Source organism: Leiobunum rupestre, chromosome 10 (genome assembly GCF_980474605.1).
Source record: "Leiobunum rupestre chromosome 10, qqLeiRupe1.1.hap1, whole genome shotgun sequence".
Lineage (NCBI taxonomy): Eukaryota > Metazoa > Arthropoda > Arachnida > Opiliones > Sclerosomatidae > Leiobunum > Leiobunum rupestre.
This window is the reverse complement of record NC_143393.1, coordinates 18364976-18505052: the sequence shown is the minus strand read 5'-3', so window position 1 is coordinate 18505052 and position 140077 is coordinate 18364976. Positions and strand designations below refer to the sequence as shown.

Below are 140077 nucleotides of genomic sequence, written 5' to 3'. Positions count from 1 at the left end.
AACTTGTTTTTAAGTAAACATAAAAGATTATAAAAATTAATTGTTAAAATTTATGAGGGATCATTAGATTTACAATACTATTATCAAAAGGGACGGTAGTCCCTATGCAAGGTCCGGGTATAGAGTTGAGCACCTACCCGAGCACTTGCTATATTATCTCGAGTCAGAATGAAGCCGATTTTACCCCCTCGTATCTCTAAAACTATAGGTCGTATCAAAACAAGTGATGTATCGTTTGAAAGGTTACAGGCACGCGACAAACATATACGAATTCCATCGAACAGGGTTGAGGCGACGTTTCGAAGTAATGGGGCAAAGTAAGGCTTCATTTTTCTTCTTCTTCCATCTTCTCCTCGCAGACCACTCTACAGCAAAAACTACTGAACCGATTTAAATGCAATTTGGTATACAGTTTCAAATTAAGCTCCCATTTTGTCCTACCACTGGAGAAGATCATATCTGGTATAGTTCTTGAGCTATGGCGACAAATGTACAGTTCAGCGAGTCTCTTAACGAAACCATGGAGTAATAAACACATAAGAAGTACTATACCGGAGCGACCAGCAATTTAAAAAAACAATGCAAAAGGTTTGAGGGTTGATTCTAGGTGAAAAAGTGGTGCTGTGTTAGAAAAAAGTCTTAAAGGTTAAAATGCCCGCTATGACGGATATACTTGGAAACTATGTATGCAACATATTTATAGGTGGATTGTAGGTAAAAAGGGGCGCTGAGTTCGACAACAATAGTCTTGCGAGTGTCAGGGTGGGGGTTGTCCGCCATAGGGCTTGTCGATAAAAAAGTCCAGTTTATGACGTTTATGGGAATATAATTACAGATCTTGTCCTAGGGAAATAGATTAAACATTCGAATGCTACTGATTTATAGGTTGTTTCTAAGTGAAAGAGGTGCAGTGAGTTCGAAGTGTCTCGCCAGTGTCAGGGTGGGCAGTGTGCCGCCAGAGGGCGGTAAACGATGCCAATAAGTAATAAACACAGTACAAAACGTGTAAAGTTTAATAACAATCGTACAAGCTTATTTATTAACGTTAAAAATGAATTAAAGAGCATAATGACGTCACGTTTTCAAAAAATTAAAAGTAAACAATATCTAAACGTACACAATGTTGGCGAAAGAGCTAGGCAGTTCTCAATATTCCAAATAGGTGAAAGTTCACTTTCCAATTTTGTTTATAAATATTATTTCCGCTTTGTTACTTTTGAAGGTATTATAATAACTTCACTTCTATTGTTATAAACAAAAACGCGTAAAATACACCCAAAAACCATTCGGTTAAAAATTGCAAGGTCCTTTAAATAAAAACGTCACGTCCTTTATTACTCTAGGCCATAAAAGTAGTGAAATCAAATAACGGGCAAGATCTGTAATTATATTCCCATAAACGTCATAAACTGGACTTATTTATCGACCAGTGATGTGCTCTGAAGTAATATGCTAGACCTTGCGCGTCCTAAGTGTTTTACTGAGTTAAAATCCTTTGTACAACCATAAAACATTTCAAAGAGAATGGCTAATATTAGAATCGCATTGTATCAAATATATTATTTAGATCGAAATGTATTATCTACTTTGTTTAAATTTATTCTTTTACCTTAAAACCATAATTAAATAAAGCAGACAAGTTGTTGACTGCAGTAATTACGTCACTGCAGTCAACAACTTGTCTGCTTTCAGTAATTTGCCAGTTTCAATAGTCGCACCGCCACCTTAGTGGGGTTTGAATTGTCCAAAAATAAATTGTCGCTTGCGTTGCTTGTAAAAAGCAATTTTTTTTATAAACCCATAATATAATTGATCCCGGAGAGTAAGAAAAAAAAATGTTGCCCGAATTTTAGAGGCCTGAATCGGCAGGGGGAGGGGGTGGAGGTGGACACGCCCCCTTTTTTACATTTTAATTTTTATCTAATGAACTACTTACTTTATAAAAGAAATCTTAGCGGAATTATAATTATGAGCATTAAGGTACTTAATGCAATTTTTTTCGTGGATGCAGTAGCGTCAGGTGGGGGGAGGCAGCGGTTTCATTTCTCCCCCACTTTATTTAGTTTTAATATATCGCAATTAATTTTAACTTTTATCTCGTTCCATACATCGAATATATTTTTTTACATGTTAATTAAGTCTCCGGGCTACTAATAATCGTTTATTTTACTCCGAATAACAAATATTTAAATTTTGGCGCGAGTCTTAATGCACCCCCACCTACTTGAGATTTTTTGTTATTTGGATAAATTTACGTTTGAAATATGTTTTTAGGTAAAAAACTGAAACGTTTAAAATTATTATTAGCTGGTATTATTATTTCCAAATGCTAAAATCGCCTTTTGTAAAGGTAGATAGTTTTCAATGGATATGTTGGCGCCATCTAGTGATACATGTAGTAACTAACCGAAACTAAAACTATAACAGGTGTTTTTGTTACAAATGAGCGTAATGGCGGAAAAAGCGGCCGAGATAGATTATACTGCTTGTTTAATTTGTCAAATTATAAAAACCACTCAACTAAGTGACGCTATAAGCAGTGGCGTAGATAACGCCCCCGCAGACCCCGCAATGCGGGGGGGGCCCCGGCGTCAAGGGGCCCCCAAATTGTCTATGGGACTGTGTACAGTGCAACCGCGCGAGGCCTCATCTAGTTTCTCCTCTTGTAATCTCAAGTTAATGCTTTGCTTGCCTCAAATATTTCTTTATATTTTCTAAGCCGATATGGCGACTGGCGAGCCCAAATATTACAAATACAACAATAACCGTTGCATAAATATCCGAACAACGTACATAGTGAAAGAAAGTAACATATAATAGGGAGTTCTACTTTACTAAATTTTGAAAAGTATCGAGACACGTGTTTTTTAGCAAATCGTTGTTCGTTATTCGTTAAACGCGGTAAATTAATAACTAACTAGTATATTTCCTGTTAGTTGTTTCAAGTTTCAATTTGCAAGGTAAGATTAATTCGTTTGCATAATTTAATTTTTGGACTGGGTAGTTTTGGCTTAGAAATCTAAAATTGCAACTTTCGCCTTTGTTTACATTTCAAAAAATGACAATACTTAATGAAGGAAATAATAGAATGCCTTTGAAACAGAGAAAATAGATTTAGAACGATAGACTAAACTAAAAATTTGTAATATGCTTGAATCATAGAAATGCCGCCTTTATATTTTTCAATAAAATGAGGACCGGAATGGAAGGCCATGTCATTCCAAAAATTCAAACCCTGGAAATTTCCAAACAGAAGAATAGCCCTTTTCATAAAATAAGCTGCGCTTGCTGAACTTGTTTTATGTAGCTTTATGAAGTTCAGTTAAATTTATACTTCATAGTGAAACGTCATCGATACATCACCCGTGACGCAACAGCAACATCAAAACAAGAACGCCAATGTTATTTTATAGAGAGGCCTATTCATTTTTACCCTAATTTGCCGATTAAAAGTGCATCTAATATTAAACAAAATAGCTTAACGCGCTTATGTGAGTTCGTTTCAAGATAATAGTAACAATAATTTTTATCATTAATTTACAATGAGTCATCGAGATCGAGATTCTGGTCGAACTTGGGAGTCTGAGCTCCAGACGCTGATTAACCTTATTTATCTTAATCCTTTAACTTAGGCCTTGCAAGGTGACTTTCTATGTGGCTTCACAAATCCTAAGGCCGTCACTGGCCTTGTATGTCTTGTGGAAAGTCATTTTTAAGCGTTTTTCATAAATTAAAAGGAGGTATGTGTTAACTCTAACTGTAGATGGCGATACGTGTCAGCTCTAACCGTAGATGGCGATAGACTCCGATAGTCGCGACTCGCATTATTATCTGCGAGCCAACGAGAAAATGTCTATTTTTTTAGCGTCGCGAGTACCGCGTTACTAAAATAATTTTGTCTACTAGCTCCTAGTAACGGTAGATATAAAATGGCACCACTGCCACGAAAATATTTAAGTGGCGCGCAAAAAAGAAAATTAAAAATTGTAAGAGAAGATGAGGCTACGAAACAGCATAAAATTAACTCTTATGTTCCACGCTCAAAATTCAAATATAATTTACTCGTCGATCGCAGAAACCTCTTCTACTTTTAAAGGCGATTTAGAAATCGAACATGACTCTGTGGCAGCCTGTTCTCATGAACAGGCAGATAAAGAAATGGAACTGAACTTGAATAACGAAATTTCTGAATCGGGTTGGGGATTTGCAACAGAAGAAGTTCAACCACAAACTATCCAGGAAAAACGTTATGAAACACTGCAATTAAGTACGGACAGAGGTCTATATCCAGAATTCTTAGACGACGATACCAAATTAAAAATTCTTTCAAGTGAGCCTTGTAAGCCGAAAGGACCATTTCCAAAAGATACAAGTAAAAGGTTTGTCAGGTCATTTAGCAGTGATTACTATTATTCTTATACAAAGACGGGACAGAAAATAGAAAGATACTGGTTATGCTATTCCCCCACATTAAATGGAGTGTACTGTGAACCTTGTTGGCTATTTGACGGTGACGACAAGAAAGACAGCCTAGACAGGTAACAATGCCTGGCGCGAAGGTCGTATAAAGGACTGGCAGGGATTAAGTAAAAAGATAAAGACCCACGAAACTAGTGCTGCTCATTTAAATTCATGTATGACGTATAGCGCCTGGAAAAGTAACAAAACTATTCAAACGTTTCTCTGCAAGAGCTCTGACAATTGGAAAGCCATTTTAACTCGAATTTTTGATGTTACAAGATCACTAGCCTTATGCCAACTTCCCTTTCGAGGTCATCGTGAGAACATAAATAATATAGGTCCGCAGTCTGGAATTTTTTTTAATTTTATTGATTTACTTTCTCGGTATGACCCTGTACTTAAAGCTCACATTTCCAATGAAAAAACCCAAAATAAATATTTCAGTCCACAAATGCAAAATGAAATGATTTCTTTTTTTAAGTGATAGCGTGTTAAAGAAAATCATTGGTGAAATAAATAAACAACCCTTTTTTTTCTATAATCCTCGATACTACACCTGATATATCAAGAAAAGAGCAACTTAGCTTGGTAATACGGTTTTTAAACCTGGACCTAAATAAAGCCAAAACTGAGGCATTTGAAATAAAAGAAAGCTTCCTAGGATTTTTTGAAGTTGCTAGCCATTCTGCAGAATACTTTGAAAATGAAGTAATACGAGTACTAGAAAATCATTTTGGTATTAATTTGAAAAATTGCAGAGGACAGGGCTATGATGGCGCTGCAAACATGAGCGGGAGATATACGGGTTTGCAGGCACGCATAAAAAAGCGTGTTCCGAATGCGGAATTTGTCCACTGTGCAGCTCACAATTTAAACCTAGTGTTGAATGACTCAGTAAAAAATATTGTAGAATTGAACCAATTTTATGAAAGAGTTAACAGTGTTTACGTATTTTTCAGTGAAAGTGTAGCACGTTGGCACGGCCTGAAAAATACTTTAGCAAATGAAAAGTGCGTTGCAAAAACCTTAAAAAAATTATGTCCAACAAGATGGTCGTCTCGATTTGATTCTCTAATAGCTTTAAAGAACAATTTTAAACACGTTATGCAGTGTTTATCGTGCGTAGTACTTAAAAGCCAAAAATCGGCAGAAAGCTAGGAAGCCATCAGTCTTAGAAAAAAACTAGAAACTTTCGACTTTGTTTTGCTGCTTGCATTCCAAAGTAAAGTCTTAGAAAATATCAATTTAGTCTCAAAATTACTTCAGAGTTCGTCTGCTGATCTCCAGAACGCTTGCGCGTTGTTAGAAGACGCGAGAGATAATTTGGCTATGGTTAGAAATAATTTTTCGCAAATAATTGACGAAGCGAAGGAACTGGCGAAAACGTGGAATATAGAATGCAAACTTATTTCAAAACGTAAAAAGCGAGTAAAACGATTTTATGACGAACTTTCTTCTGATGATAGAATTGAAGATGCACTCAAAAGTTTCCAAGTAACGGCTTTCAACGAATCACTTGACATCATAATTCATCAATTAACAAATCGCTTCATTAGTATGAAAAACATTAATGATAACTTTTCGTTCCTAAACCCTGTACAATTAACAGAAATGAAAAATGAAGAACTTCGAGATAAAGCTACCAAACGTATCGAGAAATACGAATCCGATTTATCGTATGGTTTAGTTGATCAGGTGATAAGCTTTAAAACCCTAATGTCTCCAGAAATAAAGAGAAGAAAAATGTCGTCCATCAAAGAATTGGCAAAATTTTTATACGTTGACAACACTTATCTTGCAAGTAGTCTGCCAGATATTTGCACTGCTTTTCAGTTGTATTTGACTTTACCCGTTTCATCTGCTTCTCCAAGCTCAAGTTAATAAAAACTTACCTAAGACACACGATGACCGATTCTAGGTTAAGTGCGTTAGCAGTGTTGAGCATAGAACATGAAATTTGCCAGAAACTCGATTTGAACGAAGTCGTCGAAAAATTCATGGCAGTCAAACATAGACGCTTTGCTACGTAATTGAATTTTGCTTTGGGGGAATAGAATAAAATGATCTTGCTAGTTATAAGTGCATGGAGTCCTTATTTCACCAAAAAATGTTTCAGAATTTTAAATTTATTTCCGATAAAGTTTATGGCACAGCGAAAGCCTACATGTAATTCCGCGGCATAAGCCGCTGAATACCAATTTAAGGAAGCCCCCCCCCCTCTCCTTGAAAAACCTAAGGGGCCCCTTAAATAGTTTCGCGGGGGGGGGGGGCGAACCCTTAGCTACGCCACTGGCTATAAGTGAAGATTCTATTCGTAAAATAAAAGATTGTGCAACGTTACGCTTGGAATATGGAGAGAAGCATTTCAATCCACTGGTTCAATTGTGGAAAAATAAAGAAGTTAAAGATTTGTTGAAAATTGATATTAAGTACCACAGAAATTGTTATCAAGATTTAACAAGTAGATTGAAAATTCAAAGAGCGGAAAAAAGGTTTAAAGAGGCCGAAATTGGTTACGATTTATCGAAAAAACCTAAAATAGGTTAGATCTTTTTTGTTTTACATTTAATACAGTAGCGGCGCCAGAATTTTTGGGGAGGTAGGCCAATCATTTGAGGGCCCCACAACAATTTTTACAAATCCGATTAGATTTTTTAAGCAAGTGGTGCAATTTTTAAAGAATTTTATGATATTAAATAATTTGGAGGCCCATATATTAATAATAATAATAATAATAATCAGCTAGGCTAATACCCTAGGCACCACTACGGGCCTAAGTCATCTTGCGACTTATAAGGCCTTTTAACCAGTGGCCGGGTTATATTGCGTAGCAGGGTGGCGGCAAGCCCTACATGCCACGCGGGCTAACCTTCAGCTGCCTACGCTTACTATTAACGTTAACCTCGGCAAGTTTTCATGGGAAGGGGAAACCGAAGATCTCGGGGGAAACCCCCTTTAACCAGTGGGGAGAGAACTTTTGAGGCCCCTACCAAGATTTCAAGTAGGCCCAGGCCTACCCCGGCCTGTTGCTGGCGCTGCTACTGATTTTATATACGTGGAATTTGGTTTTCATTCGTACTTTACGACGTACAAATAATTCATAATTTGAGTTGAAACAATACTAACATACCTTTACGTTCATTTACCCAGTTTAAAGGCTAGTGTTAATTTTAGACTTATTGAAATATTTGTGGTGTAGGGCATCCTGGTCCAGCTCTTATGTCGTCGAAAATTAAACATCCGTCCAGAGAGGGATACAACAAAGAGCTTTGCATTTTATGTCAAAAAGAAGAAAAAGAAGCGGTACATGAAGTGACCACAGCCAATATGGGAACGCAATTGAAGATTATAGGTACAAAAACTACAGATGAAGGGACGAGATGCCGCCTGAGTTGCCTTTCAACAACAGACGACCCTCTTGCGGCAGTAGCGTTGGATTTGAAATATCACTTGTCATGCCTGACAAGAATGAAAAGTAAAATATCCAAAGATAAACCAACTGAAACTGAGAAGTTTGACTTTATGAAAACCATTGTGGATAGCTCGATTATACACGCAGTTTCTTTTGAACTATCGTCTAAATCAAAAGTGATGTTGAATATGAATGACGTGCAAACCACATATAAAAACTTACTTGAAGAGAACGATATGGAAGTTGACGATGGTTATAACTACAAACGGTACGTAAAAAGTCTGATCCTTGATAAAATTCCAGATGTACATTTTCAGAAATCCTCGAAAGTTACGGAACCGGAAATTGTGATGTCCACTAGTGCCGTTAACGCTGCGGTACTAGACTATCAAAGTAAAATTACTTTAGATGAAGATTTAGAGATTTTAAGGAAAGCCGCCAATATCGTTCGAAGAGAAGTGTTTAATTTTCCGAAATGGACTTTTGAAGGAGAATTTTCAAATTTTGAAAGACCCAAGCTGCTTACTGAGTTTTGCAAAATGATCGTCGGTGGTAATCGTAAAATCGAAACTGAAAGACGCAAACAAGTTATTGAAGAAGACGTTTTATCGTTGGTAGATCATATAGTACGAGTTGTTAAGACTACGAGACAACTTAGCTATAAACCACTTAGCCAAAATGAACGCGGATTTTATACACCACCAGATACACCAATGACAGTAGGTCTTGGACTTGACATTCACAGAAACACTCGTTCTAAGCTATTGATCAACAAACTCCATGATTTGGGATTATCTATTAGCTATGATAAGTTGATTACGCTAGAAAAGGATATGTTCTCGACTATAAGGCAAGAAATGACTAAGCATGGTGGTGTATGCCTACCAACGTGGTTAGTGGCAGATAGTTTTGTTTGGTTTGCCATGGACAACATCGATTTTTTAGTTTCTTCGCCGCCCGGTCAAGATTCGTTTCACGGAACTGCAATAGCGGTATTTCAAGCTAAGAATTCAGAGAAACCGCCCATCACAGGCTAACTAAAAAATACTAGAAATGCTGAATCTCCACCGGAAACTGAATTTGAAGACTTCTGTAAACAACCAGAAGTAAAAGCTGAAATATTTCCTTTGAAGTCCTTTAATGAAGAAATCAGAAATTTGACAATTTCAAACGAATACATGGCCTGGATTTTAGCTTCTGTACTCAAGGATGACGCAGACATGTTCGGTACTTGGTCTTCATTTAATCGACCATATTCCTATTTACGCCAAGCGGTGAAAAGGGGGAAGCTCATCGTGGGACAATGGAGTTTTTGTGCGGGCCTAATAGGTTCAGAGGGCCGATTATTGAGTAGTCTCTGATCGTAGATTGTTAAAATGGCGGCGTAGTTACACTCGACGTTTGTTTTAACAGTTTTTTCGACTGTTTTCATTACAAATTTTTGGGTGTCCCCACCCCTGTCGCCACGTATCCCCCCGTTGGCGTGGCCGTTACACATATATCGCCCTGATTAATCAGTTATTGTGTGTCTGCTGGTGTCTAAGGCCTCGGGTCGACACCGATGTGTGTGTATCTAAAAAAAAAAATTACAAATTTTTGTCGTACGATAAAGATAAGTTATTTATTTTATTCTTTTATACTTGCACTTTACTTGGAATAAGATTCTAGGGTGAAATTCGATTTCTATCGTTTTCCCCCCCAAAGGTATTTTCCTTAAGCCTAGGCAAATATTGCATGAACTATAGGGTTATTTAAGCTTGGATTAATAATAGGACTACTATTATTATAAAACCCTTTTTGACTTATGAAAAATTGCAAACTTAGATTTTTTAAAACTTAAATATTAAAAGATCTTAAGCCAAAAACAGTTAAGTCTAAGGTATTTTGCAATGTTAAAGTATGCTGTGTGGTAGGATGTCATAGCGACACCAGGGAACAGTCCACAAAATCATTATTTCTTTCAGTTTCCAACTGATGAAGATGTTAGAATGAAATAAGCAGAAGCGTGATAATGTAGCAATACAACAACTGGTGTTTTGCACAATACATATTTATTAAAAAGCTAATGTGGTAGAGAGATATTTAAAAAATTTTGAGAAATCAGAATTTAAGTTTCGATTGTTTTTCTATTTTCAAATATTGTGATACTATGTACAAAATGAAGCAAAATAAAATATTTAGTTTTCCAAATGTATATTTACTTTAATAATAACTTAACAGATGTGCACTATTACAATGAAAAATTCCTCCATAGGAGTTAATTATCTTGTTGGACCACGTTTATAACATTTGCTATCTCATCAAGCACTTCTTTAGTTTTACCCTCCTGGCCAATGTATGATACGGAGGCTGCCTCGGGCAACAAAAATTGGTAGAAAGCACAAAATTGTTCATAGGATGGAAATCCAGTATAAAATGTAATTGTTTTATCGCTGTATAGAAATTTATTTTAAGTCAATTTCCCCTTTTTGCCTCAGTTTGAAAATCAAATTGGTACTTTAAGTTGCCAGTGATATAGTACTATAGTCAGATCCAATACTACTTAATGGCATATTGGGAATCAATAATTGGTTCTTCAGCTTGTGGGATGGGATTTTCCAAGTCCTTGATAGAAATGTTTCCTGATCATCACTACTGCCTGTTTGTAAAATATACTTATCGGTCATGCTAGTATAAACATAAGAATGTTCTTTCAAAGCTTTGCTGTAGTGTTCGGCTGCCAGAGAATAAGCATGGTCTGAATGTTGCTCAGTTTCAGTATTTTCAGTTGACCAGGGCAATATCGGTAGCGAAGCATAGTGTTTCAGAATGTATCAATCAAACTATTTCGTAGTTCTTTATATCATAAGACTGTTTTTTAACAGCTTTTGCCCATTTCATCCTAACATCATCATCACTTAGAAACTGAAATAAATTTAATAATTTTGTTACACAGCATACTTTAACTATTCAGCAAAATATCTTAAGATTTAAATATTTCAAAGATCTTAAGCCCAAAACAGCTTAGTTTTAAAAAAAACTTGATGTGCGATTTTGAATAAAACGAAAAGGGTTTTATAGTGGCTTTAATAATTCTATTTCATGCATTATATGCAAAGGCTTAGAGGAAAAATCTCGGGGGAAAAAACGATAGAAATCAAATTTTACTCTAGAATTTTTTCCAAGTAAAGTGCAAGTATAAAAGAATAAAATAAATAACTTATCTTTATCGTACGACAAAAATTTGTAATGAAAACAGTCGAAAAAACTGTCAAAACAAACGTCGAGTGTAACTACGCCGCCATTTTAACAATCTACGATCAGAGACTACTCAATAATCGGTCAGAGCCCACTGAACCTATTACGCCCGCACAAAAACTCCATTGTCCCCCGATGAGCTTCCCCCTTTTCACCGCTTGGCGTAAATAGGAATATGGTCGATTCATCGATATCGGAGCCGCGAAATATCTGTAATGTGGCCCTTCTAGCACCGCTTCTGACATCTTCACCGACGGACTACACGACGTTTTACCAAGGGATTAAGATGGCTAAGCGCGTAAATCACGTGGCAATGGGACCAAACGCTGTGAAAGTTTTAACTCTCGACCGGCAGTTATATGATATGGCGATGAAACTATGGGTTGCAAGAGTAGACATCAGAAAAGAATTTTTATTTCGACCGGGCGAGCTACACATTGTGTTTTGGGCTCTGGAGTTGATCAAGCGTGGGTTGAATCAGGGATGTACTCTGCCGCTACAGTGACGAGAATTTTAACTGGACGGCATATGTACCGTTGTATAGAAGCCCACACAACTACCGTACTTTCTCTACAAACTATATATCTCTCGGGTTTTAAGCAAGGATCCAGTCGAGGCGGAATCGATTCGAAAAATAGCTTCCGATATAAGATTTCTGTACAAAAACATAAGAGATGAGTCCAGGAATGGTGATTTATTTAAGGAAAATATTGCTTCTCTGACGATTAAAGGCCCACTTCTTCAGTAAATAGCCAAGTAAAAAAATATTCAAATCCACTCGCTATATTTGTTCTCAATTACATGAGACAACTTTTATCCATCTTGGAGTTCATCCGCGCGACTCGCAACGGCGACCTTGACTTACATCTGAGTGCAATTCAAAAGCTTGTGAAGTATTTTTTCGCTCATGACCACCTTAACTACGCGAGACTACTGCCTTTGTACTTGTACACCATGCAGGAAATTGAAACTAAGAGACCAGAAATTTGGCAAGAACTTAAGAAAGGTTATTGTAGCGTTACTAAAAGTAAAATTCCGTTTACCTCAATCGGTCCTGACCACGCCATTGAACACGAAAACCGACGTCTAAAAGTAAACGGAGGTATAGTCGGAATAACCCAAAATATCGATGCGCTTCAGCGTTTCTTTACAATATCTCCGATGCTTTCAGAATTGGTTTTTGACTATGGTATATCTGACAATACCAAAGATAACAAACATCACGAAAGTTCTGGCAGGAAGTACAAACGTATTGACGAAAATGTTAATAAGCTAACGAATGTCATAAAGTCTCACGGTGATCCTTTCCAACTCGAATCGACGGACCTTCAAAATATCTTAACCCATAGAGTAGTGGATTCAACCACTACTCACAACATCATCATGAGAGACGAAGTTGGTCTAGAAAAATTTAAAGCATTTGTATCTGATCGTCTACGTAACGGAAAATTCAGTGTCTGGGCGCCAATGAAAAAAGTCAAACTTCGTACATTTAAGACGGGCAACGCTAGTCGATCAGTTCGCGTAGGGGAGAAGATCGTAAAAATTACTGAAGAACGTGACCTTTTACAAAGATTTACAGTTGTCGCTAGAAGTCGGGATTTGAACTTGAAAGAATGTATTGGAAAGTTTGAGTTCGGAGCTATTCCACGTGGACTTTTTGCGAGTGACGGTTCACTTCTCTTACCAAACGATAAAGCGAAAGTGGTACATGTTTTGGAATCCTTTACTCTAGACATTATCAAGAAAGGTATTGAGCAAGACGCCAGAACTCCCGTAGAAAGTATTGAAACTACGGCCAGGAAACAGCTTTACGGTGGTTTGGAAGAGAAAGAACAAGTAGAAGGTACCCACAATGCGCTTCTAATAGATGGAATGGCTGTGGTACAGTCAATGAAGAAAACCGATAAAATGAAGACTTGTAAGGATCTCGCAGAGACATTTGTTGAAATCATAAGAAAAATGTCACTTGGCTACGAAGAAGTTCGATTAATTTTTGATACATACAAAGACTTCTCGCTGAAAGAGCAAACTAGAAATAAGCGAACTGAAAACAACTCTACCTATTATCATATTAACGACAGCACGCATATCGCTCACGTAACTTTCAAGGACTTATTTTCCTCCATACGCACGAAGTCTGAATTGACTCGTTATCTGGGTGAATTCACAGTGGAACACCGTAAAATGGCTACAAAAATGTGTTTCGTGTCATACGGAATGGTTACTAAAGGTAATATTCCTGTTAATCCGTCAATCGCTACTCATTCGCACGAAGAAGCGGATACTCTGTTAATATTGCACGCGTTAAACGTAAAAAAATCAGCCAATCTGTTCGTCGAATCTCCAGATACCGATGTTTTTCTCCTGATGGTCTACTTTTACCCGTTCCTCCCAAAAAGTACTTTCTTTGTTAAGGAAGTAGGAAAAACAAAATCTGTAATTAGAGTATCAGCCGTCCATAAAGCTCTCGGTATTTTGCGCGCCAATGCCATACTTGGTTTTCACGCGTACACTGGCTGTGACGTGACAGGAAAGTTTTTCAGGCGTTCAAAAGAAAGATCAATTAAAGAATTTCTTCAATGTGATATTAAGATACTCGAAGCACTGTCTTCACTCGGAGAGCCTTCAGCTTTTGTAAATCCTGAAACCGAAGAAAATCTTTTGCGATACCTCTGCAAGCTGTACAATGCTAAAAAAGAACTGAGCCTCGAAGATTTTCGTTGGCAGTTATACTCATCACGAGGTTTACACGGCGAAAATCTTCCACCAACGAGAGGGGCTATGAGACCACATATAATGCGAGCGCATTACATTACCTTGATATGGAAAAGTGCTAAATATAACAACTACAACATTCCCAACGCGCAAGAATTCGGGTGGTCGAAAGACGAAAACTCAAATAGCTTTAAAGCAATACCTAGCTTTGAGCTTCCAGCACCTCAAGCCATTCTGGAATTGGTAAAATGCGGTTGTAAAAGTGGTTGCAAGGGAAATTGTTCATGTCGCAAAAATGGATTACAATGCACTGACGCTTGTATTTGCGCTGAAGATTGCACCAACCTTCCGAAAAATATTTATTACGAATCGGACAGTGATTCTGATTAAGATGTGACTAAGAAGAAAACCGTGTAAATGTCGTCTACTGCATATTCACTGTAAATGTCGTTTATGTGTATATTAGAGTTAAGCAGAAGGGTGTGGAATTAAAAATAATTATTGCTTTTTCACCAATGTTTAAGAGATTTGTGAAATTAAACCGATTCGTTTTTTTGGTAGGTGGGGGTACAATAAAACGCGCGCCAAAAATTATATAATTGTTACTCGGAATAAAACAAAAGATTATTAGTAGCCCGGAGACTTAATTAACATTAAAAAATATATATTGGGTGTATGGAACGAGATTAAAGTTAAAATTAATTGCGATTTATTAAAACTAAATGAAGTGAGGGGGGAATGAAACCGCTGCCTACCCCCTTCTGACGCTACTGAATCCACGAAAAAAATTGCATTAACTACCTTAGCCTTAATAACTATAATTCCGTTGAGAATTTGTTTATAAAGTAAGTAGTTCATTATATAAAAATTAAAATGTAAAAAAGGGGGCGTGTACACTTCCACCCCCTCCCCCTGCCGATTCAGGCCTCTAAAATTCGGGCAACATTTTTTTCTTACTCTCCGGGATCAATATTATGGGTTTATAAAAAAAATCGCTTTTTACAAGCAACGCAAGCGACAATACAATTCAAACCCCACTATTTAGACCTTCTGCGCGACAAACGCATTTTATTTGAATTCGACTAAAAGGCCTGTAGGCCTTAAGGTATAATAGAGTCCATGGTAGGCCGAAGTGCTTCGTTTGACCCATATCAAAGAGTAGCTTTCCGCCACAAGTTGGTCTCCTCTTACTTTTCCCTTTTTAAATTGTTGCTATTCTCAACCAAACGGTGGTTCCGGTCTTTTCATATAGAACTTATACTAGTTGGGGATAGCGCAATGCAGGATAATCTTGTAGAAAATCTTCGACTCTAGCACTTCTAATTTTTATTGTCCTATCGGAAAATGTTTTCCCCATTTTCAAATTAAAAATTCTTTGATCCGCGTTATTTTTATTAAGTTCTTCTACCATTTGTTTTTTTATGCATATCCAAGCTTTTGGCGTCTTCATATGACGGTGTGACCTATAAAACATTTTGTCACTTTAAACTATAGTCAGTATGCAGGCTAAGAAAGACAAAATATATAGTACAATCGGCGCAAGGATGCCTCAGATCGTTTCCGGTCATTCCACCGCGCGAAATTTGAATTTGGCCACTTTACGGTCAAATTTGAATTTTGCTCTTTCCGTCGTCTTTTAGCGCCATCTAAAAACCAAAATTGGAATCTTTATTTTTAAATTTTATAATTGTGGTGGCGAGCAAATTTAAAAGATAAGGCATTCCTATCATTCTTAAATTTAAAATAGTAGGTATAATTATTTAATTTTGTAAATTTATTTCTACGTCTTACCAGTTAAATCGGCAGTTTCTTTTAAAATAGTTACCACGGTTTCTTGAGGCTTACGTTGTCTTAATGAGCTATAGACGTTTAAAATTATGTTTTTCTCTTTACTTGTTAACAATAAACCTTTATCGTGCTTTTTATAGTAACCTCTTGGGCTATTTAAAATATTTGGAGCTTCCATTATCGAACTTTCTTTAGAAAAATAATTCGGCTGTATTCAGTAATTAAACTCAGGACACCATGAAATTAAAAAATAGATTCCAATTTCGGTTCCTAGATGGCGCGAAAAGACGATGAAAATCACAAAATTTTAAATTGACCGTAAAGTGGTCAAATTCAAATTTCGCGCGGTCGACTGGCCGGAAATGGTCTGAGGTATCCTTACGCCGACTGTACTATATATTTTGTCTTTCTTAGCCTGCAACTGACTATAAAACTTAATTATAACCCGCATAAACTATTAAAGGCCTTACTTCAAAACGTGTTGATGGATTCTTAGTGGTATTCAGTTTTGTGTTTGAGCCGTCCTAGGACGCTCTCCATCCCCATTATTTGAAGCCTTCTTGGAATTATTTCTTCTACTAATAGCGGAATTGGAGTTTCCATTTGAAGTAGAAGGCTGACTTAAGACAATAGGGCAAGACTGAGAGCTCATTGTACTTGAGCTTAAATCATTGTAGAATATCTGACTTGGTGTATCATCCAGCATGTTTTCAATCGCTGGTGATAATGTTTTAACACTTCTAATTTCTTTAGGTGAAAGTAAATTAGTTACTCCCTCTTTAGATTTTGCCCTAGGGATCATCTTCGTTTTACGATTTCGACCCCAAATATCTCTTGCATGATCTACTTTTGGGTTATTTTTTACTGTCCTCCTATAATTCTTTTGTAGACGCTTGACCCATTTGTCCTGCGGAATACCAAAATTAAACACTTCACAGTCAAGTTATCTTGAAATTAAAATCACAGTCAAGTTATCTTGAAATTAAAATCACAGTCAAGCTATCTTGAAATTAAAATCACAGTCAAGTTATCTTGAAATTAAAATCAATCAAGTAATCTTGAAATTAAAACTAATAAATTTGAAGTAAATAAAAACAGATATACATGTATTTCTGATAAAAATAACTATTTTTATATGGACTAAATTCAAAATACTACATCAATAACGTGTTTATGCTTATTTATCAGAATGTCTACCCTAAAATCCGACTGTGAAGCCATGTGGAGTTAAAATTATATTTTTCTGACATACTTTTACTCATACTTAGGCATTTTATGATACTTTTGGTTAGTTGGGTAAAAAGTTTAATTTTGAAAAGTTATTACCGCATGCCCTAGGTGCTTTAGTTCCATTTCTATTTTTGTTGCAACATGAATAAGCGAAGGGGGATACCTTTAAATATATTAATAGGCCTTTCTATAAAGTCATTACGCTTGCCAAACTTGTTTTAATGTACCGGTTTCGTCACGAGATACGTAGGAGTTCAATTCAGTTTTGAAGGTTAGATCTTCAAGTGTTGGTTGCACGAAATTTTAGCTATGGCTAATTAATCATTCATTAGAAAGAGCAAACATTTTATAGCAAGTACAGAAAATTTCATCGAAATCGGTTAAGTGGTCTTTGAATTATTATAAAAAGAAGTCGAAATGGTGGAAATCGAGTTTTTCGGCGAATTTCCAGACTTTCTCGGCACCCATGACGTCAGAAAATGCGAAGCGTATCATTGGCTAATTGTCTGTAATACATTTCTTTACATCTGGGATTAAAAGCAGTTTGATTTAACACCCAGGAAAAAGTCCTACGCAGTAGTAATTGAAATAGGCATACACAAGCAGGGTTGCCACACGTCAGGGAAAACAGGGAAATCAGGGAAAAGTCAGGGAACTTCAAAATGGCCTAAAAAGTCAGGGAAATGTCAGGGAATTTTAAGAATTGGTAAAAATTCAGGGAAAAGTCAGGGAATTCAATTTTACCTGGGCACTTTTTGAAGGTAATTTAACTCTAGATGTATGACAAATTCCACGATTATCATTTATTTCCTTGAATGTTTGGCGAATTTTTTCAACATTGCAATAACCTTTTTACTGAAAAATAAGTCCATCTAAATTTATTAACTTCTGATAAAAGTAAAATGTAAAAACGTCAGGGAAAATCTCTTAAAATGGTCAGGGAAAACAGGGAATAGTCAGGGAATTTGAATCTGAAAATTTTGTGGCAACCCTGACAAGCCTACGTAGCAGAAAAACGATATGAAACCGAAGGCTCCTCGTAAATTATTTGTTAAACGTCGATAATAAGCCTAATATTATGATTAAAAACCTCTGGTTTGAAAACTTCTACAAGTAAACACAATCCCTCCACTTCAGTTCCTTCAATTTTAGGAATAAAACTACACCTTTGATTTGCCCCAAATTGCTCGTGCTACGGAGGAGAGAAATTCGCCGAAAATTTCAGGATTTTGAGGAGCGAAAAAGGTCAGTTTCGGACTCAAAGTTAATACACTTTGATTGGTTTCGACAATGACACTTTTGGAAAGAGAACGTCCTGGGCTTCAAAAGAAGCCCGCATTCATTCGTTTTTATTACTATCGATTTTTCGTGCAACCAACACTTTCATAAAAGGGTGACTCGTTGAATTTTTATAGTGAAACGTCACTTCTACGTCACGAGTGACGCGCCCGATACATCAAAACAAGAAAGCCAATGTTACTTTAAATACTGTTTAAGTTACCTTATTACGCTGGTTACCTCGATTGGTTTACAAAGTCCTTTTTTACCTTAATGTTCGCATTTCGCTGCCGCTTGCTTTAGCGCTTGTTGCAGCCTACTTCCAGGGGCTAGTAGCCCACACATTGAAGCTCTCTGGCGCTCTTTTAACTCATCGTAGGAAAATGGGAAAAACAGTCATACTTCTCAACTCACCTCCCACAACTCCTTTAAATGTTTGCATAACCTTTTGAATAACACCCTATATAACTATGAGATCTTAAACTGAACAGTAAAGCTAGCGCTACAAGATCTACATGTAGGGGTCTTTCTTGCAACCCTACTTTCTGATATCTAACCTACATGTCTGTCATTCTGTCTCTGTTTAATAAACCAAGCCAATTACCCTGGAGTACAGTTTAAACGTACGGTCTAACTGTGAAAAAGTAAACTAACCACAACTTTTGTAATTCATGTGGCTATTTCAAACCTTTTGTGCACGTAAGTAAAACGTTTGTGGTAAACTATACGTACCTTATTCATCTTTGATCTTTATAATTCAACTATTCATTTATAAAAATAAAACTATAAAAACATTCATTTTGCTAAATTAAATTTTCAAAATTTAATTCAATAGAAAACCATAGAAACCCCAGAACCGTATAATTAGATTAACTGGAGAACCTTTTGGTGCAAAATTTAAGTTTTAGCGGTGCATTGAGGTACATGGTGGGTGCTAGATGATAGGCTAGTTCAATATGTCGAATTGGAAAATTTGCGATCTGCGTTTACTTGCCAGACCATTGGGGTGCAAAATTCGGAACTGATGGTGCATTGTGGAGCAACATGATAGACTATTAAAATATCTGATTTGAGAAAGACGCGGGCCAACTTGATGCACCCGTAATCTAGGCTTTTTCGTTTTGTTGAAATAAACCGTATCGTTAACTTATCCATAATCAATTCTTTAAATGTGAAAGGTTGACTTAAATAATCAGTTTGGGAAACACTGAATTCCAGAGTAAATATATATACTCAACTCGAAATATCGATTATTATTATTATCAGCCTAATCGTCTTCCCCCAAACAGTAACTCTCACTTGGGTCGGAAAATAAAGTTACACTTCAACGACATAAAATGAAGCATATTTGGATGATTAATACGAGCCCAGAGCACCGTAGAAAATGGTCGTTAAAGAATTTGTCGTCTCAGATTTTTCCAGTCCAAATGTTAGTCTCGTATTGAGTGCGGTACTGCTTGGTATAATCGTCTGGAAGCTGGTAAGGAGGAATCGCTCCCTCCCACCTGGTCCCGTCGGCCTGCCCATCGTCGGGTACCTGCCATTTCTTTTGGGGAAGGACTTCCACCGAGAATTTCACCGTCTCGGACAGAAATACGGACCCATTTTCAGGTTAATACGATTCTAATAGCTACATCCACCATAAGTAACGTAATAAAAATAAGTGTGACACTTTCAATAGTTTTAATTGTCATTTTCTGACCGAACTTTTTTGGAACACTGACACTCTCACCTAGCTCCGACTTGAACTTGCAACCAAACTGAGTAATATATTATCGTCCTTGGTAGCGTATTTACACACTAGGGGCTCTGTGCTGAAGTACCTTAATAGCGCAATAACTCTGAAAATAAGTTTGGTTATAATTTTTTAATTGCCATACTTATATCTTTATTATTTAAAAATTGAGTCTTTAACAAAAGGTTCTCATGGATAACATAACATTTTTTATTAATAAAAAGCCGCGACTAGCTTTCGACCGTCCCAGCGGTCTTCATCAGGCACAACAATTAAGCGTTTACAGAACACGTCCCGACCATATTTGTGTAATCACAACTTTGTACACACTGTATTACTGAAGTGTTGTATTACTGCCCGCAACATGTTATACTCCCTTTAATGTACTGGGTTCTTACCGCAGTCTGAAACTTGGATCACTAAGGACAGTCGTGATAAATGACTTGGACGCTCTGAAGGAATCTGGCAGGAAGGACGAATTCGCGAACAGACCTCCCGGCTTCTTCGAGTGGAGCTCCGAAAGCACGCGTAAGTGCTACCCCGTATAGTCTTACCAGAAATCTGAAGCGTAGAAAAGGAAATTATCTTGAAACTAAAAAATAAATTATTATTACTGGTTCTTGGGCCAAATTTTTTCAAAGTTGAACTTTTGTTTATAATTTTTAAATCAGTAGGTATTCATCCCCTTCCCCAAACAGTTTAAATTTCGCGCCATAAATAAAAACAATAAAAATAAAATAAAATAATAAAATAAGAATTAATATTTCGGGTGAAATTTTGAGTTTATTAATCAACACGCAGACATTTCGGGTGCATTTTTGCCACAAAAGGAGCCGGGTTCAATCCTAGCTTGTGGCACTGGGTGAAAACTCGAAATTAAGCCTTCTGCGTTGAGTTTGCAAGTTCTCCACCGAGTTCTTCCATAAAAACTTGTAGAGGTTAACGGTAATAGTTAGTGTAGGGAGCTGTTGGCTCGCGTGGCATGAAGGGCTTGCCACCAGCTTCCTACGCATTGTAAGCCAGCCACCTATTTAAAGGCATTATAAGTCGCTAGATGACTTGGGTATAGGGTGGTGCCTTGGGTATTAGCGTAGCTGATTATTATTATTTTGAGTTGACTAATCAACACTCAAACATTTCGGGTGCAATTTTGAGTTGACTAATCAACACTCAAACATTTCGGGTGCAATTTTGAGTTGACTAATCAACACTCAAACATTTCGGGTGCAATTTTGAGTTGACTAATCAACACGGAAACATTTCGGGTGCCATTTTGAGTTGACTAATCAACACGCAAACATTTCGGGTGCAATTTTGAGTTGACTAATCAACACGCAAACATTTCGGGTGCAATTTTGAGTTGACTAATCAACACGCAAACATTTCGGGTGCAATTTTGAGTTGACTAATCAACACGCAAACATTTCGGGTGCAATTGTGAGTTGACTAATCAACACGCAAACATTTCGGGTGAAATTTTGAGTTGACTAATCAACACGCAAACATTTCGGGTGCAATTTTGAGTTGACTAATCAACACGCAGAGATTTCGGGTGCAATTTTGAGTTGACTAATCAACACGCAGAGATTTCGGGTGCAATTTTGAGTTGATTAATCAACACGAAGACTTTTCGGGTGCAATTTTGAGTTGACTAATCAACACGCAGAGATTTCGGGTGCAATTTTGAGTTGATTAATCAACACGAAGACTTTTCGGGTGCAATTTTGAGTCGATTAATTTAATATTCAGATATTTCGGACATGAACGGGAAGCCATGGAAAGAACAGAAACGTTTCATCATCACGGCTTTGCGCAATGTTGGCTTGAGCGATTTCAAAATCGAAGAAGTCATCATGGTAAATGTAGCGCTTGTTCGCAATGCATTCAGAACAATCTGTTCACTATTTTATCTGGTTATAGGAAGAAATAAAACGAACCATCGACGCCCTGGTACCCAAAACGGGTACCAAAGATGTAGACGTCAGAGAGGTGTTAAGCCCGGCCGTCAACAACGTGATCATGCACATACTCTGCGGCAAAACCTTCGACAGCCAGCACGAAAAAACCCAAATGATCAACTCATTCCAATTTCAGTTTTTGTACTATTTCCAAAAATTAAGAATGATCTACTTTTTCCCAGTTTTACACCGGCTTTCGGCCAAATACATGCCATCACTAATAAAATTGAGAAAAGAAATTTTGAAGTTCGAAAACTATTTCAAGTGAGCGGTATAATCATATGTTTATAATTATTGTCACATAATTGTGTGACAGTTCCTATATTCCACGGGTTCAATTATTACATACTTCTAGAATGGCCAGACATTTTTGGTGGACATCAGACTAAGCAGGCGCGTAGGAACGTTTTGGATTAAGGGGGTACAGTTTGGATGCTAAATTTGGCGCCTCCCTCATCAGCAGGTTTTATGGGCTCCTTCTAAAAATATTTGGCGCCCTTTTCAAATCAATAGGCGAAACTATAAAGTCCAGGGGGGGGGGCTGAAAAGATGGTAGTCACGTGACTTTGTGGAGAACTGCAGCGCCATCTATCCTAAGAAATACGAAATTCATTTTATTTTGCTAATGGTGGTTTAAATTTTGAACTACACTTTGTAATAGAAAAGTGGAAGTTAATTAGCTGTCTGCAGTATCTGGAAGGAATATTTTTTTCTTTAACGTCGCACGGCCAACTTCGAACACGAATTACCGAATCGAAGTTAGCTGTGAAAAGGTAGTCACGTCATTTTGATTTCACATTTTAACAAGTTGGTTAAGACCAAATTTACTTTATAGTTTCGCCTATTTGGCGCTCAACGGCTCCTAATTTTATTGTCTGTGGATTATCTTGTTTCGTTTGCGTAGGCCCGACGCTTTATAATTTGTTTAAAGTCGCGTGTAATGTTATTTAGAAGCGCTCCTCTTTTTCGGTACAACGTTAATTCTACGTCACTCTACACAAAAGTGGTCGCTGATTAATTCGACTAACTGACCCACTTATGTAAAATAGTTATAAACTTATGGTATAAAAATATCTTGCCAAAACTGACAGAATGGTTAATTTTCTTTCGATTATAGCGAATTAGTTGACGAACGCGAGGAATTATTGGACACAGTCGACAGAAAAGACTACATTGATCACTTCCTGGTTGAAATCCAGCAAAAAGGCCATCGGAACTCCACCACTTTTAATGGTGACTATTACAGAAATGGCACAGAAAGTATTTAGGAACTGAGATCTTACGACTCGACCAATCCCGAAATTTTAGTTTATTTCGGAAAAACTTGGTGTCGCTTCAGTCGATTTCTGACAAACTTACGTAGCAATAGCAATAGTTTAAAGGAATTCTTAAAGCGTTTCTAGACTTCATTCGACGCGGCTAACGTCCTGGTCAATGGTCAGACAGCATAGGCACGTTAGCTAACAGACGGTCCCTAGGCTTAAGCCTACTTAGCCTACTGAAACTCAGTCTACTCAGATCGAAATAACCAATTAAATCTGACACAATATTTGCGAATGTGGAAACAATATTTGCTTTTTCTGATGCATTATTAACATAAATCTTTAAATTTAGCTTTAATTACAGTTTACGAAATAAATTAATGATTTAAAATATCTTTAAACACGTTTTCTCGAAAGACAAAAGGTTCTTACGATCGATACTATAGATGTCGTTTTAAACTCTCTATTTTCCATCTAGCATAAAATTTATACTAAATGGAAAATAGAGGGTTTCCGTTTTGAGAACTCTAGTACCATGAATGTATTCAATAGGTGGGTTTTTTTTCGCCTGTTCTGGGTTTTTTGAGCAAGTTAAAAGGTGTAGCCATATGACGTCATTTTACTTCAATTCTGTCTTGACGATATAAACGAGTTCGAGTAAGAAGGGAGTAGTTAAAGGTTAAAGGTTATTTATACTTGGAGGAGAGAAGTATTCTGGAGTGGAAAAGTCGGGCGCCACCTACGGCTTTGTAAAATTCCCATCATGCTCTTTTTGGTCGGACGTCATCAAGTGGAGCCGTTTGGTGGAAATGGAAAATTAGTTTTCAATAGACGGTAAAATAAATGGGGGTGGAATTTTAAACCGTCATTGCCACTTAAAAACTGGACACTAGCCAGGGAGGGAACACCGGATTGGTTGGTATTGGAGCATGCGCAGAGACCAATTTTTAACTGTGGCAGAGTAACAATTATCTAAATCGTGATTCTTCGTAGAGCACGTGGCGCCATCTAAGTAAACTGACCATTATATTTTGGGAATAAAAGCTAGACAAAATGGTTGTTTAACTGTAAATTTACCTATAACTTGAATTCTTTAAATTAAAATACAAATAATTAATTGATATCAATCGTAATAGACCTGAAAAACGGTTGAAATGACTTCAGTGACAATTAAAGTCGCGAAGTGGGGAGGCTGGCAGCCATGCTGTCAAGAAACTTTCCCCCTTTTTTCCTACCCCCAAATTCAAAAACCCTTCAGAGGCTGGGAGCCGTTGGAATTTATTTTACCGTCTATTGCTGTAAGCATGGAGGATCCGAGATTTATGTTTTGTTTATGAATAAGTAAAAAATAACCTCTTTCGATAGCAGACACGACCTAAATCACGAGAAATTATACTAACACCAGAATGATGGCAGATAAAGCTGACGTCCGACCAAAAACCGAGGCAGTCTGGGTAATTCTAACAGCAATAGGCGGGAAAGGACGTTCTTATTACCGCTATGGGATTTTCCACTCCAGAATACTTCTCTCCTCCAAGATTTATAAAGAGCTTGCCCGTCATGTTTTCGTAAGCAAACGACAAAGCTAGATTACTCCCTCTAGACCTCCTTTCGAGGAGGAGTAAAAAGTGTAACCTTAGAGCTCTGGAACAAGCGAACAAAATTCGGAACAGGGTAAATCTTACCCTGAGAACAGGTGAATAAAATATCTTTACACTTTTTGTCCCCGGACAAGCGATAAAAAACCACCTACTTCAACCATGAATATCGAACTATATCATTACCCTTTCTACCATCTGGGGCTAAGATGGGCGGTGCCTTTCCGCGTTTCACGTAATCACTTGAGCCAATCAGGAGACAGACATTTGTCATTGACTCGATTCACAAAACGTTTCCGGGATTGCGCGATTTAACCGGCGAAGAAAATGACTAGTGATTCTTAGAAAAATACCTCTACTACTACAAAATCAATTGATAATCATAAATAAAGGAATTTGTTATTCATATTCTTATCTATTTTCGTTCAAATAAAAAGATGTGTAATAAAATTTTCGAAACTAAATTTTGAGCTAAGCCTTTGCACTGAAAGTTAGTCAAGTTTCAAAACGTTGCCCTTCAATTCAATTTTTGAGCGGCAGCGCGTGACCGACGTCATGATAGCTAAGCCCTCCCATCCTAGCGACGGAGGTCAGACTACCTAATGCAGTTCGATATTCATGGTTGAAATTAATACATTCATGCTAGTACACTTGAGGGAAGATTCGATGGAATACCAAATCGAATATTGTTTTCGTAGTTTCGAATATACATTGAAAAGGTTCGTGATCATTTGTTTTTTTCTGACCATATAGTCTATATTCGAAAACCGGTAAATAACATTTGTTATGCTTCAAAGTTAGCTGTTAGGTCTCTTATTGGCTAGATTATTGCATTGGCGAGTTTTGAATTACCATAGAACTGAAAAGTAAAACTGTAAAACCAATTGGTATTTTACCCGATAACTGTCCCTGTGTTTCCTTAATAAATATTTGGACAAACTATTAAACGTTTTAAATATTCGATTTGGTATTTGACGTGGATTGAAAAGAAATATTTGATATTCGATTCGACTCCCAAAAAATGGTATTTGAGCACCTATAATTTTAAGCGTTGGTTCCTACGATCTCAGGCACCTAAATATATTCATCTTAAAAAAGCTGTACTACAAGCGCTTATGGTTCCACCCTCGCAGTGCCGAGTTTGTTAGGAAACTGCCAGCTGATCTTAATGGCTGGCAGCGAAATTGTTCGAAGCGCAATCGAATGGACCTTACTATGTTTGGCGCGCCATCAACTAATTCAGGAAATGATCCACGAAGAAATCATCAGCGTTCTTGGACCGGAGAAAGAACCAAAGTGGAACGACAGAGAACGCTTAGTGTTACTGCGAGCGTTCGTCCTCGAAGTGATGCGCTGGAGGACATTCGCGGCCATCAGCGACCCTCATTGGTAAGGGATAGACACTCTTGATCTCGAATCAAGTTCAAGATGGAATTAGTCGTCATCTCATTCATTAGGACCTCCGAGGATGTAGAGCTGACCGGATACACGATTCCCAAAAACACTCTGGTGTTACTCAACTTGTGGTCAGTTCACAACGACCGAACATTCTGGGGTGACCCTGAGAACTTTAGGCCAGAAAGATTCTTGACCCCGGACCTAAAATCCATCGTCAAGGCTGAGAGGGTTATTCCCTTCGGAGTCGGTTAGGGTTACTCATTTTAATCGTTGCTAGATCTTGAATGTTAATTTCACCTAGGCAAACGTAACTGTCCAGGAGCCAAATTAGCGGAAGTGGAATTGTTTCTGTTCGTCACGTCACTAATGCAAAAGTTCCGCTTCCTGCCACCGGATAAAGGAGTCTGTTTGGACGAAATCACCGTTCTAACGCAGATGGTCGTCAGTCCTTTGATTCGCCTAGAACTTCGATAATATCATTTTACAGCCGTATTAATCATTACTATTTTAAATGTAATCAATTATTTCCATCATTGCTTGACTGTTTGTATAGAAATTAAAACTTTGATCACGTCAAAGTAATGATATTTTTACGCATAAGTAACTTAATGATAATTAGAATGAGCAAAAAATGTCATTCTGATTATCAGAGCAATTGCGCAATCAATAAATAATTCTCAGCCTGGTGCCTAAAACGAAATATACTAAACTATAGCAAGGGCGATAATATACTACCATAAGTTTATAATAAAGCTCCCTATAAGTTAGAATCCCCCATTGCCGTAATGCTCCGATCAATAAAATATTTGCCAGAAAGCCCCACTAAACCAAGTCATAACTGCTGAAAATCACAAGTTAGGACCTGGTTTTGTGGGGATTTCTGCAAATTATTTTATTGTGTACCGGTACTTATTACTATAATAAACCCTGTGTAAACTTAAGTAAGTAATAAATATTAAATATTTCGTTCAGTTAAAGTATTTGAGTGACATAATTTTTTTTGCTTATAAATGGGTTTGTTTATAATGGTAAAACTTTAGCTCGTTGAGGCAGTCCTAAATATTAATGAATTTGCGTAAAATGTTTCCTGGATCATTTTCCCACCAAAATGAACAAGAAAATCAATGTGCACCAAAACATTTCAATATTTGCATTGTTTTTGAAACACCCTACAGTCCATAGTGGACGTATTTCTAGATGGTGCCGCGATTCCTAACGAAAGAAAACCGATTCTACAAGCGATCGAAGAACCACTGACGATTAACGGCGTGACGACCTCATTGTGCCTGGCATCTCGAGAGTCAATTCCATTTGAACTTAGATAAAGCAAAATAACATTTAAATAAATATTTGTTTCAAAATATGTAAACAAGTTAGTTAAAAATAAAAATTGAACATTTAAAGAAAGAAAGTTGATGTAGCGAGGTGGGAGAGCTTATATTATATCGCAGACCACCTACCCCATGAGGGACATGTATCGCTGGTAGTAATTTAAATTGGTTTATGTCTCGGATGTGATGTGGCATTTTTAAGAGCGCGCCATCTCACGGAAAGTACAAAGTCGAGCACGCGCTAAAAAGGCGAAAAACGTAAAAATACAAAATTCCAAAACCTAATATATTCAAACCATTTATGTTAATTTAAACTAGAGTAAATCATATCAAAATTAAATCGTCGACGAAAAACGGAATCGACATGGTTGGGCAACCGTCGGACCACATCACTTTTTATGGTCGAAATGTCCTACCGGATTTAAGGTCGGCCGACCCAATTTGTCTGATTCCAACCGACCCTCAACGGTACTTGCGCCACTCCAAAACATGGTCGGCCAGACTTGACATAAAGTCGTATTTTCGACCTTAAAATGACTACAAATAGGCCTATTTTAAACACTAAGAAGGGTCATTTTAAGGTCGAAAATAAGACTTTATGTCATGTTACGAATATTTTAAATGATCACGAATTTATTTATTTCAACTTTGGGAGAATACCTACGTTGGGACGTAATCCGCTTGTGTTTCAATGGCAGGAGAAGACGGCAAGGGGAGGAGCGTACTGTTAGAGTACAGTGGTTCGATTTAAGATAAAAACATATCAGTCTTGTTGCTTTATTATTTGAAAAATCATTATCCTCGTGACATCAGCTCAGCTTCGGGACACGCGAGATTTGCGTTTTTACGCTTTCCTTACATAGTTCCCCGCCAAAATCTGCCTAAAGCCCCATTTTCATGCTCGCTGGTAGCGGTTAAAAATCGACAAAATCCGCTTCCGCTACACACTTGTTCACTTTCCGCGTCGATCTATTTCAAACAGATATTTTAGCTTTATTTTCACGCTTGCGAGTGGCGGAAGCGAATTTTGATGATTTTTATCCGCTGCCAGCGAGCATGAAAATGGGCCTTAAGGCCCCACTTTCAGTAAATCCGGTACTGGACCGATCAGGACGTCCAACATAAGGGATTCAAGATACCGAAGGGTACTTAGGTATTCATGAATATTTGGGCCATTCGCAACGACTGACAAGGACTTTTGGGGTGACCCCGAGAACAGACAGATTTCTATCAGCCGATTTTAAATCCCTCGTCAACACTGAAAGAGTCATCCCGTTCGGAGTTGGTAAAAGGCCTTTTTCAGTTTCCAGATATCTTCCGTATAGACGCTTCAATAAAACCAATCCAGGGATTCGTTAAGAAGTATAAATACACAGAAACTGGATATGCAAGGTCCTTGTCGATTTGGCTTGAAGCGATTCTAGAATCAAGTGCTGGTTTTTAAAAAGGCAAAAACGCCGCGACTACTAGTGTCGACTCAAAAAGATTGTGTTAGGCCTAAAGGATATTTTGTTGCGTCGAAGAAAACTGAAAACAGTCTCAATGAGAAATAAAATGCCTCTAATTTTCACTGGAGTAGGGATTGTAGAATTGTTGGTTGGCTAATCTGGTAAGCGATCAAGGTTATCAATTTGGCTTCGAAGGTGGGGGGATTTTATTGAAGCGCCTATTTCCGCGATTCCACCAACCATTAGACTGCGATAGACTAATTAGTAGAAGGAAAGTGAGGGTGTGGCGCCAGTCCTAGGATCGAGGATCGAGGATCCTGGATTTTAGGGATGAAATGGGGGTAAAATCGTCGAAAAGTCAATGTATTTATGATATTTCTCGCGACGATTTGTTTTCCCGTATATCAACATATTGTGTCCAGGCCAGCTTGTTCATTTATTTCCGCTTATCTCGAAAGACACTTGAACGTATATCTTATCAAGTTTTATCGTACGGAATAAGTTGAAATGATGTAAAAATTGATAACCTAGGCGGCGCGCGCGCAGATTCCCCCGGGGGGCGCGGTTAATTTGAATTTAAGAGTGTTTTGACGTCATGGAATATTCGTTGTTAAAGTAGAATGGAAAAATTTTTTAACTTCATTTTAATATCATTGTAGTACGCTTGGCACTTGAACCTATCTCACGAGTATTTCACTGGGTGAGAGATAACGCGCGCGTGCGTGAATTACCCGGGAGGCGCGGAGCACGCGTGCGCGGTTAATTTGAATTTAAAACACGGATTTGAGTGTTTTGACGTCATGGAATATTCGTTGTTAAAATGACGTAGAATGGAAATATTTTTAAACTTCATTTTAATATTATTAGCACGTAAGTTTTAAATTCGATTATCATATTTTTATTACTATATTTACATATTGAAATTGTTACGCATACATGGTTCCCATTTAATATTGGGATATTTATAGTAATAAATACATAGAAAAATATTATAAAAGTTCAAAACGTATAAAGAGTCCTTCAAAGTACTTTAAAAGGATTTTATTTACGAACTAAATCCATTTTTTTTTTCAAACTAAGAAGTTAGTTTGTATGAAATACTTACTAATACCTGAAAAATTGACTTTATAGTGGATAATTAAGTATTTTTTCAATCCTTTTACCTATATTTACATATTGGAATTGTTACAAAAGGTTCTTTTAAACGTAACTTAGTACATTAATTTATTTTGGAAGTTAAAAACGTATTAAGAGCCCTTCAGAGTACTATAAAAGGATTTCATTTACAAACTAAATTAATATTTTCTTCAAACTTTCAATTCGTTATAATTTGAATTTAAATGAAAACATCATGGATTATAGGTGCGTAATCTACTATTAGACCGAACGGATTAAAAAATACTTAATTATCCACTCTAAAGGAATTTAACTTTAAAGGGTATCTTAGATTATTGTTTTTAATTTTATTCAAGTTCAAAACGTATAAAGAGTCCTTCAAAGTACTTTAAAAGGATTTTATTTACGAACTAAATCCATATTTTAGAAGTTAGTTTGTATGAAATACTTACTAATACCTGAAAAATGGACTTAAGAGTTGATAAGATTTGTAAATATCATTTGAAACTAATAATTTTCACGCTTTATTTAAGTCAAGCAATTACATTTTTAAAAATGAAAGAAGTTAAACAATATAAAAATTTGTAAATATTGTAAATATTTTTAGGTAATAAAGAAATTAAGAAATGTTTTAATTAAAATATATTTCATTTTCTACTACATTTTTAAAAATGAAAGACGTTAAACAATATAATTATTCTAATATAATTTCAAATTCAGGTATTATTTAAAGTACAAATGCATAATTTAGTGAAGCAATTCTTATTTAAATACTTTTATTTCATTAATTTGTGTATCTGAAATGTATTTATTGAAAAATAAGTGGGTTTTACTATTTATCACGGTTATTTTTATATATATATATATTGGAATTGTTACAAAAGGTTCTTTTAAACGTAACTTAGTACATTAATTTATTTTAGAAGTTCAAAACGTTCAAAACGTATAAAGAGTCCTTCAAAGTACTTTAAAAGGATTTTTTATTCACTATATAATCCATTTTTTTTCAAACTTAGAAGTTAGTTTGTATGAAATACTTACTAATACCTGAAAAATTGACTTTATAGTGGATAATTAAGTATTTTTTCAATCCTTTTACCTATATTTACATATTGGAATTGTTACAAAAGGTTCTTTTAAACGTAACTTAGTACATTAATTTATTTTGGAAGTTCAAAACGTATTAAGAGCCCTTCAGAGTACTATAAAAGGATTTCATTTACAAAGTAAATTAATATTTTCTTCAAACTTTCAATTCGTTATAATTTGAATTTAAATGAAAACATCATGGATTATAGGTGCGTAATCTACTATTAGACCGAACGGATTAAAAATACTTAAAGTAAGTGGTTTTACTGATAAACTCCAAAGGAATTTTGGAATTTTCTAGAATAGCAAAGTAAAACTAAAACGTAAACCAAGTTTAAAACGAAACTAATAACTGGGAGAAAGGTTGAAGTAAGTAATATTTTTGATTTTTCGTTTTTTAATTTTTGAGTTCCCTATATTATTATAAACTAAATTAAATATAATGTTTGAAAATTTGTGATAAAAGATCTGCTCCTTCGTGTTTTACATATATTTAAAAACTCGAGATTTTAATGAATTGTTTTCAAAGCATGAAAAATATAGCAGATCCTTTGATTTTAATTGTAGTTAGTAGTTACTTAAAAAAAAGAAAAGTGGCTAGCTGACTTGGAGCTGGTGTAGTTAAATTTTCAAAATGTGTATTTTAAATTTTGTTTGTAAAAGTTTTTTTTGAAAAAGTTTAGTATTATAGTTTAAATTTATTAAATAAAATAAAATATAAATTATACATTTGGTTTAGTATTTTACTATTGCAAGTAAAATTAACAGTAATTTCAATTACTTTTTTAGTTTTTTTTTGACAAATATGCAAACTATTTAATTATTTCAAAAACAAATACGTCGAATTATTTGGTATTCGAAATACTATTGGTTAGTTTTTATATCTTTAATTTTATTTTTCAGAACAATTTCTCTTTGTCTAGCTTCTTCTAACTTTAATTTAGATGGCCTTAAAGCCAAGTATTTAACAAATTTTGTAACCAAGTAGATGGACCTTTAAACAATTTTTCAGTCATGTAGTCAAGGAAATGTTCAAATATACGTGTATTTGGTCTTTTTGGTGGTCAAATAGCCCAGTATGGAACTGCCAGATGATAGTCAGACGTTGAGACGCGGGTGGCGCCCGTGCCCCAGCGTCCGCGCCCTCGCCCTGATGGTGCCCCGAGCCCCCGTCGACGTCTGAAATGTGAAATGGGGCACCGACGGAGCTGGCGCGGACGCTGGGGTACGGGCGCCACCCGCGTCTCAACGTCTGACTATCATCTGGCAGTTCTATACTGGGCTATTTGACCATCAAAAAGACCAAATACACGTATATTTGAACATTTCCTTGACTACATGACTGAAAAATTGTTTAAAGGTCCATCTACTTGGTTACAAAATTTGTTAAATACTTGGCTTTAAGGCCATCTAAATTAAAGTTAGAAGAAGCTAGACAAAGAGAAATTGTTCTGAAAAATAAAATTAAAGATATAAAAACTAACCAATAGTATTTCGAATACCAAATAATTCGACGTATTTGTTTTTGAAATAACTAAATAGTTTGCATATTTGTCAAAAAAAAAACTAAAAAAGTAATTGAAATTACTGTTAATTTTACTTGCAATAGTAAAATACTAAACCAAATGTATAATTTATATTTTATTTTATTTAATAAATTTAAACTATAATACTAAACTTTTTCAAAAAAACTTTTACAAACAAAATTTAAAATACACATTTTGAAAATTTAACTACACCAGCTCCAAGTCAGCTAGCCACTTTTCTTTTTTTTTAAGTAACTACTAACTACAATTAAAATCAAAGGATCTGCTATATTTTTCATGCTTTGAAAACAATTCATTAAAATCTCGAGTTTTTAAATATATGTAAAACACGAAGGAGCAGATCTTTTATCACAAATTTTCAAACATTATATTTAATTTAGTTTATAATAATATAGGGAACTCAAAAATTAAAAAACGAAAAATCAAAAATATTACTTACTTCAACCTTTCTCCCAGTTATTAGTTTCGTTTTAAACTTGGTTTACGTTTTAGTTTTACTTTGCTATTCTAGAAAATTCCAAAATTCCTTTGGAGTTTATCAGTAAAACCACTTACTTTAAGTATTTTTAATCCGTTCGGTCTAATAGTAGATTACGCACCTATAATCCATGATGTTTTCATTTAAATTCAAATTATAACGAATTGAAAGTTTGAAGAAAATATTAATTTACTTTGTAAATGAAATCCTTTTATAGTACTCTGAAGGGCTCTTAATACGTTTTGAACTTCCAAAATAAATTAATGTACTAAGTTACGTTTAAAAGAACCTTTTGTAACAATTCCAATATGTAAATATAGGTATAAGGATTGAAAAAATACTTAATTATCCACTCTAAAGTCCATTTTTCAGGTATTAGTAGTATTTCATACAAACTAACTTCTAAGTTTGAAAAACAAATATGGATTTAGTTCGTAAATAAAATCCTTTTAAAGTACTTTGAAGGACTCTTTATACGTTTTGAACGTTTTGAACTTCTAAAATAAATTAATATACTAAGTTACGTTTAAAAGAACCTTTTGTAACAATTCCAATATGTAAATATAGGTATAAGGATTGAAAAAATACTTAAAGTAAGTGGTTTTACTGATAAACTCTAAAGGAATTTAACTTTAAAAGGTATCTTAGATTATTGTTTTTAATTTTATTCAAATTATAACGAATTGAACGGTTAGTCTACGCTTTTCTAACTTTGGTATCAGCGGCCAATGTACCAGTCAATACTTAAGTAACTACTAACTACAATTAAAATCAAAGGATCTGCTATATTTTTCATGCTTTGAAAACAATTCAAAATCTCGAGTTTTTAAATATATGTAAAACACGAAGGAGCAGATCTTTTATTACAAATTTTCAAAAATTATATTTAATTTAGTTTATAATAATATAGGGAACTCAAAAATTAAAAAACGAAAAATCAAAAAAGTTACTTACTTCAACCTTTCTCCCAGTTATTAGTTTCGTTTTAAACTTGGTTTACGTTTTAGTTTTACTTTGCTATTCTAGAAAATTCCAAAATTCCTTTAGAGTTGATAAGATTTGTAAATATCATTTGAAACTAATAATTTTCACGCTTTATTTAAGTCAAGCAATTACATTTTTAAAAATGAAAGAAGTTTAACAATATAATTATTCTAATATAATTTCAAATTCAGGTATTATTTAAAGTACAAATGCATAATTTAGTGAAGCAATTCTTATTTAAATACTTTTTTTAATTAATTTGTGTATCTGAAATGTATTTATTGAAAAATAAGTGGGTTTTACTATTTATCACGGTTATTTTTATATATATATATTGGAATTGTTACAAAAGGTTCTTTTAAACGTAACTTAGTACATTAATTTATTTTAGAAGTTCAAAAGGTTCAAAACGTATAAAGAGTCCTTCAAAGTACTTTAAAAGGATTTTTTATTCACTATATAATCCATTTTTTTTTCAAACTTAGAAGTTAGTTTGTATGAAATACTTACTAATACCTGAAAAATGGACTTTATAGTGGATAATTAAGTATTTTTTCAATCCTTTTACCTATATTTACATATTGGAATTGTTACAAAAGGTTCTTTTAAACGTAACTTAGTACATTAATTTATTTTGGAAGTTCAAAACGTATTAAGAGCCCTTCAGAGTACTATAAAAGGATTTCATTTACAAACTAAATTAATATTTTCTTCAAACTTTCAATTCGTTGTAATTTGAATTTAAATGAAAACATCATGGATTATAGGTGCGTAATCTACTATTAGACCGAACGGATTAAAAAAAAATACTTAAAGTAAGTGGTTTTACTGATAAACTCTAAAGGAATTTTGGAATTTTCTAGAATAGCAAAGTAAAACTAAAACGTAAACCAAGTTTAAAACGAAACTAATATAATGTACTAAGTTACGTTTAAAAGAACCTTTTGTAACAATTCCAATATATATATATAAAAATAACCGTGATAAATAGTAAAACCCACTTATTTTTCAATAAATACATTTCAGATACACAAATTAATTAAATAAAAGTATTTAAATAAGAATTGCTTCACTAAATTATGCATTTGTACTTTAAATAATACCTGAATTTGAAATTATATTAGAATAATTATATTGTTTAACGTCTTTCATTTTTAAAAATGTAGTAGAAAATGAAAGATATTTTAATTAAAACATTTCTTAAGTTCTTTATTACCTAAAAATATTTACAATATTTACAAATTTTTATATTGTTTAACTTCTTTCATTTTTAAAAATGTAATTGCTTGACTTAAATAAAGCGTGAAAATTATTAGTTTCAAATGATATTTACAAATATTATCAACTCTTAAGTCCATTTTTCAGGTATTAGTAAGTATTTCATACAAACTAACTTCTAAAATATGGATTTAGTTCGTAAATAAAATCCTTTTAAAGTACTTTGAAGGACTCTTTATACGTTTTGAACTTGAATAAAATTAAAAACAATAATCGAAGATACTCTTTAAAGTTAAATTCCTTTAGAGTGGATAATTAAGTATTTTTTAATCCGTTCGGTCTAATAGTAGATTACGCACCTATAATCCATGATGTTTTCATTTAAATTCAAATTACAACGAATTGAAAGTTTGAAGAAAATATTAATTTAGTTTGTAAATGAATTCCTTTTATAGTACTCTGAAGGGCTCTTAATACGTTTTGAACTTCCAAAATAAATTAATGTACTAAGTTACGTTTAAAAGAACCTTTTGTAACAATTCCAATATGTAAATATAGGTAAAAGGATTGAAAAAATACTTAATTATCCACTATAAAGTCCATTTTTCAGGTATTAGTAAGTATTATATACAAACTAACTTCTAAAATATGGATTTAGTTCGTAAATAAAATCCTTTTAAAGTACTTTGAAGGACTCTTTATACGTTTTGAACTTGAATAAAATTAAAAACAATAATCGAAGATACTCTTTAAAGTTAAATTCCTTTAGAGTGGATAATTAAGTATTTTTTAATCCGTTCGGTCTAATAGTAGATTACGCACCTATAATCCATGATGTTTTCATTTAAATTCAAATTATAACGAATTGAAAGTTTGAAGAAAATATTAATTTAGTTTGTAAATGAAATCCTTTTATAGTACTCTGAAGGGCTCTTAATACGTTTTTAACTTCCAAAATAAATTAATGTACTAAGTTACGTTTAAAAGAACCTTTTGTAACAATTCCAATATGTAAATATAGGTAAAAGGATTGAAAAAATACTTAATTATCCACTATAAAGTCAATTTTTCAGGTATTAGTAAGTATTTCATACAAACTAACTTCTTAGTTTGAAAAAAAAATATGGATTTAGTTCGTAAATAAAATCCTTTTAAAGTACTTTGAAGGACTCTTTATACGTTTTGAACTTTTATAGTATTTTTCTATGTATTTATTACTATAAATATCCCAATATTAAATGGGAACCATGTATGCGTAACAATTTCAATATGTAAATATAGGTATAAAAATATGATAATCGAATTTAAAACTTACGTGCTAATAATATTAAAATGAAGTTTAAAAATATTTCCATTCTACGTCATTTTAACAACGAATATTCCATGACGTCAAAACACTCAAATCCGTGTTTTAAATTCAAATTAACCGCGCATGCGTGCTCCGCGCCTCCCGGGTAATCCACGCACGCGCGCGTTATCTCTCACCCAGTGAAATACTCGTGAGATAGGATCAAGTGCCAAGCGTACTACAATGAAATTATTTGGTGTACTTCAAACTCCATAGCAACGTTTCACAACGATCATATTTTGCCATTAACGTTACATCAACTCTTACACGAAATATGAACTGAATATTAAAGTTAATTTGCTACCTGGGGTATCCATGGTCAATATAATTTTAACTTACAAATATCACCGAGTACAAAGTTTCTACCCCTAAATTTGCTAAGGCGGTTTTCGTGGCATTTTCAAATGAGGGCCCAAGCTTGTATATCGCGAAAGGTTCCATTAATATGAAAAATTAAATAGGTAATGTTGAATTGGGACAATGAAAGCTAAACTGGTAACTACGGAAAAATAATTTCGCGTGTCAATTTATATCCATAGGGAGAGATGAATCAGTTAAAATTAATTCGACTCGAATTATTAAACGAAATATTATTTATAATGACACATTTTTAAGCCCTTAAAGTTAAAAAATCTAAGATAGCAAAATTTTTATCATCGGGGAAAAGTTTCGATGTTAACCACAAATGTTTCAAAATTAAATGTTTCAAAATGACCAAATAACTACGGTCCTATAATAACGAAGATAATACCGAAATTGAACGTGGGAAGGAGGTTTCAAAATGTACAAATAATTATGGTCTTAGAACGTTCCATTATGAACGATAACGTTGTATTTACCAAATGACCAAATATAATAATAATAATAATCAGCTAGGCTAATACCAAAGGCACCACCTTAGGCCTAAGTCATCAAGCGACCAAATAAACACATCAATTGGCTACCGGCGAAGTCAATAAAGCACAAGACACGTAAAAATGACCCGCTAAATATGTCCGACCAAAAATGTATTCGGGTTAACAGAGATGTGGCCTGAAGTATATAGCCTCGTGGCTCGTGTTCATGATATGTTGAAAATATTATCCTCCATTGTTGGCTTATTTTCGCCCGTTCTAGGACTTTTTTTTTGACCTAAAACGTTTTATTCGCCTGTCCCGGGGATGATAATTACTCCGCCCCTTAATCTATTCGCTTGTTCCACGGTATTAGGGCTACTCTTTTTACTCCTTCTGAAATGGGAGGTGTAAAGGAGAAATTTTATCGTCTGCTAGCCAGAATTTATCTGCTAAAAAAGCCACAGGCACCCATTTTGGAAAAACATTTTACCACACAGAATCGGAGTAAAATGACGTCATAGCGTTACTCTTCTTACCCTACTCCGAAATCCTGGAACAAGCGAAAATAAACCAACTAAATTTCTATTAGTTATTTTGACTTCGAAACTAACACATAATCCCCCGATGTATTAAATATATTTTAAATTTAAATTTGAACCAATTTTCAATCATCTTGTACTTAATAAATCCAAGAGGAATTTTATCGAAAATGAATTTTTTGAGTAACCTGGTTTTAGCAATAAGGTAGCGAAACGCGAACACCGTAATTTAAATTAATTTTTAAACAAACCGAATTTTCCAAGTTACCTGGTTTTGGAAATAAGGTAGCGAAACACGAACACGTTAATTTCTATTAAGTTTTAGACGAACCTGGATTTGGAAATTAGGTACGAAATTCAAATATCTCAATAATTGGTACGAAATTCAAATATCTCAATAATTGGTACGAAATTCAAATATCTTAATAATTAGTACGAAATTCAAATATCTCAATAACTGGTACGAAATTCAAATATCTTAATAATTGATACGAAATTCAAATATCTCAATAACTGGTACGAAATTCAAATATCTTAATAATTGGTACGAAATTCAAATATCTCAATAATTGGTACGAAATTCAAATATTTCAATAATTGGTACGATATTCAAACATCTCAATAATTGGTACGATATTCAAATATCTCAATAATTGGTACGATATTCAAACATCTCAATAATTGGTACGAAATTCAAATATCTCAAGTGCGAATTGGCCAGAAATCTCACTTAAAATTAAAATTTATTAATGAAACCGAAAACGTAGTTTAGAAATGATCAGTACTAACTGAAAAAATAATTTCCAACCAAGTCATTCTTAATTTAAAAAAGTATGTAGAGTTAGAGTCGAAAATCGCCAAAAACCACTTAAATGGGAAAATGTTTAACTTTTTAAGCTCAGTTTTAAAATATTATATTGGGATATCCCTGACCCTGCTAAGCCTAATTCTTTGAGAGTTATGTGGAACACGGCGGCATCGGCTACAGTGTACTAGACCCGACGCCGCCGATGTAGTATTTATATTCTTCTGGTTGTATCACTAAAAACGGCGATGTAAATGTAATAACCTTGAGCTGATATGATTAGGTATATATACAAGCGTACAGAGTATATGCAGTGTATAATGACCAATAGGGAGCTCTATCTATACTCGAGGAATAAGATTTAAGAAAAAAAGTGGGATAAAAAAATTTTGTTTAGAGGGAGGCGTTGAAAATGGTCGACGTAGCGGAAGTTTGGGCCGATGCCCTGATGTTTGTCGAAGGCAGGTTTAAGAATCAACCCATGCCGTCCATCTTAACGGCTCTACTAGTTTGTTTACTAGTGTCGAAATTAGTGAAACACGTATGGAGGAATCGGTCCCTACCACCTGGTCCCAGAGGTCTTCCCATCGTGGGTTACCTTCCCTTCCTTTGGGGGAAAGATTTTCATCGAGAATTCCACCGTCTAGGACAAAAATACGGACCTTTCTTCAGGTAAATTGAATACTGGACTTATAAAAGCGTCAGCTTTTAAAAAATAGAAAGGTGAAAAATACACACAAGAGAGTGTGCTTCCATCTAGTAATAAAGCTTGTAACTAATTAAAAGTTACTATACGCTTCGAGCTTAGATAAAAATTAATGTCATCTACTTTAATACCTGTTAAATATATATGGCGTATAAAATGAGCAGATAGCTTGCATATATTCAATTTAAATTTCGGTTGGTAGACGGCGATACTTGCGACTAAAATTTAAATTAGCGGAATCGGAAATCTTATACTGCCATCTGTGTTTGTCAACGATTACTATCGATATAAGTAAAACAAGTTAGGTAAGACAACTTGAGTTATAAAATTTACCAAGACTATAAGAAAGGAAATGAGTGGATTTCCACGCCAGCGATATCTAATGACCGCAACTACAACTACGAAGGCGTGGTCTTTTACGTTAAATTTTAGGAGGTTGGATTACGCAAGCTTTTTGGATGGCGACGACAACTTGGACTAGCTTTCCGAATATTTCATCCTCTTTTATCATTATTGCCGTAACATATATATTAACTTACGTCGTTAGTAAATGAGGTTGAGTAAAGATATCTATAGCTTCCAATAAATATTACTGTAATATTTCTTTATTTTTTAAGTTTTTAGAAGAAGTATATTTTATCATATATTTTATTATTGTTTCACGAGTTTATCCATATCTCTACTTGGAATGCTAATCCTGCCGTATCACTTATGGTAAGATCACTCTGACGGCTTTGGCGTTGCGGCCCCGGGAGAGTTTCGTTTGGCCGACTTCTCATTTGGCCGACCACAAAATACACGTTACGCCGACTGTCCATTTGGCCGACTGCACATTTGTCCGACTGAGAAGTCGGTCATATGGACAGTCGTCCAAATGGACTGCTCATTTGACCGACTGAACATTTGTCCGACTGTCCATTTGGCCGACTGAGAATTCGGCCAAATGGGCAGTCGGCCAAATGGACAGTGCATTAGACCGACTGCTCATTTTTCCGACTACTCATTTAGCCGACTGCTCGTTTGGCCGACTGCTCGTTTGGCCGACTACTCGTTTGGCCGACTACTCATTTGGCCGACTACTCATTTCGCCGACTGCTCATATGTCATTTAGACGATACTAGGTGCGTTTGGCTAGGTACTGTCCTCTAGGTCGCGTTTTAGAAGGCCCAGCTTGGTTATAAAGAACGGGGCTGGGGGGGCGCCGGTCCGGCCCCCCAGCGCTCGAGCGAAGTGAGTGCGCGGCGCCGTCAGGCGCCAATACTTAGAATACATTGCCCGTTCTATAAGTCAACCTAACACTAAAGACATAGATAAGGACAGGCTATAGTATAAGAGTCAGTGAAATGAGCAGTCGGTCAAATGAGCAGTCGGCCAAATGAGCAGTCGGTCAAATGAGTAGTCGGCCAAACGAGCAGTCGGCCAAACGAGCAGTCGGTCAAACGAGCAGTTGGCCAAACGAGCAGTCGGTCAAATGAGTAGTCGGACAAATGAGCAGTCGGTCAAACGGGCTGCTCATTTGGCCGACCAGAATTTCAGCTAAAAGAGTAGTCGGCCAAATGAGTAGTCGGCCTAATGAGTAGTCGGCCATATGGTCTGCTCATTTGGCCGACCGAAAAGTCGACCAAATGAGCTGTCGGCCAAATGGGCATTCGGACATATGAGCAGTCGGCCAAATGAAAAGTCGGTCAAATGAGGAGTCGGCCAAATGCGGAGTCGGCCAAATGCACCCCACCCGTGGCCCCCACCTACGAGAGAAACAAGTGGGTCACGTGACCCAAATAATAGTCTTACACGAGCTTACTGTAAGGGTTTGTGAGTTAAACTAAGCCAAAAATAAATAAGCACGGCGATTTATTTGAGTGTACATATATTTATTAAACTAATATTCCCCAGCGCCAGTCTAAACGTAGTGACGATTCTCGCGTCCTCTCCCCAGCCATTTCGCGGTACAGCTCTACCCCAGCGCCAGTCTAGACGCAGTGACGATTCCCGCGTCCTCTCTTGTGTGTCATGTGACTCTCCCGTGTCTCTTTCTCTAAGAGTTGTAGGAAGATTCTTCTAGCTTTTGATTGTTACTTCTAGAGGCTGATTTCCTCGCGTGGCTGTTATTCGCAATCGCGTGCGAGGATTCTTCTAAGTTTAGTATGATTTCTACCGTGCCGTGTCATGCCTACGGCGGCGGCGGCGGCGGCGGACGCCGGACAACAGAGCGAGACCAGGAGTCTTACTAAGAGCCTATACGGCTCGTGTAAGACTAAAAATCCCCTTTGCGCGCGCTTCCCTCTCACGTTGTTGTTTGTTAAGTTAACATAGTGACGTCCAAAAAACCGTCAGCCACATTGAGACGAAATTCTGCCGCGTTCATAAGTATTCCAAGTATAGGTATGGATTCCTGATGTGCATTATAGTTAGCTGTTTACAAATCAAAATAAAACAGTCTCCCAGCTGGCCTATTGTAGGACACGTTTCTATTACTAGTATAGGGTTATAATCCAACCTCTTAAAAGGGTAATAACCCTGTTAAGAATATCAGCACGTGGTAACACTGTGTTATTTTTTAGCTTGAAACTGGGAGAAATAGATACGGTTATAATCAACGGTTACGAAGCTCAGAAAGAATCCGGACGAATGGACGAATTCACAAGCAGACCACCTGATTTGTTCAATTTCAGCGACGAAAGCACACGTACGAAACTTAATTACGTTACACAATTAAGTAACCACTTCCTATTGTTTTAATGCTAATTTGCTGAGATAACCGTTTTTTGATACTAACACTCTCGCCACTAGGTGGCTCTGTCTTTAAAGACTTTAACTAAACCCTGATTGCGCATTAGCCCAGAAGTCGGACATTGGCCAAAATCCCATAAACTATTGTGGTAAAAATCCACAAAATCTAAAATTCAAGTGTTTCCTTCCCATAAACTTTATATGGAAAATTATTAAAAAAAGTTTCAAATATAGTAACCCAAAATGCAAATGTCGTACCCCTCGGCAATAGCTGTAAGAATCAGTATGATAATTTTTGATGATTGACATACTTATTGTTATTACGATACTTATGGTTACACGAAACCATAATAATCATGTACATGTATTTCAGATATCGCGCTTATGGATGGCAAAATATTCAAAGATCAGAGACGATTCATCCAAGAAACGTTGAGAAATGTTGGAATGGGCAACCTCGAAGTTGAAGACAGTATTAAGGTATAGGATTATCGAAAGAATAACTCCATAAGTCTATAAATATCTCTATCAGCTCGAAAGAATCACTCCATAAGTCTATAAATATCTCTATCAGCTCGAAAGAGTAACTCCATAAGTCTATAAATATCTCCATCAGCTCGAAAGAATAACTCCATAAGTCTATAAATATCTCCATCAGCTCGAAAGAATAACTCCATAAGTCTATAAATATCTCCATCAGCTCGAAAGAATAACTCCATAAGTCTATAAATATCTCCATCAGCTCGAAAGAGTAACTCCATAAGTCTATAAATATCTCCATCAGCTCGAAAGAATAACTCCATAAGTCTATAAATATCTCCATCAGCTCGAAAGAATAACTCCATAAGTCTATAAATATCTCCATCAGCTCGAAAGAATAACTCCATAAGTCTATAAATATCTCCATCAGCTCGAAAGAGTAACTCCATAAGTTTATAAATATCTCCATCAGCTCGAAAGAGTAACTCCATAAGTCTATAAATATCTCCATCAGCTCGAAAGAATAACTCCATAAGTCTATAAATATCTCCATCAGCTCGAAAGAGTAACTCCATAAGTTTATAAATATCTCCATCAGCTCGAAAGAGTAACTCCATAAGTCTATAAATATCTCCATCAGCTCGAAAGAATAACTCCATAAGTCTATAAATATCTCCATCAGCTCGAAAGAGTAACTCCATAAGTCTATAAATATCTCCATCAGCTCGAAAGAATAACTCCATAAGTCTATAAATATCTCCATCAGCTCGAAAGAATAACTCCATAAGTCTATAAATATCTCCATCAGCTCGAAAGAGTAACTCCATAAGTTTATAAATATCTCCATCAGCTCGAAAGAGTAACTCCATAAGTCTATAAATATCTCCATCAGCTCGAAAGAGTAACTCCATAAGTCTATAAATATCTCCATCAGCTCGAAAGAATAACTCCATAAGTCTATAAATATCTCCATCAGCTCGAAAGAGTAACTCCATAAGTCTATAAATATCTCCATCAGCTCGAAAGAATAACTCCATAAGTTTATAAATATCTCCATCAGCTCGAAAGAGTAACTCCATAAGTCTATAAATATCTCCATCAGCTCGAAAGAGTAACTCCATAAGTCTATAAATATCTCCATTAGCTCGAAAGAATAACTCCATAAGTCTATAAATATCTCCATCAGCTCGAAAGAGTAACTCCATAAGTCTATAAATATCTCCATCAGCTCGAAAGAATAACTCCATAAGTCTATAAATATCTCCATCAGCTCGAAAGAATAACTCCATAAGTCTATAAATATCTCCATCAGCTCGAAAGAATAACTCCATAAGTCTATAAATATCTCCATCAGCTCGAAAGAGTAACTCCATAAGTTTATAAATATCTCCATCAGCTCGAAAGAGTAACTCCATAAGTCTATAAATATCTCCATCAGCTCGAAAGAGTAACTCCATAAGTCTATAAATATCTCCATCAGCTCGAAAGAATAACTCCATAAGTCTATAAATATCTCCATCAGCTCGAAAGAATAACTCCATAAGTCTATAAATATCTCCATCAGCTCGAAAGAATAACTCCATAAATCTATAAATATCTCCATAAGTCTATAAATATCTCCATCAGCTCGAAAGAGTAACTCCATAAGTCTATAAATATCTCCATCAGCTCGAAAGAATAACTCCATAAGTCTATAAATATCTCCATCAGCTCGAAAGAGTAACTCCATAAGTCTATAAATATCTCCATCAGCTCGAAAGAATAACTCCATAAGTCTATAAATATCTCCATCAGCTCGAAAGAATAACTCCATAAGTCTATAAATATCTCCATCAGCTCGAAAGAGTAACTCCATAAGTTTATAAATATCTCCATCAGCTCGAAAGAGTAACTCCATAAGTCTATAAATATCTCCATCAGCTCGAAAGAGTAACTCCATAAGTCTATAAATATCTCCATCAGCTCGAAAGAATAACTCCATAAGTCTATAAATATCTCCATCAGCTCGAAAGAGTAACTCCATAAGTCTATAAATATCTCCATCAGCTCGAAAGAGTAACTCCATAAGTCTATAAATATCTCCATCAGCTCGAAAGAATAACTCCATAAGTCTATAAATATCTCCATCAGCTCGAAAGAATAACTCCATAAGTCTATAAATATCTCCATCAGCTCGAAAGAGTAACTCCATAAGTTTATAAATATCTCCATCAGCTCGAAAGAGTAACTCCATAAGTCTATAAATATCTCCATCAGCTCGAAAGAGTAACTCCATAAGTCTATAAATATCTCCATCAGCTCGAAAGAATAACTCCATAAGTCTATAAATATCTCCATCAGCTCGAAAGAGTAACTCCATAAGTTTATAAATATCTCCATCAGCTCGAAAGAGTAACTCCATAAGTTTATAAATATCTCCATCAGCTCGAAAGAATAACTCCATAAGTCTATAAATATCTCCATCAGCTCGAAAGAGTAACTCCATAAGTCTATAAATATCTCCATCAGCTCGAAAGAATAACTCCATAAGTTTATAAATATCTCCATCAGCTCGAAAGAGTAACTCCATAAGTCTATAAATATCTCCATCAGCTCGAAAGAGTAACTCCATAAGTCTATAAATATCTCCATTAGCTCGAAAGAATAACTCCATAAGTCTATAAATATCTCCATCAGCTCGAAAGAATAACTCCATAAGTCTATAAATATCTCCATCAGCTCGAAAGAGTAACTCCATAAGTTTATAAATATCTCCATCAGCTCGAAAGAGTAACTCCATAAGTCTATAAATATCTCCATCAGCTCGAAAGAGTAACTCCATAAGTCTATAAATATCTCCATCAGCTCGAAAGAATAACTCCATAAGTCTATAAATATCTCCATCAGCTCGAAAGAGTAACTCCATAAGTCTATAAATATCTCCATCAGCTCGAAAGAGTAACTCCATAAGTCTATAAATATCTCCATCAGCTCGAAAGAATAACTCCATAAGTCTATAAATATCTCCATCAGCTCGAAAGAATAACTCCATAAGTCTATAAATATCTCCATCAGCTCGAAAGAGTAACTCCATAAGTTTATAAATATCTCCATCAGCTCGAAAGAGTAACTCCATAAGTCTATAAATATCTCCATCAGCTCGAAAGAGTAACTCCATAAGTCTATAAATATCTCCATCAGCTCGAAAGAATAACTCCATAAGTCTATAAATATCTCCATCAGCTCGAAAGAGTAACTCCATAAGTTTATAAATATCTCCATCAGCTCGAAAGAGTAACTCCATAAGTTTATAAATATCTCCATCAGCTCGAAAGAATAACTCCATAAGTCTATAAATATCTCCATCAGCTCGAAAGAGTAACTCCATAAGTCTATAAATATCTCCATCAGCTCGAAAGAATAACTCCATAAGTTTATAAATATCTCCATCAGCTCGAAAGAGTAACTCCATAAGTCTATAAATATCTCCATCAGCTCGAAAGAGTAACTCCATAAGTCTATAAATATCTCCATTAGCTCGAAAGAATAACTCCATAAGTCTATAAATATCTCCATCAGCTCGAAAGAGTAACTCCATAAGTCTATAAATATCTCCATCAGCTCGAAAGAGTAACTCCATAAGTCTATAAATATCTCCATCAGCTCGAAACAAAAAACTCCATAAGTCTATAAATATCTCCAACAGCTCGAAAGAGTAACTCAATAAGTCTATTAGCGACCGAAACGAGTCTAGGTGGCGTAACGGCCCTAACATTTTCGAGGTAGCGCCTATGGTCTAGCGTTCGCTACAGACAAAATTAAAATTCATAAGAACGTTTTTTTTTAAATAAACATCAAAATACCTATAAGTGTATAAATATCTGCATAAGCTCTAAATAGTACAAGTTTGCATAACACCGAAAAAGTAACTCGCTAAGCCAATAAAGATCTATAGCTCCATAAGTCTATAAATAATATCTATAAATGTGTCACCTTCGACTAAGAACTACCAAGAAGGATAGCATGGAGAGCCGACTCCGCCTTTGGAGTGTGTTAAGTGATTTTTGAAACGCGAACCTGCTGCCCCCTGGTTACCATGCTGAACTATTTTTATTTTGGGGGGGGGATGCAATCAGAATTTCATGATGGCTGACGAAAGACAAAAAAATAAAAGAGTATTTCCTCAAATTGGAAATATTACGGTGGAAAATCTTGTACTTTTTTAAATTGTGAAAACGCACAGGGTAAATTAAAGACGGGAATTTTTTTTTGGCTTCCCAAAAGACAAACAGAGGTTAGTTATAATAAATTATTTATTTTTACGTAAGCCTTGGCTCATTGATATATTTTTATGTAAAATACATGTAAAAAATGGATAGAAAACTCGGATAGGGTAGATTTAATTGGGAAAGAGGACTATGTGTATATAGTTCAGAAAAAAAAGGTTTGTAGCGAGCACTTTGAAAATAGTCAGTTTTTCAACCCCAGCTCCGGGTATGTGCAAGTTAATGTCAAAGCTGTACAAAATGGTATATATATATATATTGTATATTTCTGAAACATAGATCGAAACTACTACTAATAAGAATCAAGAATTGCAAGAGCCTAGTACAGATTCTGGTAAAACTAAAAGCCATGTTTATACAAGTAGAACTTCACTATTATAACTGTCGAGGTATCGAAAACCATTTTAGTCGGTTGCAGGCTTCATCCTTCGAACCCAGTTTTCATAATATATACTAATATTTTTACATGCTTTGCATTATATACTTTTCCAGTATTTCATTTTAACGTTAATACTATTTCATCTAAACATTTATACTATTTTTTATTTACAAACTACTGAATAATAAATAAATTTAAAATTTAAAATTTTATTAATTAATTAATTATTTTAATTTTAATTTTTTTTCAGGTTCATTACCTAGTTTAATACCTACTGTATCTAGTGAGGCGCGACAAGACTAATTTGGCAACTGATTCTAGTCCAAGTAGTCAAAGAGCCACATTTGTAATGGGTAATAAAATAGTTGAGCATGAGTATTTATAAATTGTAGGGTAATACAATTTTTGCTATCAGGTTCATTATCTAGACCAAGAATTAGTCTAACTCCAAGAAAAGCTAAATTTCTTTTAGAATCTAGTCCAAGCAGTGGTCAAAGGGTAGAAGCCAAAGGTGAAAGAACATAGCTAGTACTTGTATACGAGACAGTTGAAAAAAATATAATAAATTTTTAAGGCCTTTTTCCGAAAATTACCTATTTGACAGGTATAGGAGAAACAATTTCAGCTTCGTTAAACGAAGTTGATTTCCCAAATATCTGTCATGAAATTAAACTTAAAATAATTAAGCTTTATCTGCGATTGAGGTTGCATCATGAAGTGAGATTAAAAAATCGTAAGATTTTTGAAGAGCCTGAAAAGAAACGGAAAGAGAGAGCAAAAAAAGAGACACGAACAGGAAAAGTCAGAAAAAACTCGAAACGCGATGCTGCTAGTAGAAAACTAGATAAACACATTTAAAATACATTAAGAAACGTTTATTTACCTGCAATAAACTGATCTTTATACATTTAAAAAGTATATTATAGTTTTTTTAAGCTTCGATAAACGTGTTCTTAAATTGGAGTTCTTGTTTAGAGTTTCAAACTTTCGATTTGTTTTAAATTCACCGCCTTTTGTTACAGCCGATTTAGCAGACGACCAACTAATGGTTTTCAGCAGGCTAACCAGGGGCCGCTAGTGTCAGCAGGTCTACCAGTCACTTAACAAAAAACATACGGAGTCGGCTCTCCCTACTATCCTCCTTGGAACTACAGAACCCGAATCATAAGCAAAAACCACATCCTTCAAATTACATCGCCCACTAGTGCTCCTACCGAGAGAATCACGAAACCTTTCCACATAGTACGGTATTTCGAACGTGTTTAATATTTTTGTGGGAATCGTTCTAATATCGAACAACGTGTGGCTACAATCAGTGCTAATCTACAAGAAACAATATTTTCGTTTAGTAGTTTATTTGTTAAAAGTTTAAAGTTAACCGTAGTCTTATCTTTAGTTGACTACCATGGTAACTATGGAGCTAATGTTCTTGACTACGCGCGAGGCGAACCTATAGGGTACGAGGTTTATAGATCGATTTACAATTTTTAAGGGACAAAGACGACTTTAAAGGGGTAATATTCATCCGAGGTAACGTGGTAATGGCGTTATTTGTTAGTAGATGGCGCTCTGATAGCAGCACGACGTCATAATTTTGATTTTCAACAATTGGTTGAAACATGGATTAAAGAGGGGCTTGAAAGTTTTCAGTTTTTAGTGGAGAACGGTTTTGTCGAGATTTAAAATACAAAATTATCTTCCCTGATTGGATAGTTAAACTCGTATTATAGTGCCATCTATGGCGGAGAGTGTTAACTTCTGTTAAAATTAATTGTTAATTTAAATTACAAAAATTATATATTTTTAATAAGAATTTAAAGTACGATAATTTAGTAATTAATTAATAACTTTTTAAAAAAGTTTATTTTTCATAAACTTTATAGTGTCGCCATCTACCTCGGGTGGATTTCACCCCGTTTTGCATATTTTCCTGTAGGCAATATGTGAATGCGTCTATATCATATTTGACTTCACACTTATGTGAAATGTACTTATAAACTGTAGATTTTTATGTAAGACTATTTTGAGACGATCCGCGTGTACCATGGTCTAGTTTTCCCCTTCACTCGGAGGAGCGCCCTTCAATCGCCTCGGAAGACGTTTTAAGAAACCAATGAGGTACCAATTTGATTTGCACTTAAAGGGCAACGCAAGTAACCATGCAGGGGGTAAATTATCTTATAGATAAAAAGAACGACTGCGCATGAGCTATCTGCTATAGTCTTTCCCGCTGTAAAAAAAAGAAGAACCATATTTGACGAATTTATTTTGTATAAATGCGCCTCTCGCGGTTTTTATGCAAAATCCACGCATTCCTTAGTCGCGAAAATGGCCGAGGAAAGTGAAGTTTCCGAGCTTACCGACAAATCGGATCCTTCATACTAACGAAATGTAATAAAACAAAGATAAATATTCTGTTGGGATATAATGATAGGGAAATTGTTAATGGAGACGGGATATAGGACCAAGTGTGTGAGGCCTTGGATTAAGAATTTTCTTAATCCAATGTGAGGCCAATGAGGTAGAATAAATAGAGATCCAAATCCGCCTTCCAGGACCTACCGTTTCGCGGAACAGTATTTGTTGAGTTGGAGAGTTAGGCCTAGTAAATGATCTTAATCAAATCGTGTTGGCGCCATCTATCGTGTTATTGGAAAACTAAACCTTAATATATGTGTCAAAAGTGTCTGTGTATAGAAACAGATGGCGCCAACACGATTGGATAAAGTTGAAACTTAAGCCTAATTCTGCTTCTCAAATAAAACGTGTCCCGCGAATGCCAGATTTGTTTGGATCTCTATTTATTCTACCTCATTGGGTGAAGCTAGCGGCAGAGATTTACCGCGTCCAAGGCCTAATGTTTCAACCTCCACGCGAGAATAAAGTTTTCGCGAGGTATTAAATCCTCCTTGGAAAACCAACTTACAACTTGTAGAAGAAAACATAGTTCCAAACCAAGCACTCCCCTAGATGGCCCCTTGCGTTGCCCTTTAATAAGATGAACATCGATGAACATACTAACAGACCGTGAGAAACGCTAAAAATCGTCTTAACATAATCCTTGGTATAAATAAGTACACTATCCATTCTTCTGACAGGAACAAATATCCATAACCATCGACACGATGAAATCTTTGTCGGGGAAAGGCGACGTGAACGTCAGAGACTTGTTGTCACCGGCCATTAACAGCGTCATTATCGCACTCATTTGCGGCAACAAAACACCGGAAAACCAACACGTCACCACGAAAATCCTCAGCAAATTCCAATACGATCTGTTCGACTATTTCGAAAAGACAAGACTGCCCTACTTCTTCCCGTTGCTCAGTCGAATGTACCGAAAATTTGTTCCATCCATCAAAGAACTTAGAAAAACGTTGCTCAAATTTGAGCATACTCTCAGGTAATTTCGTAAGTTTAGAACTATGTCACATAAGTGTGTTATTTTGTTGAATTAATTGCTGGTTCTAGTCGAGGGGTAAGACAGTCTCAGATAATCTGTACACCGAGTTCGTGCATTTAGCACTGTTAAAGGTACATATTTCCAAGAGTTCGCAAGTTCCCTTTAGCACTGTCAAAGGTACGGCAGTGTACACCGAGTTCGCAGAGTGTCTTACCCCTCGGTTCTAGTGTAGCCGCCTTAGGCAAAGTGCCTTCGGGGGCCTTAGACATTCCCACGATGGGAAGGGAATGTAACCTTGCAGCAGTCATATTATACACTTATGATAATAATAATAATAATAATAATAATAATAATAATAATCAACTAGGCTAATATCCAAGGCACCACTTTAGGCCTAAGTCATCGAGCATCTTTTAAAGCCATTAAATAGCATTTAACAATTGGATTTTCGTTAATAAAAGCTTGCCACATGTGAAGAGGTTCTAAACCGGTCATGTTTTCGTGAAACGAAATTTATGCAGACGAATTTTCTATATAAGCAGACACAAAGCTAGATTACTCCCTCTACACCTCCTTTCGAGGAGGAGTAAAATGTGTAACCTTAGAGCTCTGGAACAAGCGAACCAAATTCGGGACAGCGTAAATCTTAACCAGAGAACAGGCGAATAAAACGTTTTAGGGTCAAAAGTTTACACTTTTTGTCCTCGGACTGGCGAAAAAAAACCACCTACTATCTTAAAATTTCATTCGTCTACGAGTGCGTGATAGAAACGGTAGAGAAATTTGGGAAATTTGTTTCTGGAGTGCTTGGGAAAACTATAATAGGTGAATACTTTTCGCCTGTTCTCGAACTAAAGGTGTACTCTTTTAACCCTAAAACGAACTATTCGCCTGTCCCGGGGCTGAGAATGACTCTATACCATAAACTATTCATCTGTTCCAGGATTTTAGGGCTACTCTTTTTCAGTGGCGTAGACAAGGGGGGGGGTTTCCGGGTCCAGAACCCGTTTGGGCCTACCTTTGACTGTACTAAATTCCCACCCCTGCTCGACCCCCTCCCCTTTGACGAATTTCTTGCTACGCCACTGCTCTTTTTACTCCTTCCTGAAAAGGAGGTGTAAAGAGAGCAAATCGGATTTTGTCGTCTGCTAGTCACAATTTATATGTTAAAAGGGCCACAGGAAAAATGTTTTTACTCCGACTCGAACTATTTGCAACCGCAGAACAGGGCCGTATTAAGTCATGTGCCAAGTGTACCAAGACACTGGTTCGAAATAAATGTTTTTTCCATTCTATTGGTATTTTTTGTTTATAACTTCATTGACGTTAATAGAGTCAAAAAGTAAGGTCTGAATTTTTTAGGGGCCCCCAAATCTACTCTGCACTAAACCTCCAATAGTGTCATTTATTATTATTATTTATAAGTGTATAATATTTTTACATAAGTGTGACACTTCCTATTCTTCACACGCAAAAATTTTACTGAGAGCTATTCACAAGACAGACTGCATTACGGGCTTCGTCGCCGTTTTGCGTCCGCTTGCTCCCGCGTCACACGTAGCCTTTGACAGCGCCTCACTAGGGGGGATTTTGCTCTTGTGATGACGTCACTCATCACTTCGTTACTAGCTCTCAGTAAAATATTCCCCTAAGTGACAAACTTATGTTACAATATTATATACTTCTGATAGTGTTAATCCGGCCCTGCCGCAGAAACGTAATACTGTATTCTGAAATCCCGGAACAAAGCTCCGTAATATGTCACGATTTATTGTCGCCTTTCTGGATCTTTTTTTAGTTTCGGGTATTATATCGTAGGTAGATGGCGATAGCATCTCCACAGAATGACGAAAAATCAAAAAATACACTAACTTTGACCAGTGCTACTTAGTTGGTCCGTTCCTCACTATGAGGCGTTATTTGTTGGTTTTCTTCCTTCCCTCCCCAAGGCATACTTTCCCTTCTCCCCTCCTAACTTGTATTTCGCTCGTAACATTCATTAGAAATAGCTCCGATTGACACACTTTTGGTAATTATGTCACTTTTGATATAAGTAATAGCAAGAACGTATATATGTATAAGAACGTTGAACGATCAAATTGGCGCCTGGTGCCATGATGCAATCGGTTACAGAATAACTTCGCCCAAAAAACCGCGCGCTAAAGGTTAAAACCGTTTCTGGTTCAAGCGCACGCTGCACGTGGATTTTAGGGCGGAGCTATAATTCTGAAAGTTGATACCGATTAAATCATGGCCCAAGCGATGCCTTTTGTTCAACGTTCTTATACATATATACGTTCTTGGTAATAGGGAACTGATACACTTAAGAGGCATATAAATTAATCCACTTCATTTGAAATAATGGCTAAAAATAAGCAACGGTTGCAGAAAGGAGGTAGAAGAGCATCAAAAGGCTTTCGACCAAGATGACAAGAAAGACTACATTGATTACTACTTGAACGAAATCCAACAAAAGGGGGAAGCGTCACGTTTCTCTGGTAAGTATTACCGTTACCACAGACTAATTAATTTACAGGGACCCATTTTAACGTCCAGATACCATTGAAATGTTTGGGTGCTGTTTGTTGCTAACAAGGCGGCCAGTTTTGTTCGTTTTAAAATTATTTCCCTCTTGCGAGTCAAATCCAGTATATCTGTCGCCAGCCCAAAAGGTTTCAATTTTGTCGACTCCCTCCTACATGGTTAATGTCAAATGGTTTGTTGCTTTGGGGTCTTCCGGAAAGAACTATTTGGAGTTTATATTCCTTTTAATATCGAGCAATGTAATCTGTCAGCGAAAAATCAGAGGTTAAGCTTCCTCTTTATTTCCGGGTTTTGAATAACTTTTTTCAGCTCGCCCTCTATAGGTGATATTCTAGCCAAACAAACCTACTTGAACGCACCCCTTTTGGTTAATTAGTCTGACTAAGTATTTAATGGACTTAATAGTTAGTAGCTTGTTGGGTAATGGTCAAGTCATGTTAACGGCCGGAAGCGAAACAATCCGAAGCACTCTGGAATGGACCACGTTATGTTTGGCACGCCACCAACTGATTCAGGAGATGGTTCATAATGAAATCGTCTCTGTCCTGGGCCCCGAGAAGCCACCTGAGTGGAAGGACAGGGATAAACTAATCTTGGTTCAGGCCCTGATTCTAGAAGTTATGCGATACAAGACGTTAGCGCCAACCGCGGATCCTCATTGGTAACAACAAATACGCGCGAGAAGCGGGAAATTATATACGTATACACTCTGAATGTCTAAGGCTCCATTACCACGCGAATTCAACGGGCGGTGTTAATCTAAGACGTTACAAGCCATAGCTAGCTTCCGCCGCCGCGAAGAAATAATGGAAGACGCTCATTCTAAAAATAAACTTACCAGAAAATAGATTTGTTCTCACACTAAAGTTCTCGGGCCCCGGGGTATTTATTACGTCCTTCGTGAAACTGGCCTAGTTACATAAATGCTTACAGAATGAGGACGAGTATAGCGTATCATAACGCGAACGAAAATCTCGTCTCTAAACCACGCTTACCATCTTCCTTAGACATTCCTTATACGTATAGAATTTCCTACGAGAAGTAATTAACCTTTCAGTCTCAAATATAGGACCGCGGCTGACGTAAAACTGGGCAAATACGTCATACCGAAGGACACTATGGTCATGTACAACTTGTGGTCAGTCCACAACGACGAAGCCCACTGGGGTGACCCGGAGAATTTCAGACCAGAAAGATTCTTATCCGAAGATTTGAAATCCATCGTCAATTCGGAAAGGGTAGTCCCTTTTTCAGTTGGTAAATTGCGTAACATTTACATCAGATTATTACGAACTAACGATGACGTTTCAAGGGAAACGCAACTGTCCCGGTGACAAACTGGCCGAAGTAGAAGTATTTCTATTCGTCACTTCCTTGTTGCAAAAATTCCGTTTCCTACCGCCGGCGAAAGGGGTCAGTTTGGAAGAAATGAGTATGGCTACGCAGATGGTGGCTAAACCGTTTATCCGCTTGCAACTCAGATAGCGAACAGTATCACTTTTGTCAAAAACTCAATCGAAATAAAATTCCTATAAAAAATATAACCTTGAAAATTTTATTTGTGAGAAGTAAATGACGTTGACCTTGAAAAGGGTACGGGCACGATGAATACGGCAGGAAAGACGACGCGAATATTTGTTCATTTATTCTAAGCTACGTGTCATACATTTATTTAAAAAAAATTGATGTAGGTTTGTTTGTTAATTATGTAATATAAATTAATTTAAATAAAAGATCAGTTTGAATTTAAAAGAAACGTGAGTCTAAAGCAGGGGGAGGTTAAATACAAGAAAAAAATTTTGATACAAGTTCCAAAGTCCGCTTCGTGCCAGTCAGTCAGTACAAAGTATTTCAAATGATGGAGCAATAATAATCTTTAAGCCGATGACGCGATTATTACCATGGTTATAGGAGTCTACTTAACGTAAACGCCCCCCCATTGGAGGTAATATAGAGCACTTCGGTTTTGGAGTCTTTTCTTAACGGAACTCGGATCATGTCGTTCGGAGGCCCACCCGGCGGATTCGGCGGTAAGTTTCATTACAAATCACGGACTTCTCCTTTTGCCTAGTCGTCGATTATAATTTCTCGATTATATTCCTGTCCAGGTCAATACCCGCACCAACAATGGATCCCAGGAGGCGGTTATCCTCCCCCGCCACCTCATTACCCGTCTAACCCTTACGTTCCTCCAACGGCTCCTCATCAACCGACTAATCCGTACATTCCCCCGTCGGCTCACCATCCTCATCATGGTGGAGGTCATATGCACCACGTAGTCCAATGGGTACACGCCTCAGGAGGTTCAATTCCTTATGGTGCTGTCCAAGGAGGGTATGATGAAGGAGTTACTCTGTACGTGGGCAGAGCCCATCACGATGGTGATTTAGTTCCTGGGAAAGTTCATCCTAGTCATAACTGCTGCTATATAGCGTTCGGAGGTAACGAAACACCTAAGCATAGCTATGAGGTAAGTAATCTAGTTTTTAACTACTTGTACCACAATATTAGTATCATTAACTATATCTATTATGTCAGGTTCTGGTCAATCCAACCAATGCTCATTTATCTTGGGTCCACACTCACGAAGGTGGTATCCCACCAGGTGCCGTAGCTGCTGGTCACACCAGTAATGGAGAAACCCTGTATGTTGGTCGACACCATCATGAAGGAAGTCTGTCTGTAGGGAAAGTTCACCCTTCCCATAATTGCCTTTACATTGCTTATGGCGGTCGAGAGATTCCCTATCATCAATACGAAGTTCTTTGCGTTCCTCCGACAATTTATTAAAAACACATTGATAATTGTGTAATTGGTATTACCATGGTATTATTTAGCTACAATAATTTTAATAAAATATTCCATTATGTAATAAAAAATTGTTCAATTGGAATGTTACCTAGCTAAGCCATTTAAATTAACCAAGGTTTTAAAATAATCTACAGGTTTTTTCATTGGAATATCAAATGAATTTGTTACACTCGTATCAAAATTACTAAGCCCCGTATCACTATCGGATGATAAGTTTCTTTGTAGAATTGAGTCACTGGCCTGGATTTTAGCTACATGCATCAATAATTTTTTACACGCAGCGACTGGCTTATCAGTAGCTACATTTACAATATCTTCAATATCAACCTAAATGATAAAAAAAAATGGGAGAACATCGAGTGAAACCATTAATTTGTCAATATTATTTAAAAACTTACGCATGGCAATCTCTTTTCTAACAAATAATCTTTCAATTTAGTTTTGTCAAAATGTACGAAAGGGCACCCACCCTCTTCAGTTGCACCCCTTGTACTGGAATTTTGCAATGAAAGACACGAATGACTGCTATAATTTATTTTAGCTCCTTCCATTCCATATAAGTGGCGCAAGCCGTAAATAAACTTATTTCCGTCGGATTTCCAATGGTGTGAACAACGATGCTTTTCTTTTGAGCAGGCACTTACAACTGGCTTGGAATAATGTTTACTCCAAAATTCAATACTGGATTGTAAAGGAAGACCACAGTCTTTTAAAAATAACGTGTACTGAATCTGAAAAATTTATCAAGGGTTATATTGAGTTATAATGAAAATTGATTAGAAAAGATACTAACTCTTCCAACATGAGTTAGACGGTTATAAGCGTGAAGAGAATGATTTAAATGTTCCATGCATGGTGGAAACAGCTTTGAGCTGCGATTAAAGGTATTTAATGACAAATTGCAACCATCTTGTTGAATTTGCGTCTTGAAATTCAACATGTAAAATTTTTGCTGCGTAATAATTTAATTTATTTTTATTGGTAAAATAAAAAAAGGTTTTTTTCATACCATTAATAATTGATTAAATCTTCGAAGTCTATCATCGTTATCCATATTTGAAGCAAAAAGAGAGTTCTTTTGAATGGCAAGTGCTTTTGATAACAAAGTATCAAATAAAGTTCCTAAGAGAGCTTCAATATTTTCTGGAATGTTGAATACAGCTTTGCCTTTTACAACTGGAACTTGATGTTTCTCAACCAATTCGGGTACAAAATAAAAGGGAACTAAAATCATACAAATTTCATCGTTTCAAAATTATGAATATTTTATATAGTTAATAATGGCATTTATTTTACCTGTTATTTTGTAAGATGTAGTTGGAATAATAGCATAGTAAGAAATTAAAGACATTGTTATATTTTTAACCACCCAGAGTAACTCTTTAAATGAAGAGTTTAATTCACTTTGGTCTTGTAGAACATTGGATATTTGTCTCTTAAGAGATTTCAAACTTAAGCAACGTTCATTTAAGCTTTGCTTTTTAAAACGTAGCTTAAATAGCTTTACTTCATTACTAACAAATAGGTTATAAAACGAGTAACTTTTATGGCAACATAATCTGGAAATAAAATCAGTTAAAAGGCAATATCATGGCAATATGTAGGATTAATTTTCAATATTTTCACCTCAATGTAAAATGGGATAGCCGATCAAGAAGAGAGGAATCTATCAAACAATCGGATTCCTGCACAAAAGTTCCATCCAAAAAATTAGAGATATTGGAATCCTGCAGTTTCTCATCTCCAATTGTGTTAATAAACATGAGAAATTTAATTCTAGTTTCACTAATTTCATATAGCTTTTCTAGAGTAGTTTTTCCTTTTGGGGGAGCGACATAAAATGTCATTTGAATTTTTTAAAACCGCCGCTTAAGTGTTTTGAGTTCAGACAAATAAGCAGACGTGAACACATTGAAAACCTCTAAAATACGACATCTGGTGACAAGATAAAAAATGTTTTAATGTGTATATTTATTTATTTATTTATTTGCAATAAAAAAAACCACGAAGCTAGGATAGCTTATATGTAGCGGTAAGTACATTTAGACAATACAGTAGGTATATACTAAATAGTATTAATAAAAAGGGAGAAAAGGAACGAATAAATATAAAAAAAAATAACAATATGTATATTCATAGAAATCTCATAGGTAACTAGAATGCTGCCGCCTACGGCCGAGCTTGACGCCAGTTCGCCTTGAACCTTCAGTCAATGAGAGGCCGTAGAGTGGTTCCGCCAAGGAGGATAATAATCCTCCTTGGATCCGCTACTATAGCGGGAGATAGGTGACGTCATTATCTCTGGTGACATTAAATTCTTGGCAGAACCACTCTTTGAGCTCTGATTGGCTGAGATCTGGCTATCGTCTGCCACGGCGTTTGGCCCATTTGCCAGTTACACGGCAGCATTCTAGTTACCTATGAGATTTCTATGGGTATATTACATGGGCTGCGTTCAACAACTCTAAAAAAGCTCAGCGCTGAGCTCAACGGTCAGGGGTTTTTGCTGAACGGGTTTTTTGACTTCCGTTTTGGACGTCACGTTGATCATCGGAGACTCAGCGGAAACATCGGCAAAAGCATCTTTTGGCAGAGAGTTCCAATGATTAATAGTTCGAACAGCGAAATGCCATTGACGGGTGGTAGTGAGGAGTTGAGGACCCTGGGTTTTGTTATTTTAACTTCATTGCTTCTTGTTCTGAGCAAGGAGTCGAGTTTAAAATGGGCAGAGAAATTGCACGCAGAGGTACCTGTCCACATGCTCCACACAGTAGCGTAGCCAGGATTTTGTTTCGGGGGGGGGGCACACCATTGAAAAAAAAGTAAAAAAATAAAAATATTTGTACGTACGACCATACGTTTCGGGGGGGGGCATGTGCCCCCTGTGCCCCTCCCCCTGGCTACGCCACTGGCTCCACAATTGGGTTAAGTCGTTTAGGGTATGCCGAAGAAGCGGGGTGTCCAGGTTGAGGCGTTTGTCTCTAGATTCAGGGGACAATTTTTCAAGGCCTTTTGTCAGTTTCGTGAACTGGTTGTGGGCTTTAGTCAGTCAGTCTTCATCACCCGCCAAACGAGGGCACCACACTTCAGAGGCGTAATCAATTTGAGGTAAAATCAACGAGGTGTATAAGGTTCGCATTAGCCTGGGATTCCTAAAGAAGAATGCTCGCCGAGTAAGGCCCGTGATGGAGTTTATGTGATTGACCACTTTGGTGTATGGTGGCTGAACTTGAGAGACTTGTCTATCCAGACTCCTAAGTCCCTAACAGGAGAATCACACTTCGGAAGTACAGCGCCATCCATGGAGTAGGTTAAACAAGGGTTTTTACGACCTAGATGGTGTACTCCACACTTGGAAATATTAAAATTCATCTTATGGTCGGAAGCCCACTGCGACACTGCGTCCAGATCGCCGCGGAGGTGACGGTGGTTCCGGCAAAGATAATATAACTACGTACCCTAGATTCGAAATTACGGCGTTTTCTCGTGAGGCTTTTACTGAGTTCACCCCGGAAGTAGGAAAAAGCGGGCTCCATAGCAGGGTGAGAAATAAGGAATTTCAATAGATAACCCAAGATTATATTACTCACCTTTAGTTTTCTTTCGTTTAGAAACATTTTTAAAGCTACAGGCATGATCCATTATTGTTTTAAAACCATATAACGCAAAATATCTGGTATCTTGAAAACCGCAAGTCAAAAACCACGGCGCAATTTTCACTAAAACTTTTTAACTAGATGTCGGTAGCCCTGCCAGCAGCGGCTCTATGGAGGCAGTTTTTCCGACTTCCACCGGGAACTCAGTAAGAGCCTGCATTACGTGCAAGGAGCTTGATTTCCAATCTAGGGTACGTAGTTATATTATATTTGATTAGATGTGTGGCGATTGACGGGGCCGCTAAAGCGCGATCGAAGTTGGCCGTGGTCCAATGAAGGCTAGGGGGGGGGGGGGTCAGAATAATGTAGAAGGGAAATTGGTGTATACAGCTAAAAGCCTTCACACCATGCGCGCCAATTTTACGTTCCGAAATAAACATGAAAATTAATGTCAATAAAAAAACAAAAACAAATTAATAAAACTGTACAACATAATTAAGTCAATTCAATACAGGTTCGTACGCAGGGTTAAAGTTATGGACGAATAGCCTTTCGCAGAATGTCACAAGTTGCCTCAATCACACCGTGGGACCCGGCGTGGATCCCCGTTAGTACGTAAACCAATGTTTCCGGAAGACCCTTATGATGTAAGGTACATCTGAGTAGGTGCCGAGCAGCGGCATTTGAAGGGCAGTCAAAAAGGATATGGGAGGCATCCTCACGCGCGCCACACCGAACACAGGAGGCGGTGGGGCTCAGCCAAAAACGATATAATAAGGCCTTGGTAGGAAGTCTGCCGCAACCTAGCCTCGCTAGCAGGGTGTCATCCCGTCGCATAAGATTAACGCGCATAATAGCACGAGAATCAGGGATCCGCGAGGGATAGCCAGTGCCGTGTCCATGCCGAGGTAATAGCCCGTCCACACGCACTCTTTAACTCCGCTAGAGTAGAGGGAAGGAGGAAGTTAATCCGCCCAGGACGCGGAGGGTTAGTAACCCCTGCAAGACTATCCGCCAATTCGTTTCCCGGTATTCCCACATGTGCCGGACACTACAGCAGAGTTATGGAACTAGAGTACTCGTCACAGAGGGCAAGAATTAGTTGAACCATTGGATTAGGAGAGCGCGAATAAAGTTGAGTAAGGGCGCTTTTTGAATCCGAGCAGATTACTAGCGGCCCGTGGAGATGAGACGACGCGTAGGAAAGTGCCATTTGAATAGCGAACAACTCAATCCTATTGATTGGGTGCCCGGAATCCAGGTACGAAGTCGCACCGACTTTCAGGGCAGGAATCGCGAAAGCCGCACCTGCCACTCCCGAGTCCGACGCGAGTGAGCCGTCAGTGCATATCACCGTCGCGTTTTTGGCGTAAGGTTCGAGAGTCGCGAAGAGAAGCTGGCGGAGTGCGTCCGAACTATGATCCTCTTTGGGAGCTGTGAGCCACCGCGGCACAATCGTCGCTGTTGGAGGTTCCCATGGCGAGGTTGACTTGAGGGGAATGTGCCGCCTGCTGGAGTGGAAGAGCCAGGTTAGATTGTGAACCTGAGCCAAACGCCACGCCCGCAGAAGAAAGGGGAGCCTGCCCAGAGGAAAGCGGTGCTCCTAGATCTCCAGGGGAGCAATTGTCTTCCTTATGAGAGCTGGATAGAAATCAGGAGTATCAACTGCTCCGCACGGAGCCAAAGTGAGTACGTCTAATAGGTCTCTCCTAGAACTCAGCGGTTGAAGAGCTGCCTCGGTTTACATCAACCTGATAGGCGTAGATGGCGGAACTCCCAAAATAACTCGAAGAGCCGCATTTTGGACCTTTAATCCAACTTGGCAAGCAGGGTTGCCGACGCTGACGCATAGAGAGGGCTCGAATAGTCCAATCGAGAGCGGATTAGGTGGGTGTACAGAAGCCATAGAACGCCCCGCCCCGCCCCCCAAGTACTCGCTGAGACTGCCCGCAAGAGGTTTAAACGCTTCATCGAAGATGAAATGAGGGACTCGGTATGTGGTTTCCAGGAAAGGCCATCATTGATTACTCCCCCTAAATACCTGTAGGAGGGCACGCGTGCCAGGAGGGTGCTTCCTAGGTTGAGAGTGAGACCTAGTGGGATCTGTTTCACTTTGGAGATGGCCATGTACTAGCATTTGAGCGGCTGGAAGTTGAGGCCCCATGTGACTCCGTAGGCTGAAATATTATCCAGAGCGACTTGCATAGTCTCGTACAGAATGCGAAGACTCCGACCACCAATCCAGGCTGCAATATCGTCTGCGTGTTCCCCTTGGCAAATCGCTTTAGGACCAAGCCGGGGGATCCCGTCCAGCATGACGCTAAAGAGGATTGGACTGATAGAGCTTCCCTGGGGAACGCCTCTCGTAACAGTAAAAGGCACCGATAGCTCTCCATTAACTCTGACTTGGGACGTCCGGTTCTCCAGGAAACTTGCCACCCAACGGAGGAGGTTGCCCTCGAGGCCGTAGCTTTGGAGTTTATATAAAAAGCTGGTAGCTGCGTTCTCATTGTGTTTGTTGCTCCTAGATGACTACCTAGTACCTAAAAATGCTCAAATTGCCCGATTTCAAAATTACGTTTTTGCGCGTGATAGTACCATAAGTCTATCATAAGGTCCTTATGATAGACTTATGATAGTACCTTTACATTGTGAGGTATAGCAGGCTTATTTACCTGTTTTTATACCCTAACATGGCGGCGTATTTTCACGTGCAAAATGAATTTTAAGATCCCCCAATAATAAACGTATTTTGAAAAAAAATTTATATTAAAACTGCATAAATTTTTTTATATACAATTCTACCAAAATTTTAATGTGTCTAATTAAACATGAATTTTTAAAAGATAACATTTATACATTATATGCTACAAATCTGGCTTTAAAATTTGACATAGGTAGAAATAAAGACTAAAATGGCTTTATACATAGGACGGTTTAAATAAGATAAGAATTCTATTTGTAAAGTAGGGTTATGAAGTAAATCCTCAAACTCTATGCTAAAATATTGTTTTTCTTGTAAAAACTCCATCACTAAAAGAAATAGCGCAGGGTGTCGATAAAATGCAAAACATTTGCTATAATTTGGCACAGTCTCTCGTACACTGTCTGTCAAAATGTCAATGTTGAAAATGGAAGACTTATCATTAACAGCAAACATTTTTTCTTTCCAAAAACCATTGACTATGTCAACTATGTAACCATTAAGTACTGCTACAATATCAGTACTTATATTACCAGTCACTTTTAGTTCCTGCACCACTAGCCTGTACTTGACCAAGAGCGAACATACTTTGGATAGAATGTAGGGGGAAAATGATAAAAAGGATAAATAAATGAAGGCGGACGAAGGGGCAATGAGGATCTTGATACGTTTTGATAGCAGGAAATCAAGCATTTTGTCGTGAAATTTCAGTGTAACCATTAAAATAAGTCTAGGAGGAAATTCATATTGACCCAATAGGTCATTACACAGTTTGTCAATGTATATTTGCAAATTCAAAATTGTTTGAGCAGCCAATTCAATATCTTCATCCATTAAAATCGGTAATTTATAAAGAATCCAATTATCACAAAGCAAGCATAGAGAATTGATATACTGATATTGAAATTCAATTGTACCACTGAAACATAAATGTTCAAGTTTCTTCAATATATCTTTCCAAATTATGGCAAAGTTTTCCATATCTAGATTTGAAATTAGTGATAAAACTAATTGCCTATTCTGTTTGCCATCCCAATAGTTAGAATACTCTTGAAGAAAAAGGCTTCCATCAAAATCAGGGTCAAATTTCCACAAATACAAAAACTCTGCAAACTTCTTTAAAACATTAAGGCTTAATTGAGATATGTTTTCATCCATACAAATATCGTAGCTAGCAACTTGAAGCCAGAATTTACATTTCAGTTTGAGCAATGACCCTTTGTAATTGATGAAAATTTGATATTTGTACGGAGAATTGAATATATCTGGTACAGTGTATTCCGAATCCACTCTGTTTAATAACTCTTGAAAATCTTCATAGTTTGTAATTTCTTTCTCTAAAGCAACGGAAAACCCATTCAGGACTCCTTGGTCACAATGCCGTAAATAAGGTCCAAGAGTCAAATTTAAGTTATTTCGCACTTTCTGGAAGGCTTCTCTCCAGTGCACGGGACTCCGAAATATTCTTTTCACTTTGGGAGCTATTCTAACTACTTCTGGTCTGTAAACTTGGTAGAGACTCAAAAGCCCGATCAAATAAGGTTTCTGGCCTACTTTTCTGTTCAACCGCATCAACTGTCGTATACGGTAAGTTGTCACGTCATTTTTTCTAGTGATGACATATAATAAATGAGCTGCATATTCTGTAACATCATCATCAAATAAGCAACAAAATACTGCATCATATAGTTTCTGTATCACTGCTTTAGAAGCTGAAACATCGTAAAGGTAAACCGCGACAAGCCACTTAAAAAGTTCAACCTTTAATGTTTTCCCAATTTGACCCACCGATATCCAACCCAAAATCCTAATTGTCGCTTCTTCAGGCACAACTTCAGTGGGAATGAGGCATTTCACTAACTTAATAAGGCGTTTCATAGCTAGAACCTTCAATTTTGATTTGATAACTCCAACAAGTTGATACGTGTGATTAGGGGACAAACCATTTTGCGTCGCAAAGTCATTTAAATAGTTTGTACATCTGTCAACACGAACTATAATGTTGTCGATGAGTTTGCTTCGCGTATCTAAATTTTCTAAAAAATCTATGGCGCTTCCAACATTGGTAAATTCTTTTAAATTCGAAGACATAATTGTTACTGACAATGACAAGGCTTAACTCAATAGCCATAAAACCCTGAATTGAACTTGATTTAGCGGAGTTCTGGAGAAAAAAAAACACAATTAAAATAAAATAATTATTTGTGCAATTAAATAAATCCAAGTTATATTTCGGATTAACCTACTTCAACAGAACTAAAAATCAACAAAACCCGGTAACTTTCAAAAATTCGAATACTAGAAAGTAACCGTAGTAACGGCTCTTTAACGCCACCTATCAAGTCATAAAGAAACTACCTAACGGCGGTTTTTCCAAACTGGAAAAACGCGAAACCAACTATAATTCCGAGAATCCGATAGCGGAAGCAGAGTTTTGTTTAAAATGTCGATCTTATAAATGGCCCAAAAGTAGGCCCACAACAAGTTAATTTTCCTTTAACTCTATACGTTTAACCAAAGATAATATAACCTTGGAGTAGAGAAGTTGACTGGACGGGAAAAGAGGGTGGGAAGTCTGTAAGCTCAACGTTACCCAGAATCCTTTGCTCCACGGTAGGGGCGCCTTAGTGTCGCCCTCATTCGGGTTTTTATTGAAATAAAATTGTAAATATTCGCCATACTTTAGTTTTGAAGCTTGGAGTAGTTAAGAATGAATTTTTATTTCCGATTGTATTAGTTCTTTTTATAATGGATTGTTTTAGTTTAAATTTTTTTGGATAACAAACATGATCACACATATATAAAATTTTCAAAAATTATTAAAAAAAATGAAGGTAAATTTTGTTCTATTATCTAATATTGTACTATAAACCAAGGCCTAACAAGTTTTTTTCTCTTTTATAAATTAAAATTATTAATTGAATCACTTTTGCAATTTTTATAACAGCAGTACTTTTTCATTATGAACAATACTAACTATGTCAATGGCTAAACTATATAATACCGTCTTTAAAACATGATTTTGATTGTAACAAATTTGCCATTAAAACATCTAAGTTCAAACCTTTAACGGTTTGTTCGGCCTTCGTTCTAAAAAATCAAGATCAAATATTCACAACACCCTTGGAAATAACTCTCTTTTTCGTCGCTAGAGTAAGGTAAAACGTAGGCCCCTACCAAAAACGCAATGCATGCTGGGAGGGCTTAGGCCGAATTGATGGGGGAAGAGACTCAATGCTACCGATATGGGAATTTCCCCTCCAGTCAACTTCTCTACTCCAAGATATAACTACGTACCCTAGATTCGAAATCACGGAGTTTCTCGATAGCGCGTTTTATCGTGAGGCTTTTACTGAGTTCGCGCCGGAAGTCGGAAAAATCGGGCTCCATAGCAGGGTGAGAAATAAGGAATTTCAATAGATAACCCAAGATTATATTACTTACCTTTAGTTTTCTTTCGTTTAGAAACATTTTAGAGCTACAGGCATGTTCCATTATTGTTTTAAAATAATATAACGCAAAAATATCTTGTATCTTGAAAACCGCAAGTCAAAAACCACGGCGCAATTTTCACTAAAACTTTACGTTTTAGCTAGATGTCGGTAGCCCTGGCAGCTCCATGGAGGCAGTTTTTCCCGACTTCCGCCGGGAACTCAGTAAGAGCCTGCGTTTACGTGAAAGTGCTTGATTTCGAATCTAGGGTACGTAATTATACTATCTTTGGTTTAACAATGACATTTTTTCATGCTTCCTCTATCAGGGCTACCAGATGAACCTTTTAAGACTCGCCCAAAAACAATTGTAAAAACCACCCAATGGTACATGTTAGTATTTTAGTATTTTAGTGAAAGAACATTTACTCATATAATAATTATTTATAATTATTTCTAATCGCCAATAGAAAGAGTTCCATATGTTCAGAAGCCTATCTGGACGCTTTATTTCTTAAAACAGATTGATTGAAACTTATAGCGTTTTCCATTTGACTGCTCTCGAGCGCTCTTGATTGCTCTGACCAACATTTTATGTTCCATTAGCGTGCTCGGATCTGCTCCGATCAAATTTCGCGTGTTCCCTTTCGCGCTCTCGGGTGCTCCTAGATCGCCCAAAACCGATCTGCCGATTTCGACAGTTCAACGGATTGAGATCGAGATCGGAGTAAATTTTCACGTGTTCCTTTTAGATTTTTTGGCAAAATAACAGACCAAGACGCGAAAATTCAAATTACTAGCAGACGAAACACAACAAAGCGCGGGAATATGTTCATGGAATGTTCCATTTGCGGTTTTACTCTAGTCAATTGGGGCGAGATCTATGACGTCAGAGACAGATTAGGAGCGAATCTTGAGCAAACAAATATAAAACGCTATAACATGTCAATTTAGATCTTTTTTATAAAATTTGTAAGACTGCCCTAAAACCCCTTTCCGTCCATCTTTTTTTCCCGCCGAAAACGACCATTCAAAACCGTCCAAATTGGACGGAAACCGCCCTCACTGGCAACCCTGTTCCTCGTTACGAAGGGAAATAACGCGCAGTCAATTGGGGGTCGCTTCAGGCTGGACAAAATCCAAACAACGCAACGTGATGGATAACTTAGAACGAGAGAAATATCGCGAATATAGGACTACACGTTTCCACGACGAGTTGGGGAGGGGGAGAGGGAGACGACAGAGGAAACCGAAATCGAGACTGGAAGCGATTTACCCGAAACTTTCATCCTACCTAGTGACCCCAAACGAAACGCTACTCGCGTTTTTGACTCGTCGTCGTCAGTCACGACCGGGTGTCGCTTACCAAATACGTTGGTGTTTACTATAATTCTCTTTTCAATTTATGATATTCCAAATCTCAATAGCAACTCTACCGGAGACATTTCTTTCGACAAAGTGAGTAATTTAGCCAGCTATATAAATAACAATTTTAATCCCTGGATGTTTAAATATTATAAATCAATTTATTAGTCTAGTGGAAGTGTGGAAATTTCCATAATTCCTTTAGGCTGTAGAGTTAAATAAGATATCGGAATAAATCGTACAGTCTAGCTGTATAAATAAAATAATAGCAGAAGTATAAAATATATTTCTTAAAAGATAAGTATCCGTACCTCTATAATGATAAATGTTAGTCGCTAGAAACATCTAACTTCGCATGCTCAAGCTGATTTATCAAAAGACGTTTCGTAAGAAAAAATAGAGTAATAAAACTATTACGGATGGATAATACATTTTATAAATAATAAAATATCCTTGCGCGGTGGAATTTTTAGAATTTACGTCGCGGTTTGGCGGGTATTTTCGCGTTCAATGGAATCCGCGTCTAGCCGGCGCAGGTACGCGCTTAGATGGATACTTCTCTAGTAAAATATTTATTATCAGCTCTTTATTATCAGCTTCTGATAATAAATAATTTTAACCTTTTAAATATAAATTATTTTTTTGTTAGATCGGTATGGAATTAACGCTGAAAAGTTGACGACTGCAACTTCCGCGAATTTCCGAATAGCACCATGAGTTCCATAGTGGTATCCTACCCGCCGTCCGCCAACGGACCAAATTCAAAATCAACCAGAGGTCGTAACGCAGCCACCCAAGCACCGGGAGATTCCATGAGAATTAAGAGATCCACCAGCACGCCCAGCCGCAAAGCGAAGAAAGAGGTGAGATAAACCACACATTTCATCACGTGAAAAGTAAATTATATAACTCTTACGAGATCCATCATATTTAATATTAATATTAATAGCCGATATTGTTATTTTGAGAGTTGCTCCGTCCCCCTAAAAATCAAATTATTTCTCATTGGTTCCCTAAAGCTTACGTCTTGTGACGTGCTGGGTTAAAATTTAACCATGACGCCTACGGATCGTCATTACCTCTATAGTATAGAGTAGTATCAGCTCGTAGCTTTGACAATGGCTGCCATTTTGTGCGGGATTTTTACTCTATGGGAAAAAGCATGGGTGACGTAGTGTCGCGTGAAACTGAAATCACTCTTTACATATAAACGTTTTTTTATAAAATTCAGAAATTAAACTTCGTAAGATATTAACTTATTTATAAACTAACAGATTTATCAATGGGATTTTAATACATTTAAATGTATTGATATACAGGGTGTTTCAAAAGTTATGGGAAAATGTTAAGGAGTTGTAAAGGGGGTGAGTTTAGAAGTATGCCTGTTTTTTTCCCCTTTTTCGTACGATGATTTAAAAGAGCGCCAGAGAGCAGTGGCGTAGCCAGAAATTCGTCAAGGGAGGGGTCGAACTATGTGTATGTTAAGAGGGGGGTGGAGAAGGGGATGGAAATTTAGCACACTCAAAGGTAGGCACAAGGGGGGGTCTGGACCCGAAACCCCCCTTGTCTACGCCACTGCCAGAGAGCTTCAAAGTGTGGCCTACAAGCTCCTGGAAGTAGGCTGCAACAAGCAAAAAACCAAGCAGCAGGGACTTTAAATACGGTTTAAGTTTACTTTTTTACGCTGGTTATCTCGATTTGTTTACAAAGTCCTTTTTCACCTGTCACACGAACCCAAACCTTAAGATTCGGGTTTCCCTGCTGCTTAGTTTGAAACTTGTTGCAGCCTACTTCCAGGGGCTAGTAGGCCACACTATGAAGCTCTCTGGCGCTATTTCACTCATCGTAGGAAAATGGGACAAAAAACAGGCATACTTCTCAACTCACCCACTACAACTCCTTAACATTTTTGCATAACCTTTTGAAACATCCTGTATATTAATTGATTATATAGTTTAAAAAGATATCAATGCATATTTTCAGGTTTAAAAGTTTTTTTCGGACCTTTCCAAAGCCAAAATGAAATTAGCCAAATTTTAAGTTTTTATTAATTTTTAAAATTCCCCTGGCCTTTCTCTGAAATTTAGACCTATTTTAAATTTCTCACACCATTCCCTGTTTTCCATGACTCCAGCCGGAAAGTCTCGTTAGATATATACTTCTAATACCATTAACCGAAGTGTAGATGCAAAACCGTTACGTTCCAAAAAGTCCAAATCGGTCCTGCTTTAAACCAACCGCGGATTAGCTACATTTGATAATTTTATTCGTATTTCCCACAGAGTACGGTGGAGAAAGAATCAGACTTCGATTCCAACTACCAGTCGTCGGACAAGTCTTCCCCGGAGTCTCCCAGGCCATTCTCGATGGCGGACATCGGTCGAGAGTCGGTGCGCCGCGAAAGCTCCTTCAGCTGCAGCGAAAGCGAGAGCCCTCCGGCCAGCGACAAGTCCAGTCAAGACGCCAACCGTGTGACCGTCGAAATCGGAGGCACCGATCAGAAGATTTACCACATTCCCGTCGGACAAACGCCTGACGAGACGCCCGGGTGAGTGCCAAAGAAATCTTGTTACTCTTCATTGTCCAATGTCCACGTACCAGAACGTATAGCTTCGACATTACGGATTTAGCATTACCATAAGTAACATAAAAACAAAAAGTATGTCAATTAGGAAACTTACTTTAGCCATTACGGATTTAGCATTGCCATAAGTAACATAGAAACAAAAAGTATGTCAATTAGGAAACTAACTATAGCCATTACGGATTTAGCATTGCCTTAAGTAACATAGAAACAAAAAGTATGTCAATTAGGAAACTTACTTTAGCCATTACGGATTTACCCTGCCATAAGTAACATAAAAACCAAAATTATGTCAATTAGGAAACTTACTTTAGATATTACGTATTTAGCATTGCCATAAGTAACATAAAAACCAAAAGTGTGTCAATTAGGAAACTTACTATAGCCATTACGGATTTAGCACTGCCATAAGTAACATAAAAACAAAAAGTATGTCAATTAGGAAACTTACTTTAGCCATTACGTATTTAGCATTGCCATAAGTAACACAAAAACCAAAAGTATGTCAATTAGGAAACTTACTATAGCCATTACGGATTTAGCACTGCTATAAGTAACATAAAAACAAAAAGTATGTCAATTAGGAAACTTACTTTAGCCATTACGGATTTACCCTGCCATAAGTAACATAAAAACCAAAATTATGTCAATTAGGAAACTTACTTTAGATATTACGTATTTAGCATTGCCATAAGTAACATAAAAACCAAAAGTGTGTCAATTAGGAAACTTACTATAGCCATTACGGATTTAGCACTGCCATAAGTAACATAAAAACAAAAAGTATGTCAATTAGGAAACTTACTTTAGCCATTACGTATTTAGCATTGCCATAAGTAACATAAAAACCAAAAGTGTGTCAATTAGGAAACTTACTTTAGCCATTACGGATTTACCCTGCCATAAGTAACATAAAAACCAAAATTATGTCAATTAGGAAACTTACTATAGCCATTACGTATTTAGCATTGCCATAAGTAACATAAAAACCAAAAGTATGTCAATTAGGAAACTTACTATAGTCATTACGGATTTAGCACTGCCATAAGTAACATAAAAACAAAAAGTATGTCAATTAGGAAACTTACTTTAGCCATTACGGATTTAGCATTGCCATAAGTAACATAAAAACAAAAAGCATGTCAATTAGGAAACTTACTTTAGCCAATACGGATTTAGCATTGCCATAAGTAACATAAAAACAAAAAGTATGTCAATTAGGAAAAATTACCATGGGCCAGTGCCGGATTAAAGACTAGGCCTACTAGGCACTGGCCTATGGGTCCCCACCACTGATGAAATCAATGGATTTTTCACTGATTTGGCTTAAGAGAAAAACATATCAGGCTTGTTGCTTTATTATATGACAAATCAGTATTTTCGTGACATCGGCTCAGCTTCGGGACACGCGAGTTTGGCATTTTTCTGCTTTCCTTACATAGGCCCCCACCAAAATCTGCCTAGGGCCCCACCTTCAGTAAATCCGGTACTGTCTCGGGCTGATTTTCAGTGCTATTGCGCAATTTAGGTTTAGTTCTCAGCGCAGAGCCCCCTGGTGTCTAAATATGCCTAAGGCGAAATATATTACTACCAAGGACGACAACAAGCTACTCAGAGCATGGTGAATAAAAAAGTTCGGTCAGGATATTAGCATTAAAACAATAGGAATTGTTCTTATGTTACTTATGGCATTACCAAAGGCTATATCGTCGAATTACGTATTTTTTAAAGTAAAGAATTAATTTAAATTCTAAGTTGACTTCTGAAACCATTATCGGTCTTTTGTCACAAATATTAATTTAATTATTTAAATTTAATTATTTATCCTCTTTTAAATATTTAAATCAGTATTTTTCAAAATGTCCGTGAAAGAGTTACTTGATTTTGCTTCTCAGGCGACGATATTTAGTGAAGTATTCGTGTAATCATAAGTAAAATAATACCAATAAGAATGGCGATTACGCTTGGACAATTAGCTAAAATTATATAGAAACCATTTACGGGGAGTGACTGAAATACTAGAGGCAGTAGCGGCGCTAAGGGTGGGCTGAAGTGGACTTTAGCCCCCCTGCATTTCTGAGAGGGGCCACATATTTATATTAAAAGGGCCACATATTTATAATTAAGAGGCCACATATTTGAATTTATTAATTTTCTTTATCTCTAGATATTTGTTTTATTGCCAAGAAAAGTTTTTCTGAAAAAACTTTCAAAATCAATTTGTTTACTCAAGAAGATAGTAGACCATAAACAGATAGATTCGGGAGGAAGGGAGCGGAAATTGAGAGAAAGTTGAATGGACAATAGAAAGAAAAGAAAGGGAATTTAGGTAAATACCGCGGGTATTCAAGTGTCCCCGCCAGGTCGGATACAAGAGTCGCAACAATTAAACGACCTTTCTCTTCTCGCTTCCTGGAAAATTTATAAGGGGTCACTAAAGTTGTAAGAGCCACAAAATTCTTAGGGGCCACAAAATAATTAGACCACTTGTGAAAAAACCTTAGTGCCGCTACTGACTAGAGGTTATATTCCCTTTAAGCAGAAGCTAGGGTAATTGGCGATAATTACCTCAAAAACGTAGAGCGTGTTAAGTTTAGTCTGTTGAAAAATATATCTTGCTCGTTGCGTCATAGACATACGTCGAAGCCAAGCCCCGCCTCTAAACGGCCGCCATGACATCACTCTACGTCATAGATCACGAGTCAAAACGCCGCACGCGATACCGCGATGCAAATAATCACGAGATCATTATGGGCGTCTTAATGTCATGGCCTATTTAAACTCGTTACCATGGTAACGGAAACCGGCTACACCCACGAGCAACCTCCGAGTTAGCCGGAAGTACTTTGAAATACATTTTGAAGAATTGTCTAAGCTAGAGTGGCTATTTCGCTTGTATTTTTTTCATGTTTCTACCTGTTAACTACTTAACTTAAAATTACCGGTACTAAAAGTCTAGAAGGAAGTTCTATATCTAGCTGGAAAATTTAATTTTAAACGTAAATATCAAATTAAATTCGTGGGTAATATCATAAGTCGAAAATATTGTACCGTAAGTTTGTCACTTTGGGGAATATTTTACTGAGAGCTAGTAACGAAGTGACGTCATCCCAAGAAGAAAATCTCCCCCTAGCGAGGCGCTGTCAAAGGCTACGTGTGACGCGGGAGCGAGCGGACGCAATACGGCGACGAAGCCCGTAATGCAGTCTGTCTTGTGAATAGCTCTCAGTAAAATGTTTGCGTGTGAAGAATAGGAAGTGTCACACTTATGTAACAACATTATATACATATGGGAATATTTGTCGATAACTTAATCAAAACGGTAAGATGAAACGGCCTTGCGAGGCAAAAGTTTTTCTCAACTGGTTAAAAAACATAGCAGCGCTCGCGTGTTTACATTATTTGGTTTGGAATGCGGCGAAAATGTCGGATTCCCGCCAAATGTGGAAGTAGGAAATGAATATTTTGAGGCGTAATATTGAGCGTAAGTCGCCCAATTTTGTGTAGCCTAGGGATATCCTTTGGCCTTAGGGTCACAACACATCCTGACTTCTTCCGGAACTTTTGCTAAGTTGGGAATATTATTGAAATGTCATAAAAATAAATATTAAGTTTTATAACGAAATACAATGAATCAATTTAGATTACTAATTACATAAGTATCTAATACCTCGGTTTCCGGAGAAGTACCCGCCTATATAGGCAGTACCGGATTTACTGAAGGTGGGGCCCTAGGCAGATTTTGGTGTCCCGATGAAAAATCCATTGATCTCATCAGTGGTGGGGGCCTTCTGTTGGTGGGGCGCATAGGCCTGTGCCTAGTAGGCCTAGTCCTTAATCCGGCACTGCACCTAGGACGTAAAAATGGGAACTTGTAACTTCGCGGTTTCCAATTCAGTGATTTCAGTCTCAAGTGACACGTCGTCATCAGGGGCGGATCGACCCTTTCGGCGCCTCTAGGCACAGATAAATTTGGTGCCCCTTGGCATTGTCTAAAGGGCTGGTCAGCTAAGTAGGAGCGTAACAGTCTTTAATAAATAAACAAATAAATATATCTTAGTTTCCCCAAACGTTGATGGTATTTTTTTACCTTTTCGGCGTTGTTTTAAGTAGGGACAAGTCAAGTTATTCGACCGTGAGGCTTTATCAGAGTCTTGGCGCCCCTAGAAAAATGCCGCAATAGGCACGTGCCTACTCTGCCTAATGGTTAATACGCCCCTGGTCGTCATCCATGCTTTTCGCATAGAGAAAAAACCCCGCACAAAATGGCGACCATATGAAGTGAAATTACTCTATTGCCGTTTATTTTTACGTCATACCGCGGATGTCTACACCGCACCTGAACTATTCCCGCTGGTACTACTTAACTATTATTATTTATTATGAATATCAAATGGTACGTCTTTCAAACGAACATTATAAGGAGTAACAAATACTTATCATTACCATATATATACTTCTGGTAATTAGCAGCTTCACTCCGTTTAGGATTTATCGTAACTATAGTTATAATGTATAAAATAAAACTAAATCAATATATTTGCTCCATAATTCGTTTTCATGTTCGGTACCGAGATAAAATAAATTGCCAATTTGCCATACGCAATTTAATTTAGAATATAAATCGAAACTTATAGTTTGACCTTAAAGAGGCAGGTCGGCCGACCACGTAGTGCTAAGAAAAAACGAAGTTATAATTTCTATATCACGCGTAACGTGTACTATTTATTTCTTTAGAATAAAAAAAAATATCGGGGAGTACCCGACGAAACTCGTTTCCTATTCGGAAGTTTGAGAACACGAAAAGCCATATCTCCTATTATAATAATAGCACAGAAACCAGTTTGTAAAACGAAAACACCAAAAGTAGGCCTTTGCTTTCCCCGAGAGACCTGAAACAATTGATGAGACGCGAATCGAAATTGGAACGGAAATTGTCTCACCGTATGTCTACGCAAATACCCCAGAAAAAATAACTATTTTAGTAGCTATTGTCGGAAGCATAATATAACCTTATTCGAAGTACGACCTTTGATAACATCATATGCAATCGTACCATCCACAGCGTCACCTTTATAATAATAATTACACTATCTTAGTTCCAAAATTAGGTGTCTAAAAAAATAAATTTAAGGAAACAATTATTTAAATTTCTAACCAAATTGACTTAAGTAGAGTTACCTGATTTTGGAACTGAGGTGAAAATAATATTTTGTGTAAAACGTTTTAAGCCTCATCTATTGAAATATACGGTAATCGGAAATACTTTCCATAAAAACTTGTAGAGGTTAACGGTAATAGCTAGTGCAGGGAGCTGTTGGCTCGCGTGACATGAAGGGCTTGCCACCACCCGCCTACGCATTGTAACCCGGCCACCTGTTTAAAGGCATTATAAGTCTTTAGATGACTTGGGTCTAAGGTGGTGCCTTGGGTATTAGCTGATAATTATTAAAGAAAACCCTAAAACCTAGAGATACATTTTAAAGGCTTGTCAAAGTTAGAGTTCATATTCTATGTATTTATTTAACCTAATGCGTAAGCTAGGGCGACTAATTCTAAATTATTACAAATTCAAGGCAGTTTGTAATTGTTTTAAAAAACGCTATCTTAGAAAAATTAGTTTGTTTCTTACCGTTAGGAGGAAAAATCCAGGTGGTAAATAGTATGGAAAACCGTAGAAATTTCCGTTCTGGGTGAAAACGAGTTTGGTCGCCAATGTAGAAAATAATGGACAATATATTTTAATGAAAAAATATAGTTGAAAATATATTTTTTACTAAAAAAATATAGTGGACAATTTATTTTTTACTGAAACATCTAGTGGACAATATATTTTTTACGGAAAAAAGTAATAAAAAATTATATAACACACAGGCTAATTCAGACTTAGTATTCCAACTTGTACTTTTTTATTATTTTTATTGTATTTTTGCAAATTTAAGTTTAATGTTACTACACTTAAAATAAGTAGTATACATATTTCTGTTAAAATCGTTGTGTTTAGCATTTATGAAACAATATTCCGATTTTATCCACTAGGTCACTATTATCCACATTAGCTCACTATTGGTAGCACCGGGTGCTAGACCTAATAACAAGAACCATTTTATTTTATCACAGTCACGTTTTTGGATTAAAAATAGACATTTTTGGGGCAAACGATATCTTTAGGTTTTCGCGAAAATAAGTTTCGTCTTGCAAAGAGCGACATAAGTTTTCTTTTTTCAAAAACCTTTATTTTTCGAAATTAAATGAATTTTACCTTTCACTTGAGATCAGTATCGGTATTACCGATATCGCGATTTTACCAATAAACCGGTTTGCGTATAAATTACTGATTTCACTTGGTAAATCGAAAAAATAAGAAACACCGATTTTACCCGGTTTTTAAATTTTAACCATCGTGACCAAAATATTTTCAGATTAAAATTCCTTGACCTAATAACTGCCAAAATTAAACAATTTTTTAGATTTATATACTATGAAAATTTTAACAGACAAAAAAAAATAACCGATTCTGACAAATTTAAAAAATTAAATTGTGAGCTAAAGTACGACTCGCGACGAGACAAATATAATGTTAATGTTAGACTATACTAAAAACAATATAAAATAAAATAAAATAAAATAAAAACATTTTTATCACTTAACGACGGTCACTAATAGCGTTTTCCATTTGACGGCTCTCGAGCGCTCTAGATCGTTCTGATCAACGTTTTATGTTCCATTTGCGTGCTCCGATCAGCTCTGATCAAGTTTCGCGTGTTCCATTTCTAGCTCTGGGGTGCTCCGAGATCGCCCAAAACGGATCTGCCGATTTCGACAATTCAACGGATCGATATCGTGATCGGAGCAAATTTTTGCGTGTTCCTTTTAGATTTTTTGGCAAAATAGCACACGAAGACGCGAAAATTCAAATTACTAGCAGACGAAACACAACAAAGCGCGGGAATATGTTCATGGAATGTTCCATTTGCGGTTTTACTCTAGTCGATCGGGGTGAGATCTATGACGTCAAAGACAGATTCGGAGCGAATCTCGAGCAATCAAATGGAATCCGTCGATTTACTATCTCAACGCATGCCCAATAAAATTACCGGGCGGGACAACCTCGCGGCTGAATTTTGCCATCACAGCTATACACTTACACTTGTTAGTCTCAGTTAATTTCTTTTAGCAGCGTGATTTTTTTATTTCCCGCTTTTAAAAACAAACGTTGAAATCCCCGCAGATGGCCTCAAAGCTAAATAATTAAAATGATTTGGAGCGGCGGTAATTGAAAGCGCCCAGAGCAGCTTCGACAAAAAAAGATTCCGCTTAGAGCAACCGACGAATACATTTTCGTCTGGTTTTTTTTTGGCTTATTTATTAGCGCGCTAAAATATTCTAAGAATCTGGGCCAAAAATGGTAACTTTCTCTCACGACCGTTAATCGAGATTTCTGCCGGTTTTTAATAGCAGCCAACAAGAGGAAAAAACCCGAAAAATTATCCCCGACAAAGTTTGCCTTCTAACATAATTATTACTATTTTCGGGATTTGTTTCGATGAGCTTTTTTAAGATTTTAATTATATCGTAAGTAACATAATTATTTAACGTAACATTAGTATGAAGTTAAATAATATCGGTGGGTTCGGTGTATTCTCAGTTGACTTGTAAACCATAAAGGATTCTTAAGAAATATCTAGGGAATATTCCATGACTTGGTTATTAGCCTAGCTGATTATTATAATTATTTTTATTATAAATGTATAATATGGAACAATATTATAGAATTATTATGTTTTTATATAGAACTCCGAAGGATTCTTTAAGAAAATATCTAGAGAATACTCTATGTTTTATAGTTCCATAAAAATTCTATAGAGCTCTAAATAGTTCATTAAAAATATCTAGAGAAAATCTCTATACTTTATAGAGCTCTAAATAGTTCTTTAAAAATATCTAGAGAATACTCCATAGGTTATAGAGCTCTGAAGAATTCTTTAAAAATCTAAAGTATACTCTAGAAGTTATAAAGCCCCATAGAAATTCTATAGAACTCTAAAGAATTATTCTATAAAATATCTAGAGAATACTCTATAGGTTATAGAGCTCTAATGGATTATTTATAAATATCTAGCGAATATTTTAAATATTATAGAGCTCTAAAGTATCCTTTAAAAATATCTAGAGAACACTGTATAGATTATAGAGCTCTAAAGAATTTTTTAAATATTTCTAGAGAAATTCTAGAGACCTTTACTATTTCTACAGGATTTTTTGCAGGAGATCCTTTTCGGTATCACGGCTGACCTTTTAGCCGTGGTTGAAATATTCTCCAAATTAAACTCAGGTGTACCGGCTAAAAATGACTTATTCTGGAACTGTGTATCTATTTACCGAAGTGGGTATGCGCGAATAGATAGTGTATTTGCCTCTGAATAGGGTAGAGGAATGGCTCCACGCCCAATTTATTTTCAACTCTGTATAAATCGAACACGAATTGCCATCGACTTATTGACCCGTATTGAGCAAAACATTTTCCGATTATTTTCCGAACACGAGAAACCAAGTGCTTTTCCCGATCACCGACCATCGTGGTACAAGTTTCGCCAATTTTACACACGTGTCAAAATTGATAGGCCGATCCCACTTCTAGCGTAACCCGCGCTGGCAGTACTGTCTCTATTTTCTACTTTATCTGATCGCGATAACGATCTTACAGTTATACTCTTAGGAGAATGCGAGGGGGAAATAACTCGCTGAAAATGTGTACACCGGATTAAATATTTCAAGAGATTACTTAAAAAAATTACGATTACTGATATTACGCGAGATTCATTACGATTACTGATATTACGCGAGATTCATTACGATTACTGATATTACGCGAGATTCATTAAGATTACTGATATTACGCGAGATTCATTATGATTACTGATATTACGCGAGATTCATTACGATTACTGATATTACGCGAGATTCATTATGATTACTGATATTACGCGAGATTCATTACGATTACTGATATTACGCGAGATTCATTACGATTACTGATATTACGCGAGATTCATTACGATTACTGATATTACGCGAGATTCATTAAGATTACTGATATTACGCGAGATTCATTACGATTACTGATATTACGCGAGATTCATTACGATTACTGATATTACGCGAGATTCATTACGATTACTGATATTACGCGAGATTCATTATGATTACTGATATTACGCGAGATTCATTACGATTACTGATATTACGCGAGATTCATTACGATTACTGATATTACGCGAGATTCATTACGATTACTGATATTACGCGAGAGTCATTACGATTACTGATATTACGCGAGATTCATTACGATTACTGATATTACGCGAGATTCATTACGATTACTGATATTACGCGAGATTCATTACGATTACTGATATTACGCGAGATTCATTACGATTACTGATATTACGCGAGATTCATTACGATTACTGATATTACGCGAGATTCATTACGATTACTGATATTACGCGAGAGTCATTACGATTACTGATATTACGCGAGATTCATTACGATTACTGATATTACGCGAGATTCATTACGATTACTGATATTACGCGAGATTCATTACGATTACTGATATTACGCGAGATTCATTACGATTACTGATATTACGCGAGAGTCATTACGATTACTGATATTACGCGAGATTCATTATGATTACTGATATTACGCGAGATTCATTATGATTACTGATATTACGCGAGATTCATTATGATTACTGATATTACGCGAGATTCATTATGATTACTGATATTACGCATACTTCTCAACTCACCCCCTACAATGTTCATACTCCCTTTAAATAAATAAATAAATAAATAACTTGAAACATTCTTGTTTTAACCTAAAAATTATTTTTGCTTAAACTGGTTTTAAACAGCAGCGTTCACGGTTGTGTAAAAGCTAACTTTCACTCTGAGAAAGGTGATACTTTAGTTAATGTAAACTCATTTCGGCCAGAATTCTCAGCTCTACGGACTAGTAACTCGGCGGGAACGAATGTAATTGGTGTCGGCTTATGGAGGGGAAGGGGAAGGACGGCCAAATATCCGTTACGCGCTATTGAACCAATTCCGACGTCGAGGTATCGCAACAAGATGGACAAGTACATAAGCCTACACCACTTTAAATAAGTGGCCATTCGAAAATTACGTGAGGTAAATCGGAGGAGGTTTCTCATCGTTCCTAAATGTTCCATGGGGTAGGGGTAATGGACCTGCACCGAAATTTAACAATTCGCTACTTTATCGTTTGCCTAAGATCAAAGTGTAGTATCTTCTCGTACCGACCAAAAAAAAACTTTTTCTTGTTGGCGCCATAAAGAATTGATTTATTTATACTTAAGCAGAATGACTATGAAATGTCACCGGAGTGTACTGGAGTGTACTTCAATCGCGTGGGAAGACTAACAAGGTGGCATCCCGAGGTGTTTCCCCGCGATTTGTTTCAAACTCGGTGGTTAAGTAGATTTGCATGTACCTTGAAACCTCCTAAAGGGAAAAGTTTCAATCTCCATTCGTTTCGTCATGGCAACCAAAAATGTTTTTAAAAAGCCAGTTTAAACTTTAGCTATACGTAAAATAGCATGGGAAAACCACGAATTGCCATTTTAAAAAAATTAAAAAATTAAAATTTTGGCCAAACAATTCGGTAAAATAGATAAAATTTAGGCAAAATAATTCGGTAAAATCGATAAAAATGGGTAGAATCGATAAAATCGTAAGAGTTTACAATCCGTGATTTACCCAAGCTATTTTAAGTAGAGAAAGCTTAAACTTGAGTTGTGAAAAACATTTTTAGTTGCCATGGCAAAACGAATAGCCATTGAAACTTTTCCCTTTGGGAGCTTTCAAGGTACATGAAGGTCTACTTAACCCCCGAGTTTTAAACAAATCAGGGAGAAACACCTCGGCATGTCTCCTTGTAAGTTTGAGTGAACTATGAGGATACGGGGCTGATTCGATTTTATAGCTGAGGCAGGGATCTCACCAAGTCTCTAAAATACCTAAAACCCTAATTTTCTTACCCTAAAATTGAAATTTGGTGTCTAAAGTACCCTAGTTTCATGTAATCCAGGGAATCGAACATTTTATTAAAATATGTTTATACATATTACATAATAATAAAATCTGAGGATTAATGATAAAATAGTTTGAACATAGTACACAAGGTGGTGCCACAAAACATTTTTAAATCCTAGGACGGAGTTTTGGAATTTAGTTCAAATAAATAACTTTTTGGTTTTACATTGATCCCTATTTGGTCCCTATTTTAGATAATTTTACCCTATTTTCATCGCGAAAATTCCCTTTTTCCCCTGACGTGTATTGGAAGTAAAGCTAAAAATCACATCGACATAAAAAAATTACCAAAACAACCACAGCAACAAAACGCAATTTCATAACATATCAACATTATTTACTAAAATGACCGGGTAAAAAAGACAACGTGTATCACTAGATGTATATCAAAACCACACCATTAGAGAAAGACCAAATAATACGGTAAAAAATAAATATTTCGAAATTTCTCGAGAAAGGGAATTTCGGCCGTAAAATCTCAATAACAGATCGGCACTCGGACCGTCGGCCATGCGAATACCACAAAAGGAAACTGCGATCCACTTTTTTTCCGAAGTGAAAAAGAAAACATTTCAGCCGTAATTTGGGCGTCGTTGGGACCGTCACCAAAACCATCTCCAATCCTCCAAATATCACGAAACTTCACGTCGCAGTCGAGTTAAAATGTGGATGTCTCGTTAGTGATAACTAATATTTACCGCTATTGTTCGAGTTGAGTTAGTTTTGTCGCGGGATTTGAACGTTCTTCAGTGACCTGAAATGGCCTACGCCGTTTCCATGTACGGTCTTCAGCCACCTCGAAAATGGTAATGTTGCGAGTATACTTTTTATTGTCATTCATCGCGATTGCGTATTGTTGTGTCGGGATTGTATTATTTGAATACACGACCGATTTTCACAATATGGGTCGCGTTACGGGGAGCGTTCGTTTTGTAATTTCCGGTTTTTCAATTACTTTCTCGAGTTAACAAGTAGGTGTTGCACTGTGGGTAAAAAATACACTACCTAAAAACGCTGATGAAAAGCGTAAGTTATTCATTGTAGTTCGGCTATCTATCTACCTGTTTTTTCTGTTTCCCCCGGTAATTTCTGAGACTCCTCTCCGATTTTTACATTGGAAATTAGGAAGCGACAACAATTTACACTATAACGTTGGTCTAGCGAAGAGCAATTTTGAAACAGTCATCGGATTACAGTAACTGACATTTCAAACAATCAACCTATCGATATTTCCATTTATTTTCGGTTAAGTTTCAATTCTAAATCATTAAATTGTTTTTTAATTTCTAAATCATTAAATTGTTTATTAATTTCTAAATCATTAAATTGTTTATTAATTTCTAAATCATTAAATTGTTTATTAATTTCTAAATCATTAAATTGTTTATTAATTTCTAAATCATTAAATTGTTTATTAATTTCTAAATCATTAAATTGTTTATTAATTTCTAATTCATTAAATTGTTTATTAATTTCTAAATCATCGAATTCTTTTTTAATTTCTAAATCATTAAATTGTTTATTAATTTCTAAATCATTAAGTTGCTTTTTAATTTTTAAATCATTAAATTATTTTTTAATTTCTAAATCATAAAATTGTTTATTAATTTGTAAATCATTAAATTGTTTTTTAATTTCTAAATCATGAAATTATTTTTTAATTTATAAATCATTAAGTTGCTTTTTAATTTCTAAATTATGAAATTATTTTTTAATTTCTAAATCATTCTATTGAAAGAGCTCGTTTTTTTTTAAATTTTTATTTAAATCCTTAAATTATCCTTAAAATCATTAAATTACATTCAAAATGAATTCTATTTTATCATTTAACATCTAGAAACCCAATTATACTATTTTTATCGTTTTAAACTACTATAATTAATTTAGTTTCTGGTATAGAATTATGAAATGAAACGTCACATATTTCAGTAAGGCTTGTACCCGTTACGTAAAGCGTCTAACCAATGAGAATTGTACACAAGAAAATGCACGACGTTTGGCGGGTTGCGTTCTCCTAGAGATGTGAGTCGGTAATGTTAAAATTACGGTAAATTTACCGAGTGGTTTTACCGGTAAATTTACAATTTTTTTGTAAAGCAAAAACCACCCAAAAATATGTTGTTAAACTTCAGATAAAAGAAGAAACAATTACATTTTACATTCGACCAGAAAACCAAATCATTATTATCATTTTCCTGTTAAAGACTCCGAATTTCCGGCACTGTGATTTTACATTCCATACATTTAAATGTATTTCGAAGGGGTTATACAGGAGGTTTCTCTAAGTTTAATGTAACCTAGGGCTATGTTAAAATAAAAATACTATTTTAATAATTATTGTGACGTCAACTATTATTTTGATTAAATAAAAAAATCATGGTAAATTTACCGATAGTTTTACCGTTTTTATTGTAACCGGTAAATTCATATCACATGGGGTGCTGTGTTTGTTGCTCCTAGGCAGCAAAATTTAATTTCGCGAAGTAAAAAAAGAATATTTTCGTTCCCAGATGCTGTTTATATTTTTAGAAAGGGGATTTATAATTATTAACATTTAAGAGACGTAACCTTAAAATTAACATTTCAAGGCGTAGAATTAAAGCAACACGGACTATAAAAAAGTGATATTATTAGGACTAATTATGAATATTCAAAAGAACAGCGCGTATTAAAATATGTGATAGGAATTTGTAAGCTATCAATACAGCGACCTCGCTTTCAATTTGGTATTAATAGCTTTTTACGTGGCCAGGAATGAGAGGGGGGGAGGGATGACGTCATTTTGAGGTAGCCAATGAGATTCCGCCTGATTAGATTTGGTTTCAGGCCCGTATATGAATATCCCCAACCCGACCGACCCAAAAAAAATGGATTGCTCAACTACCAAAAGATATGATCTAAAATATTTGTATATTAATCAATAAGGAGAGATTAGGCTGAAAAGATGGTAGTCACGTGACTTGGTGGAAAATTATTCATTTTATTTTTCTAATAATGGTTTAAATTTGGATAGATTCATCTAAATTATATAATTGTGTAAGTTAATTAGCTATCTGCAGGAATAATTTTTTTTCTTTACCGTCGTACGGCCAACTATGAACATGAGTTACCAAATCGAAGTTGGCTATGAAATGGTAGTCACATGATTTTGTTTTCCCATTTTAACAAGTTGGTTAAGACCAAATATTTGTAAAAATTTAAAACGTTTTTACTATACACTCTCTTTTTCGCGGTCATTTCGACCCCTCTTTTTGGCCGCCCGCTAGTCGGCCATTACCTGGAACCGGTGGGGGGTCTAGGCTCGGGTCTTTGGTCCCAGGATATGGAGAATGGGGGTTAAGGGGGGTAAACCATAGAGTTGGACTTTGATATTTTCGATTTAACAATGTTTTGGAATAAAATTATTTGTGAATTGAATATTTTTAATAATGGAAGTTGAAACATTAGGCCTTGGACGCGGTAAATCTCTGCCGCTAGCCTCACATTGGATTAAGAAAATTCAACACCACACACACTCCTATATCCCGTCTCCCTTAACAATTTCCCTATCATTATACCCCGACAGAATATTTATCTTTTTTTATTACATTTATTTTGTAGAAGTTTAGGATCCGATTTGTCGGTAAGCACGGAGACTTCACTTTCCTCGGCCATTTTCGCGACTAAAGAATGCGTGGATTTTGCGTAAAAACCGCGAGAGGCGCATTTATACAAAATAAATTCGGCAAATATGGTTCTGCTTTTTTACAGAGGGAAAGGCTATGGCAGATAGCGCATGCGCAGTCGTTCTTTTTATCTATAAGATAATTTACCTCCCTGCATGGTCACTTGCGTTGCCCTTTAAGGGCCAGCTGAAACGGGGAGGCAACATTTCAACAAGATGGCCAAGGTTATTTTATAAAAAGAACTATTTCACGCGTTTCACTGCACCAAAAGTTTAAATATGTACCTGTATTCTTAATAAAATAATCTGGTTTTCAAACGAAGTCGAAATTCATAATTTAAAAATAAAATAAAGCCAATTTCGGTATATTTACTAATTTTAGGAGTCGGAGTTGGAAATTATAAATTTTAGTATCAAGGTATTAGCGCCCCCCCCCCCCCCCCAATTAAGCGCCCCGAAAGAAAGGGCATATTATGTTTGGGCAGTCAGGCGCGTCCCTCTATGGAAATAATATTGCCCCCTCCCCTGCAACAAACGCACCTTTATGTAAAAACAAACAATTATTCTAGTTTATAATATGCGGGGAAGAAAACGCATTCTCCGTAAAGCGACAAGTTCAAGGTTTTAAAGGGGGCTTTAAACTTCGTCTACACAAGACGAAACACTATACTTCGGCTAGTGAGGATACGCTACTAGTCTGTCTCACTCTGTTGGCAGAATCACTACCAGCAGAAGCCTCTAACTCCCTATACCGCCAACGTAAAACTTTGGAAAAGTATTGTTTTCGACACGAAGCAAAGAAGAAATTAACGCGGCATAGGACTAGCGAATCTAGTGAGCGCTATATTTAGTCTTTGTAGCGAAAAAGTAAATTGTTCTTCAAAACGTCGGTCGGCAAACCTGAAACGTAGGTATAGACATAGTATAGACAATCTTTGGTTTGAAACTTTAAACGCGAAAGGCGGGTAGGGATTGCAATCCAGCAGGGTTTTCAATCCAGCTGGATTTTTGCTGGACCGACATCAATCCAGCTGGATCCAACGCGGATCTAGCAATTTATATATTTTTCAAAAAACAAAAGAATTTTAACAAAAATGCCAAACAAGTTAGAAAGCCAAAATATACCTCTCCTCGGAAGTTTTCCATGGATAACTAACCAGAGTGTTATTTTTGAAAGGCGATGCTAGCGTTACCTGGTTGTCGCACTGTACTAAATAGCGTGTCAAATTTAAACTTCTCCTGTTATTCATCCATGGTATGTCGATGAAATTATTTATTTTCAACAGTCATTGGCTCAGCTGTAAAAGATGGGTGTTCTAAAAAGGCACCTTTTTGGATTTTTGTCCAGGCCAGTGGAAAATACTGGCAAATAGTGCCTAATAAAGAAAATATGCCTTTTGAAAAGAGAATAATTTGAAAATCTAATTATTAGATATCAATAATAAACTTAGGACTAGCACAAATTCTGGCAACTATAGGTATAGATATTTGTATCTTATAGCCCAAATTGCAAAAACTTTAATGTTGAAATCTTAGTAAAAGTAAAAAATATATTAAAGGATTAAATTAAATTATACAAATTTTATTTTTTATTTGCCAATATTTACAATTATTTATCAGTGGCCAGCGCAATATTAGACAAACGATATACTTTTGAACATTTGTGAAAAATATTTAAAAATTCGTTGAACATTTTAAAGTCATTACGGTAATGCTTAAATTTGATTAAGTCAAGTTCAGTAAAAAAAGTAAGTATTCGCGACGCTAAATAAGCCGACGCAATTAAAGTAATGAATTTAAACACTTTTAATAAGCGTCCAAAATACCAAAGTGCTTAGATTAGTAGAAATAATTGAATAAATTCAGCACTATGGCGTATAATCGTTGTATTACGTGCTTTTACAATCGTTATAGCTTCGAGCATTCTTTGGCGTTGAAAAACATTGTACTCTTAACAATATAAATTTATATTCCAAGCGTCACGGTCTAAATTACGGGTTCATTCAAGATATTAACTATAGCATCATTTATTAAGACCCTCGACTATTATAAAGGGATTTCACTGCAGGTTACAAAAAATATCAAAGTGGGGGCTAAATGTAATATCGTAAGTAACATTATTTTACATAAGTATGACACTAAATGATTTCGGTTAATGATAGTCTGACCCGGAGACATTCGTTGGTATAATAGACGCTTCAATAAAACATCTTCAAGGAAATTGCCTAGTATAATAATATTTCCGAGAATCCGAGAGAAAGGATCTGAAAATTACCGTTTATTTGGTGCTTGTTGAAATAATGTCAACTTTTCACCTGTACGGTATGCAACAAGTGTTTCCTTTAACTTTTTTGGACACATTAAGGCTGTTTAAAGGTGAAAAGTTTCCATTATTTCATTAACGCTGAACGTTTAACGGAAAGGGGGGAAAAAATTCAAATTTTTCCCCTTCCGACGGCAGCAGGCGCTAAAGCGTCTAACCAATGAAAAATGTACGCAAGAAAACGCACATCTTTTGACGGGTTGGGTTCTCCTTGTGTGGGGTGCTGTGTTTGTTGCTCCTAGATGGCGGTTTGCTTAAGAGATGTTGGGCTACCTCGGGCTTTGCTCTCTCTAGACTAGTATCGGGTCCCCTACTTAATCAGCTAGGCTAGGCTAATACTTTTGGAATGTTTCCGCGTTTCCATTAAAAATGAGGCTTGACTGCAGTTACAAAGACTACCAACAGCTCAGTCAGTCTTTATGTAGCTAAGTAATGATTTACATGATTATTGGAAAAACAGACTGTTATTAAACAAGTTCGCCAAGAAGGCGATAATATTATTTCGTTGCCCGTATTCCATTTAAACAGGCAGCATAAAATCGTTTGGTTAATGAAATGACCCATTAATCGCCGTTCTTTCACAAATATCTAAAAATTTTAGGAATCTGTATATGTAGGCGCCGATCCGAAAGTTACCCAATAAACTGTTATTTTCCGTATTAAAAGGTAGGTTTATTTTGCTATAAACTTAAAATTTTATTTTGATCGAGCGAGCAAATTTACCACCAAGCACGTTTTTTCGAGTACTCACTTTCGAGCGAGCGATCTTAAGTGAGTATGCCCACCGATCAGTAAGATTCCTTGCGGATGGGAGCGGCGGCGGCTCTCATGTTCCATTTCGATCGCAATATTTCGGTCCCCCGCTTGTGTAGGGGGGCAACGAAATAAAAATTACGTCTGGAGAAACAAAAAGTGTCATACTTATATCTTAATATGACTTACGCTACTACTAGTTATCCCTTATGGCATCTTGAAGGCATGGGTACGTTAATTGGATGTCTGGCATTGTTTCTCTAAATTTAATTTGTATAACGATGCGTTGTCGCTTCGTGATCTACGTGTCCTTCATCAGAGTGAATTTGCCGTCCAAGTCATTGTATGAATGCGGATGAATGAGACGCGAGATTAGGTGGACGGTAATGACACGAGGTTATTTTCAATGACCAACTTTCGAATGGGGAAATACAGGAGATAATAAATATAGCAATCACGACACCAGAGGGAGATCATCATTTCAAGTCGTATAATGACGATAATGTCATAACGAATGTATTTAACCGGACTACGATGATTACTCCCGTGTTATTAAGAACGTATTAGGGCTACTCGCTACCTTAGAGCAAGAGTCAAGCGAGTCTAAAAACCCCTATTTGAGAAAAACCAGTTTTAAGTTAGAAATCTAGCATAATAACAATGATAATAAATAATGAAAATTGATAAAAATTGAGCGGAAATATATATTGAAAATATCAAAAGTCAAAATTTCGGCCAGAGATTCCAACAGTAGACCGGTTTCGCCCTTTTGGGGCTCATCAGTACTGTGTAGGAACTCTGGCAATCCTCGGAAATCTGCCGATATCAGTATACCTAATAAACATTCAGAGTGCCCAATATGTGAGCAGTCCATTGCAACTTATAATTAACGTTGGAATTCAACGGAACCCTGAGCGTAAAAGATGTCTGCTGAATAGCGACCACCATGCAATAATTGGTGAAGAATTTCACTATAAGTTGCAATAGACTGCTCACATATAGGGCACTCTGAATGGATGTATTGAAAATTTTGTACTGAGTCACTTTAATTTCAAAACACTCAAGGAGTCTAATTATTTCGAATTTCTTTCGACTTACTTGACTTTTTCTCTCAGGTAGCATACTGAGAACGTAACCCGTTTACCGACTTAAAACTGTAACGCCATCTCTCGGTGAATTGCTTTAAATTATTTTTTGATACAATAATTGATAATCTACCAAATATTTTGTTATTTTATGATTAAATTAATTAAATTGTTAAATATAACTTTCATTAAAGTTGCGCGAAATAAATTAATAGTTAAATTGAACTTTTCTGAACTAAATTAGGGATGCACCGATATGGGTACAGCCGATATATCGGCCGGCCGATATATCGGCTAATCGTGGCCGATAATATCGGCCGATATTATCGGCCTAGGATAGCCGATATATCGGCCGATATTAACAAAGTTACCTATCACAATATTATGCTTTTTTGTTTACTCTCGTAACCACCTGTTAAAAAATGATATGATCTATGGCTTTTGGAGTCTAAAAACCACTTATGATTCCTGACCGTTTTGGACGCGAATAATTATTTCCTACAACAGCGATCAACTGACCTTTTTAAAAGGAAATGTAAGGTTGTGGCAATAAATGTTTTCCATTAATTAGTTAGTTGAGTATCGCCTTTTTTTAAAGTTTTTCCTGAAAATATTTTTCTAATACCAGAAGTATCGGCTAATATCGGCCTCGCTTAAGCCGATATTGGCCGATACCGATATTTGAAAAATTAGCCGATATATCGGCCGATATATCGGTTACCGATATATCGGTGCATCCCTAATTTACTAAATATAGTCGTTTTTCTCGAATGATGAAAGAAAACGTTGTTTAAATAAAATACCCGTCAAAGTCAAATATAGAGTTTGTGGCGTTTGTGCTACCTCGACTGAACTATAATATTACAATACCCTTTTTTATTTACAAATTACACAGAAGTAAAGAAACCACAAAAATACCCAAATTACATTAAAAATAAATTTAAAATTTAGCATTTTCATTTCAATTTACTTACTGTCAAATTTTTCTTTTTACAGTGAATATAGATATTATTATATAATATTACTACTTATATCAGTAGTATTACAGAAAACTGTTAGGCCCGACAAGAGCGGTTGGGAGCGGTACAAATTTGTCGGGGCCCGTCAGCCTAGGGTCCGGGGTTTGAACAAACGAGGTTACATATCCCGGGTTTCTCTCCGAAAAAATATAGCTATTTCCAGTAGCAAGAATCCATACCTCTACTTGAAATGCTTCTGCCGTATCGCGTATGGTAAGATCACTCTGACGGCTTTGGCCCCGCCTACGAGAGAAAAAATCCCCTTTGCGCGCGCTCTCCTCTCACGTTGTTGTTTGTTAAAGGGAATATAACCTGCAAAGCCATCTTTATGGAAGACCCCTTCAATTTTTCAAATTTCCCTGTACAGTGGCGCCAAACATTTTTAGAGCGAAAGGCAAGAGCGGCCAGAGCTGAAAGCTTTGGTGTTCCACACCAAATACCTGAGGTTATATTCCCTTTAAGTTAACATAGTGACTTAAAAAAACCGTCAGACATCGAGACGAAAATCTGCCGCGATAAACATTCCAAGTAGATGTATGGATTCCTGTCAGTAGTAATGGCTCTCTTGGGTCCCGCAATTTATATTTTACCGGGGCCCAGGCCCGTTCTCGGTGGCCCTGAAAACTGTAGAAATAAAAAAAATAAAATACCGGTATTAATTTCAATATTATATTATATACGATATTAATAATACTATTAAAATCATTTCAAATTCAAAAACACCTGCAAAATAAGAAATACCGGTAGTAAATTAATTTTTGAAAATTATCCGCTCCGTTCAAGGCAGGAAAGAGAATTCCGGAATAGTAATTTGAAGCCGGACCGAGATAATTAAATAATTTCCATGGAAGAGTTTTCCTTTTTCGTGGTTTTATCGGTTTTTTTACCCAACGGCGCTAGCGGTATACTTTCCTCAGCCAAAAGCGCTTTCGCAAGAAGCCATATGATTTATTTATCCATTATCAGATTGTTCTTCCCGTCATCATTAAAATAAATTTCAACAGCCGCTATCTGTTGACCCAATAAAAACTGCCACAACGACGTAGAGTTCGGCTAAAATATCCCAAACATTATTCACGGAAATATATAGGAATTAAATTCCAAATTAATAAACTGACAATTAACCATAGAAACACTGAAATTATTTTAGTTATTTTTCCCACAGAAAGCTTTTTTCGTTGTTCACCCGTATTTAACATTAACTACGCGTATAAGTAACATATAACAGGTAAGTGCGCTTCTGTGTAAAGTAAAGTTTAGATTATGCAATTTTCTTGGTTCCAATTGGACGTCAGTCACCCTATGCTGTTCACACCTTTTCACCAATAAATTCATTTTATTCGATTTTGGTGGGTCCACAAGAAGTCTTTTTTTATCGTGCCTGTAAAAATGATTTATAATTTGGAGAAAGGCTAAAGGCGTTAGCTGCGATTTCTATAATAGCATAAGTTAATGATAATAGCAATATTAGAGCAAAAGCAGCCGTTGTAGCCTGCTAAGTTTTTCCCTAGTACAAACTGTGATTTTTATACTGATAAAATTGTTCCTAGTTTTAATTCATTGCGAGATGAAAATAAAAGTATTGTTTTCTTCGGGACATATGTTATTTTGGTTTTACAACGTCTCAAGTAATTTTTTTTCGTTTTTGGAAAACTAGGGAAATTTAAGTCCAAAAAGGGAAATTTCAAGGGTCGGAAAGGGAAATTCCAATTTCGCGACCTGGCATCACTGACCGGAATATCCCTATGGGTTAATAGGCGGAACTATAAAGTAAATTTGGTCTTAATCAACTTGTTAAAATGGGAAAACTAAATCACGTGACTACCATATCACAGCCAACTTCGATTCGGTAACTCGTGTTCATAGTTGGCCGTGCGACGGTAAAGAAAAAAATCATTCCTTCCAGATACTGCAGAAAGCTAATTAACTTGCACCCTTCTATTACAAGATGTTATAAATAATAATAATAATTAGATAATTTACATGAATCGATCAAAATTTAAACAGCCAGTAGCCAAAGAAAATGAATAATAATTCGTATTTCTTAGGATAGAGATGGGGCTGCAGTTTTCCACAAAGTCACGTGACTACCATCTTTTCCGCCCCCCCCCCTGGACTTTATAGTTCCACCAATTAATACAAGATTAGGCCAAGTATAGGAGGAACCCCCTATTTTTAAATTTTGGAGCCTTAAAAGGATTTTGGGGCCCTTTCTACTTCCTGGAGCTAGAAAATATGGAGATTCCTACGTTACATTTACTACGCTCATTGTAAAAAATTTCTGACATTCAAATTAAAAAAGAGCTTATAATTGAATCGGTGTTTTTTTGTTTGGCAGGCAAGAAAGTATCTTGGAGGTGTCCATGAGCCCACCAATCGAGCCGGAAGTTTTCGGGCGAGCCAGGATGTCCCCGGAAGAGGCCGAGCGCGAAAGGGCTTCCCGGCAGCGCACCACCGACCGCTGCTCGCTGATGGCTCTGATTCCGTCCCTGGGCATGATCATCATCTGCCCCTGGTTCATGCTGCCCATCTTCACCGTGCCCAACCCGCACACCGAGGCCTTCAAGATCGCCATCCTGGCCGGCACCCCTCTGGCACTCCTCTTCCTGGCCTTGGGCTGCCTGTTGGGCAACATCATCTGGTACTACGACTCGGACAAGGCCAAAATGAGGTGGTTCGTCAACTGCGGAGGGAAAATCAAGGACCACTACTGGGGCTACGACCTGTTCAACGGCTTCCAAGCCAAGAATAAGAACTCGCCCGTGCGACAAATATAGGCTGCGTTCGGTAAAGGCCTATTCGCCAAACATAGTCCACCAATGCGAGCTGCGCCGCACGGACGCGAAGAAAACCTTTCTGCAAAGCGTTGGGGGCGCAAACGCTTTTCTTGGCCAAGTACCGAAGAACGACCGGGCTTTATGACCGAGGCCTAGCTACAAATATTCTATTTGGATAATTTTTTACCATAATAATTTTATTATAAGTAACGTAAACAAATAAGTATGACACGGACTACTCTTACAACGATAATTGGTTTTAATGATAATGTGTTTCGCCAAAGACCGCGCAAATCATAACGCGGCGAAGTACTGACAACTCTCGCTGTACTAGTCTTGGGAACTATTGCTTAGGCTTAGTAAAATTTAAGTGTTAATTTTCAAGTAAAAATAAGGTTTACTTGGTAAAGTTTGGCTATTATTAATACTGACTTAGTATTTAACGCCATCAAACTAACTCGGTATTCATGTTGGCAAAGAGGGGATGGAATGAAGAAGTAACGAATTTCCAGTTCCGAAAGTTCCTTTTAAGCAATTACTTAACGGAAATCTCTCAGTGCCATACTTATCTGTCTTATGTTACTTATGATTTAGTTAATATTAACCGTTTCGTAAAACGTGTGAACGAAAACGTGTCTCGAGTTGTTAAATGATGGCTAGTGCGAATAGGCCTTTAGACTCAAAGGAAAATAAACTGTTGTCCGAAAATTTTTCGTTGTGACCGTTGCTCAAATTTAGCCACCGTCATATCAGCGCAGTAATCGTGCGCGCAAAGGATTAAATCTAATTACCATGTATACAAATAATTTAGACAAAATATTTTACTTTATATAAAACAACAGAATTATCAATAATCGCTTCGTATTTAAAGACTGTTAACAGAAAACCGTATACCTATAAAGTATACACTTGGAATGTTTAAACTACGTCGAATATTAGAGTTTGGGCACATTTTCAAAATCAGTGGCTGGTCGCCGTCGCGAGCCAAAATCTGCGCTGTAAACCACGCCCGTTTCTATGGGAATCATAGCCTTCCTAGTGTATACATATATAGATTCCCGCAGTTAAATTGATGTTCGCGCCAAATGACCTAACTTCACCGTTGAGCAACTAAAGATTCCGGCTCTTATAGCCGGTAATTTCGTTGAACAACTGATGAGCATCGTGACTTCGAAACCGGAAGTGAGTTCCTTGAGTGTTACTGAACGCAGCCCTCGTCGCTGGGATTGCGAAAGGACACACCGAAATTTGCCATAACTACGCCAAATATTTGTTAATCGTTTAAAGACATTTTTAAATAAATTCCACGTCCTTATATATATATCGATAAATCGAAAGTATTCTGTATTTAGTAGTAGTTATAACTATTTTTCTGAGATGGATTTCTGAGCGCCATCTCGTAAGAAAAACCCGGCAAACTGATCGCGTTTAAAGGGAATATAACCTGCAAAGCAATCTTTATGGAAGACCCCTTCAATTTTTCAAATTTCCCTGTACAGTGGCGCCAAACATTTTTAAAGGCAAAGGCAAGAGCGGCCAGAGCTGCAAACGTTGGTGTTCCACACCAAATACCTGAGGTTATATTCCCTTTAATCCTTGAATAATGTTAGGGTTATTTAACTTCTGGTATCAGAGTCGTATATCTTTTAAATAGACCTTTGTCGTTATATTAGTTCTTCGCGTATTTTAACTCTGAATAGTTTTTCTTATTTATGGAATAGTCTTAAATTTTATTGGTGTTAGTTGTAAGTTGTTCAATACTTGTTTATAAAGTTTTATTTAAACATTCAAACTACATATTGCATTTACAAAAAATCCCAAGTGGTTGCGTTTGCAGGGCTAATGCGAAGCCCTTAGATTTAAATACTAATGATGAAGATTTTTACTATGACTATATTGAGAGATGGCGCTTTTAATAACGGTGATCGACGCATGCGCGATGGTACGTTCCACTTAAAGGGAATAGAACCTCCAACGCGTTCTTTATGGAAGACCCCATCAATTTCCTTTATTCCCTTCACAATTAGCGGTTATCAGCGCCGCAGGTGTGAAAAGCCATGGGAAGCAGCGGACAATATTGGAACCCTCGGAGGGCGACAGAAATAACAGAGGTTATATTCCCTTTAACAGGTGACACCAAGCACGCGTCGAGCGTCGTTATTAAAGGAATATAACATCAGGTATTTGGTGTGGAACACCAACGTTTGCCTCTCTGGCCGCTCTTGCCTTTGGCTTTAGAAATGTTTGGCGCCACTGTACAGGGTAATTGGAAAATTTTAGGGTGTCTTCCATAAAGATTGCTTTGCAGGTTATATTCCCTTTAAATAGAAGTGAGAAAGCTCTTTAAAGGGAATATAACCTGCAACGTAATCTTTATGGAAGACCCCTTCAATTTTTCAAATTTCCCTGTACAGTGGCGTTAAAGATTTTTAAAGCTAACGCCAAGAGCGGCCAGAGCTGCAAACGTTGGTGTTCCACAACCAATACCTGAGGTTATATTTCCTTCAATGTTGTGTAGTGCCCACTTCAGCGCAGTCGGAGTCAAAATCTTCGTCGCTTAAACTTTTTGGTAGGAAGGAAATAAATACTGGTTATTAATAAACATCGAACATTATTTAAAGCTAAAAGTGTAATAGTTTCGCATATTTTAGATAATTTAGGGAGTAGAAACTATGAAAATACTCCGCTAACAAGAGCTATGAATGGCTTTAACGTAATTAGCGCCAATCACCGTTAGTTTTTAGTTTTTGTTAAGCCTGATGGCAAAATTATAAACTTCGTTGAACCTAGTAGCAACAAACACAGCACCCCACACAAGGAGAATTCAACCCGTCCAAAGTCGTCCATTTTCTTGCGTACAATTTTCATTGGTTAGACGCTTTAGCGCCTGCTGCCGTCGGAAGGAGAAAATTCTGAAATTGTCTTCCCCCTTTCTGTAAAACTTTCAGCGTAAAGGTTCGTTCTAGTGTTGTTAATTTTCCGGAAAAATAAAATGCGGAAAATTTTCCGCAAATCGGGAAAATAAAAAATTGAAACATAAATTACTTTTTAAGGGTTTTTAATGTTTTTAACTTTTTATCGATATAAAATGTCTAATAACAGTAAACAAACTACAAAACATTAATAGTGTTACATTGTTAATCAGTTTAAACTAGTCTAGAGGTTTAGTTTTACTTTTAGATTCGAAAAAATGAGGCGAAATTGCGGCTTTATTTCAATTTGCAAACAATATATTAGACAAATCATGGAATGAAAACATTGTTTATTTTTGCGGAAAAATACGGAAAATGTTCCGGAAAAAAGGCCTCGGTCATTTTCCGGAAAATTTTCCGCCTTACAACACTAGTTTGTCCAATGAAATTTGTACACAACACTGCCTTAGCGTGTTTTGAATGCTAGCTGCTTTCTCCTTGTCTTTGTTGCTCCTAGGTTGAAACAACATAAACATGGAAGTTCATACTGCCTTTATAAAATGATCTTGACTTTACGAAGCCCGGTTTCGAAACTTCACAAGTTCTCCGCGTATTGTAAATAAATGAACTTCAAATTTAAACTAAAAATATCTTCCACGTATAAGATAGGTCGCTCGGTACCTTGGAGTTGTATATTTTTTCTATCGCAAATAAAAATATCATTAATTCCTGCCAGTTTCAGTTCGTTTACATTTCGTCGCGTTCACCCGGAAGCTGTCTAAATGCCAGAGAAGCAGATAAGTTAAAACTCTTAGACCAACAAATAAGGCTTAGAGCAACGCCTGACATCAAAGCTGCTGTGGCGCCTTTAGGCAACTTGCCTACTCAAACAAAACTACGCTATAAATGACAAGTTAATTAATCAGGGTTCATACAATATTTCAAAAACCATTTTCCCTGATATTTCCAGGTTTTCCAGAGTAGTTTTGAATATTTTCCAGGTGTAGTTTTTAAATCAATAGGGGTCTCTAAAATGTTCAAAGCATTACTGTTACACTTTCTAATAGAATATAGTCAAGATTGAACGTATGAATTCAATACTAAGTAATAATTTCAGTATTTCTTAAACAAATTGCACAAAATTTGAAGTTCTCATAATTATTTTCCCTGATTTTTCAGGAAAATTTTCATTTCCCCTGATATTTCCCCGACTTTTTTGCTTTAAACAAATTTTACTGATATTTCCAGATTTTCACTGATTTCCATGTTTGTATGAACCCTGATTAATTGGCACAAGAGTAGAGGTATTTCAAACGTCTGTCACCAGAGGACGCGTTGCCATTTGGAAAAGCGGGTTTACCATTGAGTGTGCCGTTTTTTTTACCAAAAATGTATTTATTATACTTTGGGACAATAGCCTTGTTGAGACGAGCTTTAGTCCGAGATATTTGTTTACAACCAACTATTTTAACTATTTAAAAATGTTCGCGTATATTCGTTTTTTCTAAGTAAATAGTTCAATATTCGAAAATGGCAGTGGCAAATATTTGGTTTTGGAAATAGTTTGTAAAATTTGTCGATTCTTGATTCTTTTAAGGCCGTCAAAAGAGAAAGCGGTGGCTATCAAATACGTCAAATTATTTTGTATTCGAAATGCTATTTGGTATTTTAACAGTTAATTGATCCTGTTTTTTCTATCAAAAATATTCTACCAAACTATTCGACGTTTTAAATATTATATTTGTCATTCGACGTGCGCAGAAAACAAATATTTTATATTCGATTCGATCCCCAAAAAATGGTATTTAAACAGTTATAATTTATAAAGTTGCTCCTAATTTATATCACACTCTAACAGTAAGCTCCATCCTCCTAAAATAATCAAATTGGTTTCATTGGTTCCCTAAAACTGACATCTTCCGAAGCCATTGAAGCACGGACTGTGTATAGACTACACTATCCCAGTGGCGCCGATCCCAAAGGCCGTTTACTTTTAAGCATCCGTAGCAAGAAAGTGTTGCCAGCAGTCCCATTCCAAGTTTATTAGTGAGCTTCGGCCCCAACTGGGGAAAAAAGCGATCGGCGCCACTGCGGTGACTATCCGTGTTGTAACCGTCCTAGAGGAAATCTTAGAGGGAAGGGACACCGTGATTGGTTGCTTTATATCGTAGTACACCGTATACGCATGCGCATTTACGATTGTAATGTTTCTAGAGAGGTTTGAGAGGTTTATTTAAGCCGTACCAGAGTATACCCCCATGGACTAATTAGTTAGTTAGTCCATGATACCCCCTTAGAATCAGGGCGGCTCCAAATGGAGCACAGCAAGTAATTACAAAACAACAGTAAAACACTGAACAAAAAATAAACTATATATATATATATATATATAGTTTATTTATAACAATAAAACACTGAACAAAAAATAAACTATATATATATATATATATATATATATATATATATATATATATATATATATATATATATATATATATATATATATATATATATAAGGAACGTATAGACGAGCGAGAAGCAAGCCAAAGTTCATAGTAATCATCGGACCAAACTCAAGTAAGAGAAAGCACTGGTAGAACCGATAACTTCCTTCTTAACTTTTAACGTCTGCGACCTCCAACAGGACAGGATAGATTGTACAGCTCTGGGACACCAGTTCTCTGCCTCCAGCCCCAACACGACCCCCAGGCTATGGGCCTGATTCTTCGTCCTCCACTCATCAAATAATCCATCTTGGGCAGTACCTGGACAAGATAGGAGAACATGTACCAAATCCTCACTGGGATGTCCACATAGGAGGCAAGCTGAGGAAGAACCGTCCAATTCATATCTATTTTATTAAACATGGCTGCCCTTCAAAACGTATTCACGAAAGGATCTTAGTCATTTGAAATGATTTGATCTCTAATATTTGTTTGTAAACTTTAATGGATTATCGATAATTATTTTCAATAAACTGAAATAGACAGAAAACCATCATGTATCTAAATAAATAAGTTAAAAGGTAATAATAGCTTTATTTTGGTTAACGACTTTAATGGATTATCGATAATTATTTTCAATAAACTGAAATAGACAGAAAACCATCATGTATCAAAATAAATCAGTTAAAAGGTAATAATAGCTTTATTTTGGTTAACGTTGAAGGTCTAATTTGAAACAGCCAAAATTAACGTTTAAAAGAGCTCTAAACCTTTGGATTTGTTATAGTATAAGAACTTTCAAAAATCGAATTTTAACAGAAAAAACCTTGAAATTAAATATTTTTTTGGTCATTTTCAACCAAAACCTTCCTTTAGGTCGGGATGAGGACTGGCGAGCTTGTTTATTGGTTTTAACCGTCTATTAGGCGATCGTCTTGACATAATTCTTCTCCCTAAGTATAAATAAATACATCTTCATAAAACCGTTTGTTTACCACAAAAAATGTAGACTGCGAGTTTACTTTACAGTACTTGTTTATACGGGAACTACCGACCCTGCATCACTCCAACCAAATTGGAGGTATTTTCGGGGCTGCTGGTAGCTTTATGGAGTGATTATTTTGAAGTTGATAACATCTGTTAATGCGCTGTCAATGCGGTAACGTACAACAACAAAAATAGTTGGCACCAAAATCAATGAACACCTGGCGTGGGCAACCTGACAAATATGACGCACTCGGAAGCTATTGTTCGATTGGATTTTTTTAAAAGGTTCATCGCTGACTTAAGGGTACCTTCCGAAACAAAACCGGCGATGGAATACGCGAAAACACGCGCCGAAGGTAAGTTAAGTTAATTTTCTTCTCGCAATAAAACTGACTAAAAGCCTACTTACACCAGTCAACATTTTTTTTTATCAACGTGAGTCACAAACCGACTAACCGAATTGCTTCTTGAGAATGCCGAAAATGTTTCACCACATGTTGGCCAGGTTTTGAAGAACGGCCGGTTTTTCTAACCGAGGCTTAGCTTCAAATATTTCAATCCCATAATTTTGGTATGCAAATAAATGATTATGTTAATGTCAAATACCTTTATTAGAAAAAATTTACATATTTTGTAGTAGAAGAAGTATTTGTTTAAATAATTACGAGTGCTTAGCCCTTTCAGTTTACATAAAGCCACGGTCACACTAGACCTTAAAACCCAGTTTAGGTCCGTTTGAATTATAGTTTTGTGGTTCACACGTGCGAAATCGCTTCACCCCGGCTAGCTTAAAGCCAAGGCTTAACGTAATTTTAAATTATGATCAGAATTTTGAAAATACTTAAATGTATCCGAAAAAAATTAGTTAATCGTGTTTACTATACATACAGTAATATTATTTGACATTATTTAGAATTTTATTCCCATTATTTTCGAAAATACGAGCAATTTTGGTTCCCCGCCTTGTCGTGTTGAAAGCGATTCTAAGTGAACCGACTTGGACGAGTTGCTTCCCGAACCAACACGAAGCGATTTCTCACGTTGGTTTTGAAAACTAGTTACCCCTAAAATCGCTTCGTTTTAGGTAAGTGTGAACCTGGCAGAGCCATGTAGCGATCAAAGTGAGAAGTTCAAACTGCTGCATTTAACGTCGGTTTTTTGGCTAAGCTTCTCGAGTTGACCGCTACTTGGCTCTATGTATATTGAAATGGTTAAAAAAAATTGCCGTTTAAAGCGGGAAATTTCGACAACATTTCGAGAATGAAAACGCAAAGTGTCTCGCGAAACAACTTTCGTCGAAAATTGTGCTCATTACTATCGATTTCCATTTGATTGCTCGAGATTCACTCCGAATCTGTCTCTTACGTCATAGATCTCGCCCCAACCGCAAATGGCAAATTCCATGAACATATTCCCGCGCTTTGTTGTTTTTCGTCTGCTAGTAATTTGAATTTTCGCGTCTTGGTATACCATTTTGGCAAAAAAATCTAAAAGGAACACGCAAAAATTTGCTTCGATCTCGATCCGTCGAAATCGGCAGATCGGTTTTGGACCGATCTCGGAGCGAAACTTGATAGGAGTAGATCCGAGCACGCAAATGGAACATAAAATGTTGATCAGAGCGCTCGAGAGCAGTCAAATGGAAAACGCTAAAACAAAGTTGGGTAAAAATGTTAGCTGGTTTGAATAGGCCTAGAGTTTCTTGTTATAAACAGCGGTATAGAATTTATTTAGCTCCATAACGTGGGCACCGCCATTACTGGAATACTGGTCACTATTGCGAGTACTAGTAATGATTGAAGATTGTGATTTCAGACCTTTTTTGCCGTAACTAGGTGCTAATTAAATATACTTCCTATTAAGGAAGTACCGTGATACAGTGTTGCCCGTCGTGGTTTGTTTATAATGTCTGCGTCCACGTTTTGGCGCGAAATAAAATCTCTATGATATATAGCTCAGGAGAGAAGTATCGTCCTACGCCATAGAAATGTGAGATTAAACCGCGGAAGCACTCGCCGCTTTACGGCCTAAAATTTATCGTGTGTATTATCGCGCCTGACAATGTAAAATGTCAAAATTAAAGGCAATATAACCTGCAAAGCAATCTTTATGGAAGACCTCTTCAATTTTTCAAATTTCCTTGTACAGTTGCGCCAAATATTTTTAAAGCAAGAGAGGCCAGAGCTGCAAACGTTGGTGTTCCACACAAAATACCTGAGGTTATATTCCCTTTAAGAAAAAACGTTGTTGTTAATTTTTAATTTGTCTGTGGCAGATGCTAGATAATAGGGGTAACCTCGGAGAAGCTAGCGCCGTTCAGGGGCGGTGCCAGAAGATTTTAATAGACGCTTCAATAAATCATCGTCCAAGGAAATCGCCAAGAAATCATATTTCCGAGAGCAAGGACCTGCAAATCACTGTTTATACAGTGCTTGTTAAAATAATGGAAAGTTTTCACCTTTACGGCAGCAACAAGCGTTCCCTTAACCAAGTAGATTTTTTGACATATAAAGGCTTGGCAAAAACACGACTTTCGGTTTACAGGTGAAAATTTTCCATTTTTTCAACAAGCACTATATAAACAATACCTTGCGGGTCCTGGCTCTCTGAAATATTACTTCTTGGTGATTTCCTTGGAGGATGATTTATTAAAGCGTCTATTCGATATATTGTAAATAACCGCTAGTGTATATTTTTCTTATTTTTGGGGTCTAAATAGATTAAAAAACGTCATAATAGCTGTTTGCTATTTTTAGCCATGTAGATAACGCTTTAAAATCAGTCTTTGCAGACGAATTTTATTTAAAAGGAACTTAACATTAAAATGTTTGTAACCGCTGTTAACTTGTTAGAAATCCTGGACCAACTAATTTTTTTTAAACGACAACAAATTTTTAAACTTGCTGCTGTAAGTTTTTCATATGAAATTAAAATTCCAGACTAATTCTTGCTTTAATTTCATGAATCATGATGGGGATAGATTTTAGAGCTAAGGTTTACCTAATGGGAATGAGTGTAGTGGAACACGCGACGAATACCAATAAGTTAGGTTAGGATAAGTTACATATTACCTATTCCCCTAAAGTAAATTTAAGCCGATTTTAGTTCCTTCCCAACTGACGCAATCCTTGCCCAATTCTATAAATTTTATTTCATTTTTAAAGCATTATTATTTAAGGAAGAGTACGCTCGTATATATTCAAATTGACTAGAAAATTAAGTTTTGCACATTTTTATGTATAAATTGACTTGAGGAGGTCCACTGAAGTCAATTTGCGGGCCCCTAAATAAAAAGAAACGTAGGCTATAGCAAGGAGAATAGCATAGCCTGTCTCGCATACCCCTAACGCAGCCCCTGGCGCCGTTTCGCCACCTAGACTTGTTTTGGTCGAGAATAACCTAAATGCTCTGACGAGTAATTATTAATAAGTTATTTTGTTGCATTAGCCAACCTAATTTGAAGCAGCAGACTACAATTTAAACCAAGCACACGTTGTCTTCCATTTACAACAATCGCTTCTAATAGGTGGATACTTTTCACTTGTTCTGGGATTTCGGAGTAGAGTACGAAGAATAACCACCTGCTTCTGTGATAATATTGTCGACTTAGTCGTTGTCTCTTGACTCTGATTTAATTTCTAAGGTTAATGTTAATTTATTACCATTGGTAAAAGTGACCATGCAGTTATAAGTTTTGATGTTAAATTAAGTTGTGATTCCAAAATATTCCAGCCCAAGCCCAATTTCTTTCAAGCTGTTAAGTTTTATTTAATGGTTCCTGTCCAAAATTTAGTGGGCCTTGATTTTTAATAGTCTATCCATTGACGACTCTTGGAACTCATTCTTTGCGGTTACGTGGTGGTATTTCATATTTTGTACCACTTAACTCACCCCCTCTTGACCTCGCCCAACCACTTTCTCTCACCGCTCGACCATCAGTCGAGTTGCCCAATCCCAAGAATGGCATCTTCTTGCACAGTCGAAAAAAAGGTTGGCTGCTCCCTCTATTATCGAACGTAACGCGGGAACATATCTCATATTTGTCACAGGCACCAATAATAAAGTTTTTATTTAAAAAAAAATACCAGGTTGTCTTATGCACCAATATTAAAATATATTTTCTTTGAAAAAAATTACCGAAAGGCTCGTAATGGCCACACGAATCATATTCGTATCTTGAGACGTAAATATGAGAATAATCTTAACTCCCATATTTTTAAATTTAGGACAACTAGATATAAACTGACTGAAATACAAAAGACTGATGCTTCTTTTACGTATGGTACCTTAGAGGCAGCTAACGTCTTTAACGACTATTTTTTCTCCGCTGTTACGCCAATGTCAATTTTCCCGCCTCCACCCATTGCCAACTTTTACTAACAAGGAGACATCCCGAGGTGTTTCTCCCCGATTTGTTTAAAACTCGGGGGTTAAGTAGACCTTCATGTACCTTGAAAGCTCCTAAAGGGAAAAGTTTCAATGGCCATTCGTTTTGCCATGGCAACCAAAAATGTTTTTAACAGCTCAAGTTTTAACTTCATCTACGTAAAATAGCATGGCAAAATCACGGATTGTAAACCCTCATGATTTTACCCAATTTTATTGATTTTACCCATTTTTATCGATTTTACCATATGTAACATAATTACTCATAAGTATGCCTCTGTATAATATTTCCATTGAAAAAAATTCAATGAGACCTTGTTTCACGCGGAACATACATTGAGCGGACCCAAAAAAGCAAAAATGCTTATAATTCTTGCGCTATTGAAAAGGTTACCATGGAAATAAAATCACGTGATCGCGAGGCACGAGCTAAACTTGACATGGCCAAAGCCAGAAACGCGCGAGGAATTCTCACTAACTTCCGTTTCCCATAAGTAAAGTTGATGACGCGTATTTCGTCACGGAGTTGTAAGTGATGTAATTTACGTCATATCCCGTGAACAAGGTTTCATTAACGAAAATACTTTTATGGCATACTTATATGAGTGATTATGTTACATATGATTTTACCCAACTTAATTATTTTCCAAAATTTAAATTTTTTGAAAATGCCATCAGTATTTCCAATCAAGTACCCAAATTATCGGAATATCTTGTACATGATCAGTTTAATTGCTACCTGTATTCCACTAATTTATTCACAAGGGCTCAGCACGGTTTTTGGCGAAACGTTCTTGGCGAAACGTTCTTGCCTAAACAACGTTATGTCAGCCACAAATCATTGGTTCTTGGGGCTTGATGAGGGCCTTAGCTTTGATATCATTTTTCTCGACTTTGCTAAGGTCTTTAATGACCCTCGTGATGCTGGCATCAGTAGAAGCGCTAGCATGGTTGACCGTAAACAATATGCGTGGTCTAATGCGCAAGGCGGTGTACCCTAGGGTTAAGTCCTTGGTCCGTTATTGTTTAATGTCGTTATAAATTTCCTCCAAGAATCTGTACGTTAACCCCATCTGCTAATCATACCAAAATGTATCGATCTATACTTTCGGTACTGTCAAAAGCTAGTCGGAAGTCAATGGTGGTGTCGCGTGGTCAACATAATTGGGTCTCACTTTCAATGCTGACCAATATTATGTTTCACATTTAGCCAAAAATACCTCAAACTTTGATTATACTATATCTGGTCCTACTATTAAAATCACTCTCTCTGAGCGGGATTTGGGCGTCAAGGTCGATTTGGGGTTAAGGTTTTCCAGGCATGTTCATAAAGTCACTAAGAAAATTCGTTCCACCATTGGTATTGTCGAAATATAATTCCCTTATTCTCCCGCATATAGATAATAGATTTCTGTTTTCGGGTTTGGAAACCTCATCTTCAAATTGATATTCTAGCCGTTCAGAAAGCTTAGAATTCCTTTTCCAAACTTCCATGAGAACTATCAAAACTCCCAGACGCTACTCGTCTGCAAAGCTTCACATCGACCCGGTTCACACTCGGAATCGCCTTAAAGGGAATATAACCTCTGGTATTTCTGTCGCCCACCGAGGGTTCCAATATAGACGGTAAAATAAATGGTGGTGGAATTTTAAACCGTCATTGCCACTTAAAAACTGGACACTAGCCAGGGAGGGAACACCGGATTGGTTGGTATTGGAGCATGCGCAGAGACCAATTTTTAACTGTCGCCGAGTAACAATTATCGAAATCATGATTCTTCGTAGAGCACGTGGCGCCATCTAAGTAAACTGACCATTATATTTCGGGAATAAAAACTAGACCAAATTGTTGTTTAACTGTAAATTTCCCTATAACTTGAATTCTTTAAATTAAAATACAAATTATTAATTGAGATCAATCGTAATAGACGAGAAAAACGATTGAAATGACTTCAGTGACAATTAAAGTCGCGAAGTGGGGAGGCTGGCAGCCATGCTGTCACGAAACGTTTCCCCTTTTTTCCTACCCCCAAATTCAAAAACCCTTCCGAGGCTGGGAAGCCGTTGGAATTTATTTTACCGTCTATTGTCCGCTGCCTCCATGGCTTTTCACACCTGCGGCGCTGATAATCGATGATTGTGAAGAGAATAAAGGAAATTGATGGGGTCTTCCATAAAGAACGCGTTGGAGGTTCTATTCCCTTTAATAACCTCTCAATATTGCTATTTTTTCCTGTTAACTCTTTCCAAACCCGTGGCCATCCCCTTAAATTAAATAAACCGCCTGTTCATACTTCCCACAATCTCAACTGTTTTGCCTATGACGTTATCAGTGACTGGAATCCGCTACCATCGCATCTAGTAACATTAGTGAGGTGGCAGAGTGATTGGCAGCAAGGGGAGCCGGATTCAATCCCAGCTTGTGGCTTTGGGTGAAAAATCTGAACCACACCTTGAATTTGCAAGTTATCTCCCCACTGGTTAAAGGGATTTTCTTTCTATATTTTTCCATAAAAACTTATAGAGCTTAACGGTTATAGTTAACTAGCCGAGAAGCCCACCCTACGGGCGGGCCCTCAGTTAGTTGTGTGTTTCGAGGTACTCCCCCCCCCCCTCCCAGTAAGCCCCCCTACCCCTCTTTCCCATGCGAGAGTTTCCAAGGTACCCTTTTCCCCATAGTTGAACTACCACAGTAAGGCACTCCTCCCCCTTTTCCCCATGCCAGAATTACCGGGGTACGCTTTTTCCCTCGTAAAAATAGCTTAAAAACTCGCCTTTATCTCTCGTCCCAAACCCCCTGTATCCTATGCAGATTTTCTCCCCCCTCATGACGAACAGAAACAAATACGCTCGTCCCTGAGGCTGAGCCCCGATTCCCCTCTGGCCCGCGCTGTTTATGGTCGAACCACATCAGTAATGAAGCGAAAGGCAGTCACGGTTTCCCTCTGTTCCGTGGAAGCGTGGGAGGTGGGGGGGGGGAGACGTCGCTGGCACCTCGCTATCTCTGCCGATAGGCTGGTCGAACCACCACCTGTAACAAAGCCGCCCCGCCTTTGGTACCCTTACTGACTAAGCAAAAGCATAAAAAGGCTATAGTTGAGCTACTAACAAAGCGAAAGGCAGCAGCTTCTCTCTCCGTCCCGCGCTGGCTTTCTCTTCGCCGCCCCGCCTTTGGCTTCCTGACAGACTACGCAAACATTCCTGAAAGCTCGAACGTACGACCGACGTACCAAGCGCTCCTTATAATCAAAGATAATTTAAACTCGTACCCTAGATTCGAATACTGAGAGCTTTCACATTGACGGTTTTGTTACGAAGCGTTTACCCTTTTCCGGCACGTGACCTCAGAAAAATCGGGCTCCATCGGTTGTGGCACGGCCAACTTCGATCACGCGCTGCCGCGCTATATAGCGCGTGATCGTGGTTGCGGTAAGGCGCAAACCATGGAGCGAATTTTTTCTGAGTTCCGGCGGGAAGTGGGTAAACGCTATCGGCAACGCACGAGAGAGTGATTTCGAATCTAGGGTACGAGATTAAATTATCTTTGTTATAATATAGATGTCGGGAGCTAATGGCGGCGCGTGGCATGAAGGGCTTGCCCCCACCCTAGAACGCATTGTAACCCAGCCATCTGTTTAAACTCGCTAATTATCACTGATTATTATGCATTTCGGAACAAACCTTCCAGTTATTTACGTGGCAAACACTTAATTTTTATTTTCTCATTTAAAATGTTTGCTCTTGTTTTTAAGTATTAATATGTAATAGGTTAAACTATAAAGTCCAGGGGGGCGGAAAAGATGGTAGTCACGTGACTTTGTGGAAAACTGCAGCCCCATCTATCCTAAGAAATACGAATTATTATTCATTTTCTTTGGCTACTGGCTGTTTAAATTTTGATCGATTCGTGTAAATTATCTAATTATTATTATTATTTATAACATCTTGTAATAGAAAGGTGCAAGTTAATTAGCTTTCTGCAGTATCTGGAAGGAATGATTTTTTCTTTACCGTCGCACGGCCAACTATGAACACGAGTTACCGAATCGAAGTTGGCTGTGATAGGTTAGTCACGTGATTTAGTTTTCCCATTTTAACAAGTTGGTTAAGACCAAATTTACTTTATAGTTTCGCCTATTACTCCTTGCTTTTTATTTTATTTTGCATTTTGTACCTGTCCATATCATTCTGTACCCTAGGAGTATGAAAGTGGACCTAGTCTTCATCTTCCTAGCTATACCGATGCTCAAACCTTTTTGCTTTTTATTTCGCGCATGCGCTTATGGCCCAATGTTTCTTAGAAGCAGACGACGCCATCTCTCTCCGTATGTTAACTATCATGGATAACGAATGTTTTTTTCTCTCTAGAGTTCGGGAAGGGCTAGGGCGAAAAGCCATACAGCCCACGGGGACCATTCGGTTAACATTAATAGTCAATAGTTCGAGGGGATATTGTCAGTCATGAAAGTTTTAAGTTTTCTTTTAAATAATTCAACAGAGCCCGCACACATGAAACTTATAATAAAACCTTGAAAGTGTTATACACAAGTTTAGGAATTAAATTTAAATGGAAAAAAGTTATTATATTGCTGAATTAAAGAAAAAAGAGCGAAAACGAGACAATATTACATGTAAGTGACTAAGTGGTAACAGGTACGGTTTACCGGACTTGGATCATGATGAAAATCTAGGCCTTGACGAAAACGTGGATGTTGTTCGGGCTTCTATTTCTACAGAAGTTGGAAAGCACATTAAACTATTTTGTTAAAATTTGAGGAAGCTCTACAATTTTTTTAAGAATTTGATATGTGCAATGGTTATTGGAGGAATGCTCTTGTAAAAGAAAAGCTCCAACTACAATATCAAAGGAATCCAAAAAGAACAAGCCTCAACTTTTGCTAGGCAGTGGTGTTCAAGTCTTTGCTGGGGAACCAATTCATTCGTAAAAACTTTATACTCTTCCTAGAAAGAAGGCATAATCGAATAATCTCTAGAAATTTAGGTTACTAAAAAGGCTTAAGTTTAGGAACCAATTTCATTTAATATATCGTAACTAACCAATTTCATATTTATTTATTCTTATCTAGGTGCCTTTTCCCCCCACTAATTCACGTTTTGATTGGAGTATTATCAAAAGTAAATAGGGGGAGAAAGTCTGGCACTTGGGTCCAACCGCACGACGTCTTATTTGAGGGGTAAAATTTTTGGGCTTCGGAAATGACTTCCCCCTCGCCTCTTTACAGGGACACAAAGGTATTGGTTGTACTCCGCCACGATGAAAAATAGTTCTCTATAAAATACGCGAATATTACAGTTTTGCTCTTGATAATTTGGTTAATGTAGTTCCTAAATAAAGTAGATATATGATAGAAACTAAAATGCGACATTCTAAAAATAATAACACGACTTTTGAAAATAAATAAACCGTAACTAGAATAACGCTCACTTAAATCGTGGAGAGTGTGGCGCCATCTAAGAGCAGAGATCGGGACTAATTGGTATATCTACGATGTTAAGGCCTAACAATTTGCAAGTTTAACTGAAATAATAATTTTACAATTGATATAGTAATTATTAATTAAAATCAACCGTTATCAAAGGAAATAATGGTCAGCATTTGACAGAGAGACTATTTGAAATCGCGAGGCGGTGACATGGTTGCCAGGGAATAAAATTCAAAATTTTCATCTTGAGCGCGGACCGGAATACCACAAATGCACTACTTCGCGCGTAATGTGCTATCCTTATTGGTTAGAAATATCACGTGATCACTAGCTCTTTAAAAAGGGTGTCAAGCATGGTGGAAGGTAAAATCTGAAGGCAGTGATAGACTTTCTACCCTATTTACTTTTGGTATTATTATACTAGATGGTAAATTTAGCGTTGGAATCCAGTCAGTATCCTTAGGCTCCCGAAGAGGGAACCCTGACTGAAAATGTCTGCTACAAACCCGCAAACTCGGCGTTGGGCTCCAATTTTTTGTGTTTTATTCTTGCCCAAAGGCGAGTTCTCTTCTTTGGAAAGCGATTAAATGTAATTCCCTGAGCTCCATAAATACTTTTACAACCAAAGATGCTGCACCAAACCATATTTAATTTATTAATTTGTGTTTCGAAGTTACCCCTGAATTTTTCCCATATAAAATAGCTGGCGCGATTTCAAATATGGCGTCTAAAAGAAACAAGAATGTGTTTGGCGCATGCTCACGTCCCATCCCCTTTTATGCCCCATTATCTGGCCAAAAAGGAGTAATACTCCTTTTTTAAGCAGCTTTCTTGCAATAAAAAATAAAAATAGAAAGGCGGTAAATTTGAACCGTGATGCTGTGTACGCATTTGCTAATTCAAAAGGTATACCGTTTCATTTTGTGGTCAAGATGGATACTTCTCTTTTAAGATATATTATGTATTTCTGTTATTATATAATTTCTGGTATTAACCATTCTATTTTAGCTTGGTGGGTAACATGGATAATCAGCTAATTTTTATGAGTTGCATCTTCGGTGCTTTTCTGTTTGCATTGATTTTCATGGTAATTTGCGCTTGTTGCTGCGGCGAAACAAAAAGAAACGCGGAAATCACGTCACAAGTAACTGATAACAACTGCAACCACAGCCGATACACGGAAAGAAGCGATTCTGTCGAATATTGTTCAAATGCTAATAGACCGAGGACAGCGTATAGTAACGCGATCGAACCGGGACAAATTTTGACAATGACGAGGCTTAACGATCGTAATAGAGAGTCCACGGACGAAAATTTTAATGAACAATTGATATCTTACCCTTTGTTGGCTGCTTTGGCGACGATTTTCAACAATGCATTAGCGGTCGCTGAAAACACCCCCCATCAAAGGTCAACGGAGCAACTCCTGGAAGTCGTGGGTGATTTCCAAATACCTAGTCAAAACGGGAACATCACATTTTCTCGCATTTAACTCAATTTCTTTACCGAAATGTTCTGTCTCTTAACAGATTTATAACCGGTATCTGGTTAGCATTATCTATTAAAGCTTTAAAACACATTCAAGGTTATATCGCGATCAAAGCTCAATATTTACAAACCCAAACCATACGATTTTCCACGAAATTTGTCTATATAAGTGTTAATATTATATTAACCAGTATCTGGTTTCAATAAGAGTTTATATTGTATACATTTCTTAAGAATAAAAGTCATCTAAAGTCTTTTAGGAGTTTTCTTACTAACAAGCGTAAAATGAGGCTTCGATATCTGACACACATGCGTTCCTGAAACTCAAATTATCGTACCTGAGCCAAAAAATTATTGATTTCAGAATTAAATTATCGTACGCCTGGCAACGCTGCTGACCACAAAAATAATTAGCGGGCTGGCAAACGACGCAAAAATATTATAAAATTGCCGTTAATAGACGCTTCAATAAATCATCGTCCAAGGAAATTCCCAAGAAGTAATATTTCCGAGAGCCAGGACCTGCAAGCCCCTGTTTATATAGTGCTTGTTAAAATAATGAAAAGTTTTCACCTTTACGGCAGCAACAAGCGTTCCCCATGGCGTTCCCTTTTAACCAGGTAGCTTTTTTGACAAATTAAAGCTTGGCAAAAACACGATGTTGTGTTTACAGGACTGGTGGAAAGTTTTCATTATTTCCACATGCACTATACAAACAACACCATGCGGGTCCTGGCTCTCGGTAATATTACTTCTTGGCTATCATCCTCCAAGGAAACCGCCAAGAAATAATATTTCCGAAAGCCAGGACCCGCAAGTAATTTTTTATATAGTGCTTGTGGAAAAAACAGTGTGTAGCAGCATGGAGCTTCTATACTGGAAATATTGGCGATTTCCTGGGAGCATAATTTATTGAAGCGTCTATTAACGCTATCACCATTTAGCGGTCAAAATCGCGGAATTTAGTTTAAAAAAATTATCTTGACTAACGGCTTAAAAATGATTTTTTGAGAAAGGGGCAAATAACTCTTTAATCATTCTATTAAAGAAAGTAAACAAGATTTTTTATTGGTTAAAGAGTCGTTATAAATTTATTTTTGTTTATGTTACAGTTCAATTTATCCTTCCATCAGTCAATAATTACCTTAAAATTAACTTAGCTTGGAAGAAGGAAGAAAAAAAAATGATCTACACAATCTTAAAGATTTTAGGCACATTCACATCATTGTTCCAAAAACTGGGTTGTGCCTACAAATACTTGGTCCGTACTCTTCATAAGCTTGTTTCGTGTGACAAACTTGATAAAACTCAGGCTGATAAATTAAAATACAAAACACAAATAAGATAATATGGATTTAAATTTTACATTAAAAAAACGATTATCATTACCGTTGAAGCCAAAGTACTGCCACCAAACCAAACAGCGTATCTTTGCATGTGATGCGATATAACTTGAACCTCAATAGGTTTTGGCTATGGGTGAATTAAAACAACCTTAAACCCTGGACCCAAAAACAAAATGGATTAAATATTAAATAAAATATTACCTTTATTCTTCCGCCACTTAAAGTTTCACTTAATTTTAAACGAGCATCGACGACTTTCTTCAAATCTCTTTGCAAACGCCTTCCAAAGTCTCTAAACATTGTAGAGCCACCAGAAAGAACTATATTCTATTTTAAATATAGTAAATACGATTAATATAGAGCTATGTATAAATTCTACAATGAATGTACTTTATAAAGTGGTCGTCTAACATCAATGGGACAATTTTGAATACACGTATCAACTATTTCCGATATTGGCGTTGTGAAATCTGGATTTGCAAACTTTATAACAAACAAAATTAGTCCATGAAAAATAAATGTTAATGAATGTATACATACTTCGGGGTGGAAAAATATTTCAGGCCCGAGAAATCTTTCGTACCCAACATCAACTCCAAATGGTTGCCTCGTTATGGAATTGACCCCTTCGTATCGTTTGATCCATTTCTCCGGGTCTTGATCGTACTTGGCAAACTCTTTAGCTATATCAGGACAAATATAGCTATAACGTTCCTTTATTGCCTTGGCGGTTTCCAGCGACTGTTCCGGAGGGATTCCAACCTCCCTCTCTCTAAGAAGACTTTGAATGAAATATGTCACGTTTCGACCAGCAATGGGAATGTGCTTAATGCAGCTTCCAATAACATAGCCTTCTGCTACAGGAATACAGTGAGTGACTCCATCACCAGAATCAATGACCAATCCTGTTAATGTTCTTTCACCCAACTGCCGTGAAGTCCACGATGCGGCTAAGGCTAAAACTGCCTGAAGTAAAATTAAGTTCTAAGTGAAGGATGTTGGTTAAAATATATCTTTGTTGGAACCAACGCACCTGAACAGCTATATATAAGCCAGGAACATTAAACGATTCAAACATGATTTCCGCTAAGTATTCTCTATTCTCTGGAGTGTTTAAAGGAGGTTCAGTCTGTAAAGTGTAACATAAATTATTAAATAGATTAGTTAATTATTTAAATGGACAAAGTGGTTTAAAGATAGCTTACTAATAAAAAGTAATGATCTTCAGGTTCTGCTCGCAAATATTTGAATATACATTGTTCCCAAAACCTTTCCATTAAATCCCAGTCCTCCACAATTCCATGACGTATAGGGTACTGAAATTAAAATAATATTTACAACATTGCAATTGACTTGAAAGTTTAAAATTAAAGTTTGAAATGATTACTTTAACTGCATAGCCAGATGCATCTTGCGCTTCATCTCCTATGAAAAAATCCAAATCTTCAATACCTCGAGCTAATCTCCTGGTTGCTTGATCACCTACTTTAGCAGATTCTCTTATTGCTATTGCTAAAAATGTAAATGTCCCATTGAAACCAAAAATAAACTCATTAGGTGGAAATTAAAAACAATCCTTTATTTTCTAAACATAAACACCAAGGCACAATACCTGATGGAATGATAAATTGAGGTTCACGGTTTCCAGCAAAGCCAAGCTTTGTGTACCTGGGAAAATATTAATCATTGAAAATGGTTAAATAAAATACAGAAAAAGTTGCCTCGCCCATAGCGTTTCCGCCTCCTAAGGGCCAAGGCCTAAGATTTGGCAGTTGCCAAGTCAATAGCATGTTTGATTGTATTTAATCAGTATTCGTTTCAAATTATACAAATACGAAATTAGAATTACAAAAACAGGTTTAATGTTTAAAATTAATAAAATATCTTACCCAGTACCGTTGTCAATAACAATCGCCGGTAAGCGACCGGCCATGATGCTTTTCCAAAAAATAAAACAGTGTTGCCGGAACAATATGGAATAACGTAAACTATGAGGTAGATCCATAGAGATAGAAAAGAAATAGAGGCACTATTGAATCTGGCGAAGTTGACCGCGCCAAAGTAGGAAGCCATGAGACGGGAAGATTACGTGGCGCCATCGACGCGCGGTGAAATGAAATACATTATGCCTTTTGGAAAATCAACTGTCATTTGATGTAAACAAAGAAAGGATAGATGGCGTTGCAATTTCTGCCCATCTCCGCTTTCATACATGCATGGGGGGGGGGGATTAATTTTCCCGATCAAAAACAGGGGTGCTTTAACGCGGTAATCTTCCCTCTATTTCTTTTCTATTTCTATGGGTAGATCCACCCATAGAATATAGGAAATGTATATAAAGGTCTAGATAAAATATTTCAAAGGGAGTGAATACGGAGGTGACAGCTAGCAGAAACGCGTAATTTCTGCAGGCTATCCTTATAAGGCGCTATCTATCGGCAAGAAAGCTCGTGCTATCGTCGCAAGAGCCATTGTCTCCGGCCTACAAACTATACTAAAAGTCACCAACAGATGGTGTCTAAAGACTACGGCCTGCGGAAAGGTCAAGCACTTAGTACTAAAATGCTAAGAGAGCTCGCGGAGTCGCGCTCTTGGTCACGTGCCTTCCTCTGTCTTCTAGGTGTCAATTCCGTATTTTATGTTAGGCTTAGACGCCCCGAAATTTATCTAGACCTTTATATACATTTCTTATATCTATGAGATCCACCATGGATCCACAGGCCTATGGTGTTGTTAGGGGTTGAAACCATAGAAATCGGATAACAAACTAGAACGATTTTTGAAATTTTGTCGCGTGGTCCGATTAGAACTTTTAAAGAACCCTGCCTTTGGCCTATGCTTTTCGTTTGGCTGGCAACAAAAGTTACGCCATCGGCGCCGCACTGGTGAACTAACACTCTATTTCGCCTAAGATTAAATGGCCGACTTTAGCTCGCCGCTAACGCGGTTTTTTTGACGTCTTTAAAGCGACTTAATATGTTTAATTAAAGTTCAAGAATGGCTCAAAATTCCGTTATTAAATCGTGTAAGAGTAAATACACAAAAGAAAACATCTTTTCACAGGTTACTGTTAGAAATAGTTGTTTTACGCGCAATGGTTATTAGGGAAACCAGTGCACAGTAATGGTTTATCTAATCTACGTTAGTATTGCATGTACGGCTATAAATTCAATAACGAACATTAGGGCCCGGCTATTTCCTACAAAAAATGTTCTATGAACATTTTACATACGAGCAATCGTTGTGTCGTATTCGCGGTTTTAACGTTGTACCCGAAACGGCTCCGAAACCCGTCTTACAATTTTGCGCCTTCGTTGACTTAAAACGCGTCCGCCGCTCTTCATGTAACCGCGTTTAAAATTTACCCCCGAGCTAACTCTTGTTATATCTGCACATAGAAATCTCATAGGTAACTAGAATGCTGCCGCCTACGGCCGAGCTTGACGCCAGTTCGCCTTGAACCTTCAGCCAATGAGAGGCCGTAGAGTGGTTCCGCCAAGGAGGATAATAATCCTCCTTGGTTCCGTTACTATAGCGGGAGATAGGTGACGTCATTCTCTCGGGTGACATTAAATTCTTGGCAGAACCGCTCTTTGAGCTCTGATTGGCTGAGATCTGGATTCGTCTGCCACGGCATTCTAGTTAGCTATGAGATTTCTATGGTAACGACAAAATGTTTTTATTTTATTTGGAACCGTGTCAATAAAATTAAAATGGCTTTGTCTTCAAACTCATTTTACTTCTAAAAGGACATTAATGAACTTTTGCCACTTGTTATTAAAGTTTCTCACCTCACGGATCTTGGCGTTATGGCCCCTGGTCAAACGTGAAGAAGTCCTTAGGGTCCAACGTGGATTTCCCTGCCCAGATGTTCCGAATTTGAGTGATGTCTTTAATGCGTGGTGGGTCACAGGAGAGTCGACATTAAGTTTTCTATTTCTTTCGTCAGGAGAAAGTTTCACCAGGCCCCTGGTGAGTTTCGTGAAGCGGTTGTGTGCCTTTACTAAACGATCTTGGTCCCCCATAAAGAGGGGGCTCCACACTTCCGACGCGAAGTTGATATGAGGGAGAACCAGTGACGTGGATAATGAAAGTAAGAGTTTCTTCTGGTGAGTTCAGTCAGTGAGTTAATTTTCTTAACGACCTTGGAGGTGTGGTTGCCGAAATTGAGGGATGAGTCTAGCCACACACCCAGGTCTCTCATCCGAACTGTTGTCCTCCTTAGCGGTAGTGAGTCAAGTTGAGAGAATCGTCGCGGTGGGTGGTTCCCAGGACGGCAAACCCTTGAAAGATAAATGACAACGGGAGGTATTGAAGAGCCAGCTCAGGGAGTGGGCCTGTGCCAAACGCCAAGCCCTGAGGAGGAACGGTTAACGTCCAACCGGGAAGCAATGTTCCAAAGTCTCGAGAGGATACAATCCTTCCCTCAAAAAGGAGGTGTAGTAAGCAGGAGTGTCCGCCTCGCTGAACGGAGCGAGGTTGAGGAGGTAAAACAAATCGTGTCTGAAGTGCTTCCGCCTCCATGAGACTAATGGCCGTTTGGGGCGGGACCCCAAGGATGACTCTGAGAGCCGCATTTTGAACCTTGTCGAGATTAGCAAGCAAAGTGGAGGTGGCCGACGCATAGAAGAACTGGTAAAATCCATCCTGGAGTGGATGAGATGGGTGTAAAACAGTCTAACGACTGCTCTGTCCACCCCCAGCCAGTCGCAGAAACCACCCTCAAAGGATTGAAACGCTTCAGAGAAGTCGAGATCAGCCCGTCGATGTGGGCCACCCATGAGAGACTGTCATCTATCGTGACCCCTATATATCTGTATGACGTCACCCTCGACAGAACATTGCGTCTTAGCTGAAGTTGAAGAGAGTCCAGAATGTGTTTGACCTTAGATAGAAACATGTAGTTAAATTTTAGCGGCTGGAGGTTTAGGCCCCATCTTACGCTATAGGACGAACCGTTGTCCAGGAAGACCTGCATGGTCGTATATAGACGCTCAAGGTCCCCATCGCATATCCAGGCAGCGATATCATCTGCGTGTTCACCGTGGTCGACCACCCTGGGATATAGCAAGGGAATCCCATCGAGCATGATGCTGAATATGGATTCGACTTACCGAGTTGCCCTGAGGGACGCTTCGCTTAACCGTAAAAGGTGCCGAAAACTCACACTTGGGAGGTACGATCTGTCAGGAAGCTTTCTACCCAGCTGGGAAGGTTTCCCTCGAGGCCGCAACGTTGGAGCTTATAGAGGAGCGCTTGGTGATGAACATTCCCGAAGGATAAGACATTTCAATTTGGACCCCACATTTATCTACGGATCTAGCTACTCTACAAAAGTAACAGAATCGCATAACTAAACTTGTTACTAAATTGCAAAATTTACCTGCCCCTTCTCGTTTAAAACCCTTGGTACTAAGCCTGTTGACTTGCGTCATAAAATCAATAACCTTTGTTTGTTACACAAATTCTTTTACAATAATTTATCTTATCGTTAATGAGTTTTTCACCCCTCAAGTCAACTCCCGTACTCACGGCCATTCTTTAAAATTGTGTAAAATGCGCGCCGCCTCTACTACCCGACTAAATTATTTTTCTCATTATGTCATTACTGATTGGAATGCTTTGCCATCTAAAATATTGTTACCCCAATCTAATTCATAGATTATCAAATTATAATAAATTTCGCTATTATCTGCCAGTACCTGTACTTTTCATGATCTCATAATTTTTTTTGTACATTGCTTTCCTAATGTTTGTTTTTTTTAATTATTTGTCTGGATCTCGATATTATTTTTTAATCATTTATATTTGGTTTTGTATGTCTACGCATAAGTCAGCCTTTGCGGCTTTGTAGATAACCTCACCAAATAAATAAATAAACTCCCTTTTGGTTCATTTCTTTTCACTTCACCTTATTCCTTAGCGGATACTTTTAGCTTGTTCTGGGATGTCGGAGTAGGTTAAGAAGAGTAACTTATGACATCATTTTACGCCAATTCTGTGGCGGCGAATAGTTTGAGTTGGTGTAGAAAATGGTTTCCCAAAATTACTGTCTGTGGCCATTTTAGTAGACAAATGCTGGATATGCCGACGATTTTATCAGATTACTTTCTTTACACCTTCTTTTCGAGAATAACAAGTTCGCCAAGAAGGCGATATTGGTAATAAACCTTAAATTTGAGTGAAATATTACTTCTGGCCAAACACGGCTTCGATAAATAAGTGCCGCACTTATTTATTACTTCTGGCAAAACACGGCTTCGATAAATAAGTGCCACACTTATTTATTACTTCTGGACATACACGACTTCGATAAGTAAGTGCCACACTTATTTATTACTTCTGGACATACACGGCTTCGATAAATAAGTGCCACACTTATTTATTACTTCTGGACATACACGACTTTGATAAGTAAGTGCCACACCTATTTATTACTTCTGGACATACACGGCTTCGATAAGTAAGTGCCACACTTATTTATTACTTCTGGACATACACGGCTTCGATAAGAAAGTTCGACATCATGCCTTTAAACCCGCTATCGCAGTGTTGTGTACACATTTCATTGGACGAGCCTTCACATTTTACGAATAGGGGAAGACAATTTCCGAATTTTCTCCTTCCGACGGCAGCAGGCGCTCCTAGGAGGATGTGAGGATGTATACATCCTCCTAGGGCGCTCTAGGTCTTTCTTCTCTCTCGTTCCGTGCCGTCAAATTCAAGTTAACCGATACTGCTCTGCGTGATTTGAACCTCTAAGTGCGAGTTTGTCACCACTACTAGATAACTGTTTCTATTTTTCTTTTTCTCCGCACCTTTTCATTTAAACCGCGTTCACACTAGACACTTTGGAACCATTTTAAAACGGTTTCGAAAGATCAAATTGTAAAATTTTGCTATCGAATGTATTTATCGTATGGCTATTAATACATTTGACACCGAAAATGTTCAATTTTATCTTTCGAAACAGTTTTAAAACGGTTCCAAAGTGTCTAGTGTGAACACGGCTTTAGAGAGGTTACTTTGTCGGACTCTCTACAATTTCAAACAAAAAATTGACCTTCCTCGAGCCTTTACGAGCACTACCAGCTAACCTTATTATTAGCATTTTATCCGCAGAACTTTTTTATAGATTAACCGATACTGCTTTTCGGGATTTGGAGCATTAAGCGCGCCTTTGCGACCATTACGACGTGACTGATTTACAGTTTTCTCCGCCACTTCTCGTTTAGAGAGGTTACCCGTAGACCTCTCTACAATGTCGAACGGTTCTCTCCCGTCTTTACGGGCACTACTAGCTAACCATCTACTTGTACCACTATTGAGTTAACGCAAAATTTCTTGCCCCCCCCCCCCCTCCTATAATAAAAAGTCTGAGGAATAGTTCCCGGGTATAGTAATTAGCGAAGTTGAGTCAGCACCCGAAAACGTGTAGGGGTAACTTATAGGAGTAAAGACAGCCTCCTACAAAATACCCCTACACGTTTTCTGGTGCTGGCTTAACCTCTCTACTATCCCCACCAGAACAAGTGAATAGTTTAATATAGTGTAAAAGGTAAACTCCTTTAGTCTCAAAAGAAAAGTATTCACCTCCTAGAATAAAATTTATGCTAATGAAAAAATAATAAGGCAGTTTTTCACTTTCGCTTTTTAATTTAAATGCGTAACCATGACACTTTTGGTTTTAAAGAAAAAAATTTATACAATGTTTCTGATGGAATTTTCAGTGTTTGTAATAACTTAACATTGTCTATTCTGTGTGGATTTGGTAGACGGCGGTCTATATAATAACCTAAAAAAAAAAACTGGAATGATTTTGATGATGGTGGATATAGTTAAATTTCAATCTACAATCACGAAAGGATCCATTTAAAACAGATCCCTTTTTGCTCTAGTAGAGAACAATTTATGACAAGGAGTGTTTAGTGGTGGAAGAGAGGGTTTAACGAGGCTGCGCACTGTACCAAGGCAAACCTATAAATGGCTAAATAAAAAGGTTTTCACCATAACTTAGATTTCACCTTTACAGAGAGCCACTTCAAAGGGTGTTAAAATTTTAGGTTCAACTTGTTGGAAGACCAATGTCTAACATAAAAACAAACAAAAAAAACAATCTACGCACAAAATTAATTAAGGATTTTGCAATAAGATACTGAATACTACATAAGGGATGTCCAATCTAACATTACATCATTATCTGACTTTTTCCTTGTTTTTAATTCACACACAATGAGAAACGGAATAAGGGAACAGGCAATTAATTAAAATTCAAGTTCATATTATTGGTATTCGAAATAGAGAAAAAAATAAAAACAACTATTATAAAAAAAGATCTAAAATTCTAATTTGCGTATCGTTTCGTCCACAGCCTAGCAATTCGATCATGTTCCTCTCGATGTTGTAGGTACTGAGTCGCAATACTGCCCACCAAAGGATCAGCTTTAAAAAAAACATTTAACAGTAAGAAATAAGCTTGTTTAGGGAGGAACTACTTTGAAATAGAAAAGACCTGGATTGCAGTCGGTGAGCAGAGAACAAATTGAAAGTAGGACCTTCGATATGGTAAGGGCGGGACTCCAATTATCTTTAAGTATGTCTAAGCAGATCACGCCTTGACTATTGATGTTACAATGGTAGATTCGGGTTCGAAAGGTAACCTGTCAAAAATACAGCAAATGCAATTTAGAAATGGCTTTAATCAAAATTTCTAAAAGAATTACCTTTGGGGGTTTAAAAGGATACTCGGGGGAAAAATGAATATCTAAGAAGAAAACTCCGCCTTCATAAACAGATCCCGGCGGACCCAAAATTGTGGAAACCCATTCATAAAGATTGTCTCCTTTAGGCCCGGCACTGCAATTTGGTGGTGGATCAAGTGTTATTTCAGCCAATTCTTTTTGTATTCTGAAAAGTATTAAACATTAATATTGCAGAAGCGGTTAGTAAATTTTCAAATGTGTTAATAATAACCTCTTTGCGCTTGTGCTAAGAGCTTTGGACATTTTAGGGTTAAGTTTTGTTTCTTTATTGTGCTCCTTCTCCTGACTGTTCGGAGTACTTGGTGGATTTGCCGAGCTCGTACCACCAGTGGATGATGGAGTGGTAGCAGTACTTCGTTCACCTCCTGATGAAGAACCACTGGCTCTAGCGGTGTTGTTTGCACGACTAGTGCTGGCCCCAGAAGGCCCTGCTTGACCTCTATCACCGGACATAGGCTTTTTACCCCTGCGTACAAAATTTATTTAAATCATAAGTGTTTCAACCCAATTAAGTTCTGCACAGAGCTAGTTATAGTTAAGCAAGAAAGAGTCCAAGTGGTGACCTGACAGAAAACGTGCCTGACTCGGTCCGTCGAATATGATCGGTCACCAACCATAGAGACTCATTCCAATGATTCCACCATAACCATAAACAATAAAAGTTGGTAAGCCTTGGTACTAAAGTTAGGTACGCGATATTTCGCCCCTTAACGTACAGTATCGTTTAAATATTCCAATAAAACTTTGTACCTGATAGTCGTTAAAAGAATCTATGAAGGTAACAGACAGTCGGTTCCTATTTAATCGTATTATTCGAAAAAATATATATTTTTTGGTAAACAATTGTCGGCGACTTGCTAAACAATTTACCTTTAATTGGAGTTACGTCACAAAAATCGAGTCAAGCGACTGGTCAATGCTACTTTTAAGGCGTGGTCTTACGTTTTTATTGACCTTTAAAATGTCAATCGGTCGTGTGTCACGGATCACGGCACGGCCTTGCTTCCATATAAATTAATTACTTTTTAATTTGATTAAAAATACTATGGGTTAAAAATGGGTTCTATACTTTTTGTCCCCGTTATTTTTGTGATATCCACATTTTGGTTGTATGGGTTAACGCATTGGGGTATAAAAGCTATGATTTCAGATGCAAAGTAAGGAAAAATTGCAAACCCTTTAAATTTTTTTGTTCTTTTTTTTAAACTCTTTTGTATTTCAGAGAAGAATTATACTTCCCAAGCAATTTAGAAGAATTACAAAATGTTACGGCAATCTTAAAAAACATTTATCGACAAAATGTATTATGCGTGATGATCATTTTCGTATCCGCATATTTATATAAGCAAACATTTGCAATTCCAGGCTCAGCTTTATTAGTAAGTTTTGTAAGACCTAAACATCAAATCATTACTAACTATAAAGATCTAGCTGTAGTATTGGAAATTGTATTATAAGCTTGAATGTGGTAAAACTGACTACATTCTTAATATCATAGAACTTGCTAGCTGGAGCAATTTTTGGTATATTGGAAGGATTTCCTATTGTTTGCTTTTTAACAGCTATTGGAGCATCTTTATGTTATATTTTGACAAAAACCTTCGCACAGCAACACATAATTAAGTTTTTCCCTCAGAAATTTCAATACCTCAAAAATATGGTATGAAAGAAAAGTTGTGCTATGTCGTTTATTAATCATCTCTGATAATTTTTAATAAATTTTTAGGTGGTGGAAAATGAACATCGTCTACCATATTTTCTGTTATTCCTAAGGATATTTCCCATGTCCCCAAACTGGTTTTTAAATATGACATCACCAATTATAGGAATTCCATTGCCATTGTTCTTTGTAACTGTTTTGATTGGTATGAAAAACTAACATTTTTGGGCATTTCAATTTGACTAAGTAATTTTTTCACAGGTTTGATGCCTTACAATTTAATAACTGTTCAAACTGGCGTTATATTATCGCAACTAAAATCAATGGATGACGTTTTTACGCTTGGAACGTTTCTAAAACTGGCAACAGTTGCTGCATTAGCTTTATTGCCAGGAATGTTTGTTAAGAGAAAAAAGAAAGCCAAATTTGATAAATAAGTTACTATATATCCGCGTTAAATCATGGTTATCTGTATAAATTGTTAAGTGTTATAGAGATTTATCAATTAAATTTATATTTTGTAATTTAAAAATACTAATTTAATTGATTCACCAATATCGAATACAACAATACTCCACACTGCGTTTACTTTGCAATTCTGTCACCTTAGAGAGATTTCATCTGAGCCATCAGTTCCTCCAATGTCTGGTCCGTATCACCAACAGTGTCATCATTCTAAAAGCCAAAAAATTAGCATTGGTCAATTTGACCAATGTTTGTAATTAAAAAACCTGAGATGCTTTAAGAGGCGCTGGAGTGGTATAGGCCAACTTGACTCCTTGTACCAGTCCTGGTCTTTCGGACAACTCTTCCAACTCAACCGCAGGGGTTTCATCCACCAAGCTAATTCCTATTTGAGAAGAAATGATCAAATTATGGTTCAATTACTTCAAACTTCCACAAATGAGAATCAAGTAACCAGACATACCCCAATCATTGTCTTCGTGAAAAACAGCTTCCTCTTCTTTAATACGATTTTTCTCTACTTTTGGTTTGGTTGCTTCCGCAACTTGATATTCCTTTTGACGCTGACAGCAATAACTGTCATCACATTGTGGATTAGGTCTCATTGACATTGTAGGGAAAAAGTCTTCTAAAGCATTGTATCCTAAGTAATGAGATACTTTTCCAAAACCCAAAAGAAATCTGCGTAAAAGATAAATTTAGTAGAAATAAATTTCAACTGTATCAGTCTAATTGCCTAGAATTCGGTTAAATTTAAATCGAGCCTACAGAAAATAAGTGAGCAAACATCTTGATCACCTTGTGCTTCCCCCTGATGAAAAACCACTTTTCCCCCCTTCTCATCATTGTTTACTGTACAGTTTGATCTTAGTTTGTTATTCTAATAAACGTTTATTACAATAACGAACTAAGATTTTCGTAGCTCAGTTTGAAATTAGCAAAATTAGTCTTGTGCTTTGTGGCTTGTGCCATTGGTGGCGGATTTGATTGTTTTCTTTTTGAATGGATTACAAAGAAAATGGACCATGAACTTCTGGTCGAAGTGCGGGGTTGGGAATGAGCCAACCACCCACCCCCTAATAAGGGTTAAAATTTCAAGGTTCTCGAACAAATCTTCCATTAGTTATCGCAAATCCAAAATCTACTCTTATTATAATTACAATAATAATTAGGGTTGTGAGAGTCCTGTTTTTAAGGTTTCAGGTCGAGTCCCGAGTCTTGGAAAATTGGGCTTAGGAGTTTTTGAGTCCAATTTTGCAATAATTATTAGAGTCGTCAAGTCCATAAGAAATGGATTTTAACTTTTTCGAGGACAATTCGAATCCTAAATTTTTATCCTAACCATTTAAAATCAGAATTTTTTTTTTACTAATTATTCATTATGTACTTAACTATGTATTTAATTTATGAGTAATTTGAAATTTCCAATTGGCATCAAAATATCACAAAAATTCTCGAAAACTTAATTATATTATTACTTTTATCAGGGATTTATCGCTTTTGTGATAAATATTGACTTCTAAATAAAACTAATTTGCGGAATATTTGGAAACAAAGCAAAAAAAGGATCACCGGGAAATAATAGACTCGCCGGGTATTTTAAATTATAAACTGTAGACCACTTCGAATAATTTAGAGTACTCGGACAGCCCTAATTATAATAATATTCATATTATAATAATAGTAGGAATGATAATAAATTTTGGATTAGCAATTACTATAAATATAAACACACAAAAAGGGTTTCAAGTTTAGTAGTAAACCTCGCTTCAATTGATCAAAAATGATGAAAATATTAAATTACTTTAAAGTATTCTGGACTAAAAATCCGGCTACAATTCCCATAGTTGTGGGTAAACTAGCAGCGCAGACGCCTTCTCGTTTTAGAGTTTTCTCATCAATATTGGAGGCAACCACTAAGGGAGGGGCACACTAAAATACAAAATTGTTATTAAATAATTTATAACCCCACTCTAACTAAGGTAACATTGAGACAAACCCCGAAACAAGCTGTTTCACCAGGAATTATTAGTTGTATATGTCCTGAGACAGCATTTTCACTAACCCCAGATTCAAACCAAGTTTGATTTAATTCGTTACAAGCCTGTAAAATAGATTTTTTTAAGTATGATTATTAACCTTGATAAATGGAATTTTGAGATATAATTAATATCACTAAGGTACCTACTGTGTTAATAGCCATACGAGCTTCAAAATTATCCACACAACTCAAAACTAAATCAACAGATCCTCCTTTTAAACTTCCACTCCTGAAATATCAAATTTCTTTGGTGAATTTTAAAATTACACATAATTGTTTCAAACAAAACTAACTTAATCCTATCCATGAAATGTTGGAAATTATCCACAGTTGTTATATTATAGTTGTGAGTTTCGAATTCCACATCGGGGTTTATAGAGCTTAAAGAATATTATGATCATTTAAAATTTTCACCACACCACAGTGACACCAGCAAATATAAATCTTACGCTAATGTTTTGGAGGCAGCCTCTACTTTGCTGAGTCCAGATTGGTGAGGTTGAAAGAAAAGCCGGTTCATATTGGCTAATTCAACTTTATCGTAATCAAAGAGGAGAAGCTGAAATAAAGATTTATATCAATAAAGTTATTTTAGAATTTGCTCCTTTTAGAAATATCCTCAACTGACTTTTCCAATTCCACACCTTGTTAACATTTCTGCAGTAACACTACCAACACCACCAACTCCAACCACAATGACAGTATATTCACGAATTTTCTAAAATAGATCTTGTTAAGATGAATTATGTCATCCAAAATAGGCTACACATACCTCGTAATTATCAACTATACCCATACGTTTTAAAGCCATTAATCGGCTGAAATAAAAGAGGTTTATTTGTCAAAAATGAAAACCTGTGAAATTGGTTCTAGGAACATCGAACCTGTATGGATTGGAATCTACAACTTCGCTACTCATTTGGGATATCTTATTTCTCACAGGCTGGTCATTTCTCACAGAGACTAACTCTTGTTCTAAGGCTCTAACTTGTTCTTGTAAAGAATTTATCAAATTTGCTGGATCTGACATTTTTGGAATCTTGACTTTATGTGACAATATTGTAGGCAAGGCCTAAATAATAGCAATGTTATATTAAAACAAGTAATACATTTTCTACCAAATTTAAAAAAAAATATTTACTTTGTTGAGTTAATCAAAAAAATTTACTTTGATTATAATATTTTAGGATGAACGTGACAGCTGGAAATAATCCTCGTGCTTGACGTGTCATTCAAAACTAGCAGTAGCAGGAAGGCCTCGTACCTTTAATTAATTAAAAAGCGGGAAATTTAAAACATGACCTCTTAGACCAATATTTTCTATTATACCATTATAAAAACCATTTAAAAACAATCAAATGGCCAGTTTCGAATACGGTGTTTGTTTTTGTCGAGATATAATTTGTTTCGAAATTTTGGTGTTTTAAATATTAAGTGAAAATTTCCTATTTCTTTGGTTTCCTCATTACACGATAGAAATCGGAATTTATATTCTTTAGACGCGACGGCGCCATCTACTCTTGTGGTTCTAGAGTATGGGAAATTTCCTGAAACGTCATTATCGTCTGTTGGTTAAAAAGTAATAAAACTAAAAACAATGGGAATTTTCCTGTTTTGCCCTAAAAGAAATATTAAGTTTGAAGAATATTAGGATAGCAAAATTAAATTATTTGAAGATTCATTTTGGTAAGCGATTTGGTTTCATTTTTATGTCATTAAGATCCATTAAATTAAGGCTTATCTCCATTAGCCTAATCAATTCTGAAGCCCCTAGTTTTTAATCGTCTTTTGTTTGTAAATAAAAGCCAAGCAAAGGCCTACTTAAGCTTTAAGAATACAATTAATAATTACAAAGGGCACATCATTAATTTGTTTGTTTACTATTTTAGAATTTTCATTTTCATTGACTGTCGAAGCATGTTGGCTGCGGGATCAGTTTGGGAACCGTACCTTCCAGACTCCCTGGTTGATATCTGCGTAAAATTCTGCCTTAAAAACCATTCTCATCTCTGTTACTATAACTCTGAAACCTCCGAATATCACTTGTGCCATGGAATTACGTTACCGACAGAAATATGCGAGCGGATGCTACATCTATATTCAGAAGATTTGGATGAAGTCATTGATGACAAGTTCCTCAACCTTTTTCAGGACACAACAACATCCCGTTTGGTTAGGGTAAATTTGCACGATAGTGCTGTGACAGATAATGGACTGGTCGTAGTAACGAAACATCCCATAGTAGAATTGGACATATCTAACTGTTCCAAACTAACTCAGAATTCATTGGATAAAATCAATAGTCTGAAATCAGACTTGCTCTCCTTAACTGTTGGTAGTGCTGTTCAGATTTTTCCTGAGACACTGCAGAATAGTCCCAATAACGAAGTATCTCAACCCAGCACTTCAAGCAATTATCTAGAAAGAGGATACATATTACGAGCTCCCAATCTTAGGAAATTAGTGATTAAAGGACTGAGTGCTACCGTAGAGAGGGAGTATTTCCCGCTATTGCTACGACCCCTAACTCATTTAACACATCTAGACTTGTCAACGTGTTACAATTTAGGTGATTTAAATTACCTGTTACCCATTAAACAATTAGTTTACTTATGCTTGTTTGACGTGCCACGGCTTCAAGATGCCATAGATAATATTACAGAACTCCAACATTTAAGGTATATTGATTAGTAGTGTAGTAAATTACATAATAGCCATAAGTATAAAAAATCCTATTTCCTTAAGGGAAATTTTCTACTGATAGTTTGCTACAGCAATGACCATATAAATAATGTGGCTAAAGACTGACAACTCGTTCAGTTGTTACTAGTCTCTAATATTGAAGAAATTGTAATGTAAAATTCCTTAATTTCCTTGGTCACTCTGCTACTAAGTCAATTAACGCCATTAAACCTAATTTAGTTATTGTTATCAAATTATTATAACTAATAACTTTAAAATTATTTGAAATTAACCTTGGTTCAGTATGAGAAAGTATCACTTTAACTGTTATCATATTTATGGGTATTATGTTACTTATGGTAGTAGTGTAATAGGAGGTAAAAATCAGTTTATTGTAATTTTTTTCAGACATTTAGATATATCTCAATCAAATGAAAAATATGGACACTACAAACATCCGAACACTGTACTGAGACAAATCATAATCAAGCTACCTAATTTGGTGTCATTAGATATCTCTGGAACAAATTTAGCTGGAACGGGAATCCAAGAAAGGAGTAGTCCTAATGATTCTTCTAGTCCTGTAAAAGATATCTTATCTCCCGTTCAAGAATCAAGGCTTACGGATATCCCCGGTTTGAAAAGTAGAGTTGAGAGGCCATTGGAATTTCTGGGTCTGTTAAACACTGCTCACGAAGCTTGTTACCGACATCACATTCCCGCTATTAGAGTAAATTTTATTGTTCTAACTTTTAAAAGAATGACTCTAAAATAAGGTTGAATGTGTAGATTGCTGGTGATGCCAATGAACCACAAATTATGACAGCTGCCCAAGTTTACAGCGACCGTCCTCCTTTACTTCAAAAAGTTTTAAACGATCTGTTCCACCTATTCCGTTACGAATCATGCCTCAATCCTAGATTGGCTTTGGATGTGGTTTTAGTAGCCATGAGAAAACATTTGGGAGAGAAGCATGTACAAATTGCTGGGAGGTAAATTGAAACTTACTCATTCTACTATTTAACTAGAAAAAAATTGACTTTGTCTGCAAGAGAGTTAGCAATTTAAATATTTTGGACATGATAAATGTGGTATTTTTGGTTAAATTCTGTGACATCGTGGGCTGCATTCAGTAACGCTCAGCGGACTCATCGTTGAGATGGCATTGAGTCCCGATTCGCACTGTACTCTTTTAAGTGTTTCCGGTTTTGACGTCACATTGTCCATCCATTGAGCAACAAAGTCATTGGCTGTAATAACAGGTTTTTTCGTTCCTCAACGCAAGGACGTATATAAGGGGGGGTTTAGGGGGTTCAAACACCCCCCTTAGGAGTTGATTCCATTCTTACGAAAGGAGCGCAGCATTAAGAAATAAACAGTAAGACGTAAAAATAAATTGAAATATCCGCAACGCAGCACAGTAAAATATATTAATATGTTAATAGTATCATTAATATTATCATTTTCTCGCAAATGTATTAAAAAACTTTGTTTGATACAAGTGCGGAAATGTCATTGTCACTCGTCCCGAGTCTAGCCAGTACTTTAAATATGCATTATTGCTAACGAAAAATTTCGCGCTCGCGATTTCATCTGGTTGTGTTATAAATCGTTCCCCCCCTTAGACTTTCTATATCTACGTGCTTGCCTCAACGGTTACATGACGTCGCAGCACGGAGGAAGGCTAGTTGCAGACGCCGTGACGGACAATATTTTACAAAATTAACAACAAATAAAAATAATTTTTGAGATATTTCATTGAGCGTTACTGAACGCAGCCCAAGAATAGGAAAACTCACTTGTATTGCTCAGGCAATAGTTAAATTGAAGATTGAACTAAATCCCATTATACATTTGATTTTTTTCAGCGCGTCGCTATTTTACATTGTAAAAAGTGATGAGAAAAATCACTTCACTATTAAAATGAAAAAAAATATAATCAAGACCTTATTAGACGCCATGTGTATGCATCGGTACGACACAACCATGCTTAGAAATGGATGCCTTACATTGATTCATTTTAAAATACCTCAGGATGTGGTACTTATCTTATTTAGTTAAAAAAAATTCTTAATTACTAATTAATTTAATAAATTTTACCATGAAATTTATTTTTTAGCTTTTTGACTATGTTAGACTGGTTGATATTTTACTCTACGTCGTCTCTCAAGAAGATCAGGATGATTTTGTTCAGAGAATTGGGATCTACCTAATTAACAGTTTGGCTTGCCAAGTTGATGGCATTCAGAAGCAGTTAGTGGGGAAAAAAGGAGCTTTAACAGTTAGTTATTTCCTTCCAAATCGCGTAGTGGCAGTTGCTATAGTTAAAAACAGTCTTCAATTTGGTACAAATTAAAGTTAGTTTATCAATATCTGCCAGGTAATGTTGCAACTAATCACATCACGAATGAACCGTCACTTGTGCGATGAAGTTATGGAAACAGCATGGAGCACCATGTGGAATGTGACGGGCAAGTTATATTAACTTTTGGATTATGAGCGACTGCTTAACATTTGTTTCTTTAGATGAAACTCCTATAAATTGCAAGCTATTCTTAAACGAGAGGGGAATGGATTTGTTCCTAGGATGTTTACGGGTAAAACGCAAGTCTATATTTAGACTGTTCAGTTTACCTAAAGCCAAGTAACAGACAACGAGAATTTTTATCAGCTAAGTAGACAATTAGGTATTGTAGAATTACTCTACACCGTTAACTATTTGTCAAAGTCAAGAGTATTGGGGCTACCCTTTTTACTCTTCAAAATCTGAAGTTAAGAGTAAACTGATCAAATTTTCACAGGCAGCCAGTTTGGGAAAACGTTTTTACCCTAAATTAGGGATGCACCGATATATTGGCATCGGCCAATATTGGCTTAAGCGAAGCGGATATTGGCCAATACCGGTATTTGAAAAATATTTTCAGAAAAACATTTAAAAATAAAGTTCTTGATTATCTAACTAATGATAATATTTTACTTGATTGGCCGCGCCACGGATGCCAGACTAAATCATACCTTTTTTTAGACAGGGGGTTACGAGTATAAACAAATAATATTCGATTTATGATAGAAAATATGTAAAATGAAAAGAAACATATTTGGATATGCTCTTGCAAACTTTTTTTCATGAAAAATTTGAAAATGGTATGACAGTGTACTGAACTGTCTTTTACAATGTTTTTATCATGTACACTGTTATGATAAATAACTTTGTTAATGTCGTCCGATATTATCGGCCTTCGTGGCCGATATATCGGCTGTACCCATATCGGTGCATCTCTACCCTAAATTGAACTATCCGCCACCCCAGAATCTGAGTTAAATGACATCATAGGGTTACTCTCCTTACCCTACTCCAAAATCACGTAAGTGAAAAGTATCCACCTAATAATGTCTACATAGCAGACATAAATAAAGCGGTTTATTGAGGTTGTTTAGTTGGCTGCTACGTGTCTCTAGGTAAACTGAAAAAGCTAATTACAACGCAATTTTTTTTACTGAGAGCCAATCAAACTATCAAATACTGCCATTGACAGTACTTCACCAGAGGGAGCGATTTTCTTAGTTTTATGATGTCACTCCGTGAATGGCTTTCAGTAAAATATTTTATGAAGAAACATCTTCTGGAACTAAAACTAAAGAAAAATAGATGTTGAGCACGTTCAAAATATAATTAAAACCTTAAAAAGTTAAAATATAAGTTTAAAAGTTAGCTACATATTGATCAACTTGATAAGCTAAATTCACTGCTTATGGTCTGCTAGACTCACTTACCACAACACAAGGTGTAATTAGATGATCCACCCTGAATATGGAACTTCATATACTCCCTTTAATCATATGTCTTGAGCGTGTTTAATCATTAAAAAATAACTGAAATTTTCAAATAAAATCGTTACTATTTTTTTTTTAGCTGTTCCCCGATAAACCCGAACTATTAAGAAATATGATGGGATTATTGGGAAATGTTGCCGAAGTTAAAGAACTCAGGCCTTTCCTTATGAAAGACGAGTATCTAACTGTATTCTGGTAACTATACTATGTTTATCCGCATAAGCATAAGTAACAATATAACCATAGGTATGAAATTTGTAACCTTTTCAATGCATTTTTTACCACCTTTCTTGACAAAGTAGTAGAAGGATAGCAAATACAGAAATTAGTAGTCTTCGTGGCTTTCACCTTCAATATTGGTCGGTAAAATTTGATCAAATGCAGCTTATCTAAAATGCTCAGGAAATGTAGGTTAGATCTGAAATTAAAAATATACAACTTTTAGAGCCAAAGCTAGTGTTTTTATGATTCAGTATTATGTTCAATTCAATCTTTAATTTTGTAAAGTAAGTTTTAGATTTCATTTTAAAGTGTTTCAAATTTCACTGAGCTTTGCCCCCAATTTTTAAACAAGCAACCAGATACAAATAAGTAATGAGGGAAATATTTACACAAATAGCATACTTATAGTTATTAGGTATCTTATGGTATAAATGGCTACATATGGCAGCTATTATATTTTAAATTTATTTTGGAAGTGATCTCTTAGACAGCACTAGTGATGGGATAGAAGTAAGCTATAACGCGGCTGGTATCATATCTCACATAACCTCTGATGGGCCAGAGTTTTGGGAGCAATTCAATATAAAATCAGTCAAAAGGGATGTAGTCCTGAGACGTATGGTGACTGCAATGGAACGCTGGGATCTTCGTACGAAGAGAAACATAAATTATCGCTCTTTTGATCCAATTTTGAGGTTACTTCATGAAGAACATACACCTGAAGTGCAACATTGGGCTATCTGGGCATTAGCTAATTTAACCAATGTCTATGGTTTGTTTATCTATAATTTATTATTATTATTAAGCCATAATTAAATAAAAAAAATTCCCTTTTTCAGCTGACAAATATTGCGCCTTACTAAGGGATGAGGGTGGCTTAGAATTAATTGAACGGCTACTTTTAAAACCCAACATGTGCATTACAATAAAGAAATTAGCAATGATGACTATTGATCAGTGCAAAAAGTAAGAGAACTGTTTTTAATTATGGTATGGTGAAATTGGTCTAGATGTTTGAGGGATGATTAATTTTGGGTGTATTTTAGCTATCTAAGTAAAGATCATGAAGATAGAGTCGAAGATATTGATGTTCAATGAATAAATGGATTACATTTTGTTAAAACACTTTGCTTAAGAAACTTAAAACGTAAAATTCTTTATCACAGGGTTATAGAGAAACTGATTGAAAAAGTTAAGTTCTTTTTAGATAGCTTTGTTATTCGAAACGTATATCAAATATAAAAAAAGCCTAGCATTTGAACCGCAACTGTTTTAGGCTTCTATCCTCACTTATAAAATTAAACTTTTACATACTTCATTAACATCTTAGATGTTTTACTTGTACATCGTGTATAAAAAAATTAAACTAGGAAGAAATGGCGAGCGTAAAAGTTGTTTAAAAATCGCTATATTGTATATGTATTCAAAAATTTTACTAGATTTTTCCCTTTTTACTTTATCACCAATAAAACTTTTTATTTAGAACTTTTTTTGCATTAACAAACGTTCTAACAATATTTTAACAAACGATCAGTGACATGGTGTATTTACCATAGTATAAATTAAAATAAATTTGCTTTGAATGCTAGTGTAAAAAGCTTTTTGGACGGATTCAGAGTGTGGAATAAAGATTTATGATATTGGGAGGAACTTAACACCTTTTCAGTTACTAGTAGCCAATGTTAGAACCCGTTAAGTTTAATTTTAACTTAAAAGGCTAAGAATATTTGGGACTCAACAGCAAAGGCGTAAACAAGCCAATGTATAGTACCAGGCATTATATAGGGGAGCTCAGCCACCATGATGCATGAAAATGGCACCAACAGCGTTCCTTACGTCTCTACAATTTAACAGAAGTGTTAAGTTTCACATGTATGTAACCAGAATCATCATAAGTTGGTGCACTAGTTATGTTAAAAACAAGTCATCATACATTAGCAGACAATTTTTTTTACTTGGAATTGGTTAGTCTTTACGACTTCTTTGTGCTTACTAATACTAATTGATAGTTTTCAACTCTAGATTTTGTTTGGGAAGATTTACTTAAAACAACAAACTAGTAAAAATATTGTGCTCCTTAATAAGAATTAAAAAAAAAATTAGTGTGGCTGTCGACCAACATTGTAATTAGGCCTGTGCGGGTACTCTGGTCAGAGTCAGAGTCGAGTACTCAGACTCGCAACCCGTTCCCCTCGTACGATAAATTTAAATCCCCGGAATGGCGCTACACAAAGACTATATATACGCTTAGCTAAATAGACTGGAGTGTTCAATGGTTCAACTTGCATATGTTAGCCTACGCAGGGCAAAATTTTCCCCGTGCTTCAGCAGTGCTATTAGTGGCGCCTCTAACGGCTGGTCAAAGGCTTCTCCCGTGTTTCAAAAGTGTTAACAGGTTTTTTGTATGGCGAGGCGTCTAGTTTGTGAAGCGTATATAGTCTTTGGGCGCTACAGTACCTATTTTAGTGCACACCGTTTGTTTGATAGAGACCATGTTGTGGCTCACCTTTTAATTTATAATTTTATAAAAAATTAAACGGTAAAATAAATGGTCAAGAAGTTCCTTACTCATATCTGAAACTTGAAAAAAGTTTGTGTTTGAATTTTTTTACACAACTCAAATAGAAATTTAATAAACGAACTGGACTCGACTGGAAATTTTGGACTCGAATTAGACTCGACACCATATTTAAGGACTCAAGGACTCATGGCAAAAATCAATGTGTGGATTTCCCCATTTAATTGGTCATTCAGTTGTAAGGGCCGCTAGATGGCGTTAGATATAGTTGACTTATAATAAACTGAGTAATTAATCCTGAGCATTACACAGTGAAATCATAATATTGGTAAACAATACAACTCTCATATAGGTTTTTGCCAATTTCTAAAATATAGAACGCATTAACTTATAAATCAACATCGCCTACATCTCGTTGTTCTTCTTCAGGGCTGGGTTCTTCTTCTTTCTGATCCTCTTCATCAATTTTCTTGGGTGTTAAAGTTCCTTTACTGGCCCTCATTAAAACTAGCGTTAAGTGCTTTCTAAGCTTGGCTAGATCCTGAGGTTGGAGGAACGATAAGTTATGTCCTTTTCCTAGTGTGTGACCATTTTCTCCAGGATTTATTAGATGAATGAGGGCTGCATGAGTGTGTTCTTCCCATCCCTAGTTAAAAGATTACCTTAATGACTGTCTAATAAGGATTATAATAATATACATGTAGTTTCAATAGTCACACGCCAAGTTATTATCTGAGTATTGAAACTGGTTTATTATCCAAAAATTACTTGTTCTGATCCTGATATACTATTATAAAGTGAGAGATCACTCAAAGAAGCTTCTAAAATGTGCCTTTGAACATCAGTCAGTGTTCCTTCTTTCTGTTGCAAAATTGCCAACATTTTGATTAGAGATGCTGAACATGCTAATAAGCAAGCACTCCTTTCAATTTGTAGTAAACTATGCCAAGCTGCTTCTGATAGACTCAGTAACTAAAGATAATACAAGAAATACAAATCAACAAATTTGAAATATTAAACATTATTATTGCTAATACCTGATGATAAGAAGCATCAAGTAATACATCTAAATTATTTAACGGCAAGGCTGATTTGTCCTTCGTTTTAATTAACAAACGTTTTTGAATAATTCTAAATTGGGCAGCGGATTGTTCCAGCATTTGATCAAACTGCTGTTTTTGTTTTCTAGCTTGGTAATGGTCCTCAACTTCGGCCATAAATTCCGCTAATGGTAGCTGAGATCCGGCTCCTGAAGTGGGGATTCCAATTTTGAAATTCTTCTCTTTGTGGTAGTATTTTTGTAGGCGTTGAATTAGCAGACTTGTCGGTAGCCAAAGGGCGCCAAAACTAGAGCTTTGAATTCTATAACGCTCTGAAAAAAACCCCCAAGTGGTTCAAATGATTAATTTCTCAATAAAGTAGCATTCTAGTGTTTCTTACGAGAAGTTTTAGAAGCCAAAATTGAAACTATCAATGGATTTTGACGGTCCGAATTTTTATATTGGAAACCAATCGCATTGTCCTGAGCAAGTTCTTCCCAAGATAGCTCTAAATAAAAAACATTTATTGCATTTCATGCTTTAGTAAAAAATAATAAAGTATCTAACCAAAAAATAGTTTTTGCAAATCAACACAAGGCTTATTCGAGTCCAGGGTAAGTTTGTAAGCAGCAACTTTAACAGGGGCAACAGCCTGCAGAGCAATTACCAAAGGCAAGCTAGCTGCGCTTTCCACCAAATGAGGAACTGTGCTGCTATCAATCTGACTAGACGTATCAGAGTCATTGTAATAAACGACAGTGGCCCTGATTTTGAGCAAAGATGGTACAAGACCATCATGGCCTTCTGGTATAAGGACTGATGCACTAATTTGAGTGGGTGCGTCTCCAGGCATCAATTCGGAAAAACAATGAACAGATTGAAAAACAGCCAATGGAGGTGCCACAAACAGCGAAAGTCGCACATTACGGACCTTTTCTTGACGGACTAGAAGTTGTACGCTTATAAAAGCGGATGCTGTTTCACCCTAAATTTACACAAAAATATTAGTGAATGTACTATAATAAAAATGATTGTTGTCATATACAGGATTAAGCTGAGGTAAATGAACCGAAATTTGTACAGCAATGTTTTGACTCATCATTGGCATTGAAGCTAAAACAAAACCAAACCAATTGTTAATGAATTGGAGAGGTAAGTCAGGAGGCAAACGGCAATATTATACATTTATCATTCAATGTTCCACTTATTACGGCTTTCAACTGCTTAAGTTCTTTTTCAGCTTCCGAGTAGTTTATGTCAGAAAGGGAAGTGGGGGGAGGAGCCACAAGAAGGGATGGGTCCGTACCCAAATAGGAACAAGCCAGAGTTCCTTGAGAACCTAAGTAAACCAGGACACCCTCTAGAGAGCTACAATTTAATTAAAAAAACACAGAAATAAGATTCTAGTTATGTCCGATTCATTGAGACCCATTTCTAAAATAATAATAATAATAATAATAATAATAAGCTTTATTAGGATATTCCCATTCAGTTAAAACTGTTTTACAAAAATAAATAAATAATAAAATAATTGTTGTCAACAAATTCAAAAGTCAATTAGAGACAATACATTTTTGGCTGACTTAAGACCAACACATATTTGCTATAGGACTATCTGCTTTTCTTTTTGGGTTTGATACAAATTCTCGTCATACATTGCTAACAGTAATTATCTCAACTAACAAATACACATATGTAACATAATTAATTATACATATATTATATGGCTTATAATATACAGGGTGTTAACTAGAAAACGATACAGGGTCAATAACTCAAAATTGGTTTTAGCTAGGAATTTGAAATTTTCAGGACACATAGAAGGTGCAGGGAGTCACTTGACAATGGAAACACCTAATTTGACCAATAACCAATATAGAGAATTTAAACAAAAACAAGAAGGTTGTGATGAAAATCATGTACCAGAGAAGAGGTTGAAGGGCTATTAACTCGAAAAGTACACATGCTGGAGTATCGAAAATTTGTTAGACATACTCATAATACGAAGTCTTTAGAATTTTCAAACTCGGATGACATTCAACTCATGGTTCAAGGTCATTCAACGTTTATCTCGAGAACCAATTGATTTAGAGAAATGGTTCCAATTTAAAACGTGTGTAAATTGAAATTTTAAGTCTAAATGTCTTTTACCCGATGCAAAACCCCCATGATGAAAACCTTTAAAATTGGAACCATTTCTCTAAATCCATAGGCTTTCAAGATAAACTTTGATTGACCTTGAACCATGAGTTAAAGGTCATCTGAGTTTACAAATTCTAAAAACATCAGATGAGTATGTTTAGCAAATTTTGATACTCTACCATGAGTATTATTAGAGTTATTAGCCCTTCAACCTGGTCTCTGGTGTAATTTATTTTCATCACAACCTTCATGTTTTTGTCTAAATTCTTTCGACTTGTCATTGGTCAAATAAGGAAGTATCAAAGTTATTTACACCTAAAATGTGAAGGGGAACACTTTTCTAATTGAAACCAACTTTGTATCTCTAATGGTTATCGAGATAAATTTTAAATGATCTTCAAGACATGGTTCAAGGTCATGGAAATTTCAGTTTTCAAGTGAAAGTGACCCCCTGCACATTCTATGAATCCTGGAAGTTTCAGATTCCTAGCTTAAATACATTTGTAGTTAGCCTCGTACGGTTTTTAGTTAACACCCTGTATAGAAAATGAGAAAAATTTATCATGATAATTGAATTTACCTTAGATTGCATCTGCGTACTGCAACCGGTACAATAGGAAGCTGAGCAGCCCATTTCATAGTTTGTTCGTTATAAACCAACATTGTGCGATTGACAGTACACACTAGTAGCATTGGACTTAATTCTAAAGCTAAAATAATTAATATTAATTTAAAAATGTTAAGAAATCAAATCACATCTTAATAATACCGTGATAAGGTAAAAAACAGCATGGCTCATAATCTAATTTTTTCATCCAGTGCAACATGCCATTGTCTTTTAATGTAAATATATTCTTTTTTCCTATCACAATAAATACAAGATTAAAAGACATTACATTTACATATACTACAGAAAAATTACCTAGCACATAAATAATTGAGTACGAATTTGGATTCTCCGTCACTGCTATATCGATAGCAATTTCACCCAAACTGAAAGTCCAATCAGCAGTAACTCTTTTCCCCTTTTGAATAGAACCAGCAATTCTTTGACCTTCATTTTGAGTTTCATCAGGGTCTTTTGCGACTGCCAGAGTACGGTACCTACAGTGAAAATAAAGCAAATTGAAAGATGTTCTCAGAATCAAATAAAATTTTCATTTACTTAAAACTTTCTACGTGGAATGAAGATGATATTGTAACGAGAGAATCCGTTTTTTTAACGTAAATTATAGGTCCTGGGAGTAAAAAACCAGGTAGAAAACGACTAAATGCAAAGCTTTCTTGTTCAAAGAAACTTAAAACCCCATCCAATGATAAAACTGCCAAAAGATCTTTTCCTTTCGCTTCACCAAAAGGTCCGATGACTAAACAGTAAGAGCTTCTCTGGAGTTTATGCTCATAAGCAAGGGTCATTTGATATTGAGATCCATGTTCAACAGCGCCTTTACTGCCTTCATTCAATAAAAGATAAAATTAAATTTCATAAAAGCCAATTTATATGTTACGACTCAATGTACCAGTTATGCTATACACAGAAAGTTTTCTTGGGTGTAAAACTGCCAGCTGGGTTTGTTGCAGTGTTCTAAGATATTTGTTTATAAGATTTTGAAGGTCTCAGTATTTAAATTACAGCAAAGGTCAAAGACTACGTACGAAACAAAATTTCCACACGCTATCTGCAACACCGGGTTGTCAAGATTGTATTCCAGTAAAAGGTCATCAGGTCTAAATCCTTGAAGTGTTCCTGTATTTTGAACATCCCCTTCTTTACTGGTTTCGTTTAAAACTACTTTGGGCTCATAAATTTGAATCAAACCCTTTTCTTGGTTTGCTATAATAATTTTATCTGCAACATGTTTAAAATTACGGTTTTATAAATATTTTATTGGGTTAAATGGCATTTACCTGTTCCATCGGGAACATTATCAATGTTTGTAACACAGAGCAAACCATGGTCATAACCTCCTTCTTCCCCACACTGAACACTCCACCAGTCTCTGACTTTGAACAGGGACATTTCCCGCCTACTTTATGTTTATTACCTTCATGTTTGCCGTAATATTTTGTCATTTTTACCACTGAAATTAGTCAAGACTTGTTAAACAGTAGTACAGCTGTAGTTTTCAGAAACCAAGGCCTACCACCTAAACTATTAGAACGACATTTCGATAATCTAAAATCTATAATTTATATAGCTATAGTGAAACAACATTAAGTAAATAGAATATTAAATTAAATTAATATAAAATAATTACCAGTGAAACCCCATAGCTTAAAAAAAGTAAACAAACTGAACAGCGAACTGTCAAAGTCAATTTTTTTTTTATTCAAAGAAGAAAGGGCTGATTTGAGCATTGAGTTGGGAATATTAATCTAGAGGTCCAATCGAAACGTCGGATTTCAGTATTTCGCGAAACAAGTTTTTAAAAATAAGAATACTGTCGTCTGCTCCCATCGGCGTCCCAAATGACGAGAAAACGTTATCATTCTACCCGTGGCGCCGTCTATCTCTCAATGATTCGTTCAAATAAGACGCGTTTTCAAGCAAAAATATTTTTTTTCTTCAAAATAATGGATGGCGCCACGGGTCATATGATAACGTTTGCTCGTCATTTTAGAGCAGACGGCACATTCGTTTTTTTCAAAAACTTGTTTCGCGGGCAGATTTGATTGGATCTCTAGATTAATATTCCCAACTCAATGGATTTGAGCATTGAGTTGGGAATATTAATCTAGAGGTTCAATCAAAACCATAGAAATCTCATAGGTAACTAGAATGCTGCCGCCTACGGCCGAGCTTGACGCCAGTTCGCCTTGATCCTTCAGCCAATGAGAGGCCGTAGAGTGGTTCCGCCAAGGAGGATAATAATAAGTCCATTTAATGAAGGTCTGCAATATTTTATGTTAGCTTTGAATTCCACTCGAATTTCCCTAGATTTAGCCAATTTTTGGTCGGATTTCCCCTTTCCCTTTTTACCGTCTTTAGGGGTAAAAATTTCCCTAGATGTGGGAAATTTCCCTCAATCTGGCATCACTGATTTCGCGAAACAAGTTTTTAACAATCAAGAATACTGCCGTGTGGTCCCAAATGACGAGAAAACTTTATCATTCTACCCGTGGCGCCGTCTATATCTCAATGGTTCGT

At 36.5% G+C, this 140077-nt stretch overlaps 13 protein-coding genes across 18 annotated transcripts; 7 read left to right on the top strand and 6 right to left on the bottom strand.

Annotated features, from left to right (window-relative positions):
- Window positions 1-19508: 19508 nt before the first annotated feature.
- On the top strand, window positions 19509-26549 carry LOC149924940 (cytochrome P450 2U1-like). The gene is made up of 8 exons (XM_090161676.1): window positions 19509-19735; window positions 20263-20387; window positions 21609-21715; window positions 21780-22081; window positions 22935-23050; window positions 25811-26066; window positions 26135-26322; window positions 26377-26549. Exons 1-8 carry the CDS (start codon window positions 19509-19511, stop codon window positions 26547-26549), a joined length of 1494 nt encoding a protein of 497 aa, XP_090017802.1.
- Window positions 26550-39171: 12622 nt separating this feature from the next.
- Window positions 39172-54865, top strand: LOC149924939 (cytochrome P450 2C44-like). The gene is made up of 8 exons (XM_090159733.1): window positions 39172-39486; window positions 42082-42206; window positions 42624-42730; window positions 50473-50777; window positions 53166-53275; window positions 53727-53982; window positions 54391-54578; window positions 54634-54865. The coding sequence occupies exons 1-8, from the start codon at window positions 39227-39229 to the stop codon at window positions 54804-54806; spliced, it is 1524 nt and encodes a 507-aa protein (XP_090015859.1). The 5' UTR covers window positions 39172-39226; the 3' UTR covers window positions 54807-54865.
- Window positions 54866-55164: 299 nt separating this feature from the next.
- Window positions 55165-56663, top strand: LOC149924938 (pfs47 receptor-like). Its single transcript, XM_090159735.1, has 3 exons — window positions 55165-55351; window positions 55430-55791; window positions 55860-56663. Exons 1-3 carry the CDS (start codon window positions 55318-55320, stop codon window positions 56109-56111), a joined length of 648 nt encoding a protein of 215 aa, XP_090015861.1. The 5' UTR covers window positions 55165-55317; the 3' UTR covers window positions 56112-56663.
- On the bottom strand, window positions 56086-58013 carry LOC149924937 (uncharacterized). The gene is made up of 6 exons (XM_090159734.1): window positions 57759-58013; window positions 57429-57691; window positions 57142-57356; window positions 56926-57084; window positions 56531-56863; window positions 56086-56459 (listed from the first exon to the last, which is right to left on the bottom strand). The coding sequence occupies exons 1-6, from the start codon at window positions 57977-57979 to the stop codon at window positions 56217-56219; spliced, it is 1434 nt and encodes a 477-aa protein (XP_090015860.1). The 5' UTR covers window positions 57980-58013; the 3' UTR covers window positions 56086-56216.
- A 3130-nt stretch (window positions 58014-61143) lies between these two features.
- LOC149924936 (centromere protein I-like) lies at window positions 61144-64523 on the bottom strand. The gene is made up of 2 exons (XM_090161675.1): window positions 62656-64523; window positions 61144-61369 (listed from the first exon to the last, which is right to left on the bottom strand). The coding sequence occupies exons 1-2, from the start codon at window positions 64521-64523 to the stop codon at window positions 61144-61146; spliced, it is 2094 nt and encodes a 697-aa protein (XP_090017801.1).
- Window positions 64524-67186: 2663 nt separating this feature from the next.
- Window positions 67187-96203, top strand: LOC149924935 (uncharacterized). The gene is made up of 4 exons (XM_090160281.1): window positions 67187-67321; window positions 67878-68091; window positions 69511-69776; window positions 92118-96203. The coding sequence occupies exons 2-4, from the start codon at window positions 67942-67944 to the stop codon at window positions 92554-92556; spliced, it is 855 nt and encodes a 284-aa protein (XP_090016407.1). The 5' UTR covers window positions 67187-67321; window positions 67878-67941; the 3' UTR covers window positions 92557-96203.
- Window positions 96204-99228: 3025 nt separating this feature from the next.
- On the top strand, window positions 99229-110361 carry LOC149924934 (uncharacterized). Its single transcript, XM_090161182.1, has 2 exons — window positions 99229-99255; window positions 109738-110361. Exon 2 carries the CDS (start codon window positions 109751-109753, stop codon window positions 110219-110221), a length of 471 nt encoding a protein of 156 aa, XP_090017308.1. The 5' UTR covers window positions 99229-99255; window positions 109738-109750; the 3' UTR covers window positions 110222-110361.
- Window positions 110362-111284: 923 nt separating this feature from the next.
- Window positions 111285-113547, bottom strand: Arp3 (Actin-related protein 3). Its single transcript, XM_090160524.1, has 10 exons — window positions 113453-113547; window positions 113176-113231; window positions 112951-113075; window positions 112769-112879; window positions 112597-112692; window positions 112104-112529; window positions 111954-112046; window positions 111765-111890; window positions 111607-111690; window positions 111285-111530 (listed from the first exon to the last, which is right to left on the bottom strand). The coding sequence occupies exons 1-10, from the start codon at window positions 113494-113496 to the stop codon at window positions 111435-111437; spliced, it is 1257 nt and encodes a 418-aa protein (XP_090016650.1). The 5' UTR covers window positions 113497-113547; the 3' UTR covers window positions 111285-111434.
- Window positions 113548-119205: 5658 nt separating this feature from the next.
- Ubc2 (ubiquitin conjugating enzyme 2) lies at window positions 119206-121230 on the bottom strand. 3 transcript variants are annotated; one of them, XM_090162037.1, is made up of 5 exons: window positions 121076-121230; window positions 120537-120791; window positions 120287-120470; window positions 120076-120223; window positions 119206-120005 (listed from the first exon to the last, which is right to left on the bottom strand). In XM_090162037.1, exons 2-5 carry the CDS (start codon window positions 120776-120778, stop codon window positions 119908-119910), a joined length of 672 nt encoding a protein of 223 aa, XP_090018163.1. In that variant the 5' UTR covers window positions 120779-120791; window positions 121076-121230; the 3' UTR covers window positions 119206-119907. The 3 variants fall into 3 exon arrangements, with proteins under 3 accessions (XP_090018163.1, XP_090018165.1, XP_090018164.1); XM_090162039.1 differs by lacking the exon at window positions 121076-121230 and adding an exon at window positions 120889-121007; XM_090162038.1 differs by lacking the exon at window positions 121076-121230 and having other exon boundaries at window positions 120537-120876.
- Window positions 121231-121254: 24 nt separating this feature from the next.
- LOC149924931 (transmembrane protein 41A-B-like) lies at window positions 121255-122501 on the top strand. The gene is made up of 5 exons (XM_090162036.1): window positions 121255-121482; window positions 121548-121704; window positions 121824-121985; window positions 122052-122190; window positions 122247-122501. Exons 1-5 carry the CDS (start codon window positions 121382-121384, stop codon window positions 122420-122422), a joined length of 735 nt encoding a protein of 244 aa, XP_090018162.1. The 5' UTR covers window positions 121255-121381; the 3' UTR covers window positions 122423-122501.
- Uba5 (Ubiquitin-like activating enzyme 5) lies at window positions 122286-125742 on the bottom strand. Of its 2 annotated transcripts, none has more exons than XM_090162034.1 (12): window positions 125660-125742; window positions 125376-125563; window positions 125264-125309; window positions 125120-125209; window positions 124941-125050; window positions 124785-124871; window positions 124639-124720; window positions 124450-124554; window positions 124255-124382; window positions 122914-123131; window positions 122717-122835; window positions 122286-122660 (listed from the first exon to the last, which is right to left on the bottom strand). In XM_090162034.1, the coding sequence occupies exons 2-12, from the start codon at window positions 125519-125521 to the stop codon at window positions 122592-122594; spliced, it is 1200 nt and encodes a 399-aa protein (XP_090018160.1). In that variant the 5' UTR covers window positions 125522-125563; window positions 125660-125742; the 3' UTR covers window positions 122286-122591. The 2 variants fall into 2 exon arrangements, with proteins under 2 accessions (XP_090018160.1, XP_090018161.1); XM_090162035.1 differs by having other exon boundaries at window positions 125633-125721.
- A 207-nt stretch (window positions 125743-125949) lies between these two features.
- LOC149924929 (protein zer-1 homolog) lies at window positions 125950-132714 on the top strand. Of its 2 annotated transcripts, none has more exons than XM_090159694.1 (12): window positions 125950-126177; window positions 126381-127169; window positions 127582-127903; window positions 127963-128165; window positions 129042-129213; window positions 129293-129454; window positions 129536-129644; window positions 129700-129770; window positions 131087-131202; window positions 131706-132001; window positions 132069-132195; window positions 132276-132714. In XM_090159694.1, the coding sequence occupies exons 2-12, from the start codon at window positions 126409-126411 to the stop codon at window positions 132325-132327; spliced, it is 2391 nt and encodes a 796-aa protein (XP_090015820.1). In that variant the 5' UTR covers window positions 125950-126177; window positions 126381-126408; the 3' UTR covers window positions 132328-132714. The 2 variants fall into 2 exon arrangements, with proteins under 2 accessions (XP_090015820.1, XP_090015821.1); XM_090159695.1 differs by having other exon boundaries at window positions 125951-126177; window positions 129554-129644.
- BBS9 (Bardet-Biedl syndrome 9) lies at window positions 132681-139265 on the bottom strand. Of its 2 annotated transcripts, none has more exons than XM_090159692.1 (15): window positions 139188-139265; window positions 138838-139010; window positions 138586-138778; window positions 138450-138514; window positions 138095-138383; window positions 137852-138033; window positions 137699-137791; window positions 137510-137639; window positions 135971-136155; window positions 135833-135900; window positions 135355-135772; window positions 135188-135295; window positions 134785-135119; window positions 134516-134719; window positions 132681-134393 (listed from the first exon to the last, which is right to left on the bottom strand). In XM_090159692.1, the coding sequence occupies exons 2-15, from the start codon at window positions 138947-138949 to the stop codon at window positions 134136-134138; spliced, it is 2640 nt and encodes an 879-aa protein (XP_090015818.1). In that variant the 5' UTR covers window positions 138950-139010; window positions 139188-139265; the 3' UTR covers window positions 132681-134135. The 2 variants fall into 2 exon arrangements, with proteins under 2 accessions (XP_090015818.1, XP_090015819.1); XM_090159693.1 differs by having other exon boundaries at window positions 137510-137633.
- Between the last annotated feature and the right edge of the window lie 812 nt (window positions 139266-140077).

Bases quoted from the DNA above. Each gene is read 5' to 3' on its own strand.
- LOC149924937 (XM_090159734.1), bottom strand. From the start codon at position 57,979: ATGACATTTTATGTCGCTCCCCCAAAAGGAAAAACTACTCTAGAAAAG. The intron at 57,692-57,758 runs GTGAAAATATTG...TTTTATTTCCAG, and splicing joins CTATCCCATTTTACATTGAG to ATTATGTTGCCATAAAAGTT. The intron at 56,864-56,925 runs GTTAGTATCTTT...TAAATTTTTCAG, and splicing joins GTCTAACTCATGTTGGAAGA to ATTCAGTACACGTTATTTTT.
- Uba5 (XM_090162034.1), bottom strand. From the start codon at position 125,521: ATGTCAGATCCAGCAAATTTGATAAATTCTTTACAAGAACAAGTTAGA. The intron at 125,310-125,375 runs GTTCGATGTTCC...CTTTTATTTCAG, and splicing joins GTAGATTCCAATCCATACAG to CCGATTAATGGCTTTAAAAC. The intron at 124,872-124,940 runs GTAAGATTTATA...ATATTCTTTAAG, and splicing joins GCTGCCTCCAAAACATTAGC to CTCTATAAACCCCGATGTGG.
- BBS9 (XM_090159692.1), bottom strand. From the start codon at position 138,949: ATGTCCCTGTTCAAAGTCAGAGACTGGTGGAGTGTTCAGTGTGGGGAA. The intron at 137,640-137,698 runs GTATTATTAAGA...TAATTATTTTAG, and splicing joins CTGTTTTTTACCTTATCACG to CTTTAGAATTAAGTCCAATG. The intron at 135,773-135,832 runs GTATATGACAAC...GTGTAAATTTAG, and splicing joins ATTTACCTCAGCTTAATCCT to GGTGAAACAGCATCCGCTTT.
- Ubc2 (XM_090162037.1), bottom strand. From the start codon at position 120,778: ATGTCCGGTGATAGAGGTCAAGCAGGGCCTTCTGGGGCCAGCACTAGT. The intron at 120,471-120,536 runs GTTATTATTAAC...AATACTTTTCAG, and splicing joins CTTAGCACAAGCGCAAAGAG to AATACAAAAAGAATTGGCTG. The intron at 120,224-120,286 runs GTAATTCTTTTA...TATTTTTGACAG, and splicing joins ATCCTTTTAAACCCCCAAAG to GTTACCTTTCGAACCCGAAT.
- LOC149924936 (XM_090161675.1), bottom strand. From the start codon at position 64,523: ATGTCTTCGAATTTAAAAGAATTTACCAATGTTGGAAGCGCCATAGAT. The intron at 61,370-62,655 runs GTATAAAGCCAT...ATTTCTATCCAG, and splicing joins TCTTATTTAAACCGTCCTAT to CTCTCATAAGGAAGACAATT.
- LOC149924935 (XM_090160281.1), top strand. From the start codon at position 67,942: ATGAGTTCCATAGTGGTATCCTACCCGCCGTCCGCCAACGGACCAAAT. The intron at 68,092-69,510 runs GTGAGATAAACC...TATTTCCCACAG, and splicing joins GCCGCAAAGCGAAGAAAGAG to AGTACGGTGGAGAAAGAATC. The intron at 69,777-92,117 runs GTGAGTGCCAAA...TTTGTTTGGCAG, and splicing joins ACGCCTGACGAGACGCCCGG to GCAAGAAAGTATCTTGGAGG.
- LOC149924931 (XM_090162036.1), top strand. From the start codon at position 121,382: ATGGGTTCTATACTTTTTGTCCCCGTTATTTTTGTGATATCCACATTT. The intron at 121,483-121,547 runs GTAAGGAAAAAT...TTTGTATTTCAG, and splicing joins GCTATGATTTCAGATGCAAA to AGAAGAATTATACTTCCCAA. The intron at 121,705-121,823 runs GTAAGTTTTGTA...TTAATATCATAG, and splicing joins TTCCAGGCTCAGCTTTATTA to AACTTGCTAGCTGGAGCAAT.
- LOC149924938 (XM_090159735.1), top strand. From the start codon at position 55,318: ATGTCGTTCGGAGGCCCACCCGGCGGATTCGGCG. The intron at 55,352-55,429 runs GTAAGTTTCATT...ATTCCTGTCCAG, and splicing joins CCCACCCGGCGGATTCGGCG to GTCAATACCCGCACCAACAA. The intron at 55,792-55,859 runs GTAAGTAATCTA...CTATTATGTCAG, and splicing joins CACCTAAGCATAGCTATGAG to GTTCTGGTCAATCCAACCAA.
- LOC149924929 (XM_090159694.1), top strand. From the start codon at position 126,409: ATGTTGGCTGCGGGATCAGTTTGGGAACCGTACCTTCCAGACTCCCTG. The intron at 129,645-129,699 runs GCAAGTTATATT...TTGTTTCTTTAG, and splicing joins CACCATGTGGAATGTGACGG to ATGAAACTCCTATAAATTGC. The intron at 131,203-131,705 runs GTAACTATACTA...TTATTTTGGAAG, and splicing joins GAGTATCTAACTGTATTCTG to TGATCTCTTAGACAGCACTA.
- LOC149924940 (XM_090161676.1), top strand. From the start codon at position 19,509: ATGGTCGTTAAAGAATTTGTCGTCTCAGATTTTTCCAGTCCAAATGTT. The intron at 21,716-21,779 runs GTAAATGTAGCG...ATCTGGTTATAG, and splicing joins AAATCGAAGAAGTCATCATG to GAAGAAATAAAACGAACCAT. The intron at 23,051-25,810 runs GTGACTATTACA...CCACCCTCGCAG, and splicing joins GAACTCCACCACTTTTAATG to TGCCGAGTTTGTTAGGAAAC.
- LOC149924939 (XM_090159733.1), top strand. From the start codon at position 39,227: ATGGTCGACGTAGCGGAAGTTTGGGCCGATGCCCTGATGTTTGTCGAA. The intron at 39,487-42,081 runs GTAAATTGAATA...GTTATTTTTTAG, and splicing joins AAATACGGACCTTTCTTCAG to CTTGAAACTGGGAGAAATAG. The intron at 54,579-54,633 runs GTAAATTGCGTA...TGACGTTTCAAG, and splicing joins GGTAGTCCCTTTTTCAGTTG to GGAAACGCAACTGTCCCGGT.
- Arp3 (XM_090160524.1), bottom strand. From the start codon at position 113,496: ATGGCCGGTCGCTTACCGGCGATTGTTATTGACAACGGTACTGG. The intron at 113,232-113,452 runs GTAAGATATTTT...ATATTTTCCCAG, and splicing joins GTTATTGACAACGGTACTGG to GTACACAAAGCTTGGCTTTG. The intron at 113,076-113,175 runs GTATTGTGCCTT...TTACATTTTTAG, and splicing joins TCAATTTATCATTCCATCAG to CAATAGCAATAAGAGAATCT.
- LOC149924934 (XM_090161182.1), top strand. From the start codon at position 109,751: ATGGATAATCAGCTAATTTTTATGAGTTGCATCTTCGGTGCTTTTCTG.